Raw genomic sequence first — 144179 nt, 5'->3', positions numbered from 1 at the left:
ATTCTTTTTTTTTTCATTAAATACCTCACTATCAGGATAATAAAAAGGTCCAGTTCTTGTTTTTATGCTACAGATTGGATTTCAGGAGAAAAATACTATTTTTGCCCACAGTAGATGTTTATATCTCAGTGTTAAAGATTGCTGTTGGATGTTTTGTCACAAATTTCAGAGGGAAATGGTGCCTATATGATCTGAAATGGCTTACAGGCATGAGATGTGATATATTTCTATTAGCTACAGAGAAGTTTTCTGTTTATTGCAGGATCAAAAAATCCTCTTCTATGGTGGACATGTCAATCAGGATTCTTGAAAACCTTGTTTAATCATTCACCTATCCCAAGCTGAGAAAACTGGAGCAAATTATTTATGTGGGAATTCACCCTCACCTCATTTTAGCATGATCTGAGGTGCCTGTGATGGAAGATATTGATATTGATATTCTGTATCATCCCTGTAGGCAACAGTGAGAGACAAAGAGGATTTAGGAGGAACCTGAATCTGATTGTGGGATGTTCCTGCATTTCTCTGTTGCCCTCCCTGCTCTCTATTTAAAAAGAGCAAATCTAGCCCTTTATATGTTGATTTTCCACATGCAGAATTAAAGCATTTCCATTCTGTTGTGTGTTCTGGTATTATAGGCTGTTTCCCCAGGTTTTTGAAAGTCAATACTTCTGCCTCTGAAATTAGGCAGCAATTTGCCTTATGGTAATGCCTGAAAACAAGAAAAAGGCATGTTCATGTGAGCAGCATTAACCTCTATGTCATGCCACTAAGAATTACTAAGATAAGCCTCAGAAATATTCAGTTTGAACCAATGGCTGCCTAGGGCAAATCTAACACTCCCCGTTCTTTTTAATCTGGAAAGCCAACCCTTAGCATTTATTTACACATCCATGTTAAACTGATTGCCCTTCCTCTGTGCAGCTCAGGAATTATATTCATCATCTGAGCCTGATGGTAGATCTGCCAGCAATGACATTGGTTACTTCAGTGCTTCTATTAATGATAAATTTAGCCAGCTAAAAGGATGAGGTATGTGCCTTCAGGTTGATGCTAAATTGAAATTACCACTTAGCCAGCGATGAATTGCCTACATTTTTATTAATAGGCTAAATTCCAGATCTGACCTTTCCAAAATTGCTGAATTACTAAATCCTGGGACAGACACCAGAGTTCCTCTTACAAGGAGAAGAGTATTATGCAGACATGTAAGGTCACCTAGAGAGGAGCCCAGGTCTGGGTACCAGGTAACCTGTGCATACAGGTGTTAGAGCCAAGGTGCTCTGTTGATCCAAACCTGTAGTTTATAGCTGCAGGATAATGCCCCTCCACTTCTCCATCCTTCTGGGAGTGTAACATGTGCTCCTGCATTGTCTTTTCTAGATTCATCACCTAAATTAGCACTGCTTGCCATTTCTAGAATCCCCCACTGCACTGTTACACTCAGTAACACTGTGTTCTCACACAATACTCATCCTGGCTGGTCTCTGCTAAATGCTGCTGTGTTGTGGATGTATCCTCATTCAGATCAGAGGTCTTTGTTTGCTGCTTCCAGTCTCCAGAAAACAAATTAAAGCACTTATTCTGTCCATTGTTCACATATTGTGTAGAATTCACAGAATCACAAAATGATTGAGGTGGGCAGACACCTCTGGAGGTCACCTGGTCCAGCCCCTGCTTGGTGCATGGTCAGCTCCAAGCACAGCTTGGGGCTGTGTTCAGTGGGGTTTTGGGTCTCTCCAAGGATGGAGACTCCACAGGCTCTCTGGGTCACCTTGATTACCTTCACAGTAAAAGCTTTCTTCTTACATTTCAGTGAAAAATGAGTGAATTTTATCATTTCTGTATCAGAGAAGGTACTCTAAGCACAGCTTCCCATGCTGAGGCTTCCCTGCAGAGACACTGTTTTCAAGGGCTAAATATTTTCCTACACAATAAATAAAAGACAAAGAATAAGAAACAGGCAATGAATTATTGGATTATTAACTACTGAGGCTGATATGCCCTGTAGGAATGCTGAATGCATTGATTCTGAAGTGGTGCGGAATTAAGGTGGTGCAAATGACATAACAACATACTGGGTGAATTTTCTTATGAAAATAAACACCCATATCCCACATGGCACCTTGCACTCACCCAATTGCAGCCCCAAGTGGAGAAGTCTGGAGATAACCAAATATTAGATGACTACTTGCAATATTTGCTAAGTCTTAAGGAAGCTGCAATGTGTTCATAATGAAATTGGAAATGCAGGTGAAGGTAAATGCTTGTAATCCTGCTGATGTGGACTCAAAGAAGAAACTGTTTCCCAAAGAGGAAAGAAAGTCCCAAGAAAAATAAATACCTCATCATGCTTGGCACAGAGAAAGGGATTGCATAAAAACAACCAATGGACTAGGCTCAATTTTCTTTTTTTTTTTTTACTTTACTAAAAATGGAGAAATTTATGATAAAGAAATTAGAAATTTGTATCATGAGTTGGAGTTACAAATATGTCTGTAATAAATAAGGAAAGCCTGGGGTCCGCAGCTGTAGCATAACACATTGGGGTAAGTTGGCTGCATCATGTAGAGGAATCACTTCAGGCCTTGTCATGTGAAAATTTTCAGTAAAATACAATAAGATTATCTGAGAAGTTTCTGCTGGGTAAAAAATACAGTTGCATTTCAGAGTGGTGTGGTGTTGACTCCAGAAATGCAAGGTGCCAGGCAAAAGGAAGAAAAGATGAGCCAGAAAAAGTGTCAGGCGAAGGAGGGAGGTGGGTGAGGAAGGAGTGGAGAGCTGCAGCATCACACTCTAAGGCAGGTGCAGCACCAAGGATGCTGCTTATCCCAGTGTGAGACAGACCAGGCACCTGAGAGCATCCAGGGTCAGCAGAGTCCTGGGGTTTCTGGGCTGGGAAACCTCCAGCTGCCTTCACAATTTCTCCATTGGAAAACAAGGAGAGAAATGTGCTATTGTATTCTTGTATGGAAAGGAAAGGCTAGCTGGTTAGTTTGTAAATTTTATTTCCTTCTCTTCATTTTATCTCTTCCCTCAGGATGATACTCTACTTTTAAGAGTCTGAAGGAAGGAAATATCACTCACTGTCTGTGCAGAGACTTTAGGTTTTCCACATTTTTAAGTGCAGCCTTAGGGTAGTGTTTATTATCCACCCCTAGAAACTGATGCTGGCCTCAGGGCTTGGCAGAGTGGCTACATCCCACCAAACAGATGATTCCTGATCAATCAGTCTTCAGAATTTGTGTGTCATTCAGGGATAGAGCTGGAAGACCCAGTTTACCAGTCAAGTGGCTTTTTTTTTTCTTGTTTCCAGAACACATGAAGTGAGACTGACCAACACATGAAATCATATGCAATCCAAAATAAAGTTTTCTAAGAAGGAAAATTTTTACCAAATATCTCAATTTTCATTTCAACATTTCCAGGAGTCTTTAGAAAAGTGAAAACAAGCATCAAAAAGCAAAAGTTTTGCATTGGAGCACTTGATGCCAAGTCAGTGCTTCAGCAAGCGAGGCAGGATAAGATCGATTATTTCCATTTCACTGCACTCGGCTGACATCACTGGGGGTGCAATGCCAAACAACCCAAGCTACATTTTCATCAGCAATTCACTTTGATTCATTGGTTGATGCCTTTAGACACTGTGTTTTGTTCCTCAGATTTATTTTAGCAAAGATGATGCTAATTCTGGCTGGATAAGGACTCACTGAATAAAACTGGGCTTTGCCATAACCTGTGGCCACGATTCTGGATGTGCTTTCTATATGTGAATCCAGCTCATGGTGAGTGTCCAGGAAAGTGCTGCTGAGCTCAGTCTGCAAGCAGGATGTAAACAGACTGAACAAATTGGGACCATCCTGGGTTTTTTGCAGTCTCATCTGCCCAGGCTTAGATTTGTAAAAGCTAAAATCAGTGAGAATTTACATGATTTCTGTGAGTTCTGTATTTTCTGTCCAAGGTGCTCCCCCAAAATGTCCAACATTCTGCAGACTCATCTCTGTGAGCAGTTGATTTTCCTAAATTCTGCATGTTCGATATCAACATCTCCTCTCCTCCCAACAGTTCCAGACTCATTTTGGTGTCTGGCATGGCTGCAGCTTTAGATAGTGTTGAGTTGCTCAGATATCTCCAGTCCTACAGCCTTTTCCTGTTATTTTTCCTTGGAAGTCTCCCTTGCAGACACATCCCCACATCACTCTGGTCATGAAATCTCCTTTTGGCAATAGCTGAGACCCCGGAGCTCCCCCTGCCTCATCCCTGCCCTGACACTCCTGGGTTATGCTTCCATGACCAGGTAGTGCAGACCAACAGAAGCAGATCCATGAGTGACACAGCTGGTACTGAGGATGCAAAAACCTCCATGTTTCAGAAGGTTTTGCTTTGATCTAGGTCCAGCCTGGTCCACGGGACTGTAAGTGTTTGGAGTATGCTAGCAGTGTCTTGGAATTGTAATTTTTTGTTCAGTTTCAGACATTAAAAATCCCATTTGGGCTCTCTCATTCTTCTTTTCAGTGCAGAAGATGCTGGGGTAGATACTTGCCCAGAGCCTTCCCAATACACCTTCCTGACAGAGGAGTCAAGACTGAAACAAAGCCTGCTCCTCTGTGCAAACACTGCAGTGTCTGTGCTATTTTTTAACAAGAGGGAAGCAAAATTTGTCAGTTTATTCCTCAGTAAGGAGAGACCTGAGTGTGCTGTACAGAAGCTGTATTTGCTATTGAAAGCCCTGTATTTGTCATAAGGCTCTTATTCTCATTAAGGTAGGAGCTGCAGCTTATTGGAAAAGGCTCTTGATACAAACACTCCAGACAGGGCTGTCCCCAGATCAAATGATATTTGTCATGAGGACAGTTGTGCAAAGATTCACAGTGAGGAAAAAAATGCATCAGAAGATAGATTACAAGGTCACCCTTCAAGGGTAAATAATTAGGCAGAACTGTGCTGTTTGGCTTTATGTAAGAATCATTCTCTGGTCTCTATTATTTTTACAAACCAGAGCTCTTTGGGGGGGAAAAGGGAATTTAATAAGCGGTTTCTGCAGCTCCTGCCGCACGAAGGAAACTTTGGCATAGGAAAGAATATACTGTTCCTCACATATTTTAATATCACATGCAAATTTTACTGAGGAATGTGGTCCTGTGCTGAGTGAGAAATAGATACCCCTAGATGTGTTGAGAAATGATAACATTTAATTTCTGACATGAGACGCTGTATTAGGAGAAATAAGAACACCTGAAGCAGACAGGCAGGACAAAGCTGCTCATCAACAAGCCAGTGAAACACAAGAAAGTGGGGTGGTGTTCTTGAAGCCCAGTTTGGTGGGCTGTGCTCCTCATCCTGGCAATGGCCCCTGAGCTGAAAGCCTTCTCACAACCCATGAGCAGGAAACAGCAACTATACAAAGAATTTGAACAGGTCATTGTCATCAGTGGTAGGGGCACCTCAAGATGTGATTTATCTTATCCAAAGAGCCAAGATGCTCATCCCAGATGCAGCACTAGAGGCCCCAGGAGAAAGGTGAATGTCCCATTTGGAGCAGCTGCCCCACATTCGGAGGGGTGACGTTAGGACAGACTCCCCCCACTTCCAGAGGCGAGGGGGATGCAGGCACTGCACAAAACCACAGGAATCATCCAGCACTTGTCTTTGGTACTAATTCGTGAAGCCTCTTTCTCTGTTTGTTTGTTTGATGAGGCTCATTAGGGGCTAGTTGAAGGCTGTCAGCTCAGACTGCTGAGCAGGCTCTCAGCTGTGCTGAAGAGGCTCCATTCCAGCCAGCTCCACGCACACACCCAGGCCGGATGTTTGCTTCCTTTCATGATGGTATTCTTTGTCTACTTGATTGTGGACTTGATTTCTACAAGTGCTATAAAAAAACCCCCAGCATTCTTAGTCTCAGCTGGATTCTTGCAGCTGTGGGGAGAGGAGGAGGCAGGGAAGCAAAGACTCCATGTTTTCAAGAGCCAAAATTCCTGCTCCATAATTTGTGCTGATTGCTGTCTGATACTTAAGGAAGGAGTTAATTAAGGTTCCAACTCCATTCCCTTCCTTCTACAGTACTGAACAGCTATTTTTACTTGTGGTCTACCTGTTTAGTGTCCCATTTGTGCTTGCAATAAGAACACACTTCATTGTCTTTCCCAATAGGAAGCCAAGGACTCTTGCTTTAGCTTTAGGGCTATAATGTCAAGTGCTTGAAGAACAAGGAACATATGGAGCCCAGTTATTCAGTCCCCTTTAGAAGCAGTAGGTGCCTCCACATACACACAGTGTTACAAAGCAGAAGGAAAATTTACATGGACATGTGTATTCAGGTGCTTTCCCTCCTCACAGCAGTTTCCTGGGAAGCAAAAGGATGCCAAAATTTGGCACCAGCTTTGAATTACAGGGGGCATAATTTCCCTGGTGGGAAATTATAACCCTATCTCTTCAGCCTTTTCCTTCATCCTCTCCTACGCCCTCTCCACCATCTTTTGTAGAGTTTCTAACTTCTGGCTTGTTTTCAAGCGCTTTTTCTATTTCTGTTCATCCTCCTTCCAGGCCTTCACCTGCTCTTCTGTCCCACCCCTTACTTTGCTGTTACTTTGGATCTCAGCCCCATCTCCCCATTCCTGGGGTCGAGGCTGCCTTCTCCACTCTCCTCTGTCAGGCTGCCAGCTGCAGGGAGCACTGAAAGCTCAGGAGAGGAAAATTCATCATCTCAGTGCTGAGCTGGCCACGTACAGAGCCCCTGAAGGAGCAACAACCACAGGTGAAAGTCAGGCTTTGCTCTGAGATACTCTGCACACAGTAGGCTCAATCAGCAGATAGGCACAACCCCTGCAGTAGGCCCAAACATCCTTTACAACAACAAAAAAATCAGCTTTAAATCAACCCGAATGAAGATCATCCTAATAAGGGCTGGAAGTTTAAAGCATGGCTGATTTGCCTTGGATTTTCATAGGAAGGATAAAAAGTGCTCACAGTGTTAGACAGGATCCCTCCCAAAATCCCATGCACGCACCAAATTTTGAGTCCTGCAAGAATTCTCTGTGCAACTGTTGTCATATTTGGTTTGGTTTCACATTTTTTTTCTGGTTTTTGGTAGGAAAAATCCTGTATTATTTTATTTTTACTTTGGAAACACTTGAATTGTTTTTACTGAGCCTTCTGTAGAAAAATCAGCTTGACAGTTACACTTTTTCAGACATGGCTAAATATCAGCAGAAACCAGCAATTCTGGCAATCCCTTTAGCACTGGAAAAGCAGGTCCTTTTTTCAGCAGGCACTGGCTGTGGCTCCCTGTATGCCTTGCCACAAGGTAGAATGAAATCCTGATTTCCCTGAAAGCACCTGACTCCTCACATATAAACAACTTTTTCCTAAAAATTAAATTGGTATCTGTATCTTGCATATATAGGGAAATGAGGAAAGCCCAGTTCAAAGAAGATGGGCCCAACCTTCTGAACCCCTTTGGAATAGACAGATACTGGTCCCACCTGACTTGGAGGAGGAAAAAGAAACTGTAACTTCTCTGATATTTGGATTTCATTATGTGGCAGCTGGTAGAGTCCTCTGAAATGAGTTTTTCTTAGAAATATAATAAAGTATAACTGGAACATAAATAGAAACCATGAAAAAATATAAATCGGAAGGCACTGAAAATGCCAATACATTAAATTTTCAATTTAATCAAAGTCATGGGTCATTTAATGCAATATGAAGGAAAAATATGGAGAAATGAAATCATGGCAGTTTCTTATGCTGCAGTTTGTCTAAAAGACTCAAATTATATTGACTTTCTGTAGATCTCAAGTCGTTTTAAACAAACTGATCCACCCAATCTAAGGCATGAGGGATTGTTTGGTCACTGTGAAAAATCCCCAACAGTTACAGGGATGTTTGCCCATTCTTACAGTGTGTGTGGAGTCCAAGGAAGTGCATGACTCCCAGGAATAAACTTCCTTTGGCATGGCTCAAATCTAAACCCCATCTAAACCCCATCAATATATTTCTGCTGATTTTGGTATCTGTAGTATTGGCTACAAGTGAATTAAGCTCTGAACACTGCAACAGCAAATGTTTGACCCCAAGGCTAAGGCATGGGATTCTTGTGAGCACTCATGAAATGCTTGGGATCAGGAATGGGCTTCACTCTTTTGATTCCCCCCACTTTATCCTTTTTTGGCAGGCTTTCTGTGCAAAAGTGCTCAAAAACTTGAAATCATATTGTGATGCTGTAGTAGGAAATAGGGGAAAGTATAAACTTTCTGCAAGACCTAACAACTAGTCATGGGAAAAAAAAGGAGAATAAAGTTGATGGTTCATGTGAGTTTAGACTGCTAAACTGGAACACAAATGCATCTGGATTTTAAATGGGAAGGATGTAAAAAACATGACTCCTGCCCCATATGATATTCTTTATGGTCATTAAAAAATCAAAATCATAGAATTTTTTGTGTTGAAAGGGACATTTAAGAACATTTAGCTCCAACCCCCTGCCATGGGCAGGGACAACTTCCACTAGACCTTGTTGCTCCAAGCCCCATCCAACCTGACCTCAAACACCTCCAGGGATGGGGCATTCACAAGTTTTGCTTTTTGTTTTCTCCCAACAACAGCATTCAAACCAGCTCCCTGCAGTGTTTGTTCCATGTCTGCCTGGGGCAAGCCACACCTGCACCCTGCACAGAAATTCTGTGTGGAGGCAGCTGCTGCAGCAGCCTTTGCTCCAGCTTACCCTGGGCTTTGTTTTCTACTGAAATGGGAAAGCCTTGTATCTGCTTACCTCATCTAAAGCCAAGCTCAGAGTGCATTTGATTCTGCTGCTATCAGGGTAACTGCTGTGACTCTGAGGCTGTCACATCAGAAATCACCCATCCACACTGCTGATCCTTTACACTGATGGAGGGTAATGCACACTCCTTTCCCATGTGTTCAACCTAACCATGGGTTTGCTGTTCCTGAGCAATCAATGAAACACAGATGATAGATAACTTTTTTCTGTCTCATTATTTTCCAGGTTTATCTCTCCAAGCCTGGCTGCACACTGTAAATGGCAAACACAGCTACAGTACTAGTCAGCAATGGAATGTGATGGTTCTGTCCTACACCATCTAATTTAAAAACCTGCTTTCACCCTTGGCAAATCTCTCAATTAAAATCCCAATAACAGCTTATCTTGGTTTCTGGGTATCATAGGCCCAAGGGGAGAAACATAGTTTTCTACTAAAAAAATCAGGTGATGCTTCATCTCTGTCCAATATATTAGTCATGGAGAAAAAAAAATGCATTAAAAGAAACTCGGGTTTCTTGGAATGAGGAAATTCAGAACTTGCAAAGATGCCACTCTGTATTTTCAGCTCAACAGGATAAAGGAACTGGACATAAAATAAGTGGCCTTTTTTGCAAATTGTGCCAAGATCACTTTAAACAGCTAAATAACTACAATTACAATTTCAATTAAAAAGACACTTTTTTCAGATTTTTAAGGAAAAAACAAGACTATGTAAGAATGAGGTGCAACAGACAGACTAGTTCTTTCATATTTTTGAACACTTGTATGTGATTTGTCATTGTGTTTATATTTAAATGCTTTGTGGATCAAGGCATGCTGGAGGAATTAGGTTTCACTTATATGAAACTTCAGATAAGTTACTGATTTTGTTCTAATTTTGTTCTTTAGCCATTTTTAAGCTTGGGTTTTAACATTCTACATTTTCAGCCACACTGAGACAGGGGTTAGGTGAACATCTGCCAGTAGCACCACAACTAGCATTGGTGATTTTGAGTAGTGACTGGAATTGGAAGATTTGCTGAAAATTGTGAGCTTAAATAACAACAAAAAAACCAAAACATAACAAAAACAGAGTTATTTTCATCTGTCCTATTTTCTTAGGCGTTCACATTTGCAAATTTTTCCATGCATCAGTAAGAGCTAGAAAAGAACTTTCTCATGCATTAAAAAAGAGAAGCTGAGTTTCCCATGTTCCAGGAGCTGGGACTGCAGAAAGGACAACAGAATAAATTCTGGGAGTTGCAATGTTCTGTAACAGAAATAGTTGGTGGGAGTTGAAATAGCATCACATTCCTTTGACTGCATAACTTTGATATTTAAATTACCTTGCTGCATTCTCTTAGTCTGAAAACTGAACCTTATGTAATTGAGAAACAATAATCTAATATCATAATAGAGTTTTATCATGGCCATTAGCCAGCATCTCCAGTGGAAATAAATGCCTATTATTAGTTCAATCTATCACAAGATCTTGCAGCATTTAGGACATTCCCTTGGGTCATCATTGCACACACCTCCTATAGTAAATCTTAAATTGTGACAAATAATGTCTTTTTCCTATGGATAGCCCCTCTCTTCTATAGCTATTTGTCTTGCAAAACATAGCAGATTTTTTTTATGCAGCAAGGAAAATGGTGGCTAATGAATGATAGAAAAAAACCTAATTTATCCTGTTAAAGCCAAGTCTTTGTTTCCTGTTTCAGTGTGTTTTAGACATGCAGAGAGAGCATGATAAATATTTTATGTGCAGGATCCAGCAAACACACAGTGATAGGATGGGATGCTGCCATGATAAAAAGAGCCATTTTAACTTAGAGATAGATTCTGAGATAGAATCTGAGTCCAGCTGCCACGAAGCAATGCTTACTAACACTGGAACAGGATTTCCAGAAACCCTGGATAGCTCTGGCACGTGCACTCTTCTCTTCTCCTCTCCTCCACCCTCCGCCCTTACAAGGTGTCTCGGATGCCCTTCTGTTCCTCCTTAGAGGTCAGCTGGCCAGCAGCACAAGATCCTGAACGTGCCCTCTCTGCCTCAGCTGCAGCCCCAGTCTGCAACCTGCCTGCAAAAGGACATTTGCCAAAAAGTTTTGTGCAAGTTGTTCCCACCAGGAAAATCCCCTACAACCCCAGCTGCATCCAGTTCCTCACAGTTAGAGCAGAAATTTAACATCCCTCCCACCGTGCTTCCTTCAAGACCTTCCCATCAGGTCCAGCAAAGACATTCTGACACCTGGCACAGGGAAAGGCTGGCTGCATCCTCCCTGCCCAGCAGGACCCTCCTGCCAGCCACCCTTGAGAGAATTACTGCTAATTGCAGCAAAGAGCTTCCTGCTCAGACTCCTGCCACTGAACAGACCTCCCTGAGCACTGCAATCCTGTCACCTGGCAGTAAACTCACCTCTCCCTCCTGGCATCACCAGCTGACTAAATGGAGTAAGGACACATAAGGCAGGCTGTGCATTTGAAGCAGTCTTTGCAAAAGCAGATCCCTTCCCTGACCAAGATGTGGATATTTGTTTTGGAAAACATGGTGGCCACTCCAATATCAGGATATTAGGAAGAAATTTTTCACTCTGAGCATGGTAAAACACTGAAGCAGGTTTTCAGAGAAGCTGTGGATGCCCCGTCCCTGGAAGTATTGAAGACAGGGTTGGATGGAGCTCTGAGCAACCTGGGATAGTGGAAGGTGTCTGTGCCCACAGCAGTGAGATTGGAACTGGATGATATTTAAGGTCTCTTCCAACCTAAACCCATTCTATGTTTCTATGATTTTTTGAGCAAAAATTTCTCCAGGCCAAACAAAACCAACTCCATGCCAAGTCAAACAAAAGGATAACTATCTCTCAGTTGCTGAGAAATGTGGAGTGAAAAACACTGGACCAGTGGGTGAAGATGGTGCATTTCCTTACCCTCAGTGTAGTACTGTGTGACTGCTCTGTGGGTTGAGCATGGTGGGTTAAAAGGAAACTCGCATGTTCCCCCACACAGAACAGTAATTCTTAATGCACATTATGCAAGAGTGAAGGCAAGTGGCGAACTAGTGGAAGTAAAATCCATTTTGCTATGACTCAGTTGGTGGGAGCAGCCTGGGAGTCAGCCAGAGGTTAAAGATGGATTTTCCTCTTAAATCTGCTCAGCCTCAATGGTGGGGCTGGATCAGGAGCAGTTCACTTCATGCTCTGCAGTGCCTGCCCTACTGCAGCCTCTCTCCTCCTTCTCCTCCTCTTGCTCCCCTGACCCACCCAGCACTGTCCCCTGAGCCTGTTCAGTGTCTCCTAAGGAAAATGCAATCTCATTTTCCTTTTCCTGCTGGTTTTGCCATTTATTTGATGTTCAGTAGTGAGGAGAAGACTGGGGGACCAACTCCTTCCTTGCTGCTGGCTCAGAGCGTTTAGGGAAACCCAGCAATAGCAGACCAAATCCCATGGGATTAGGATCAGCAGAAACCCTGCCTGGGCATGGCTGTGTCCCTGCCCTGTGTGCCCTGGGTGTACCCAGGTGTGCTCCTGCACAGATCTCCAAGGCTCCCAGAGAAACCCCAGGCACAGAGACTGAATACAACATTGAACAGCTGATAAAGCTGCACAAAGACTGAATACAACACTGAACTGCTGATAAAGTTGATTCTGCTGAGCAGCCTCCCTGTTCCTCCCCTTTCCTTGCTGGATCCAAAAGCCCCGACTGCAGAGGGCAAATATAGAAAAATGCAAACAATTCTGTGAGCAATTTTGATATTGCCATAAATGCTAAAAGTGTCATTAACTGATCCAATGCTCTTGGAGAGTTATTTTTTGTCTTAGAAAAAGGCTGTTCTTACACTTTCTTTTTCCACAACATTTATATGTCTCAATTTTCTGCAACAGCACCTTAATTCAGCCAATTTAAACATTAACTTCTAGACAGGGTTGAATTATTTGCAGATGAAATAACACATAAATTGCATTGGTTTTTTAGAAGACAGTGCAGATCCCAAATGATACCTTTGTTCTAATAAGAAAGTAAATTTTCACTAAAAAAGTGAGTAGCCAGTAATAAAACAGAAAAATCTTGGGAGAACACTGCGGCTGGTTCTAATTGTTTTCTCTAGTAAATAAAGTGCACTCCCATCATGATGTCAGATGCCTGATATGCTCTAGCCTTAGGAAAGACACAAGGACAATTAGTGGTACAGTGCTTTATATCACGTGTCAAAACAAGAAATTATGATTTAAAGTAATTTTTTAATAGAATATCAGACATCCAGATACTCTCAGAGCAAAAAAGGCAGAAATAGAGACTGGAAATAAAAGCAATTTGAGAAATAAAAAGAAAAACAGAAGGGGTTATTTATACACTTTGAGGGAGGGGGAAAAGGCCAGGAAAATGCAAAGCAAGCTGAGGATTTTGTGTCTGCTCTACATGGCTCAAATTTGATAGCTGAGAGCTTTTTTCTCAATTATCACTCTGTAGTCCAGTGAAAGGCTAGATTCTCACTTCAAGCAATTAAATTAATCCTCTTTTTTATTTTTTTTTTGCACTTGTTCTTTGTTTCCTTAAGTGCACAATGTCATTAATTGGTATCAACCCAAATTGCTTGTATCAGCTCATTCATCTCTAAAGGCCACCAGCTTTCAATCCAATTCCTTTTCATTCACTGTCCTGGTGTAGTTATCTTTCAAGAATACACATTAATTTGTGCTCAGCTAATGTTTGGTTTTTGAAATATGTTTGGATGTGTGTGCAGTGTCAATATTTGATGAATTTAATCAGGAAATGCAAAGGTGGATTTATTGCCTGAATCATTAGACTTAGGGATTTTTTATTCATAAGGCATTTGTACCCACACCACTTTTAAAAAATACTTGGTCACCACACAGAGGTGATATAACATTGCTGGCAGGACCATTTTATTTATTTCAACACTTAAGCTAAGTCTGGTGCTTCCGACATCAGCTAAATTCCTTGATCCAAAGCCATCAGGCCCATGAAAATTATAATCAGCTATCCCTATCCTCTCTAACCTCCTTATCTCCCAAATGTATTGTTTGCAGATAAGGCTTTTTTATTATTTAAAACAAGATGCTAAAGAAAAGGATTTTTTTTTAAATTTGTCTTCCATTAGGGTAAAGCTCAGCCAGGCAAAAATAATGCTCAAACTACTTAAAATCTTGGAAGTGGTTTTGTTTAAATTCTTAGAGCCTCTTATATAGTTCAGCCTGCTTTAAATGTTTAGAGTGATTTAAACCTCCTATAGGCTCACGACTGAAACAGGCACATGTGTGCACTACTCATGGCATTTGTTCAAGGTCATTGGGAAAATTCACTTATTCTTTGTTTCCACATCATTTGGCTCAAGTCTCTTGTCAAACAATAACCCCAGAGTAAAGTGATTAGAAGAACATGATTAGAAACATGGTGAATACTGCTTAAAATTCTTGCATCCATTAGTGTCTCGCTTGAAAGAGCTCTAGCTTGTAGGTACAGTAAAAGAAGTCTGAGATCAGTAGAAGAACTGTGTCACATAAATCTCTGCATCTGGTGGGAGAGGTCCCTGCCCATAACAGAGAGGTTGGAACTAAATGATCTCTAATGTCCCTTCCAATCCAAATCATTCTGTAATTCTGTAATTCTAGGACCTGAAAATCCTTCATGTGTGAAAGAAAAAAAAAAGGTATAAGGTAATAGCTTTCAAATTTGAAACTACTCTTTTCAAAAAATATAGTTTTGAGCTCAAATTTTCCTGTCATATCTTGTAGAAAAACCTGTAGGGAAACTACCAGAACTTTGCCAGAAGACTAGGGTGACCCTCCTTGAGCAGGGAGAGTGGAACACACCCACTGTTCCCTCCCAGCCATACCCATTCTGTGACTCTGTGATACAGTGAAATTGTAGTCGGAATCTAAATTCTCAGGATTTCTTTCAGCTGTTTTATTCCTTTAAGAAAACCTTGGCCTTCGAGTTAAAATCCAGCACGGGGAATTTGAATCTGAATAGAATTTGCTGAAGGATGACAGGAACAACAGGAATTCTGAAACAGTAGGGTTTAATGAGAGGGTTTGCTGGGAGACTCCAAATCCTGCAGATGATTGGTGAGTAACAGAGGGCATGTTCAGAAATTATGCTTTCATGTAATTTTACCATTTGTTCTGGTTATCTAAACAATGTAGCTAATCTTAGCAGCCAATATGAGCTCTATGAATTTGTATCTTGCACCTTCAAAATATCAAAAAGCCATTAGAATTGAAGCCAAAGAGCAAATGTAAATATATCAGATGTAAATATTTCAGATGTAAATGTTGCAGTCCATAACAATTTCAGGACATTCTATGCCATGGGCTCAGAGCATTTGTGAGTGGAGGTCAAATCTAATGGCAGCTGCACTCTCCTTATGAGATATCCCCCTGGTTCCAGCTTTCAGTCTGGGGTGGGAATGACCTTGTTCTTGTTTTGAAGAATGTATGCTGGCTGACTGCTGCTATGCAGATGATGGCTGAATGAAGGAGGAGGAATAAATAGGAAAACGAACAGAGTATGGAAAAATAGAAATGTGCTGTTCCTTCTTTTCCTCCTACCTGCAAAGAGCAGCAGGGGAGCAGTAAAAAACATCTTTGTCTTCTTGCAGAAATAGCACCTAAAGCTGCGCAGCTGCTCCTGAGCTAAGTCCAGTCTCTGAATAAATCTTGATAAATCAAGGAATTACTTCTTCAAAGTTACATGCACAACACTTTTTAATTTCAGTTTTAATTTCATCTCTGAAGCCTTGGGATGCTGACTTCTTTTTTGGGTGTTTTTCTTGGTGATCCCTTTTATTCTTCCTACAGAGTGTCTGCCACCATGGGGGATCTGAGTACATCCCTCCAGCTGAGCAGAACTCACCCACCAGACCCCTCTGCATTGGTGAGTCCTGGAGCAGTCCAGCATTGACAGCTGAGGCGGTGCTTGGGCCCTGGCACTATTTAATTTATTAATGCAGGCAGAACTGAGAGTGCAAGAGCTGCAGGCAGCAGCTCACCCTGGCTGGGGACACCCCTGGCCTCTGTGCCAGGCATGGGGCTCCCACCGGTGCCATTACCTGTGATCCCTGGTGGCCCCGGTGTGCCCAGCCCTCAAACCTCTCTGCCAGCAGCAGGAGCCCTCCTGGACTCACTCCTATGAGCTTGCCAACTCCCACAAGCAGAAAGCTGTTTTATAAACTGCAAATCAGCAGTGGAGAATGCAGTCACAGTTTATCTGTGCTGCCTCAAATGTGTCACTCGCTGGGCTGTAGCGAGGGAACAGCTCACATGGCTGAGTGGAAGTCAGCCAAACTTTCCCTGGTGGTGTTTTAGGGCTGGATGGGTTCTGGCCACACTGGGATACTGGGAGGTGTCCCTGCCCTTGGCAGGGGAGCTGGAACTGGATGGTCTTAAGGTCCTTCCAACCCAAACCATTCCATGACTGTACAAAACCTGCCTGTTTCATACCAAAAAAGGCAGGAGAAGCTTTTCTTCTCCTCTCTCACTCCCTCTCCTTGGAACTCTTGAAAAACATTTTAGATGTTATTTAAGTGTAAAATAATTTAAATGCCTCACAGAAGCAAGTCCTTTCCTCTTGTGATGTCTCAGAGCCAAACTGCAGCACCTCCCGAGGTGGTGCTTCCATCTGGGGAAGGGTCTCCTGACAGGATGGGACATCTCCATGGCATCAGGGCAGGCTCTGGTCTGCCCCTCCAGAGCCTCAGCAGAGACACTCAAACCAGGGACCCAGCCAGGCTTTGGAGAGTTTGCTTGTCATTTTTCTTCTGTTAGGGTGACAGGAGCAAAGAACAATTGCAGCATTTTTAGTCCAGCTGACAAATTACATGTTAGCTCAATTTAGCCTAAGCACAATTTCCCAATCAAAGTCAAACCAAAACAGCCAAACAGGCTTATGTTTCCTAAAATTCATTAATCCTCTTTGTCTTTTGCATCTCTGTAGATTACTATTATTATACCATGTCCTCAACCAAAGAAAAGAACATGAGTTTTTAGTTTTGTTTTCTGGTTGTATAGAGTTTTATTTTCCTCTTCAAAGGTGTCTACATTGCAAGGTTACAAATATTTAATTAGCGAATGGAAATTCCAGGGACTGACCAAATGCAATTAAGCTATCCAGCTCATTTAAAAACTGGATGTGAATTTAAATAAGGCTCAGCTTTGTGGAAGCTGCCTCCCTCTGATGGACATTTTTGGTTTGGATGAAAACAAAAAGAGACTAATTTCTTGCTAATTTCTTACTAATTTCTTATTAATTTCATGCTAATTTATTTCACTCATCTCTGCTATTAATACAGATATCCAGTCACTGTCATTGACAAATAGCAGGGATGTTGGTTTTTTTCTAAGGCTAAAAAATGCCAAAAAATGTCACAGAGAATAAAGGAAGAAGAGTAGGATCTTAGACATGTTTTGCTTGAAATCTGGTGTTGATTCCTCAGGGAGCAAGATCCAGAATAACCATCTGTGTGAGTGGGGAGATGCCTCAAGCTAATCATTATGTGATACCACATGGAGAAGTGGCTTTGAACTCCCAGATTGTTCCAGTTTTTAGAAGCTCGAGGCAGGAAAACAGGTCCATGGGATCCCGCACCTGGAGCTCTCTGCTGGAGGTGAAAATTGTATCCATAATTTAAAAGAATTATTCTCAAAGAAAACTTCAGGTTTTCTCTACAAAGAAGTATGCAACAAAGACTGTTTTAGTTATAATAATTCTGTGTAGGCAATTCCTATTATTTTACTATACAGATGAGGTGAAAAACTGCCCTAGATTTCGATGCCCAGAATTATTTCTAACTTTTATTTTATTAATGTATTATTTTCATGTATTTTTAATGTAGTGACTTATTTTTTTTCCTGTGAAACACTTCAAGGACTTAGAACTCTTCTTTTCCCACCTGGTAGGAAATTCTATCTCATAGATTTTGAGTTCTTCTACCCTCTTTTCTGAAGTTATGGGCCTCCTGAAACCTGTTCGATGGGAGAAATGAAGACAGGACTAGTTTGCATCTAAGTTTTCCACTTCTGGAGGAAGACCTTATTTAGTTTTCAGGTAGAAGATAGAGGAGGTAGAATTAAAAAAAATATACAAAGAATAACCACTTGACTGTCGTGAACATCTTAGCTGTAGAGCTGTGAGTAGATTTGTTCATTTTCACATCTTATTGACCAACATACTGCAATGTCAAATTCTTGATGCTCACTGAGCTTAATCAAACCAGTTGTCTGAGGGCAGGAACTGGATCCATTTTATCTTAGAAAGATAACCTAGTGAATCTGCCTGGCAAATAGGGTGATTTCTTCTAAGTCCAAGTGTCTCCCTTGGTAAATTTTCATGGAATCACAGAATGGTTTGGGTTGCAAAGGGCCTTAAAGGTATCTTTTTCCAAACCCCCTGCCATAAGCAGGAACACCTGCCACTAGACCAGGTTGCTCAAGGAAATCCCCATCCAGCCTGGCCATGAACATTTCCAGGGATGGAATTTTGAATTTAAATACCTGCCTCCATCAAGACGTTATGAAATTATACCTGCATCTTCCTAAACTCTTTGATTGACTCTAAATTTTATTTTCAAAACCCCTAAGGTATTGGGTGTCCATCTGTGCCTCACCTTTTCCTCCTGTCAGCCCAATTCCTCACAGGCAACACTTGTAGACAGTGGAAGCACTAACTAAATCACAGGGGCTGCCAGGTTTTCCCAGATCTCAGAGAAGATAAATGATGCTGGGTAGTTCTTCTAGCTCATAATGCTTCTCATCCGCAAAGCATGCAGCTAATATTCATTCAAAAACAGAGAGATTCATGCAATAAAATTCTGCTTATAGACACTTTCCAAATCACAATAGAAAAGATTGTTAGACAAAAGCCAATGAGGCAATGGCTCAGACATTACACACATTGTAGATGTTTCCTAAATGCATAACTGCTGGATTGTTGAGGAAATTAGAGTTCCAACAGTCAAGAGATCATATATTTTAGGGCATAGTTAATTTTGCACTTGCCCTTGGAGATATTAACTTTAGACATGCAGCGTCTGTGCACCTGCATTTAAAACCAAACACTTTCAATGTATCTGCAATGTCTCTGACATCCTTTAGACATTCATTTTAGGATGAAATGAACCCATCTAAAAAGGCCAGACTTCTCTTCACTGAGAGACAGAGGTGGGCTAATCAAAGGTAAGCATTGGAAACAACAAGTGTTGTCAGATAAATGCTCCTAGAAGTACAGTTGCTAAAGCCTAGTACTGTGCTGGAAGTAATTGTCCACACATTGTCCACAATAAATACATATTTTTTCCTTTTGTATTTTTTTAGGTTGTTTTTTTAATCTTTAAATATTTTGTTGGGTCAGGTTTGTTTGGTTTTTTTTTTTTTTTTTTTTTCTATAGTTAAGAGATCTGGAAGACTTTGCCTTTATAAGTGAATAAACTGGGCCAAGCATGGCCCGTGGCAAACAAAACTGTCCCAGACATTGAAGAGGCCTGGAGCAGGGAGTAGCATCAGCCAGGGACTGTTCCCAGTAATCAATTTGGACTGGGGATGTGGAGAAGGGAGGAGATTCACCCTCTGACCTCAGTGCTAGAAAAAGATCCTTGGCTAATTTTATTGGATAGTATAAACATGGGTATTTAATCCCAAAATGTTGGCAAGTGTTGCTGAATACTTCAGAAGAAAAAAGCTCAAATGGCTTTGACACAATATGGGAATTTGCTCAAGGTAAGGTGTGGGAACAGTGGCACAGGATTATGATGCACCACAAGGCCATAGTTTTCTTTCTGGCTTGGACAAAGCTCTTTCTTTTCCACTCTCTTGCATAATAAAAAGACATGGAACAGGCTTGTATGCTTTGGGATGATCATCTGTCAAATATTCTAGAGGAGGAAATATTGATTTTGCTTTGGAGGCATGATGAAATTAGAAGGTTGGAGGTGAGCTGGATGGTGTGATGCAATGCCACTCACAATTCCTCCACCTGACACCCAGTGTCACATAAAACACAAAATGCATGCTCCCCTTTATTCGTAAATACAGGTTGGAAAATCTATATGAATAAATATGAGTTGCTATGGGCTCCTCATTCATTTAGTATCTTCCATGTTTTTGAGCTCATCACCTCACAAATTTATGAGAAATGAGAAAGCTGTAAGATTCAGATTTTAAACTTTCTTTTCACACATTGTTTTTGACGGCTCTGATGACCTGATTTCCTGCCACCTCCCTGTGATTTCAATTCGAACCTGAGCACTTAGAAAAAAAAATTCATTTGGATGAGTGCAAATAACTTTGCATACTTCTCTATGTTTTTCCATATTTGCATGATTCCACTAATTTCAGTGAGTGCTCACACAGCTTTGCAAACTTAGGCACAAATTAATTAGGACCAGAGCTCAGCTCATGAAGTGCTCCAAGTGACTTATGAAAGTCGATGACACTGTGATGCAGTTTCAAAGAGCAAGATTAAAAACTCAGGAGGCCTCATGGATACTTGGGCCAGTACCACCCAGTGGTTTAATTCAGCACCCAAACTTGTCTGCTTAAAGACAGCTCAGTTAACAACAGCCTGCTCTGTGTTGCTGGTGAAGGAGGAACAGCAGTATCCTGTAGCATCAGCAAGATTCAAAGAGCATGAGAAACAAGCAAAGGGGCTTTGCTTGAATTGTTAATGAATTATGGAAATTCCAACATTATAGAAGGAGCAGAGATAAAATGGATCATTCTCACAACCAAAGAGAGGAGAAAAAGCTGAAGATTGCATTTATCAGAAGAGTTGATTCTGCTGCTGAGAACATTTTGCCAATGAAAAAGTGAAATACCATGAATTATGGAGATTGTTTAATGTATGTGACTGCTCTGAATAGAAGAAGATACAAAGGCATGTCAAAAGAGTGGGAAAATTAGCAGCTGAATTTGGCAGCTAGAGAGGAAAGAAGGCCATGTGAGAGTCATCATGACAGAATAAACCAGTAAACAGCCAGGGAGGGCTGAGACGTGGTTTGATGCAGGAAGAGAAGACAGGATGTGTGTGTGGTGAAAAAGCCTCTCAGAAGAATGAACAGAGAAACTGTGCCCTGAAGAGTCTGGGAGGTGTGGGAGAAGTCTATCAGAAAGCTGCAGGTCTACAAAAAAAATGTGGCTAGAACAGACCTCATTGGGCATGGCTGAAATTAAAATATTTGAATTATTTGGGGTATTGTTCTTACAATGGTTTTGATGCAAGAATACCTTGTTTTATACTTTCCATAAAAAATAAGTTTTAACACAAATTCTAATATCACCAGATGTTTGCCTCAAAGTTGTCTTCTGTGTGAGTGATAATGTTATGCTTCCTCACAGAAGTAGTAATGTGACCGATTTAAATCCTTCTCTCCTTTGTAGCTAGAACTTTTGTTGAAGCCTCATCCCCATGACCTACCACAATGTTCCTCCTTGCACAATCTATACCCCCAAGGAATTGTAAGCCAGCCATGTAGCTGAGTTGGGAAGAGGAACAGGAGGCTACTGACCCAATATTCCCATGGGACGCTATAAAAGTAAAATCACTGAGTTCAGGGCATTTGGGTTTTCAACTTTGCAGACTTATCTTTAAAAAAAAAAAACTTTTTTTATGGGAAAAATAGCTTTAATCGGCAATCCAGTCTTGGTGAAAAAAAAAAAAAAAACAGCATAAATTCCGCAGATATTTCTGGAAAAGAGATCTGGCAAGGTAAGAAATATCAAGACCCAGGTGGTTTGAAATAGAAGAAGGCTGCAGTCACTTCCAGTGGCCAGGTATTGTGGTTGGTCAATGAGATGGAAGATGATGAAACCAGTGCCAGTGGGTAAGCAGGGCTGGGGAGGAGAATAATGAAGACAAGGAGGAGAAGGGGAAGGGAAAAAACTCAGCATTTCATATAGTGGACTGGGTTTAGAAGAGAGGGTACAGGGAAAACAGCTGTGAGCAAACCACTGTAACTTGAACATGGTACAAAGTCCAAAAGATTTTTCCTTCCTTCTCATTGCTTTCAGAAGCCAGATGATCCCACATCTCCAAGGCACCTAATCAGAGTTAAAAGCAAGACATTGGGGAAAAAAGAAAAAAAATAAAACCCCATAAATTCCATTCATGGATAAACAAAGCTACATCCTCCTGTATCCACACATGTATTAGTGTAAGTATTTAAATTGAATGAATGCTTTGGTCATAACTTCTCAGTGTGGCCTGAAAGTAATTAAAATGGAGGGGTCTGCAGAGACATCAAATTCCATTCTCCCAGCTGTGTTGGGAAGCTTAAAGATAGTTACATCCATAGACACAGAAGTTTGCTAGACATTTATTCCTTATCTGTATTTTAAAAAATTGTGCCTTTTTCTTACCCTCACAGAAAAAGATCTTTGTGTCTAAGTCTGTCAGTGGGATTCCTTTGAGCCTAAACCCTTATTTTATAGAACCATTTTTATTCATAATTGTAGCTATGGGGCCTGATCCTATTTTCACACTAGAAAATGCAGTCAATTTCAATCCAGCCAGTCGTGGTCAGACTTCTGTAAATGAGATTAGAATTGAGCCTATGTCAAACACAGTAGAGCCAGAAAAAGATTTATTTCTCTCATTGAACTCTTTGGGTGAGGATTTGTCCAATAAAAATATATTATCTATTATACTTTGGACAGCATGACCAAACTAAACTAACACTTAAAACTGGATGTTTGGAAGGGACAGGTTTCTGTTTTTCAACATAAGATCATTTGAGAGGTTTTGTTGATCTGGGAACTTTTTTAAGAGCCAAAGACACAATTTTTAGGGCAGGAAGACCTGCCCTAACACCTTTGGCAAAAGGCCTGGGCTGTTTTCTGAAGAAATGAGTGGATGTTGTTCTGCAGGGTGCTCTGAATTTGAGGCTTCACACCCTTTGTGGTAGTCATTGGTGCATTGGCTCAAAAATTTATTTCATTCTCATGCCTTCAGGAGATCTGTGTTTGTGCAGTGAGCAGGGGCTGGTTTTTACTTCAGGTTTGGGCAACTGATCTGCCAAAACTTGGCCTAATCCCTGTTGAACAGTAATCAAATAAACACCCTTCTCTAGAACTAATGAGCCAAGAGATGCAGTCAAAAAAACCAGCCTCACCCACAGGAGTGCATCTCCCATCTTACCAAACACCTAAAACTTACCACAGTAAGTCTTGCAAGCTTCAGTGCCACCCCCAAAATGTCCTTGGGTGAAACCATCTCAGGCATGGTTTTCAATAACTGTGTCTATGTCTGCCAGCAGTTTCCACAGAGGATTCCCTGGAGCCATGCTCTCACTGCCAGGCCCATTTATGAATTTTCTTGTTTGACCTTGAAGATTTCCATTCCATCTCTGAGGGAGGTGGCTGCTGTGCATCCCACCAGTTATAGGATAGTAATGCCTGGACAGCCACAATTAGGGTCTGAAGTATTAAGTGTCAATAGTACCTAAGTGCCCAGGGAAATCCAGGAGGCATGATTAGTTTCAAGATATTCTAGACACCCAAATATCTTTGAGAGTTCAAGAGAGGTTTTTCATTATTCATTTAGTCTATGTTGACCTTTATTACTTTCCTTTGGCTTGTCCTCTGTTCCTTCCATTTCTTGAGGTCTCTGTGATGCTCCAGACATTTGGCTCTGTCTCTCAAGAGACACAAAAATGCTGATCCTATGGTGCTCCCCTGTCTTTTGCAGATCTCTTCTGTTTCCGCTGAAGGCTTAAAATAAAATTCCTTTTCATTACACTTTGGCATCAAGTTTTGGATATGATATTAGGATAGTGGCAGTATTTACCAAAACTATAAAAAGAGCATGAAAAAATGATGTGATGAAGGAAGAAGATAAACAGGAACAGAATACTCTTAAACTAGACCCTTTTAAACTTAGATGTTGCATTCTAAAGGTGCCAGCAGTGCAGATAAAAAGGAATCACATCAAGAAATGTGAACCACAACTCCATTCAAAGGACTGCTCTGTAATTAGGTTTTTTTCCTCTTGGCAGACTCACTGAATAGCTGTTGAAAGAACCACTGATGGCATTGGAAGCATGGATCCAGAGCCCCTGCCACCACAGCACCATGGTCATCCTAAGACCCTTCTGCAGGGTCCTCAGGTCACATCAATGCACTGATACCAACTCTGAAAGACAGATTTTGGTGTGAAATCTGTCATTCTTTTGTGGACCTAAGAATAGTTAGAGGTCACTGAACCCCAAGCTCTCTGCTACCTATTCTAGCTGAGAAATAAAAAGTGATCATTAAAGCAGACCTAAATCCATGCCAGTGCAAAGTGAAAGAGGTTTCATAAAGGAAACCTCTCCGTCTTTTCAGTCCATGTCTCACTCAAGTCAATTAAGAACCATTTTCCAGCCCAGGGTAGGAAACAGCTCTTGAGGCTGAAGGGGGTGAGTGATGACAGTCACCTCATTTACTGCTCACACAGAGCCATCTGAAAGATGTACCTCAGGAAATGACAATTACTGCTGCCAGCTGCCCCTTACAGGGCAATTTCATCACAGTTAGCATTTGCATAGGCAAATATTAATTATTTATATTTAATGCAGCTTCAACAAAATTAGTGGAGCTTTTTAGGTTGTGCACGGTGACTTCCAGATTTGAGCTAGAAATGAAAGAAGCCAGGAAATATTGTTGGTGAGAAATACAAATAGACATTACCTGTGTTTAAATAGGATACATCACAGTATAAGTAGGCATTCATTATTAGTCATATGGCATACTTTAAGCAGTATTCACAAGGACAATTAGTTTTAGACAGTTTACATTCACAATTCCATGTTTACCTGAGCAGGCAGTTAATGCACTGGGAAAAAATCTTAGCTAGTGTACCTGTGTTCAGAGGTGAATTTTGGGAGCTTTCAGGATACCTGGGAATAGGAGCCTCAGCCTAATCACAAGCTCAGTACCAGGGAATGGCAACCCAGCATAGAAACCTTCTATTATTAGTGTGTCACCTAGTACACAATCTTCTGTACAAGTACTTCTCTGCACAAGTTTCAGGTGATTTTTGTATTAAATAATTTTAATTCCTATAAAGTAAGTAACTGCAGACATTGCCTTTCTAAACAGTTAAAGCAAGTTGATCTCATTCAAGCTGACTTTCTGATCAGTGTGGGAAAGGACCCAACCCTTTACTTATTTTTTCATATTCTTCCCACATTTTCTCGTGCTCTTTATTTCCTAATAAGTAGCAGCTCTTCCTTGACATTTTATCAAGCAGTTTTCATACTGTTTTATTAGATGTTATGCAGCTGAAATATTGAATTATACTAAACAAAAATGTTTAAATTATAGGCTTGATACACTGCAGATACATCACAAAATTTACTTGTAGAATGTAGTTAAGTGCCTTTAAAAAACAGAGAGCTAAAGCACAAAACTAGTCAGCTCTTCACTGTCAGTGAGAAACAGGGTTCCAAAAATACTTTATGTAGGGGCCTGGTGGATGGGAGACCACGTGGTCCTCCCTGGGCTGAATATGCATCCTGCTTTCATTGCTTGGGGGATGAACAATGTGGATCTCTATTAATCATAATAAGGATTGCAATAAATCATAACAAGGATTCTGTCCCAACCAAGGAATGAAGCAAATTCTGAATCTGGGCCTGAATGCAGAGACAAGTTAATTCATCAGAGAATTGTCAACAAAGAATGTGCCTTAATCTTAATTACTGGTAGACCACCATGTTAGAGCCCTGAAACATATCTAAGTGCTAATACAAAGAGCAAACAAGGTGTCAGCATGGAGTGAAGTGCTAATCTCCCATCCTGAGGTGATGCTGGATGCAAACAACAATTTTGCCTAAATTTACCAGCCACCTCAGAGCTGTCAAGCTCTCCTTGATGTGCTTGTGGATGTAACATAGGAGGCAACTGCTTGAAATTGTTGGGATCTTCCATACTGGAAGCTTTGGGATCTCAGGATCCCATGGACATGGTATTTTTAAATTTGTCTTTGTGCATGAGGGTGAGAACATTCAGTTTCTTGCAGTCAGATAAGGTAATCTATACAATCTGTGGTCAGGCCCCTTGAGGTATATTAAGACAAGTATAGCTGACAATCATCAGATATTGATGATTTTAATAAGCAGCAGAGCTGTCCAAATTCCCTTTATAATAATGGATAAAGGATTGGATTCTTCTAAGCTGAAATGCATTTTAAGACAGATGTTGCATGATTAATTTCTTTAAAGTCCAGAGGAGGTCCCAAAGATGATCAGGGGGCTGAACCATCTCTCCTACAAAGACAGGCTGAGCTTTGGCTAATTGAGCCAGAAGAGAAAGCTCTGGGGACATCTCATTGCAACCTTCCAGTTCTTAAAGAGAGCATGTGAAAAAGAGTGAGAGAAATTTTCTATACAGGTAGATAGGGATAGGACAAGGGGCAATGGCATTAAACTAAAAATGGAATAATTTAGATTAGATATAAGGAAGAAATTATTTACTCAGAGTGTGGTGAGACCCTGGCCCAGGTTGTCCAGAGAAGCTGTGGCTGCCCCATCCCTGGAAGTGTTTCAGGCCAGGCTGGATGGGGCTCTGAGTGACCTGGTCGAGTGCAAAGTGTCCCTGCCCATGGCAGGGGGTGGAATGAGAGGATCTATAAGACCTCCTCTAACTCAAAGCATTCCTTGAGTCTATGACAGGTTTTGTTCAAGTGAGAGAGTCTCCTTGACCTGTGATGCTGAGTAAAGTTTTACAAGTTATCCCTAGATGAAAAATCCATGAATTTGAGTGTGTTAAGTGCCTGACCTGTCCCAGACACCAGCTAGAACTAGTTTCTGGGCACATTTAAAAATGTTTATTTAAGAAAAAGTATGAAGTAATCAGTCAAAAACATTCTGTGCTTCCTTGCCAAGATCTTTGCCTCTAAATAAGCGCCATCCTCAGCAGTGCATTGTCAATGTCATTTATTTCTTTGTCTAATTCCTATGCCAGAAACTTCTCTATCACTTCAGATCTTCATCTTCAAACATATTCAAGCAATCTGTCTTTTCCTATCAATTTCTGCCATCGTTATTTACCTCTTTTAGATATTAAAGCCTGGAAGCTCATGCAAAGCAATTATTGCTCTTTTTCTAACTTGGCAACTTTTGTCTGTAGTTCACAGTGTTTTCCTTTCAAACTTGTTTCCTCCCAAACTTTTTTCCTTCTTACTGCACTTCTTATTTTATTTTTGGTGCCTGTGAGATTTTCCTTTCTAAGGTGACCTACAAAGGATTATTTTTAATTGGACTTATACATTGTCTCTTTCTGGAATACAAAGATATTCTTTCTTTTTGTTTGTTTATTCATAGCAATTATTTTTTCTTGGCTATTTCAGGAATGTCAGTGCTGGCCTTTTCTGATTTTTCTGGATGATACTTTGAATCTTCCCAAGGGCATTTATTATTAGCTCCTACATTGCAGCTGACTGGATATGGGTGTTGAAAGTTTAATCTGTTATCTCCATAAAATATAATTACTTGTACCCACCAACCTTGAAACAAGCCCATATTTATATAAAAAACCCTAACTATTTCTCAGTGAAAGCAAAATGTACTAGCTACCTCATGCCTTCCAGAAATATTCTCCAAAACTGCTTGCTTCATTAGATATATATCATCATCTTCCCTTAATCTCAGCTAGGCTTTAATATCTATGAACATGTGCCTAATATTAATAAAGTAAAATCCTACACCCTCCCACTCCCTGTCCCAGGAAGAAACATGTTGTACCTGATTTCCTTCAAAACTTTCTGAAGAAGATTTCACTGACACTGTGTACTTCTCTTGTTTCTTACCCCAATATTAGTGCCTGAAACTGGTTCAGGTGAATCAAACCTGGAATGCCTATTTCTCTTCACTGAGCATGAAGACCAGAAACTCTTGCAACAATACAAATTGCATCTTGAACACAAATAGAATTGTTAGGCTCAAGGTCTTGTTTCCATCCTCTGTTTTCCTTTCCCCTTTCCCTTTCCCTCTCATCCTTCCTGGGCAAGGTTTTGTGGTTTGCACCAGACCACACCCCATGCCAGGTACGCCCTGGGTTTTGGCCTCTGTGCTCTCAGGAGCGGCAGGTGACTTTGTGTGACCTTGAAAGCTGCACACACAGGTTATGCCTGGACCTACAGGGACCACAAGCAATTTTTGACACTGAAACTCTATAAAACATGTGGCCAAGCAGTGACTTTTGCCAGCCCTGAGGGGGTGCATCTTGAGCTGGAGGGTACCCCTGCCACCACCACCACAAAGCATCACCCTAAAGAAAACCTCCTCCAGTCCCTGTCATTTACATTTTCCACAGCTGATTTTAAAACATATTTTTGTGACTATCAGGGCCTTTATATTTATTAGCTCTTCTTGCTCCCCAGGTTTATTTTTTCAGTGGTGGATTCTCTGTGTCTCTTTTTGCAGTTTGTTTTATTACACTGTGTAGACCAAGATCATTTACTCCTCTCTTAAGAGCAAAACCTTTTTCCTTGTAGACCTGAGTAATTTCTCTTCTTTGGTGATGAACAGTCAGGACAGTATTAGATATGAGTCCTTTACAGGGCCTTTTTGCAGGGCCATTAATAAGAAATCCCTCTAAATGGATACTAATACTTAACAGATAGGAAACTACACATCAGGAAATTCACAAACTATTTCACTCTGTGAAATATCCCCCCTCAAATTTTGCTATTATGGCTTTCATCATAAAACAATTTGGGTTAAAAAAGACCCATTAGATCATTGAGTCCAACCACTGAGTCTGACTGTTGCCATTTGCTGGAATAAAGAGCAATCCTGTGTTAAAATAAAGGGATCTGTGGTTTGAACACCAGAGAAGAGAAGTAGCTGTTGAATCGTGTCCTCTCCTGCTGTGGCCAACAAGCTCAATGACATAGATAAATGTGTGCTGGCAGCGTTACTGGATCCATATTTTAAGCAAAAATTGAAGCCTCACTTCTACAAAATGCTGACAAGGCTATCTAGAAAGATGAACCATTAAGTGCAGGATCCATCCTCCCTCCCTTATCTGCTGTGCTGAGTGCTCTGCAGGGTGGTATTTCACATATCAGTAGAAAGATCCATCTGATGAAGTTAGGAAAGTCTTCTGAGTGGAAAAAAATACCCTAAAATGAATTTCAGCCCTGTGTCAGTGTTTTAGGTGTTCTGTTGCATCTCATAGACCACCAGGCACTTATGTACTGAGAAATGTGCTGATGTCCTAATGCACTCAGCCCCTAAATATGAACTGTTGGATGTATTTGTCTTTAGCTCAAGCTGAATCCCACCTTCATATTTGGTGAGCTGAATCCCCCCCCATATCTCTGTCCTTGCAAGGAAAGGCTGTGGGCTGACCTGAAGGTGTGGAAGCAGGACAGGAAACTAAGACCTCTGTACTGGCCTCTTGGAGGACATAGACACAGTCCCTGAGACCAAAATATTGCCATTTATTATTTCTTGATTACTTGGTCCTAACTGAAAGAAGCATGCAATTTGTTTCTACACAGCTCAGCAAATATTTGTGAACAAGACTCTGGTTACTTTAATCTTGTCCATTCTAAGAACAGGTTGGTTAGAAAATCACTTATTTTGTACAATAATTTATTTCTATTTTGCTTTGGAGATTCATCCATCCATCAGGAGCAATTTCCAGGTTTATCCTACATTTCCAGAAAATCCTGTCTGACTTGAGGTGACTGACTAAGTGTTGGCCACTTGTAGATGTCAGCACCTTCAGACAGATTTCTGACTGATCAGCTATTTTGAAAATTAGGCACATTTTGTCTGAAGGAGTAATTCCTGTTTCCTGTGCATGAAATGCAATATCAGGACAGTCACTGCAGTCCATGTTTCCTGTGTTTTTATCCCTACACCCATTTCCATGGAGGAGTTGGCCACATTTCATATGTGCTAGCTGTTCAATACTGGTAATGCTGATATTAAATTATTTGGAAAAGGCAAACTTATTTCACTGTTTAATATCTCATTTAGGAATGCCCAGAAGAAAAAGTCTGAGGATTAATCTAAAGAAGTATCTTGATTAAACCTTTGTATTGAATTAGAGTGGATTGGAGCTGTAGGGCTGATACAGCCATGATTTTCCAACATTTCCCAAAGCCAGTGTCCTTTTGTGCTGCCTGCTGGGTGATTCTTCAGCATTATGTATTACCTTCAGCTCTATTTAATTTGTTCCCATACGAGAGGTGTCTGACAACGACAAAAAAGTGCTCTTAAAACTGGAGCCATTATAGTATCTTCTTTTATTGTCTGGTGGCTACACTGTGTTCTATTACATTACCTGAAAAATAGAGTGTCTCTTCTCTGATTAGATAGAGGGGAAAGATGGGCACTGTATTTTGTCAGAATTTACAGCAAGTGATAGGGGTAAATGAATAAAATATTCTAAGTCAGTGTTTACCTTGTGTCCTCCTTTGCTGGCTAGTGAGATCTCTTAAAATTCTTTCCTTTTATATAACAACCTTAGACAGAAGCACATTTTTTCTTTTTTTTCCTGATCTTCATCATTTTTTTAGTGGATGCTGGAACTTATGACAGTGATTCCAGGTCTTGCAGCAGATGGCAGTTTTCTGAGAGGGCTGGCAGGAGGATTTCTCTTGCACTCCCTAACATGAGGCATTTAATTATTGGGTGGCTGAAGTTGACCCTGAAAATCTTCTAAAATCAACACTAAGAATTGTTTACTGCTCTGTTCTTGTGTGTGGAAGTGAAGAAGTTCTGTAATGGAAAAATCTAAATCAAAAACCAGAATTTCAGATTTCTCTCCCCAGAAGTTTAGCCTTTAATGCATGTATTTTTCTCCTGTTTCCCAGCAGGGTGAAGAGATCTTTCACATGAAAGCTGCATAGGAAAACCAACCTATGAATGAATAATTCACATCTATTACTTAGTATCTATTACTAGCTCTACAAAAAATTGTCCAAGTGGAAGAATATCGTGGTCTACATCTCTAAAGGAGGCTGGTAGTTTTGAGGGCCTAATTTTCAAAGTAATTAAGTCACCAAAAATGAAGGAAAATCCCCTTTGAGCCATTCTTGACAATTCACAGTCAAATCATGTAACTTCCTTTTCTCATGATAGGTTGGTTTGTTGTTTTTTGGGTTTTTTTGCAAGCCTGAAAATCAGAGGCAACTTTGGAAGTTTGTGGCATTTAGGAGAGAAGAAATTCCATTCATGCAAAGCAAAGAAAAATGAAACACTCCTCTATAAATGAGCCCTAATCCATCTCCCATGCCCAATTAAGATGTCAATACATGTCTTGCCTGACTTATGTCTCCGTTCAAACTTGACATTGGTAAAACAGCATTCCTAATCTCCACCCCTTCCCTGAAGTTGCATTCTTTTCTCCATTTCAGTCATTCTGAAAAATAACACTATCACACTCATCAGTCAAGCTTATCATTTCGCCATGATATTTACACAGATGGATTTCTCCGCTGCATCAAGCTGTTTCTAAATCTCACTGACATTTCCTGACAAAAAGCTGCAAGTATTCTAATCCATGTAAGGAGCTAAATTGTATCCTGGCTCTTACCGCCTGATGTCTCAAGCTTCAATAAACATAGTCCTTCCCATTTCCTTTTCTCATCTCTTCTGCAATGTCTATAAAAACTAGATAACACTTAGATTAGGTGGGTTTTGCAAACTACTCCCTGTAACATCCTCAGTTTCTTTACAGCTGCTATTTTACTTATCTATTAGAAATTACCTGCTTAAAGAGTTTTGAAGGAATCACTTTTTCTTTTATCGATGTACAGTAGCTGTAGAAACTTCTGTAAGATTAAAAAAAAAGATGGCTATTACCTTTAAATAAAATTATTGAAACCATTTCTAAAAGTGAATGGCTTTTAAAAAATACATTGAAACAGCTAGCTAAATTCTGGCCAAATACCTGAGTAATCTTGTGAGAGTCATCCCCATCTTTATTGAAAATAATGACCTGAAATAAAGATAAATCTGAAAACATTTGAAGCTATCCTTCTCTATATGACTCCAAGGCACACATTTAAATAGGATCAGTGTTTACCTCTCATCTTTACTGAATTGATAATTTACTTTATTCCAGCTTGGTTATTCTACAAAATGAAGCTAATACCTTCTAATAATGTCTGGCACAGAATACTGTGCTACTTGCACATGTTTACATAAATTTTACACAAATTTTACATAAATTATAAGTAAAGTAATGGTGCCTGTCACTGCAATATTTATCATTACTTACTGAATTGCAAGTGCATAGTTTAAAGGCCACAGCTTGCTAGCAGTGAGAATCTGCACAGGTTGCTCAAGCAAATGCAATTTTCTCTGAGATTTTAGTTTCAGCTGCAGCCTAGTGGCCAGCTGTATTAGCTGTGATTCAGCTGTCAGCAGAACGGAGCTGTGTCAGTGTAAAGCCCCTGCAGCCTCACTGCTCTCCGGGGCTGTGTCCCTGGCATCCTGGCCAGTCCCATTCACACAGGTACAACTGACTGGGGACTTCTGGGGATCCTGGGATCCCCCGTGTCCCTGGCATCCTGGCCAGTCCCATTCACACAGGTACAACTGACTGGGGACTTCTGGAGAGCTCCTGGAGGGAGGTGCAGGAAGGCACAGGTGTCCCACAGGATCTCTGTCACCTCTGCCAGGGCCAGGAGGGAATTTCAGATGTTCTGGTGCATCTTGATATAAGAGTTGTGATGAGTCCCTGGGTCATGTATAAACCTTCCTGTAGATGCCTGCCATAGCTGTGAATCGAGACTGAAATACCATCTGAGATGTCTGTGTTAGCAGACAGACTGACAGACAGAGGGGAGAGGGACATTCCCTGAAAGTCAATCAGCTCAGCTTAAGACACAGAGATTTAAATCATCCCTGAATATGCCCTGAAGATTATTTCATCCAATTGGCCAGGCTCAAAAAATGTCATAACATTAGACTTACAAAGTGTGTGGGAATTATTCCAGTCCCAAAATGAAAAAAAAAGGAAATAACAAGGAATTGGAGCTCAGGATGAGTTTTAGGCTTTACTTAATGTAAATCTGTGTGCTGACAGAGAACATGGATTAAGAGGGTGGTTCATCAGCACTGAAAGCACATGACCCTGTCACAGAAGCTGCAAAAATAGCTCCTAAGGGTTGGTACAGATCAATCTGAATAGTCTGAGGTTGTGTTTTAGAAACATCTCTGCATGTGCCAGACCGCAACATAGTATTCCTGTATTTAATTCTCATTGTTACCATGTACTTGCAGATAGTCCTTCAGAACTGGGGCAGAGGTTGAAAAGAAATCAGAGTCACCTCACAACTCAGTCCTGACAGACTGAAAAGGGGAAAAATCAACCTTAAGGACTTTATTTCTGAATCTACATGTGCAGAATTTGAGGATGAGAAAAATACCGGAATGAGCCCAGCAAGAGGTGGCAGGAATTGGCAGCTGAAACAAACCCAAGCTCCAGGAAGGCAGTTAAACTCACTCCAGAGGAAAATGTTCTTACTAAGGACAGCCAACTCTCCCCAGCTTTTTGTTTCTTTATTTTCAGTTTGCCTGTTTGCTGCTCTGTAGCCAGTACAGGAGAGGTGACACATCCCCCAGATCCCAGAGTGCTTCCAGGACATGGCTCATAGGAATATGGATAGAGTCACAGGAATAAGGTTTCCTTTGGCATATTTCCAAAGTGCACAGGCTGGCATGGTGTAGGATCCTAGCCTTATGAGGGGAAGAAGGTCCTTTTTTTTGGTTACCTTCCACATTCCCAACATCCAGTGCAACGCCCCTATATCTGCATTCAGCCTTATTGCTCAGGTTTCAATTGGCTTAATTAGTAGCATTGATTGAAGTGAGGATCATGGGAGTGGGGGAAACTTACATCATAACTTTTCATAATATATTTTTTTGCTCATTTAATTCTGAGTTGTCAAACATTGGAACAATTGTCAAGGGTAGTGAGTCATGGAGTGGATATTGTATTGAAGCTTGGGCCAAGTTCTACCGTACCCCAAGCTACTTCTAATATTAACTGAGGTAGTTAGGAGAGCAGAGAAGAGCAAAATTTGAGGAGAGATAGTAGAAGAAGAAGTGTTTTAAACCAGATGAGCAGCTTGTTGGGACTGATGCCTGCGAGCAATTCCTTACGGCTGCCTGAGCTGGAGCCACCCTGGATGCAAGGTGCCACGTTGGATGCTGAGCTGGCCTCAGCTGGCCACTGGGAGGATGTTTGCAGCCATTCAGAGCTTACATCATCCTAAGATTTTGACTTGGTGAGGTTTTAGCAGATGATTCCCTCATAACTATAGATTGCACAGTGTCACTTCTTACTTATGGACAAAATCACCATGACTGTGAGTTTTTTGAGCTCTAGCTTCAGCTCACACATGAAATGTGCCTGGGACAGGGTCTAGGTTGGCCACAAGTCTCAAAGAGCAGAGGAGATAAAACTAACTAACCCATCAACAGACTCTCTTTAATTTGCCTTGCATTTAAAGTATCTGTTCCAAGTTATTTTAGCTGAGAGATCACATTCAACATGCAGAGCTGAGATTTCATTACACAGTTTATCACACCCCTGAGTTTAAATCAGGAGTAACACTCCCTAGTGCTTATCATGGCCACTGTGCTGCATATAAAACCTACCAAAGCCCCTCCTCCATGAAGTGAAGGGGATCCACACAAACATCAGCAATCAAGGTGGCAGACCCTCCTGTGCCTCAGTGCCCAGGTTATAGATATAATTACAGCTGTAATTTAGTTATAATTATATAAATATAACATTACATATCAATTAAATGCACTTTAGTATATAATTATAGATGTATAATAAAGCTGTATTACATGTATGATTTTATCTGTGCAAGAAAGAGTATAAATATAAATGTATATAAATGAAAATCATACCTTATGCTCTTTCATGCATAGGTAAGTACTAAATCAGGTCTTGCTGTGTATCTAATGAAATTTAAATAATGTCTCCACCAGCTTCTTTATCAACTTACCTACACACTTCCTGTGTGCTCTGTTCCTGGAGGGACAACCATGTGGATGTGGGTGTAATCTCCACAAGGTGGATGGCCTGCACTGCAGTGTGCAGCAGTTCCCTTCCCCAGGGTTTGCATTTTGGTTATGATTTTCTCTCTGGATAACACAGGAAACATCCTATTTGAGATTCTCAGATACTGCTTCCACAAGGAGCAGGATTGCAATGTCTCTATTTCTCCCAGTGATCCCTCAGGCAGCTGCATTCCCTTAAACACCTGCATGTTCCACATTATGCAGACTGCTCTCTGTAAAGGGCTGGGATAAATGATGAGATTCAACTGCTGGGGGAGTAACCTAATCAACATACAAGGTCACATTCAAAAGCTTGAATGTTGCTTCCCAATTAGAGCTATGTATCAGATGGAAGGCAAGGGATTAAATATTGATGATTTTCTTCACTGGGTTAGTGATTTTTTTCAGGGAAGCAGTTGCAGTTTCTCAGCCTATATCCATGTGCCAGATGCATACTTCCACTAGAGTTTTCTTTTTTTTTTTTTTTCATTAAGTCAGAAGAATAAATCTGAAATAAAATTTGAAAAAATACCCTGCAGTGAAGACAAACTCAGAGGTGTTTTGTTCTGTTTCCCCCCCCCCCCCATTATTCTTCCACATTCTGGATAGAAATGGCAAAGGTAATTAGCCACATTCCATTTCCAATTAGCCCAGTTTCCTGATCTAAATTCTGCTCCACTGATATCATTAGGGATTGCATAGACAGTGCAGACCAGATTTAAGTTCACACATGTTCAGGGCAGTGGGTACTTCCAGGTGATGGGCAGGGTCTTTGACAGGAGATGTTTCTGGATGAGATCCAGAGGGAGCCTTGGTGCACTGAAACACCTGAATCTGACCACTGTGAGAGATGTTCAGGACAAGGGGCTTGGATCACTGGCACTGAATAGATCTTCTTCCCTCTTCTGCTTATAAAAAGTGACGTGGTAAAATATTTCAGTGACCAGAAGAGGTTTCCAAGTGCATCTTTCACAATGGCAGTTTCAGGGCTGTAGCTGTCACCACACTGTGCAGCCAGAGCCCTCTGTGCAACATTTCCCTATTTAGTGAATCACACAGAGGTCTGGTTTGGAAGGGACCTTTAAAGGTCCTCTGGTCATGAGCAGGGACATCTTCAGCTACATGGGGTTGCTCAGTGCCCTGTCCAACCTGACCTTAATTGTTCCTTACCCTTTTTACCAATGATTCATTGCCTTCTCAGCATCACACATTTGTGCTGTGGAAGAACTGGGTGCAATTTTTCACTGATTTGTAGACTCATTTCACGAAGCCTCCAGAGCAATTTGAAAGTTGGAGAACAGCTTCTTACTACAGATATTGGCATTTATTCAAAAGTGTTTCTTTTCAAACTGAAATATTCACTCCCTCTCCCAATAAAAAAAGGGTCCCACATCACCTTGTCTTATCACAGAATTACAGAATAGTTTCTGTTGGAAGAGTCCCTTAAAGGTCATCCAGCTCAAGCCCCCTGCAATGAGCAGGGTTGTCTTCAACTGGACCAGTCTGGACAGTGCTCAGACCCCCTTGAATGTTTCCAGGGATGGGACATCCACCACATCTCTGGGCACCTGCTCCAATGTTTTACCACCCTCATTGTCTAAAAATCCTATTTTATGTCTAATCTAAATCAAATATCTTTCAGTTTAAAACCACTACCCCTTGTTCTATGGCAACAGACCCTGATAAAATCATTCGTCTAGGTCTCCTAAAAGCCAAAAAGCCCATGGTAAAGTTTCTCTGGAACCTTCTCCTCTCCAGGATGAACAACTCCTTATAAAATTATCTGAAAGTAATGAAAGGGGGAAAAAAGAGCCCAAACTAACACTTTCATGTCAAGGCCATGAAGTCCATCCTGCCCTGAAAATACTTTGTTTGCCAGCTGCCTTTGCTGAGACTCTTAACCTTTCTTGATCACTGGATATCTTTACTGTAATAACTGCCTCATTGTATAATTAATTTCACCGGAGAATTCATTCGTACAGTCATTGCTTTGCATTTTTCAATAATTAATTCCCTGCAAGCAGGTTCATATTTTTTGTATATTCCCTGTAATATTCCTGACTTCTCTTTAAGGTTACTGAACCAATCTTCTCCCCAGACATTCTCTCTGTCCTTTTCTTGTCTCCCTTCCACTGCCCCTGAGTCCTGCAGCACCCTCCAGTCCTCACACAGCAATGACAATCTTTGTTCCTTTCTTTGAGGGCAGATGAACCCAGTTTCAGGATACACACAAAAATTAAAATAAAATTAATTGTGGGTGGGTGAGGCAGTTACAAGGCTTTTTGGAGAACAATTCAAACTGGCTAACTCCGATCTTGGCAGTGGTAGGGCAGTCCCAGGGCCAGCAGGGTGGGCTGGAGGCGGCCAGTAAGGGTTTGTGAGGTCTCATGCTGAGGACTTAGAGGACTTCTGAGGACCTTATGAGGTTCCAAAGACTTGGAGTGAGTAAAAGGACCTGAGAGGAGATTTCAAGGTGCCTAGTGGGAGAAACATTTGATGAGGCCATTTAAGGGTGTTTTGGAGGGCTTTTGGTAAAAGGAGATTGTTTCTCTCTTGTCATGGGGAATAATAAATAGAGCAAGTTCGGCAACTCTTGGGAGTTTCAGGAAATATTCTGTGTATTTCTGGGTCATAGCACTCAAGTCTCACTCATTTTTGCTTTGTTTCAAATGTCATTCACAAAATTTGTGTTTCTTCCCAGGACAGTTGTTTCTCAAACACAACCTTGATCTCAATACCTGTTTCATAATTTCACAGAAGGTGATTTCTTATTAGTTGATGTCCCCACATTTGAGTTTTCTGATCAAACAAATCAATGTTATAGGGCAACAGTGCTTTGGGGTTTTTTATCTGTAGATACATGATACTGATCACTGTTAATAACTAAATGGCTTCTTGGTACAATTTTGGTTTTGCAAAACTGATCCTGGCTCCAGACTTTTTAATCTTATACTGGAATTATGCCACTGTTACACAGAATGGACTTGTTATACCCCTTAGGTAGCTACAGTTAGTGAGATGGATCCTCCACACACTCTCTTAGAAGAACTTCTTAAGTGAATTTTTATGCTTCCAGGTTTGTAAATTTGGAAATATTTAAATTATTAGAAATATTTTCTATTTCCTTCTTTTTTTTTTTCTTCCAGGTAGAATTTCTGCCACACAGCTTAATTACTCTCTAAAGAAGGTGAAAAAAGAAAACTCAAAAAAATTAAACCAATGTATTATCTGGCTCCTTTGCTCAGTCCAGAGGACACAATCCAAACTTTCCTGATGACTTTCCTTGCCTTTGGATTAAGTTCTGACCACAAAGTTTGGGTTTTGGGCACGTTTCTGAAGCACAAAATACTGTTCAAATCACCAGCCCCAAAAGGATCTGTGCTTCAGGGGAAAGCAGGCAGAGGACAATTAAATGATGATATCTGGATTTGTCAGGCTTATCGAGACTTTTTGTATCAGAGCAGAACTCACATCTTAATATGTCAGGGCTCATCTACCTTAAATAGTCCATGATATTCCAAATATTAGGTTCTAAGCTGCATCTGAAATATTATCAGTATCCATTGTTAGCAAAGCGATACATTCTTTAGGGATTAATCCAAATATCACTGGAGTTGTTAGGACCTTTACTTTAAATACATTGGATTGGAGATACCCCTGATTAATCCACTTTTAATCTGCTGATTTCATGGCCTTTTGCAGCCTGGTATGGGTTCACTCCACCCACAATCTGCAATGGCTAGAAGCTATTAATAAAGGCGGCATGACACTGACTTTGAATTATGAAATCCTTTTCCCCTGTGCAGCATCAGAGCTGGCTTTTCACCACTCATGACTCTGCAGCTTCTCCTCATCTCGGAGTGTGGACACTGGAGGAGCTCAGGTGCGCACACAGACCCTGGGATAGCTCAGCTGGCCACAGCCTGGTGCTAAAAACACCAAAGCTGTGGCTTTAATCCCCACAAGGACCATTTACTTCAGAGTTGGACGTGGTGATCCTTGCGTGTCCCTTCCAATTCAGAATATTCCGTGAATTTGTGAATAGATCAGATCCTTGGTCCTGTTAGAAGCACAAAACCTTTGCTGTTGGAGCTCCTTATGCAGGCACAGCACATCAGGATTAGCACATTAGATGGACTCAAGATGCTCAGGAACTGTGCCCTTGCTTATCCCTCATTAAAACAAGATTTAATATGAGCTTTATTTGAATACATTAGCATACATATATTACCATTATTTCTTAATATTTCATCGTGAAAACATATTAAGATGGCTCTATATGGGAAATGAGTCTCTGCTGGATGACATTTGCCTGCATAATGCATTCACACAGGTTTCAAGCTTTCCCTCATGCCTGCCAGAAGAAGGTATTGTTAATAACATTAAAATAAAATTTTAAAACTGCGAAGACAGAGGTGTACATGGTTCACTGCCATGGAAAAGGAAATGAAATTTACAGTTCAGAGAAGTTAAATTAAAAAAAAAAAGAGATAATAATTTAGGTTTAACATTTCACTATGAAATGACAATTCCAAGTTGAAAAAGTTATGAGTTATGTGATATATTTGTTGAAATTTTAATTCTAGTTTAGAACGGAAATATTTTGAAAAATTTTTTCCAATTGTGCAAATCTCAGTGCTTCCCTCAGGACTGAATCTCTCATTTGCTATTACACAAATATCATGTACAAATTCTGGCAAAGACTATGTCTTCCATTGGAGAAAAGAGAAAATATTCTCACTTGGCTCAAGGTCTTTCCACACTCAGTGAATGCCTGAAACAGATCTCCAGCTCCCCAGCCTGCAATAACCTGTGTCCATGATCCATGTGCCTTGTAACACTGACAAGAGTTTCTCCCATGAAACCCATTCTCCCATTACTTTGTGAACCAGTAATGGAATTAATTCTGATCATTACAATCAAACCTTGGAATGCATCCTCATCATGAAGAGTAAATATGTGCAACTATGCTTTTCTTGTCATCTCAAGGAGATTTTTCAATGAGATTGAAACTCTAAATTAATGCTCTTGACAAACCCCTATCAGCTTTAATCTGAGAGGACTGCAGAGGGTTTATGCTCACCCATCTCTCTCATGAGCTGCTGCTGTAGAATTTACAGGCTCCATAGGTTCTATCTTTCTTATATAGAGATAAATGTAGACTCTATAAAGATGGTAAACTTTGGATGAAGTTTTCTCCTATAGAGGAAGCTTGTGGTTTCTTCAGCAATTTTGAAGCCCTGCTATTTTCAATAAAGAATTCTTTTCTTCAAAGAAATGAATTCCTGGGAAAATCTGCATTAAGACTAATTCCGTTTGATCATACATTATTTTTACAAAGCCACATATTCCAAAGAAAATCCATCTTACTTTTAATTTCTGTACAGCTTTCAGGTCCAATTGTTCATTCTTCCTACCACTCAATCACACTGAGTCTAGGAAGAGCAGCTGTGACCTCCAAGAATATCAACACATGATGCAGTTTATTTATTAAAGTATCCCAAACAAGCACCTCCCCCCTAGAAAACCCCATAGCTATTTACTTCTTGCTTTAGTTGCCTTCCATTTTAGTGGTAACTTAATAAGATAATTTTTTAGAAGATGTAAAGAAAAATTGCATTTTACACTCTTTAAGCCTTTCTCCAACATTTATTTCAAGCAGCCATATTCCCTTCCCTTGGTTTTCTTTCTGTCTTACATCTTTCTGCTCTTCACTTGCTGTCACAAGACAAACTCATGGGATTGGTTACAGTTATGCTCAGAACCAAGTTATGAGAACATATCATGTTTACATTTTTGGCTAAAATACCCACAAAATTTTACATCTGATGTTTTTTGATATGTACTGGTCTGTGGAACTTGGTGTTAATGCAATCATGCCAAAAAACTTAAAAGAAAACAGAGACTGGTGACTGAAAGCTGAATTGTTTTCATCCACAACCGCCTCCATCAGATATATCTTGTATAATGTACTGGGCTTTTATTTAATGCACATTGTCTTTAATGTTACTGGAAAGTTAGGAAGGAAGAAAAGGGAATGTGTTTCAATGTTGGATTCCAGCCAAAATTTCTTTGGCAGGTCTAAGTGAAAAAAGAAACACTGAAGTTTTCAGAAACCTCCTTTAAAGAGAGTTCTTTACCAGAAAAAAAAAAAAAGAAAAAAATTTAAATTGCCTTAGCATATTGAAAAACACTAAACAACTTAGGAGTGAAATCTTGACTTCATTGAAATCCCTGGCAAAACTCCAGCTTGTTTCAATGAGACAAAAGTATTTGTTGTAAACTCTCTGATATGGAAGATTTTGGCTGGTGGAAGTAATTGCAGATGATCTGATTGGACAAGGAACAATCAATTAAATGATGTGGGATGTCACAATATTCAGCAGCCCATTGAAGAAAACAGTCTTATCCTGAAAGATTGCAAATATCAAGTCAGGCAGGGTTCACTGTAAAGAACAAAGTTAGACTCACCCAAAATTTTTTCTGCTAACTGAAGCCTCTTCTCTGAGCTTGTTGAGGCTGAGATTCACCTCCAGTTTCATGCTGGCATGAATTCCAGAAAGTGTTTAAATTGCTAATAGGATCAGAGGGAAGCTGGTCAAGCAACCTGCAAAGCAACTTGACTCATGCTACACTCAGTGTCATGATTCTGTTCCCAGTCACTCAGGGAGGAAAGCAGAAATTTCTGCTCTGGACAGGAATTTTTCCCACTGATTTTCAGACGAGATGGACTGTGCTCCCCTACAGGCCATTTGTCTCCTCATTGACCACAGAGGGAGCCCAGAAAATGAAAATAATTGAGCTTAGATCTCCAAATTTTCTTTCAAATAAAAGAATCTTGTAACAAGAGGGCTTTTGCAAATGTTTGTGGCAGGCTGGCATGTCAATCAAATTGATCCCTAATCATTACAGACATCTACTTTACTCCAGGAGCTTCTTGGCAGACAGAGGATGGTGATGGGATAATAGCCCAGGGAAAAATTTCTGGCTAGGAAAAAAAAAGTCAGAAAACAAGTGGCAAGGAAACTTTGGGATCAATAAGGTGCTTGAAATTTCTGTGGAGGAAAAACATATGAATGTTTATACCAGCCTTGAGCAGCACCATCATCATGTAACATCGTAACTTCTACATAAAAATATGTTTATTTTAAAATAAAAATAAAGGGCAGCATGTAAATAAAAATAAGGGGCATAATTTACCCCTCTTGGCATGAGGCTTTTTTTTTGGACATCTGATTCCTACTTAGGCATGAATCTTTAGTGTGCTTCAGAAGGGAAGGTGGCTGAAAATAGAATCATTGCTCTTTTAAAAATAGGAAAGCTATTAAAAATAGGATGCTACAGCTTGAAAAAAATAGTATTTTTATAAGTAAAGGCTACTGTGAGAAAGGCAATTCCAGGAGTCTAGCTTTCACAAACTAGAAAATGACAGGGATGCAGTGTAAAAAAGCTATGCATTTAGAACTGGAGATAAGGAAAAAATGTAAATTAGGTAAATGCTTACCTTGCCATTGGAAAACAGGACAGATATTTATGTCCCTTTTGGTGGCTATACATAAGTATTATCTGATATCTATCAGGAGCTGTGCACACTTGCCAGAGTCAGGCAGGACCACAATGCCCTTAGAGCCAAACTTTCCCCTTCTGAAGGTACAGTTAAGCAATTTGGAAGTTGTCAAATACCCTGAGGGACTGGAAAGTAGAAATTATGGAGTCAACATGGCAAGATCAGCATCTCTGCAAGCAGGAGCAGCATGAAACCCTAAAGAGAAGAGACTGTGAAGCTGCCAAATTAATATCCACAACCTCCTTACCAGGGCTGCACATCTCACACTAGAAATTCAGTCCCTCAGTGGGAAGGGAAGTCTTCTTGTTAAAACCAAAAATATTGCCTCTGCTTCTAATAAACATCAAAATCCTAAGAGTAGAGCTTATGTTCTCTGGGTGGAGGCTCACAGGAAGCCTCTGTGAGGGGTTACAGAAGCAGGAAACTTAGGCTGAAGGCAAAACATAAATGCAAGTTGTCAAACTGGAGAAGGAGCAGCTTTGCAAAGGTTCATGTCAGATGCTGAAGGAGGAAGGAATTTCTGTATAGACACAACCATGCATTTTATAAATGAAATTGAACTAGACGGTCAAAATGCTGCTACAGACTCAGCACCCAAAAATTTATCAGCTTTCTACCCTGGGAACTGAGTCTGTGAATGTTATTAATTGGCTACAAATGGCTGTGGTCTCTGCTTTTCATGGATTCCTGTTTATTACAACAGGAGAAATCATCACTAAGGCTAATGAGAAGGATGGTCTTCAGGGGTCTCTGGGTAGAGAAATTATCAATTCTTCTAAAACTGTACTCCCTTAAGATACTGGAACATCTCTGTAGTTTTTTCCAGGGAGCACATATTTCTTGAGTCATTAGCAAACTAGAGACAGTGACTTTTCACTAAATCCACAATGTAAGAAATGCTTGCTAAAGAGGTTTTTTGTTTGGTTGGTTGGTTTTTTGTTGTTGCTGTTGTTTGGGGGTTTTTTGTTGTTTTTGGGGGGGGGGAATTTTGTTGTTTTTGTGGGGTTTATTTTTTGTATTTGGAACACTACAAATTATTCTGGCTAGAATGAGCATAATTTGCCTGTTGCATTGGGTCAGTTTTGTTAGGAACCATATCTGGCCAATCTCAGAATCTCGTATCTTCATGCAGAAGTAAATTGATGCAAATTAACAACATGTTCTGTTTACATTCTATTTTAAAATTTCATTACTGGGCACGTGGTTAGGGTGATAATTCCCCATAAGATACCTGGTGCTACCAGGTTGCTCTCTTATTTGTTCCCAGGCACAGCAGATGAATTATTAGCATCCACAGAGAGGCTGTAATTCTGCAGTGACATCTTGCTCCATGCCCTTCATGCATGTAGCTCCAGAGTAAAGAAGGAAATAGGTCCCCTGTCCATCCTGCTGCAAGGACTTTCCCCACTTCTTTACCCACTCTGACCCATCCATGAGCCTTGATTCAGCCTCATCACCTGTGTGCTCTAAGACCTGCCCTGCTTTGCTCAGAACTTTCATTGGTGTGAAGCTGGGAATACCCACAGAACTGTAAATTCAGTACCAAAATTTGCCTAAGGGATAATGTCAGTGCAATACAGTGCTGTGACAGGATAATGGTCTCCTGGCACAATAAAACTGCCAAAAAGAAGCCAAGCAGTTTATAGATAATAAATGTCAAACAGAGGTAGATGTTTATTTTCAGAACATCACAAGCCTATTATCCTGTCAGACCCTCCTGTTTCAATTTCTTTATTTCTGTTAGAGTAAATGAATAAAGAAAAGTAAAGAACGAGGTGTCCTGCAGGCCAATCACAAGCTGGTTCAGGCTGAAGGCTCCAGTAAGGCATGAGTTTACTTCAACTTACATTTTTTTGAGCAGCTGCCTTGCTCTGGTTCACTGTCACATAAGCTTCACTTGGACAGGAATCCCCCCGTCTCTTCCAGGGGTGTTTGTGTTCCAGTCTTCCATCTCTCAATGCTGTTTAAACTTTCAGTCCTGTCAATTTTCATTCCGAAGGGGGGTACATGTGGCATGCACATTTTCTGGAAAAATCCCTTCACCCAGGATTTTTCTCCTGGGAAGCTGAGATGCCTCAGAGGAAAATGAAAACAATAATTATCTCTTTTTCTTCTCGTCTGTTTTACTCATGTGGAATGTGTTTGGAGATTGTTTATCCAACAGGTGATTGTTTCATTGGTTTGTGGTGTGAGTCGTTTTTACTCTTTGGCCAAACAGTGCCAAGCTGTGTTGAGACTCTGAAAAGAGTCACGAGTTCTCATTATTATCTTTTTAGCCTTCTGTAAGTATCTTTTATGTATTCTTTAGTATAGTATAGTTTAGTATCTTTTAATATAATATAGTATCATAAAATAATAAATTATCCTTCTGAGAACATGGAGTCAGATTCATCATTCCTTTCTCTGTCTGGGGAAAATGTAAATGCAATAGGCACATAGAGGGGAAAAAAGGAGAAAACATTTTTCCCTGTGTCACACTGCTAGCATCTGAATCAGCTTGGCAGAGATGAACATTAAATGGTCTTTAGAGGGGGTAGATGAGGGTTGTGGGCAGAGTCAAACAGAATGTGTTGATGTGGGTATGATTCCCCTGAGCTTCTAGAAGTGAATAATGGCTGTCTCCATTTATGTCCATACTGCAAATAGATGTGTGTTGAGTAAACCCAAAGTCATCTTTTATCATAGAATCACAGAAATCACAGAATGGTGTGACTTGGAAGAGACCTTAAAGTTCCAAATCCCCTGGAGGCAGGGACACCTTCCACTGGACCAGGTTGCTCCAAGCCCCATCCAACCTGGCCTTGGACACTTCCAGGGAAGGGGCACCCACAACTCTGGGCAACCTGTGCCAGTGCCTCACCACACTCATAGTAAAGATTTTTTTTGACATATGTTCCTTCAGATGAGCATTTTGCACTGTTTACTCCTTTTTTTCTTGTTGTTTTTGTTGCTGGTGATGGTATTTATTAATTCTTAATTATCGCTATATTAACATTTTATGTTGGTGTTTACCAATTAAATAATCACTACATTACTATTAATTTTTATTAGTATTAATCAATAAATATGGTACTGGTAAAAACAATCTGTGCCCCAAAAGATGGCACAGTCTGTTGCTGAACAAAAAAAGGAAGTAGAAGAGGAGCTGGTTGTGCTTTTATTTCCTGAGTTATTAACAAAACTCAGAGCTGCTGTCGTGGGCAGGGTGTCATGAACAAGCTGTGGCAATGTGGGTCTGGAGAGTGGATATAAAGGCAAGCAAGCAGGAGTACCTGAAATGGGGTGAAAAGGGTGTTTCCACTGGAAAATACACTGAAGTAAAGACCATCATGCAGGAAGAATGCTGTGGTGACATTTGATCTCACAAGCATTATTTATTTTGTGTGCAGCTTTCCATTCACCATCTAAGTAAAGTCAAAAGGCCTCCAGAAAAAAAAAAACAACAGCATGACTAAGGGAAGTCTTGGCAGTTTTCCTGTGTAGAGAATGCCAAGGGCACAATATTAACCTTCAGACTTCACTCTGGTCCCTTTCTCTTCCTTTGCTGGTTTTCCTGAGATTGCTCCACCTTTTCTTGGTGGAAGGGCACTGCATTAAGATTTTTTACTCTCTTTTCTTTACGGCTGAAAGAAAAACATCCAAGACAAAACCCCTCCACAGAGGAGTGATCTGGACATAAACCCTAATATTCCATGGACAGCAGACTGGACTTGAGCACATGTAGTGCCTAGGAATGACTGAACATCCAAGGATCAGCATTTGAAAACAGCATTTCCAGGGGGAAGATGGATCTGAGCACCAAGGGAAAGGCAGGGGGGTCGTGATAAGGCTGCTTCAGGATTATCTCATAGTAGATGGATGCAGTTCTTTGGGCTTGCTGTGACTCTTAATTGCATCTGTCCACAGAGCCATGTTAATTAACATTGATGCAGAAAGGGAACAGATTTACTGAAACATTCCACAATTTCTGCCCATAGGGATCCTTCCATGCCCTTTCTGACTGGGTTTTTCTTCCCAGTTGCAGGGTTGTCTTTGGTAAATAACCCGGATGAATGATGGCACCTGGCAGCACAAGTGACACTTACACTGTCTAAGACTGAGGTCATCTCACCTGGTTCAGCTACCTTTACACAGGCAGATAGTGACAGGGCAGGAGGAAACAGCTTTAAAGTAAGATGGCAGGTTTAGATTAGATTTTAGAAAAAAACCTTTTACTGTAGAGGATGGCAAGGCCCTCACACAGGTTGCCCAGAGAAGCTGTGGCTGTCCCTGGATCCCTGGAAGCGTCCAAGGCTGGGTTGGATGGGGCTTGGAGCAACCTGGGATAGTGGAAGGTGTCCCTGCCCATGGCAGGGGATGGAATGAGATGAGCTCTAAGGTCTTTTCCAACCCAAACCACTCTGTGATTCTCAGATCTGAAGGTCTAGGGGCCTGCTCTGAACAAAGCATCAAGAAGCCATCAACAGTACCTGGGGGCAGACAGTCACATCCGAAGGCTGCTTCATCCCCATCTAAAAAGAGTTAAAAGTGTAAGATGAACCCTCTGGTGAAGATGTCTTTTTCATGATTATTAAGGGACCTACCTAAACTGATAAGACGAGGCACATATTTTAACAGCCAAAGTTATGTGAGATGTGGCCCATCCCATAAATCAATTTCATGACTTCTTATTGCATATTATTTCAATATTGCAATACAAAATACGCTCTGCAAACTGAAATCAGAGGAAAAATGAATAGTTGATAAAATTATGAAAGTTAATTACATCAGATGAAATGATGGGATTTTCAATTATGTTTTTATTTCAATATTAACAGTCCTTAATATTTAATTTTAAATTCTGACACCTCTGTTAATCTACTTAAAATAAGTTGGGACTGAGATATTACTTCCATTTATATAAATAATTTAAACTAATTTCAAGAAGTTTATGGTTCTTACCAAAGTTATAAAAATGTGAAATCATTTAAACTGTGAAAAGCGCTGAGCAAGTAGCAGGAAGTTGGAATTTGGGAATCGAAAAGATGGGAAATTCTTTATTTTTGTCTGGAAGGATGATATTTGCTATGGTGATGTTGTGATAAAATCTTATGGAGTTCTAAAATTATCTGTTCAATTTATTTGTACATATTAAAGTTGAGCTTCATCACAGATGCAAATCATGTCATTAAAACCTCTCCAACCCTGCTTATGCATCTAGGACATATAAGATAATTTTATTTACCTAATGAAAATTATTTTTAAAACCCTTGGTTTCTGTACTTTAATTAAATTCCTGGATCCATGTGTAAGTCATTTGGCACCTATTATGTAGAGGGAGGGGAAGTCAATTACATCTTTAGAAAATAAGGAATTTATCATTCACACTTCTTTCAGCAAAACAGACACAAAAAAAAACAGAGAACCCAAATAAGGATATTCTGTGTTATTCTGTATATTTTTTTATTTAAATGCATACAGATAAAAAAATATCCAATATTTGCAAAAGTATGTCCCAGATTCTGCCAACCACTGAAGGTGAACATAAGGATAGATAGATATGTTAAAAGTATTTGTTCCCTTCTCTTTGTGCTTTAGGGAAGAAACCTTCACCATCCATGCTTTCCCTTTTTTTCATCTCTGAGGAGGGTAAGGTTGGAGAAGTTTGGTATGCTCAAAGTTGATGAGTTTTGCATCCACAGTTCAAGACAAGGAATATTAGGAAAGTCATAGCAGGCTCCTAAAACCTTCTGAAGACGGAGGTTGGGCCCCTTCTCCACGTGGTTGGTGCCAGCACTTGCCTGTTGTGTGTTAGAAGGTCTTAGTGCAACAACCTGCTAAAGAAGTTTCCTGTTATCCCAGCCACCAAGGTCATGCAAAACACACTAATTCTTTCTTCCTTTGTATCTGCTTTCCATAAATTCGAAAAAGACCATTGTGTGCGCTATGTTCTTTGCCTTTGCATACACATTCTGCAAGGAATATCCTCAGAGGGACCAGTGCTGTCCCAAGATAAAAAATGGGTAAAGCATGAAGAACTGAAAAGTTTGCAGAGGGGAGATGGTTTTGGATTAGGGACAAGTCTCATAAACACTTGGGAAGGAGAAGGAGTGTCATATTGGTGGTGAGACACTGCACAGGTTGCCCAGGGAAGCTGGGGATGCCTCATCCCTGGGGTATTCAAGGCCAGGCTGAACAGGGCTTGAAGCAGCCTGGGATAGTGGAAGGTGTCCTTGCCCATGGCAGGAAGGTGGAACTGGACGTTCTTTAAGGTCACTTCCAACCTAAACCTTTCATGGTTCTGTGATGATTCTGTGATTCTCAGAGTATCACATCATATTCAATAATTTGGACCTAATATGCAAAGTGCTTCATGATCTTGGCATGGCATTCCTCAAAGACAAATTAATTCATCTCCTCTTGGCAAGACAGAGCCATTCACAAAAAAGACAGGGCAATCAGGTTGACTTATAGCAGAGCTCTGTGCAATTAGCTTACTGAAATTCTGCTTCATAATCCCTCCCCATGGGAGAGTGTGTCACTGAAATCAGCTCAGCAAAGATAAAAGAGGTTCTTCATGGGTTTCATAACCAATTCAGCAGGGCAACTTAACTTTGTAGGAGATAGAAACAGAAATATTTCAACAGAAGTAAATTTGCTTTTGAAAAGTTTTGTTTATCTTTTATTGCAAATTAATTAAAGGCCATTGATAGCAAATCATGAGGTTTCTGCTGCAACAAGTTGCTCAGGCAATTGTTTTCATGCTGATGATAAAAGAATATTGAAGTCAAGTCCAATAATTAAACTCAGCAAAGAACATCAGAGGAAAATTATTTACTGAGGCATCAATTCATGCCTTGTTGAGGTATGACATCTCATGACAGAACCTGCTTGTTGTGAAGTCTCTCTGATGTATTTTGAGGCTGTTTGGTGGATAAATGGCATGAGGGAAGTAGGCATTGATTCCTGAAACTTGCTGTCATGCAGATATGATTTTGCAAGGGGGATAGAGGACTGCAATGACAGAGTTCTCTACAGCTCAGGCAAAGTGCAGAGCCTGTGATGGTTTATGCCCCCTTTGGGATGGGAGTAGAAGATGACAGTCCTGTTATACCAGCCCTGACTTATCTTGTCTCCTTATGGCTTCTCATGAAGAAGCAATGGAAATGGTGCTTCAGCAAATGAAGCAGAGGTGACCTTTTCAGTACAAAAATAGAAATCAAAGTTTAGAGTACACTATAACACAGCATTGAGGCAGGATCTTTCAAACAGCAACTTATCCTTGAGCTAGTCACTCAGAATTAAAATTTCAACTCTAGACCACACTTGCCCAAATCAAGTCTGTTTCTAGTTCATCTCTTTATAATTTCCAGCAGCATTGATGTTAAACCAAGTCAGGCCTTAACGTGTAAGCAGCAGGATTAAGTGACATGACTTGGAGACGCATTCAATATGATGTTGGACTGTTTTGGAAAATACCCTGGGTTTTTTTGAACTGTGCTTAGGTTGTGATGAAGTGAAAACTCATTCTCCCTATTTGATCATAATCATAATTCAAACTACTTGGTGATACTAGACCAAAGAAAGAGTCTTGACTAATCTGCCACAGTACATCCATTTGGAAAATGAACCCATGCGTGATAATTACTTTCAGACAGTCATTTGCTAACCAGTTTTCCATCCATCTTACTTTAGAATTAGCATGACTATCTTTCTCCAGTTTGTTATTTGTAATAAAATGGCTTTAGGCAATATTAGCAGACACCCTACAGCCTAATAGTTAGCAACTGCTTTTAGCTATTCTGAAGCCTGCTACAGAAGCAACTGACACTTTTTTTCTTTACAAAACCACGTTTATGCTCATTTCCTTTTGTGAGCTTTCAGATAGTTGTTGTTTCATTACCTCTGGTTGACTGGCCAGTGGCCTTTGGCTTACTATTCCTCCTTTTTCTTTTTAAAAACCTCTACTTTATTTGCTTTATCCTATCTTATGGGACCTACCTGACATCTTGGAGTTCACAGACATCAGACAAAAATTCCAAGATATTTTTGATTTGTTATCTGGGAATCCAATTTAAATTCATCAAAGTGTTCTCAGAAGCTCTTCTACTTTTGTTCTGCTTTAATTTGCATTCCCCTGCTTCTGGCATCACTTTTTCAGCCATGTGATTTGATCACACCTCAACCTCTCGCTGAAAATAGAAGCAAAAATGTTATCAAATATTTATAATATCCTGAGGAAGAGTCAAGAGGATCCAGTCTAAAAAAATGTTAATTAATGTGATGTACCACAGTGTTCATTCCCTCATGGAATGAACTAAACCATCACACACCTCAGGTCTTTGGTGGGGGTTAGGATCCATCAAAGGCAGAGGAAATTGCTTAAAGGAGACCATTTTAGAGAACCACTAAATGCAAATGGAGAAGAAGGGGGGAAAGCAGAGGGGGATGCATTTGTGTTACGGGGGAGGCTGTAGTGACAGTGTCAAACTTTCAAGGAATAAATGAGGTTTGTGTCAGGTCAGAACTGCCTGTTGATCTCCCTGTTCTGTACTATTTCTGACATTTCAAGATTAACAGGTTCATTTGGGACTGGGGCTTTTTTATTCTGCAGTTGCTACCTCTCTCCTTTCCTCTGTATTCCTCCCATTCCTCCCATCAAAGCTGTCTGAAAATACACCTCTGACACAGTTACTGAACGCAATCACAAAAAAGAGATGCTTTGTAAAACACAGGAAAATTTACATACAAGCCAAAGTATCTTGAGTGCCCAAGAGTTTCTAGAGGAATGTTTTCCAAAAAAACCAGAATCCATGGGATGTTCCAAAGAGTGGGAAGCCTTGTCAATAATATATGTCAATAATAAACAACAAATGATATCTCCTGGGAAAGCCACAGCAGCATCAATAACTGAACTGATGGGGGGCGGGAGGGGGAAAAGGCAAAATTAATGAAGTCTAAATAAGTAAGAGGAAATGTAATTAATTAATACTAGTCACCAATATTTTACAGAAAACATCTCATAAAACAAATGCTATTTAAATTTTTGATGATTTTCCAAGGGTAGCTAATTAAGGTAATAACAAAGCTATAATCTATTTTGAGTTCAGTCTGATGTTTGACTTTTTGCTGCATAACATTTAGATTAAAAAATTGGCTCCACATCATATTTATAAGGGAAATCATAGCAAGGAGATTAAGAGGGTAACGCAGAAACCTGCAAGAGGATTTGTCAAAATGGGAAACTGATGGAGAGAAGATGCTCTTAGTAGGGTTCTGCACAGGCTCTTGCTTGGTCTGGTCTGTCCTGTATTTCTGGAAGGCCGGTTGCAATTGCCATTGGTTGGACTCAATGATCCTAGTGTTTTTTTTCAGTCTTAATGATTCTCTGATTGTTCTTACATATTTTTTCTTTAGGAGGGATCCAGTTTTCCTGGGTTGTCCCTCTAACCAACAGCTGTATTTTTGGCTCCTGTCAGAGCAGTCCTACAGTAAGCACCCAGGTTCCCAGGCAAGAAGTGATGACAGGTGACTTGAAACCCTTGCAACAACCCACTTTATCTAATTTAGGTGATTGAATTTAGGCAGGCAAGATTTCTCCTTGGAGGCCTGCTGAGCGCCCTGTCTATCTCCACTGACCCTGCTGGGAATTTCAGCTCTTCTTTTGGGAGGAGCTTGACACTGAGTCAGATAAACTGGATCACATCCCCTTGGATCAGTTGGCCTATATAAACTTACAGTCCCAACTGATAGGGAAATCTGTATCATTCACTAAGCCTTTCTTGCTTTTAAATTTTTTATATTAGTCCAGTGCAACAAAAACCTGATGCCATGCATAGGAATCACCTTTACTCTCTGTAGTGCATGTGCTGTGTCAAGAGTTAAGAGCATCCAGAGTTTTCATTAAGGACAAAATATGACCTGAATTAAATTCTTGCTTTGCCAGGAATTTAGGGCATGAAAATTGAATTTCAAGCTGGTGTAAGTGGAGACAAAGTCACCAAGTTCCTGGTTTTATGAAGAAATAACAATCTTTCATTTTTCTAACACTCTGCTTTTCTTTTCTCTTTGCCTATGTCTTACCTCCAGTCATTCATAATCCACTCTTCTATTTTTCTATTTTATAGCCATCCCACAGGAATAATGTGAAATATAACCAATCAGTATTTGTAAAGCACTTTGAGGCTATCAGGTGGAAGGAAGTGTATAAATGCAAATTGTTACTATTGCTTACTATTGCTATTACATTGCTGCCAAGGGACCTGCAAACAGAATCAGGTCCCCATATATTCAGATATACACAGGATTAGTCACATCTGTGAAAGCCTCAGAAGATACAAGCTGAGGAAGCATAAGAGGATAGAAGTTTAATAAAATATGGGGAAAGGTCGTTCAGGGATTGTTTATGAGTTCCAGACTGAATCACTCTTTTGTCACAGATTTTTGCTCCATTTTGCTCCTAGCATTGTCCTCAATACCTGCTTTTGGAATATTATGACTGTCTTGTCTATGCTGGTGTAATCTCATGCAGCTTTTATGAAGCAATCCTCATGACTGTGGTTAGACATTCACTTAGTGACAAGTAGGTCTCATATGATGAGACAAATTATGGCCAAGTGCTTCTTGTCACTCACTGCACATTGTCTGGGGCAGACCCAGACTGCTGTCCCAGATGTTGGCATCTACATTTGATTAGGCAAATCCCATCCTATAATTACCTCTGTCAGTAGATTAAACACTGCCAGGGAACATTCCCAAGCACTGGAATGAAATCATGTATGTTCTTCAGTTTTAGAATGGTGCCTGGAATTATTCTGGCCTGAAACAACCAACACTTTCCCAATGCATTCTTGAGAGTGGCTCAGGATCCAGCACCAGCCAGGGACCACTCCTTTGGTTACTTTGGATGCAGCTACCCTATTCCAGAGACAGGGATATTTCATGGCTATAGACACTGACAGGCTGTGCCAGCTGGACCCAGAGTCAGAAACTGGACCCGGGCACTGCTTGGTTTACCAGGGGAGTCGTGCCCACAGCTTGACACTCATCACAACTGTGACTGGGAACATTCAGTTGTTCACAAAAATGTGTCCTGATGTCCAAAGCTGACAGAACATTTAGTTCATTTAGGCCCTAATGGATCAGAGCCTTTTCAGTACCACTCCATAGGAACAATGTGGCAAAGGCAGGAACAAGGCCATATTCCCTGCAGGCAGCTTTCAAATGCTTCACACTCCTGCAACCATAGTCATGCTGGGTTTGGTCTGTTTTTTTGATTTTTTTTTCCTGTTCATTTTCCTGGGGTTTTGTTTGTTGTTGTTGTTGTTGCGTTCAGATTGTTTATTTGTTTGCTTTTGCTAGTTTTGGTGTAGTTTTGCATTTTTTGTTTTGGTATGAGTTTGTTGATCTGGACTTTTTCCAAATGTTGCATTACTCTGTAAAAGACAGAAGGAAAGAGACTGTGCTGATACATTTTGCATGGACTCATGACCATGTAGGTTTGCTGTTCATGAAACAATTTCTATGGCTCTCTGTTATAAATATCTTAAAGCAATGCAACTTTTAGGAGTGATAAAGTACTTTAACTTCAGCCTCCTTTCCTAGGTAATAAATTAGTTTTCATATTTTTTTTTCACCTCTCATTGAAACCACCATGCCCTCATGATGTCTAATAGCCAACAAGGTGTGTCCATGTTCACAGGGGTCTTAGGATGAGGGAAGAGATGAGGATCTGATTCCATGTTTCAGAAGGCTTGACTTATTATTTTATGATATATATAATATTAAAATTATACTAAAAGAATAGAAGAAAGGATTTCATCAGAAGGCTAGCTAAGAATAGAAAAAGAAACAATGATAACAAAGGCTTGTTGTTTGGACTCTCTGTCCGAGCCAGCTCACTGTGATTGGCCATTAATTAGAAACAACCAACATGGGCCAATCAAAGATCCACCTGTTGCATTCCACGGCAGCAGATAACCATTGTTTAAATTTTGTTCCTGAGGCCTCTCAGCTTCTCAGGAGGAAAAATCCTTTCATGAAAGATGCTGTGACAACAAGGAGAGTTATTGCATATCTCTTCATGTCAGTCTAAAGGAGTAAAGTCCTGGATCTGGCTGCTCTTTGCTCCTCCCCATCAGTTTCTCTCACCACACTCATCTCTGTCCTCGCAGGATTCACAGCAAAGGCCACCTCAGGCCACCTCCAAAACAGCAGCCTGAGGGAGACAGAATTAGCAAGAAGCCTCTTAGGAGGATGTTTTATGAAGGTGGTCTCTTCTACAAGATCTATGGTATTGCCTTTCAATCCTGAACCCACCATTATAAACAGAAAATAACACTGCTGTGATCAGGGCATCTCCCTCTGATCTGGGCTAAGGACAACACTGCCCTCCATCTTCCATAAGGAGGTGAAATAGCACAAGGCAAGCATCCAAGATGTTGTCAGACCAAGGATTAAATCCATCTATTTTCTTACTGGGATTCCTGTGCTTAGGAGAGGATTTCCACCTTCCTCTGGAGGTGGAACATTAAAAATACATTGCAGTACTTTCCCCAGCCCGTTTGACAACTCACAGCACAGATTTGGTGTCTGTGTAAAGCCCTCACAGAGGACGTGGGGAGCAGGAGTAATTGACAGTGCCGCAGATCTCCATCTAGGGATGGGTTGTAGCAGACACCTTTGTCTTCAGAGTACTTTTCCAAATAGGCAGAGACATGAGAATCAAGTCATACGGTGACAGAAGAAATGAATATTCATTGTTTGCCTTTTATGATAGTAGGAAGCGCAGCATCAAGAGCTGAAAAGATGGGGTTTAATTGTTGCAGAAGTGATAAGGAACACACGTGGGAATGCATTCATTTGATTTTTTTCACTCCTGTGAGGGAGCTTCCTCAGTCATTTCCATTTTCTCCAGATGAATCAATATTTTCTCTCTAACAAAAGAAAACAAAGCCACAACTTAACCTCCCACCCACACAGAACATATTACTTAACTGCCTGCTGCTCCCAGCTATCTTCACAAGCTGTGTTCCTGCAGCATTTTAATTTTTCAATCCTCTCAAGAAATATCATAACATTAACATTATGCATTTTATGGTGCTTTTACTTGTTACAGATCTTGCAGTTCTTTTCTAACACTGGGAGCTTCTATCAGGTTACAGGGTGAATTAGCTGTAAAAGCTTAGAAAATGGCAAGGATGGATTTGCTACTAAAAAAATCTAAACAGCAGAAAAACCTGTCTATATCTTTCTAATAAATGTTCAAGAGATCTTCTAATTTGTTTTTAAAACCCTCAAATTTAATAAGATTTTTAGAATTAATTGGGGGGGGGGGGGGGGGAAATTACTCAAAGCATGCTCCCAAAAGCTGGATTGCCAAGTTTTTCATTTCAAAACTAAATTTGTAGGAGGGACAAAACAATCCTCTCAATGTACAATAAAGCACTGTGTTTGCACACAATACTTTTCCAAATCTGCATTTCATATGTGAAAGAATTGGCCACGTTTATCCAACAAATATTAACCCTTTGAAACCCTGTCTTGGCATTCTTTACTTATGTGAGCAGTATTTCAGCAACTTCCCCAATCACTCTGCAGCTCCTTAAGGAAATAAAACCCAACTGCAGGAATAAAACTTCCACAATAAATCTAAATACTTGAAAATATTACAATACATAATGCAATACCCATACCAGAGATTCAAAGGCTCTTTAGCTTTTGCTCTTACCTATTACCACTGCAGCCTCCTGCGCCTCTTCTGACAGCCTGGCTGTCCAGACTTTTCACCAGTGTCTGTGTTTCTGTATAACATCTCCAGGGCCAAGGGGTGCAGGTTTCTGCTCCTGCAGGGCCTGACATTCTCCCTAAAAGGCACCTCAGTGTTTCATTCTCTCCCTTTCTTAGCTGGAAGGGTCTTCTCAGCTATTTTCAAGACAACTACATAGCACAGAAACAAAACAGCCAATTCAACCACAGTAACCACAGGTTTTGCTTTGGGTTATTTTCCCTGAAGGGTCACCCCTGTTCTTTCTCCTTTCTCCCCTGCTCTCAACCCCAGTAGGATAAACAAACTTCCTCTGTCTCTCCCTTCCCATCCCTGCTCTCCCTGAGCAGTGATGGCCCTGCTGTTCAATGAAGTTCAGAACTGAAACAAGGATTCCTAAGGGATTTTTTCTTATAATCCATATTTCTAAAACTAAACTCTATAGCACATAAGAATTTTTCTTTCCCAGTTTGAGGTAGAAAATCATAAAAGTGTATGAACATGAACTATTTGGTCTGAAGTTTGTTTTACTTGCCTTAATGTTCACAGCCTCTGTTGCTATTCTGAATTATCCCTCTGCATTCTTTTTTCACTATTTAATGTCTTTTTATACCATTAATTTTTACTATATCCACCCAGCTATTAAACCACAACAACTTAAAATCACTATGTCAATAGGACCTTTGTGCCTTTACTCGTTTTTGAATCTCCATAAAAAAAGGTATATTGGGTGCCCAGGAGCCAGATTTGGCAATCTGGCTCCTGGGCACCCAATATACCTTTTTTCAGTACCTAATCAGTGCACTTATTCCAACCCCTCAAGCCTGTTCATAATTCTTATTTAAACTATTATGTTTCAGTAGCTCTTTGATCTGAGCACAGTCCACCATAGCAGCCCCATCAGAGAATCAGAGGGACTGTTCCAGTCCTCCTTGCTTTAGGTTACCCTGCAAGTAAATTTGGTTTGCTTTGACTTTCTGCTCTTTTCCAAAGCTTTTTCCAAAGCCATGTCTACTTTGCCTTGTGCTATAATCCCTTTATTTTCTTTGTGCTGAATCATTTGTTTCCAAAGTTGTCTCCTTTCTGGGAATAGGCAACTTCAATAATTTTCCTCCAACAGACCTGCATTTTTTCCAAGCTGAATAGTCTCAAATATTTTGGAGTGTTTTTAGTTTCTCTCTGTGGTTTGCTATTTCTCTGAGCTCCAGTCCCTGTGAACCATCCCTCAGCTCCCCCAGCTAACATCCCTGACATGTCTGTTATTCCACTTTAAAGAGGATTCATTGGATGACACCAGGGAGGATATAAATATCAGCATATCCCAGCACTGTTCTCAGAAAAGGTGCTGATGCCCTGCTTGTTTCTGAGATGTACTTCAAGCTGACTTTTTGGATCCTCCATGGATTTTGCCATTTGGGATGACCAATATAATGCACTGCTCACTTTATCATCCATGTTCCCTGTGGGTTAACACTTGCAGGTATACCTTCAGATCAGCAGCATCTGGGCTTAAAATCAGTCTGAATTTGAAAGGCACAATGTGCTTGCAGCATCCATTCAAGTATCTAAAAATTAAGCCAGTTTTACAGGCACTAATGTTGGATTACACATTGTTACTGTGTACTCCCAGGGACAGGCAGGACCAGCTGGCAGTGCCCTTTATTCTTTACCTTGCTGCTCAGGAAGGAAGCAGCACAGTCCCACCTGTCACTGCACAGCTTTCTTCGCCATGCCGTGCTGGAATGCTCCACTGCAGCATCCTGGCCATTATTGTCCTGATGTGGTCCAAGACCTCGAGAAGCTGCAGTAAAAATCATCCTTTGCCATATCTTATTCAGGCACTAGAGGGACATGCCTGTCCCGGGGTGCTCCAGTCAAGTTGTGCTGTGTTCCTGAACTGTTCCTGTGGTCACTGCCTGTAATGAATCATCTCAACTACACTCTGCAACCTAACAGGTCAATGGGAATGGCTTTAACCTTAAAAAGGTGCAGCTTTAGATTAGATATTAGGAAGGAATTCTTTACTGTGGGGTGATGAGTCACTGGATCGAGTTGTTCAGAGACATTGTGGATCCCCATCCCTGAAAGTTCAAGGCCAGGTTGGATGGGACTTTGAGCAACCTGATCTAGGGGAAGGTGTCCCTACCCATGGCAAGGGGCTGCAACTGGATGTTCTTTAAGGCCCTTTAGAACCCAGACTACTCTGTCATTTTAGATCTGGCCAAGCTCCTGAGCTCCTCAGCTCTGTGAAGGACCACTGGACAAGGCCACAGCTACCAAGAGAAGTGATTCCAGGTTTCTCCCTGCCAGACCAGCTCCCAACACCATCTCAGTCACAGGAGCAATAAGTGCCGAGGATCCAAAGGCTCCAGGCCCACAGCACCCAGGTATCTCTGCTACCCACAGCTTAGACAGGGTCACCATGCTTTGTCAAGGGCTGTTACAAGCCTGCACGTGCAAAAATTAGGCATCAGGCTCTGGATTCCTACTCAAGGTCTCCCTTCTGTGTTTAAGTACAAAGGCTCAGTAAAGCCTTTGCATTTAGACTTTATTCTCTGGGAGCACTCAACCACTGGCATAAGTACATCATAAAATAGACAAAGAGCTGTAATATGTACCAATGGAGCTTAGCATTTCCTGGGGTTATGGAGGAAGGCAGCACCTTAAGATGTGCAGATAGATGGCTGACAGGGTCTTTTCTGCAGAACTTCCCACCTTAGACCTCTCCTTGTTGCCTGTAAGAACTCCAATCCACATTTGCAGATCAACTATATCTAGGCCACTAAATAAAAACAGCCTGAATTTGAAAGCCATGATGTGCTTGCAGCACCCAATCAAATACCTAAACATTAAGCCAGATTTACCAGTGCAGTTGTTTCCACACTTCTGAAAGGCTTCTGGGTCCCAAACTGAATCACTGCCTCTGCAACCTAACACAGGCCCTCCAAAGCCATCTCAGTTTGGCTCCTTCTCCACCAGTCCTGTTCATCCACACAGAGCCATAGAGCCATAGGATGATGAAGTTGGAAAAGACCTCAAAGATCATCAAATCCAATGCTAGTAGCAGTAGAAGCATGTGTAGAAGGGGTGTAGAAGCACGAAAGGGATTGCTGAATATGCTGTTTCTTCTCCAAAACACTGATAAGTACTTCAAACTGAGTGCAGCCTGCTTTTTGTCTAGTACTGAATGAGGCAGAGGCTGCTAACTGATATTTTTTGAGCTCCCCAGTTTCCACTCACCCTCTTGTTTCTGTAGGGGTTTATTATGGAAAAGCCTTGTTCTCTCAGACTTTGAGGTGTCCTTGGTCCCACCCCAAGATAAATAATTTCTGCTTGACAAAACTCACTAAAAGGTAACAGAAATTTGGGGGAAGGGGAGACACCAAGCAGAGAGCTGCGGGTTTTGGGTTTTGCTTTTTAATTATGCGTCTGTGATTTAGAATTACAAGTTAAGCACAAAGCTCCTGCAAAGCCAGCCTGCCTTTCCTCCTGCCTTTCCTGCAAGGGGCTGTCAGCTCTGCTGGGGCTGGACCTGCTGTCCCAGTCAGTCCTAGCTTAGGCTCCCAGAGGAGCAGAGCTTTCTGTCTGGAGAGTTGGCGGGCAGCTCGCCTGCTGCAAATGCATTTCTTTGCTGCTCTCCTTTGGTCCGAGGGAGCTGCAGAATTCTCCTCCTCTTATGTAATGGTCTGCTGGTGTCTTTGCTTGGAAAACCTCTTTTTCAGCTGGAGGTTGTCAGGAGCTGCGTTCCTACCTCTCTTGGGTCATTGCTGAGAGAGCAGCTGGCCAAGGGAGATGTGCCAGGGTGTGGGGCAGCAGAAAGGAGCAGCTCCTCTCCCCTTCCTCCCCTTGTGTCCAGCATTTCCTGGGGTCTCCCTGTTACTCTCAGGAGCATGGGGCATCTCTATCTGGGCGATCCCGGGCAGCAAATGGGGGAAAGGGCAAATTTGGGCTGGGAGCTTTGCCTGGAACAGTGTGTACCGTGTGTACCCCCGCCCCCGAGAGCCACAGCACGGATGGGGCAGAGCCGAGTGCAGCGGGGGGATGCGGTGGGATAGCGGGACGAGAGCGGAGCACGGCTGGGGGGATGCGGTGGGATAGCGGGATAAGAGCAGGGCGCGGTGGGGGGATGCGGTGGGATAGCGGGACGAGAGCGGAGCGCAGCCGGGAGATGCAGCAGCCGCGGGACCGGGGATGGAGAGGAGCGCGGCGCGGGGATGCTGCAGCCGCGGGACCGCGGGACGAGAGTGGAGCGCGGCGGCGGCTGCTGCTGCTGCTGCTGCTGCTGCTGCTGTGGAAGCGGATCGCCAAGTCTCCGGGCCGAGCTCTCCCTCCTCCGGCAACCGGCGGGGATGGGGAGGGGGAGAGAGGGAGGGGCACGGAGGGGTCGGGGGACGTTAAAATGCAGCATCATCCTCCGGCCCCGGCGAATTCCGTGTGTGTGTGTGTGTGTGTGTGTGTGTGTAAGGGGCGGAGGGGAGCGGCAGCGCTGCCCGCAGCTCCCGGAGCAGCGGGGCCGGGCGCGGAGCGGGGCTGCGCGGGGCGCGGAGCGGAGCGGGCACTGCGGAGCCGGCAGCGCTCCCGGTGCAGCGCCCGAGCCTCGCCGGAGAAAGGGGGGCACCGGGCGGGAGGGAGGGAGGAAGGGGAAGGGGGGCGGCGATGCTGCCTGGCTTGGGGGAGGGAGGAGAGCGGGGGGGAAAAAAAGGAGAGAAAGAGGGAAAAAAAGGCAAGGAACCCCCACCCCCCCTTCCCTCCCTCCCCTGCCCGGTCCCTTCCATCTCCGGCACACACACACACACCCGCACGCACACACACACCCCATTGATCAATATTTGGCTGTCTTGCTGCAACTTGCTGCAGTCTTTTAAAGGAGTAGTAGAGAGAGAGGGAGAGAGAAAGGGAAACTGGCAGGAAGGGGTAAGGAGCTACACATGTCACATGTGCTTTCTAAGACGGCCAGGAGCATCTGCAGGCTGGATCTGGTGGAGGATGCTGCGGCAGGTGATACACAGAGGGCTCCAGTCGTTTTTCTACAAGCTGGGCTTATTCGTGAGCAGGCATCCGGTGTTTTTCCTCACTGTGCCCGCAGTCCTGACCATCATCTTCGGCTTCAGCCTGCTCAACCGCTTCCAGCCTGACACTGACCTGGAGAGCCTGGTAGCCCCCAGCCACAGCCTGGCCAAGATCGAGAGGAGCTTAGCCAGCAGCCTTTTCTCCCTCGATCAATCCAAAAGCCAGCTGTATTCGGACTTGCACACCCCGGGGAGGTATGGCAGGGTGATTCTCCTCTCCAAACCCGGAGGCAATATTTTGCATCAGGCTGATGTGATCCTGCAGATCCACCGAGCCGTGCTGGAAATGAAGGTGAACTACAAAGGCTATAATTATACTTTTTCCCATCTGTGTGTGTTGAGAAATCAGGATAAGAAATGCGTGCTGGATGATATTATTTCAGTGCTAGAGGATCTGAGGCAGGCTGCCCTCTCCAATAAGACAACAGCCAGGGTGCAAGTGAGCTATCCCAACACTAAATTAAAGGTATGCTCTTACTGCATGCTTTCGCCAATTAAAGAGGCAGCACTTCATTTCTTGTCCTAAGCAGCAAAGAGAAATATAATCATATCTCTCTCTCTCTGTGGAAATGTGTGTGATCTGGGCTTTCCTCGTGAAGCAGCTGAATCTGGTGCCTTGCTTTGCTCTGGGCGAGGAGGGAGGGTGGGGAACCGGACGCTGCTGCTGGAGCAGGAGAAGAAGGGAGTGGAGAAGAGCCTGAGCACCGGCAGACCTTGCAATGCCTTGAAGGTTCCATTCATGGGGGGAAAGGGACAGGAGGTCGGTGGGGGGTGGAGAGCTGGTTTGCACTATCACCTTTTCCAGCCTCACTGCTGTGGTGGGATAATTTGTCTTTAATGTGGCCAGGAAAAGCTTTCCTCAAAGGTGCAGTGAGGTCCTGTGTCTCCCTGCCCCTGCCAGTGCTGTAAGAGCAGCAGGAGGTCTGGGCCAGAAGCAATTTCAGGTGTCCTGCCTTCTTTACCTGTATGCAAAGAAGGTGAAGGGAAGTGGGATTTTTTTTTTTTTTCCTCTCTCAGTGTAAAAATTGTTAACTCTGTCACTGATGGATGGGCTGGAGTTTTGGGATGGATCCCACCAGCTAGAGGCTTCCAGCAAAGTTGAAACAAGGTGAAAGGTGAAAGAAGTTTCAGTCCTCCTAATTAAAAGAATAAGCAATTTGACACAAATTATCTCAGGACTATTTCCCTGGCACACAAGCACCCATCTGCTTTCCCTCCCATCTGGAGCAATTCCGCTCACCATGACTAACCTGCTGTAAGTAAATAAGGTACAAAGTTTGCAGGTAGCTCATCAAAGAAGTTTTGTGGATTACAGTACATCTGCATGCTCCCCTGGGCATTGCACCAGAGGCAGGATTTATTTAACAGAGTGTAACAAACTCCCTAGGACACTATTTACTCATGGCTCGGGTCATGGGGGAGAAGACATGCTCCTCCTTGTAAACCAGAGATCTCTGGGGTTACCTCTCCCTCTTTTTCAAAGAGTTCCTTGGGGGTAAGGGACATGCTCTTGCAAGTACCAGCACTAAGATACTGAAGTTATAATTTGTTTCTTACTGTACATTTACCAGAAAAAGATCCCATAAAGTCAGTGCCTGTTCCGAAATCTGAAGCAGAGACATAGATTGATTTTATTTGATTGTCTTTTTCCTTCAATAAAAGTGCCAGGTGGAACAGCTTGGATTTGGTCCCGTGGCTGTAGATGTTACAGTAATTGCTTTGTACAGAGTTGTGGCTGCCTGAGTGGAGTGTGTGGAAATGAAAAGGTGTCCTTGCTACTGCTGGAAAGCCTTGAGTGCAAAGAGTGCTCAGAAAAACAAGTTATTCTGGATTAAATATCCCTGAACAAATTTTATCTTCATGCTATTACTGCAGAATTAAAGCGAATCCTTTACATTTTGCTTATTTTTAGAATTAAAATTAAGGTAGTTCAGTGGAGAACACTGATAATCTAAGTGTTATAAAGCAACTTTATACAGAAATAGTCATCCTATCCTCTAAATCCAGGTTAATTTTCTTCTCTAGACAAACCCTAACTGATCTTATCAAAACTAGGATGCAGTCACTTGCACTGTGGTTTTTTTCGTTAGAAGATTGCCTACAGCTCCTCCTTTTTTTAAAGATAAAAGCAGAGGAAGAGATTATGTGGTCTGGATTAGCTACATATTGGATTGTCAGATAATTCACATACAGAGAAAGGTTTTCCTAAAACACAGAGGTTTAACTCAGAGCACTGCCAAACACCATCCCAGCATCTTCAATCCCCCAAAGACTTGTTGTGTTTCATCTTCTGGGTGAGGGAATAAACACCCTTAAGTAACTCAGTTTAAAGCTGGACAGAGCAGGGTGGGGAGCTTTTTGTCCTCTTGCCAGTGAAAGAAGGTAAAGCCACCAAAGGCTGTGACTGCACTTCAGATAAAAGCCAGCAATTATAACTCATTTCTGTGGGTCCTGCTTTTACTGAGAAAGAGAAACACACTTTGCCACTATTTTGCTTCTTCTTATATATTAAGGACTCTATTATGGATCTGTGGTCAGCCCTGAACCTGGGCTGGTCTTCAACAACGGTGTGTCTGCAGAGACTCACCTTCTCTGGTCTCTTTGGCTCCAGCTGCTGGGATTAAATTACTGTTTTGTATAAAATAATTCACTAGTTTATGTCTGTCATCTTTGCTGTCCCATCTAGCAAGAGTTAGGAAGTTGTGGGCAACATCTTGTGAACTCCTTCAAACCATGGGCAAGATCTTGGTTTAATCCCAGCTCTCAGTCTGTTTGCTGACCTCCCTCTATTTGCACCTCTGAGCAAAGGCTGTGGAAACTCAGGCCTGTATTTCTTGTTTTGAGGCGTCTCACTGTGTTTAAAGAGAAACATCTCAGATGCTGCATCCATTTGGGTAGATGAGTTTCTGGATGTTCAGCAAAGGCACAGAACCCCTGTCGCTGTATCTGTGAGGTTTTGTATTTCTTCACATTTGAACTCTGACATTAAGGAAAAGTTGTGGTTAAACCTCATGGGACTGCAAACAAGAGACCCAAATCTGCCTGCTCTTATTCAGTGTGGGCCAGTGTTCATCGCATTCACTGGTCCATGTCCTTGGGATTCTTCTCAGCTAAACTTTCCTGCAACATTAGGACCCTGTAAGATCTTCTAGGTTGCCTCACTTTCTCAATGGTCATGTTGCTTGGTTAATTCTGATAGGTTTTGCTCTTTTAATAACGGCCTCAAATTAAACAAAATTCTTCTAAAAACAATATGGGGATTTACAAACCATGAAGGTGCCCCATATGTGTTTAGTTTACAGCACAGTTTATTTTACTTGACATGGGTCAAGTGTCAAACTGTGCTGCTCTGGGACACAATGACAGTGTTGAGCTGTTCCACTCCTCCATCTGGGAGCTGCAAAAAACATCTTGTAGTTTTTTATTTCCCTCAAGCCTTGTGAGAAGCTTTTACTTTGTCTCTCTTCTCATCTCCTGATGGAGGCCAAATCAGTTCAAACCTCTCAGGTGAGGCTGGCTGAAGGCTGACAGGGGGTGAGTTCTTGGCAGGTTTCCCACAGGACTTTCTGGGAACCACTCAAGCAGGTTTCGGCAAACTGCTCCAGTTTTGAAGCAGCTGTTATAGGGCTGCAAAACCTGATGAAACTGCTCGGCTTTTCCTGAGGAAATTTGGATGTGAAGGACAATTGTTTAACCATTACTTGCTGTAGTGTTGGAAGAACTTACAGCCCTAAATACTTGTACTTTACCTATCCCTCTGTAAGGCAGGAACTTGGTCTCTCCAGTCACAAGGAGCAGAGACACGCATTCACATTCAGAGCACAGAGTGCAGGGTGGTTTCAAATGCCTGAGGTGGGTTTAAAATCCACTCTGGCTACTTAGGGGTCATTGTAGGCAAGTGCAGGTGAACCAGGCTGAAGGAAAATGCCAGCTCTACTTCCTTTGGGGACACAGTAGCCTGTTCACTGCAGTCTGCAGCCCAGCCAGAGAGTGACTTGCCCAAGGTCATGCAGATAGACTGTGGCAGAGCAGGAAAACAAAGCTGGATATATGAAGTCTCAATGAAGATTTTTTAGACACTTCCTGAAGAACATTGCTCATGCTTTCCTCAGTTCAGGACATAAAAAAGATGTTACTGTGCTTGGAGTCTGGACTATGCCCTAACTTGCACAGACTGAGCACTCAGCATCAGTCATCAAACTGTTAAATCTCAAGTTTTGGCAAATATCAGCTTTGTTTTTGTCAGTTGAGACTTCCAGAACAGTGACTGGGCATGACTTGGGAGACAGCATGGAAAAGAGTCCACTCTGGCTTGGTAAATCCGCTTCATCCTGCTGATAACAGTGTGTGGTGTTCCTAGAAGTGAGCACATTGTGCCCCTGCCTCCAGGGCCAGAATGTGGTCTGAGGCACAGTTTATTTGTTGGTATAAACAGAATTATTGATTACCTGAGGATTACTTCTTGTGTACCATGAAATATGAGGGAAGAGATTGCTTTTTGACCCTGATTCGCCTATAACCACAGAAAATTTTACTATCCGATTCCAGAAAAAGCCAAAAAAACCCCTCCAAACAAAAATAATGGAAGTTATTTCTGAACACAGTTTTTATATGGAAGGGAAAAAGAGAAAGGCATAAAAACATTTTTCAGGTATTGCATCTTTATTGTTTCTTTGTTTCTTTTCATGTTTATTTGCTACTTTTTCTGAGAAAAGATAATAACTGAGAACTTGCCTGTCTGAGATCAAAATAAATATGAAAACTGCTGGTTTAAAGAAACCTTTGTCAGCAGATTGGTTCCTGTAATATTGCCTTCAATTAATTAAGTATCAGTCATTTATGAACACTAGGCAAAATAGCAGCCAATAAACCAGAAATCTCTATTACCACATTTGTGATGAACACATCAGCTGGATATTGAGTCTGCTCTTGCTTAAGCCGAAGCATTACTTGCATTCATTTAACATCTTGAAATCTCTAATTGCAGTTTTGCTACTGGCCAGATTCTCAATTTTTCTCGCATTAACAGCTGTACTTTTAAATGAGTCTCGCTCCATTTGCATTTGTGGAGTCTTTCTGACTGCTCTAAGATTAATCCCTCCTTATATGTCCCTGAGGGGACAGAGAAGATATGAAACCAGAGCCCACCTCCGTCAGAGTAGGCATCTATGCACCAATAATATCCACAAACTGATTAACCCTCCAGTAAAACCACTTAGAGTGTAAGATTGCCCAAACTCCAATGAGCAGGTGCTTCCTCAGAAGCAGTGTGGCTCTGCACCCATTTGTGATACCACCTGTCCCAGTCCAAGCATGTGGTTCAGGATTTTGTGAAGTGTTCTGTGGCTGGAAAAAGCTACTAAGTCACAGCAAAATAATAAGACATGTGCAGGGAGAAGATCAGAAGAGGGAGGCTGGAGGCTGCAGATAGTTTTCATCTCAGCCTTGCAGATGAAGACAGGATGGGGCTGGCTGAGCTCAGAATAGCTGCTCAGTAGCATGAAAGCAAGTGGAAAATGTTTGAAGCCGAGGAGCATCTTCTGGCTCACAGATTGGGAAACTAATTTGGGGAAAAAAGACACTTTTACCCTTCCAACTGTGTTTCCATACTGTCCAGCAGCACTGGGGAGGGTTCCTGACCCTCCTCACCTGGATGGGCTGGTGGAGCTGTGCCTTTGGTGGGAGATGGCTCTGCAGATATCAGCTTTTGAGGATGTGATCAGGCATCCTGTCTGCTCAGTTTGGGCAAGAAAATGTTTCCTTGCATTTTAGGAGAATTCTCCACTCCTCCCTTTGCTTACTACATTAGGAAAGGTCTCTGCCTCGGCTCTGATAGACCGAGCATTAAGATAACACTCTTCTCCCATAAAGCAAAGCCAGACTATGAGCCCTGACTACACTGGGAGCATGAAACTGGGTTAACATGTACCAGGATAAGCCACTCCAATGTAAACAAACAGCAGAAAGGCAGCAGAGACCAAGCAAAGCAAGAACGAGTGTTTGGATGTTCTTTTTCAATCGTTCTTCAGTTCAGAACTTAGTTCCTTGTCAATCTCCGAGGGACATTCCACCTTCAGCTGACCAGGGGTGTAGAGACCAAGTTCCTTGGGTGTGGGGCTCATTCCTTCCCATCCAATAGCTGAGAGCTCTGGCCATGTAGAAGACTGCAAAGAAAGTGTTCACCATTGACCTTTTGGATGACCTTGGTTGTCTGCTTCCTGCCTTTCCCTCCCAGCTATTCCACTTTTACTTTTGTCAGCACTTGCAGGGGGACATGGCCTTTTGTGCAGTGCCAGGCCTTGATGTGAATAATAATAAAGAAGCAATTGGAAGGTTGTTTAGGAGGAGAGAAGAGCAAGATGCAATTATAAACCCCTTCTGCTAGTGATAATGGCTCATCCCTGGAGATCTAGAATGGATGTCATCTGCTTGCCAAAGGGAGAAAGCCCTGCAGAACTTTGCCATTTTTCTAAAAAGACAGTCCTCTGTGGACAGAAAAAAACATTTATTTCCTTAACTATTTTGTTAAGGCTTGCCAATGTTTCTGCACTGACGTGGTGTCTTCCTATAACAGTCACATCTATGTTTTCCCAAACATCTTTGTAGCCCCCTACTGTACTGGCTATGTGAGCTCTTGGAGGGCTCTGAACTTCTGTCTTCAGTCTTAAAACAGATGGGTATTCTTGGTATCTGTAACAAGAATTGAAACAAATTCAGGTACCACCCAGCAAGGCAGAAGAATAAAATTTATTCGCATTAGTACAGAAGGCATGGCATATTCCCAGAGAAAGGAGAGGAGAGGAGAGGAGAGGAGAGGAGAGGAGAGGAGAGGAGAGGAGACCCTTATATAAGGTAGAAGTGAGAGGATGAAATTAAACTGATAAATACAGCCAAAAAGAAGTTCTTACAGTATTAGCAACCACGTGGGTATGCATTTACAGGCGTATCTTAGTGCGCAAAAAATGATGTAGGTAAGGCTGGGATAGGTGTTTGTAAAACAGTAATCTAAGAGCAAAACCCATATTAAATGTCTTCAGACATTGAGATAAAAAACCTCTATGCAGTGGTTATTACAAAAGAAACCAGCTACTGGTTTTCCAAGAGAAGTGAATTGAGGAAACCGTGATCTCGCATTTGTATTGAAAGCTTTTAATTTATGCAGGCCCCACATCCACTGCTCCTTCACAGTGCAAACAGTGAGATGTGGCTGGGACTTGAGCTGTGAAACAGCTTTAAACACAAATGAGAATCTTCAACAATGTAGGAAAGCAGACACACTGAATGATGGAAAGGAGAGGGGAAGACAACGAGAGGCCGAAGGAGCAAGCTATGAAGTTTTTTATACCTCTTTTTCTCACTGTATTTGTCCTGTTCTCTGTTTTCCTACCTGCCAAGGGGTGAGGTGCTCATGTGGGGAATAGGCAGCAAAGGAAGTTCTTGGAAGTGAGGCTGTGAAGCATCCTACAAAGGGAGAGAGCAGTGACCAAGGTCCTGAGCATTGCAGAGATGATCACATGCAGTGGCGCATGTCACTGCCCTAGCCCTGGACTCACTGGGTGTGAATTGGCCTCACTTTTACACTGGTCAGGCCATTTGAGAGCAGGAGCTTAAGGTGAAGTGCTGGGGATCTCTGATGACACTGGCAAGGGTGAGCTGGTGGCAGCAGGAAGATTTCCATCTAAAAAGATTTACTGTGGGATCAGCTCAAGGGCAAACTGGCAATAATTTCTTTTTTTTTGGTGGCAGCCCTGGTATGAAATTTTGCTGAAGTTCTTTTTCTTCTCCTTAACACCATTCATACATTGGTGGGCAATTCCTACACAACAACATTCCTGCATACCAGCAGCAGCTCTGCAAGACACCAGACAGCCTTCACAGCTGTGAGCCGGCCAGATCAGCTTTTCTCCCTGGTTTTATGTTTTGCCATCAAACACTCCCTCCTCCAGTCCACTCTTGCCAGCAAACTGGCATGACAGACAGGGAGCTGCTGGGTGAGCATGAGTTGTGAGACTGGCATGTCACTAGCTGGCTAATTTGCAGAAAGTTTTGGTCTGATAATGATCTATAGCTAAAAAATTATTGGGCACTTCATCTGTGTAACATTTCCTGAGTACGCATGATGGCAAATATTTTGGTGTCTTGCAGACCAATTCTTTTTTAAAAATTATTCAAACCCTAAAGCCTGCTTGTCTGTGCTGAGGGCATCTGAGAAGGTAAAGGGCAGTCCTGCCTTCCTGCCCCACACCTTTGAAGGCAACAGACACCACTGAGACTCCTAGTGCAGTGCAGTGTAAGCAAAGAGGATTAAAGATCCATCTCCAGCCTGCCACAGTTATTCCCTTGTGTTAATGATGGGACGCCTCGGAGAGCCCAGTTAATACTTCCACAGGGTGGCCCAAACACCTGACATGTATCTCTCACAACATGTAAGGATAAACACCACCTACAGGGCTGGTTCTGGGGCCCTGAGCTGTCGTGCCCAAGTTTGACACTGAAACAAGAAAGAAAAGCGTCTCTTACACTTTGTGTAATTGTTTCTACCAGTGTCACACGAGTGTTGTCAGCCTGATGGGCAGCTGTTATTCTTGCCACATGCATGGTGCATTTTTACACGTGTCAACATCACCTAAAGGGTGCTATGATTCAGCAGTGGCCATGGAGGGTTTTGGTGCTTCTGTTCTAAATGTTGAATTACCTGGACTAAATTTTGCATAACCCCATTTTTTGGGATGGCCCAAAAATCTTCAGCTGCATCTTTTTCCATCTGAAGTTACAGTACTCTTGAAAACAAAAGCATTTTTGAAACAATGTCCATCCTGTACCTAATTTCATTTTGAAGGATGGAAGGATAAGGACAGGTTCCCACAGTTTCATTTTGACATGCCCCTAACAAAATGTTCCTGGTTTTTTGTATTAAAAGGGGTCATTCTAGGTAGTCTTTCAAAATTATTGCAAAACTCACATTATACTTTAGATTAGAAAATAAAGGAGGAAAAAAATTTTTCACTTTAAGAGGAAATTTTTTTCTTATATTCAAACTTTAGGGAAGGAAAATCACAGCAAAATAAAGTCACCCAGCTGGGTGAGGACACAGCCCAGTGCCCCTGCACATGAATTTACCCACCAGGAGGGTGCTCTGGCTCTTGTTAATGAAGTTTTTCACTGAAGACCAAGGCACTGTATTGATGGGACAAGTGATTCTGGCTTCCAGTTTTCCAAGCCTGTGTAGTTTGTAAAAAATTGTGTGGTTCATTAAGAAGAAAGATGTTGTTAGCAGTGTTTCATTATGCAATTCCATCTCTTTGGCAGAAACTTCAATATAAATCACCTTTTTCCTAATCATTTTCCAGGATGATTTCTTAGTGAAGATTTTAATACATTAAACAAATACATTAATAAATTCAGTGCCGAGTAGATGCAACATGGAAATATTCATGTGCATTTTTCCCCTAAAATTCACAGTTCGGTTTGTTCATGTTCTTGACTCTTTGAGTGAGGTTTTATTCACAGATAAGCACAAAACATCCCTCAAAAGAGATTTCACCATGTAGACTTTTGCATCCAGATGACAAACCCACTTCTCTTCAGGAATGACTGGAATATGTGGTAATAAATATTCTTGCAGTGGTGTTTCTTTGTTAACTAACCTTAAATTTTCCTGTCCATAACTAATATCCCAACTGCATGTAGAAAACACTGGTCACCCAGTTGGTGCACAACAGATTTGTCATTGTAAATGGCATAGAAATTTGGGACACCTACAGAGAAATGTGAACATTTCTGAAGATTTACAAATGTCTCTCCACTCTTTTCTATCCCCAGGCTTCAAGATTAGCACAAGCATTAGGCTTTAGGTATATACCCTAAAATAAATTTCACAAGCTTGACAAGCTTAAGATCTCCCCTGGTCTCATAAAGCATTTCATTTTTGGTTTTGAGAATTCAATTTTAAAGAAAAGGGTGACTTTTTTTTAATATATACTCCTAAAATAATAAAGCCTGTATCCTTACAACTTTTACCATCTTCTTGCCTTAATTATCGGATTTTGGAAGTGGGAGAAGGAGGACATCCTTGAAGGGAAATTTGTCTCATATAAATGTCAAATGCTGTAATTGCATATGATCCATGGTTTTTTCATCACAACATTCACCTCAAAAGGCAAGTTAAAACAGATCATTTGTCACTACTTAACAGATCTGAACAAAGCTCCTTTAGGAGTTATTCTGATATTTCCATTGTGGAAAACCCGATTACGTTTTAAAATAGTAAAAATATCAGAGAAAAATAAGGCAGAATGGAATGTGTTTTCATTTCCTTTAGAGCAGCTAAAGAAAAGATAACCAGGATAGGGAATAGCCCAGGATGAAGCTGAAAAAACTCAGGTTCATGCCTAAACAATTTGAATTGGCTTTTCCCACAGCCTCTTCCATGAGGTGACAGTAAACACAAAGGACAACATTCCAGATGTTTGGTAAAGGAGCAGTTTGGGGTGTTGGATGGTGGTTTTGGTGCAGGGCTATGCATTCAAGAATTCATATTCTGCTGTGACTTCTCCTTTACATTGATTTTTCCCATCATAAAGGAGGGCTGTGGTGCTGCTTGAGAAATTCAGAGCTGTTGAAGTTTTATGAGACTCTTCCATGTAACATCAAGAGGTCAAACACATAAAAGGTTTATAAGGTCAGTCTAACCCATTCCATGGACTGTGCAGGATTATGACGAAACCCTAATAGAGAAATTAATTCAGATTGGCTTGGATGGGAAATCAGTCATGTGGGTTGGAAACTGGCTGAAAGATTGTAAATGAGGAATCATGATAAATGATAATGTAACAAGTTTATGGAAGATATCTTGCAGGGTATCTGGAGAATTTGTGTTAGGTCTGGTCTCATCTAACATCTCTATTAATTATCAGGAAATGGAATTGAATTGCACAGGAGTGAAGTTCACAGATAATATTAAGCAAGAAGGACATGTCAGCAGCAGCTGAGTCACAGAATTTACACAGACAGATCCAGAGCAGTTAGAAAACTGAGCAGAAAATAATACAATTTTCTGAAGAGCTCTGATTGCATTCTGGTGCCTAAAGGGCAGCATAGGGTTCTCCCTTGGAACTGATTCATGTTAGCTGAGTTCTGCCAATCTCAAAGTGAAGGTGCACCACTTAAATGACACGACCAAGGTCAAAGACAAAGTTGATGTTGAAGCTGGAGTTTTGCAGCCCCCAGAGAAAAGACACGCACTTTTACCTCTGACTCTGACACTGCTTTGCAAGTAGGGACATATTCATTCAGTACTTGATGTTCTCCTTCCTCCTTCACCTTCTTGCAGATCAAGCTCAGCAGGACACACACAGCTCCCTGTGTGCAGCTTGAACAGTGCTTTGGAGGCTGCAGAGGATGTGTGAAATTGTCAGGGAAGCCTTGATGGAATTTTGCTTCTCTTTGTTCCTTTTGTTTTGTTCCTTTCTAGAAGGAAACAAGTCCTCTTCTGGAGTTTTGTGCTGACTGTGGATTTTTGATGCGTGATTTGATTTGGACTTGGATGATTGGTAAAAGTCCTTTTGCCATGTTGTGCATTGTTTGATTGTTCCCTAGCACTTCAAATTTGAAAATCCTCATACCCCTAATGTCACAAATTGGCTCCATTTTGTCCCTGTTGAATTTTGTCATTTCTTAATTGTATTTTGGTTGTGCCAGGGGAAAATTGTGGTAGCAGACAGTCCTAAAACTTAGTTGAACAGGATAGTTATGAAATATTCATCTGGATCATATCCTATTTCCTGTCCAACTTGAGCATGATTGCAGAACGATTGTCTAGGAAATGGCTGGTGACATTTGTGAAAAAAAATTGTGGGGTCAGGCCATTTCTTCTTCTCTTTTTGACCACAACATCAGGGCCTTTGCTGCAGTGAGTGGGACCTGGTCTGGTCTTCCGAGTCAAGCTGGGACCCTTCCAATGAGGGTCTGTGGTGGAGCAATTTGTGGGTGCTCATGCAGAGAGTCACGATAGCAACACATCTCTTTCCTCTAATATGAGCCCTTTCCTATTCAGCATCTAATCTAAAGTGAGCCCAGTGTGCAACCAGAGGATAGAAGGGTGAATCTGCAGGAGTAATTAATTTCAGTTTTTCTAAACATCTACATTAGGACAGGAGAAACTCACCATTCAAAGACATTATGGACCAGAGAAATAATATTCATATTATGCATTAACCTTTCAGATGGTGAAAATTAGGTGAGATGAATGAATGCCACTATACTTTTATTTCAAATCACCCAAAACAAAAAGTTCCATGAAATTTCTGTAAGTATGAGGATATGCTAAATCTAGAGATCTTAACAGAAGAGGCTCATGTCAGATGAAGATTTCCCAAAACTCCTAGGGAATAATCTGTGTTTGCGCTGACATGAGAAAAAACCTACCAGAATAATTCCACAGGGAAAATCCAGGCTCCTTCTCAAGTCCATTGCAACTTTTTCTCACTCCAAATCTCTGGCAGGGCTTTGAAAAACTCTTTTTGGATATTATTATTAGACAGTTGCAAAAGAACTAAAATACATTAATCTGAATAAGGAATTAGCTCCCACTGAAGGAACTGGAATTAAATGCCATCCTCATCCAAAATAGATTGCCAGATATTGGCAGTTTATTGCAGCAGGGAGACAGAGATTTTGCAGAGTGCTCAGAAGACAAATGCTGAAATTCCATCATCTGGAAGTGCTTTACCATCTGATTACTCTTTGGCTTACACGATCAGAATTTTTCCCTAAATATTTGCTTGAAATCCAAAGCTGGCTAGATACCACAAGGTCCCACCATCTGCAACATTTTTGTTTTAGAATTAAAAGTCCAATCCTTTCTGTTCTGCCAGAACCAAAACCTTTCCAAATAGACTATACTAATATATAAATTGAAAAATCACCTTGCACAGCAGGTGATTATGAAAAACCTTTTTTGTTTTTTAACACCTATGGCATTACAGTAATTGTAAAATATATATTTGCGGAGAAAAGCTTTGATGTATTGTAAGGAAACATGTGAAATAAGTTGAAAAGATGGTTGTTAATACTAATATTATTTACAGAGAATTTCTGCATTTCTCCAGAAGTGCTTTACACAGTAATTAAATATTAATCTCGCTCTGTATCTTGAGCTCATTCTTAACAGCAGCACTACATTAATTTATACATGTAGGAACACACATAACCTAACTTCAAGCATTTTATGAAGGTACATAAACTTGGCTTTGGGGCATTGTAGGCTTTAGGAGGACTAAAATCCCTAAGAAGGAGAATCAGTCCATTTAAGATAAAAATTGCCCTCCAGAGCTGCCCTGTTTTATGGTAGCAGCCAGTAAAGTAGTCCTGACATTTTCACAGTAGTCCTGACATTCTCAACCTGGTGCCTTGGTTAGACAGCCTGGCTCAGGATCTCAGAGCCTCAGTTGGGGCTTCTCATGCTTTGTTCTGGCTGAAGAGGCACATCCAAATCAGAAACTCTCCTTGACCTTAATAAGGATTGTGTATTCAGAGTAAGGACAAATACTCAGCTGTGAAATACAGCCACCTCCAGGTATGGCACAGCTGATATCACCACCAGACTGGGGGGTCTCAGCAGAGAAAATTAAAGAAAACTTCTGCCAGATGGCAGCAAGGAGGGGATGACGGGATTAAATCTTCATTTTTCCATTTTTTACTTGTTTGGGGTTTTTTTTCTTTTTCCCTTCCTGTTCGGTTTGCATAAACCTGGATTATTTCTCCAATCCATTTCACCACACACCACATGAGCAGCTGCTCCCAAGCTTGGCAGGGAGGAGATGCAAGCTTAGGACAGAGAGGAAAGGGACCTCTCCTTTGGCAGCATCACCATCTCACGCTGAGAAATACAGCTACTAAAGAAAGTCCAGCACCAGAATGGGAGGATTTGGGGAGCATGGGCAGCTTCTTCAGCTGTGTGTTTGCACAGCAGGGTCCTGGGCCCTGCCAGAACCTCACTGGTGACCAATGATTATGGTCTGAACTGAGACCTCAGCATCTGCTGGACTTTCTCTGTGTCATCCCAGTCCTCCACAGCACAGAAGCTTCATTGAGATAATTTTCTAGGCATGCAGACCTTGTTCAGTGCAATCTCTAGGGGAAGGGTTTGGGATGATGTAAAATTTCCTGATTGTCTCACGCTGTTGTGTAACATTGGTATATCACTGCTATGCACCCTGTGCTGAGTGCAAGACACCCTCTCCCACAGAGTATGACTGAGAAAATACAGAAATCCAACCCTCCTAGTGTCAGTGAGCTTCCAGTGTAAGAGCCTTGCAGTAATGAGAGCCGATGGGAAGCCCAAAGTGGAGAATCATAGAATTATTTAGGTTGGAAAGAACATCAAGTCCAACAATTAACCCAACACTGCCAAGTCCACCACTACATGTCCCCAGACTCTACATCTGCATGTTTTTGAACAATTCCACATTGATGCCATGGCATGATGTGGTATTACATGAGATGATGCCATGGGCTTTCCTTTTTTAAATTGGATAAAATTAAAGAAGACCTGTTAGAGGATTGCACATGACAACACCTTCATCTCTATGGGCTACGAAGAACACAAGATTTTACCAGGAAGGGAATATATTCCAAGGTGATCTTGAGATAGAATTTAAAAATATAAAAGCTACCTGCTGATGTTCAAATGTGGGTGTCAAAAATCTCTATGAATGTACTGAATTCAAAAGTACCCTGGGTGGGAGTTAGCAGAACCCCAGCTTTAGTTAGATTTTAATGCATAAACACAGACCTACTTAAATGCCTCATTCCCACTTCCCCTTCCCAGATCTTTGTCCAGCACCATGAAAAAAAGGAAAAAAAAGAATAAAAAAGGAAAGCATTTGAAAGTAGACATTTTTTTGGCTCTCTCCAGCTAACAAATGGCCAAACTCATTAAAACCCAGTGTGTGCTGGAGAGAAGGGAGGGATGCTTCACGGTAGAGAAATTGCTGCACAATGCCAAATTCGAGAATAATAAAAAAAGAGGGGAAACTGATTAATTATCTCTTAGAAAAGAGGAATTTTCAGCTAGAAGTGTTAAGTGTCCTCAACTGTATCTGCTTTGTGCAGTGCCTTGTTATATCTTACTGAGGATAGTGAGAGTAGAAGTCCCTGCTAGGACTTGGATAAGAGCACAGCAGCATCTTGTACTCAAAGGCTGGGCTTAGCTAATCCAGCTACCTGTAAATTAACCTCAAAACCATTCTAGCCTCAAAATCTTGCCACATCACACTTGGCTCTCTCTGTCTGATTCTCAGTTACTTCTTTTCTTCCTGCCTTTGATAGAACATTTTTGCAGTGTTTCAGTACTTTGGCTGCTGGTCCCAGGAGAAAAGAGGATGAGCAGAGACAGATAAAATTAAAGAGATGTTTGCCAACATAAAACATAATTTAAAAAGAAAAAAGCACCTTTTTCTGTGTCATTATTGAAACTTCAGATTGTAAAAGCTTAAATGATTCCTGTGGATCTGCTTTACTGCTCACTTTTTTATTCTCTGCTGTTTGTTTTTTAACATTTCCTTTAAATGAAGTAATAAAACCAGGCAAATCCAATCCCTTTCACTTTCTGGCAGATTTCCTTCCTATTTCTTCTGTGTATTGGACTTCAAGTGGTGTAAGGAAAGCAATTAGAAGAGGCACACAGTGGGTTGCTCACAAAGCAAGAGGGCCCACAAATATGTCAGTGAAAATCTGTATCCTCTCTTTAGAATCTCCTGTTAGGGACAGTCACTGGATCCCATTCTCATCCCTCCAAATCTCTTTAGCTTGGGTTTATGGAGTATGGGATGAAGTTTTTCAAGCAGTTTTTGTCTTTTGTTTTTGTTGATATGGAAAGAAGACAAGAAAGAAGGCTTTCTATATTTCCGGTGTATTCTGCTGTCCTTTTTTATTTAGTAATTAGGGTCTTGTTTAACTTATATCTCCATGGACCTCCAGAAATCTAAAGATTAAATATTCCCAAGAGATAGAAAGAATTTGGGTTGTCCTGTTTAGTCCACTTGGAGAAATACAAGACCCTCTTGAGATAACAAAGCTGTTAAATTTCACTGGGGTACAAAGATAGCTTTAATTCATTAGTTCATTTGCTTACTTTTTGTTGCTAATATAATTCAAATCACTGCATTTATGAGAAGAATTTATCTATTTAAAAATTGAACAGTTCTATTCTTCCTCCTCCTTCCAAGCTGGTAATTTCATTTCCTTTTTTGTTGAAAAGCTGGAAAATCAACAATACTCTGAGACTCCCAAAGGCATCTTCTGTCTGTGTCATGGAAGACACTGTCTTGGTGCACCATAGTTTAGAAATGGACAGAGAGTGAAAATTGGGCTAGATGGACCACTGGTCTGCACTGAAAAAACACTTCTTATTTTTTTTTAACACTCGTTGCAATTTTCTTCCTTTCCTTTGAACATTTTTAATATTGCACTTAAGCTGTGGAGGAAATTGGAATTAATATAGAGTATTCATTGATTAAAAGTACTCATGATATAGATTCATAGAGACTGCCAAGCATGAGAGACAGTAAATGCTTTCTCCAGACTCATTCCTGCGTATGTCAGTGAGACTGTTTATATACAGTGCTAACTGTGTATATCCAAATATTGGTGCTTTATGCAATTCCCTCGAGGCATTGCTGTCAGTGATTCATTCCTGTGTTTCTCCTTGGCACAAACAAAATCTTTTGGGATGAAGAGTAGCTGTGGGCAAGACCACAGAGACCAGCACCTTTTTCTTTTTTTTATTGTATCTGAGCAGTTTTCATGGCTTAGCAACTGGCAGTGGCTTGAATGTTTTCTCAGTTTGCATAGGTGGAGAGTCACAGCTCTAGCAAGCAATGCAGGAGCTTGGATTTCCCCCATCTGGCATCTCCTTGCAAAAGTTCTGATCTGCACTGGCTACTTTCATCATCATATTTCATCCTGAAGGATTTAGGGGCCAGATGCAGCCATACCTTTGCTCTGGTAAGGAGCAGGCTGTGAAAAGCAGAGGCTGGTCCCCAGGTTCTGCCTTGAGGGCTTGTGATCCTGGGCAGGGCAGAGCAGAAACTCCAAGGTCAGTGAATGGTGAGGGGGGAGCAGGAGCTCTGTGCCTGCTGGAAACAAGAGGACAGTCAAGTTTTAATACCTGACCTGGTGGATTTACACACCCAGGGTAACCTACGACTTCAGAGGTCCTGCTGCCATGGATCTCCTGTGAAAGGTGAACTTGTGTCACCTACAAACCTTTCTGAGTCGCTCACCTTCCTCCTGAGCGAGCCGTCCCAGCATCCCCAGGCTGCTGGGCATCCAAAGAAAGCTGTGCCCTTCACCCCTGCACCCATCTCATGGGGCTGGGGTGTGACACCAGCTCACCTGCCTGAACAGTCTGTGCCAAAGCTGTTTCACTGCTGTGCCTGTGTCCTGCTCCTGATGGAGGGCAGAGAATAAAAAGGCAGAGACACCAGCTGTAGCCCAAAATTATCCCCCAGTGCTTGCAGTTCTCTTTGTGCTGTCTGTGACTCCCCCATCTTCCAGCACCCTTCCCACCTAGGGAGATGAAAGATCACAGCCCACGTGGGTATTGCTCATCAGCTTCAAGGACACCATCGTGTCCTTGGCTGCACGGGTGCTGTTCACGATAGCTGGGGACAAAGCTCTGCTGGGCACTTAATCTATTCCTCTTTTCCAGAAGGAACTGGGATGGGATCTGAGATGGACTGAATGGGAATCTGACCTTGTGAGTGAAGGGATTAGTTGAGTAACAAAGAGCTTGAAGACAGGACAAAGAATGAAGGGGGATTGCAAAGGATGTAAAGATGAAATATAGTCTAGGAGGGAACTGAAGTGAAGCTGGTGTAGGAGGGAGAGAGCTTATCTTGTATTTTCTTCCCAGAGGGATGTGCAAGGGAAGCAGAAGGTGAAGTTAGAGCCTTTTTTCCTTCCCTTCTGTCCTTTCCTTGCCTTGACAGAGATGCCTATTGAGGTTGACGGGGCACAGGGACAGCTTGTCCAAAGAGATGGTGGATGCCCCATCCCTGGGAACATTCATGTCCAGGTTGGACGTGGCTGAGCAACCTGATCTAGATGAAGATGTTCCTGCTCATTGCAGTGGGTTGGACCATGTGACCTTCAAAAGTCCCTTCCACCTGACCACACTATGATTATCAGAAAACCTGACAGGGTGACACTGAAGAAGCAAAGTGAGGAGCACCACTCAGAAACAGCCTGTGCACTGCCAGAAGCTCCTCCAAAGAGAAAAGCTCTCTAACAGCAGTCACACTTTGCTATTGCACCCTTATGAATTCTTCCATAATTTGATTTACTTATAGGGCCATTCTCTTATTCTCTGTTATTAACACTACAATATATGTCTCTTGAAACACATTTCATCTGTTCTTGCTTCTTTTATCAAAAACTAGAAATCAAAAGCTGTTAAGGGTAGGGGTACAGGCCCAGAGTCATTAGGAAGAGGTGTCAGATGTTGCTGGCTCCCTTTTGGGTGCTCTGTGTACTTCTCTCTTTCACTTAAAAATCACCCTGAAGCCCATGATTTCTCTGGGAAGGGGCTGAAGGGCTGTGGGTTTGTTAACCAGCAAGACACATCTGTGAAGGGGCCGGCATGAGCCAGGAATGACAAGGCAGGTCAGGGATTTTTTAGCATAATAAAATCTGGGGTCAAGTCTTAAGTAATCTCATGCCTCTTCTTTAAGGGGAGAGAGACAGGCAACTGCAGAGAACAAATCTGCTTCTGACCTGTACCTCAGGATGGAGCAGATCATCCTTTAGATGTTCCTGACTCTTCACAATGACTATAAACCAAATTTTCTTGGCCAGCTGGTGAGCTGAGCCTCATCACTGCTGGGTAGCCAGAAATAAATGAATTCTTCTTTACTGCAGCAGAGAGTTAGACAATTATTTCCTGGATAACTTCTCATAGCCACTTTCATACAATTCATTTTTGGTGTGTGAACAGATCCCTAGGCCATGCTCTCTCCCTGTTCCCAGCCAGACAAGGTGCAGCTCTACCTCAAATGTGCTGCCCTCAGTGTTCACCTGTTCTGGATGCTTCCTCCATCCTTCATCCCTACAGAGCAGCTGCACAGCAAACAGTGCAGGAGCACCTACACAGCTGCAAGGGCAGGAAAACTGCTATATAAAAACATGTGGGAAAATGCTGACATGAATCAGCATTATGTGCTCTGCTCTGGAAAGGAATGCTGCAAGAATTTTTGGTAATTGGTGGCAGTGCAACAGGGATCAACTGGTACAAGGTCTCCATGCATAACTTTACTAGGGACAGGGACAGAAAAATCAGTCTGATTGAAGAGAAAAAAAAATCTTCCTCCAAAGTTTTACAGTGAGGTTGAAAGGAACATGAGCAGCCCAATATGTTAAACCCTAAATGAAAGGGGATTAAAATTTTTTAATACTTTTTTTAACTTGAAAACTGGCAGCTGGCTGAAAAGCAACTTGCTTCATCCTAACTTCTGTGTTTTTTAGCATAATATTTTCTGTGACCTACAGTAGAGTAGGAATGTCCTTATCAGAGGGAGAAGCAACTGCATTGATTTCATTAGGATGTTTATCACACAATGTATTTCAGCAGACATTCCTGGTTGCCCTCTGTCGAACACTTTAAGCTTTTAAGATAAAATAGCATGCAAGTAGGATGGCATGCTTTATCCTAACGTTTCTATAATGTAGCTTGATAATGATCTATCACTCCAGCTGATGAAAGGAAGCAGTTAAAGAAAAATAAAAATAGAGATAAGTTTGCTGGCTAAGGTTCTGTAGGTGTACTTGAATGAGAGTGATCAAGCAGTAGGGAACAACGGCTCCTTTCTTTGTTGCCAGGGATCTGAAAAGAGTTTTAAAACCCTCACCAGCCCAACCTCTGCTGAGCAAGGTGCTAAGGAGGTAGAAGCCATGTCCTCTCAAAAATAGCTCAAACCCTCCCTTTTTCCTGTGAGAGGAAAGCCAGAGGAGGCTGATGCCATTCAGAGCAGAGATGAATGATGCAATAATTTATATTCAAAAAGACCTCTAGGATCACCAAGTCCAGCCCTTGAGTTGCCACTGCCAGGCCCACCACTAAGCCCCATCCCTCAGTGCCAACACCCACAGCTGGCCCTCCCTGCCATTCTCTGCACTGACTACAGCCCCTTTCTTCCTGACTTAGAGAGATTTTGGAGAAAGAAAACCCCCCAGCAGAGGGCAAGGCCCTGCCGAGGGCTGGTGCTGCAGTGACCACACAGAACCCCCAGCGAGAGCTGGGCCTGCAGCACCTGCACTGAAAATATTAAGGAAACAAAACAAAAAAGGCCACAGCTAATTTTAGTAGTGAGGGAGTATTTCTAGTGTCCCTCTGGGCTGCGTGCTGAGAGGATCTGTGCCTACTACTATTATCACCAGCAGAAGATATTTAGCTCAGTAGGAGCAGCTGGTTTCCTTTAACCTGAGAGGCCGTCAGCTCTGGAGCAAGTCAAACTTCCCATGCCACTTATCTTCTTAGGAAATTAAGGGTCCACGCATCATTTACAGATAAGTTTCCATCCTGAAACATAGCAGGGGTTTATTCTCTACACATTCATTCACAATTAGTGAATCTTGCTGCTGAAAAATCAAGGAGTTTGGATTTTCAAGCACAAGCAAGGTCAGGTCTGCATGGACACAGGTGGCAAAGTCCATCATGCTGGGGGAAAGGAAGGTAAAGCTGTTCATGCCTGTCATCTTAGTTCTCATTCTCCTCCCTTTCAGAGCCTTAATATATCAAATGTCTTTGAGGCAACTAGAAAAAGAGGAGGGAGAACACAAAAAACAATTTAATAATGTCCATTGAAGCAAAGAATTTTGCTTGCCCCCTGTTTTAGATGAAATATCACATGCCCCAGCAGGTGATCTATATTTCATTGCATCTTTAAAAGGTCTCAGGTCTGGAGAGGATTATCTGCCATCAGAATCTGGAAGAACAGACACTGTAAAGACTTAATTGGATATTTTTTTAAAAATTGAAAAAGAGAAAGACACATAGACACAGCCTGGGAATTTGAAACAAGACTCCAACCATGCAAGTGACCTTGCTAAAGTCAATTAGCATCTTCTGTTGTAGATACATGGGTATAAAATCATGTATAACCAATAGTTATTATTATTACTTATTTTGGGGGTTTGTTTTTCTGTATGTAGTATCAAAGAGTAGCAGCAGATGTAGGTAAAAGTGTGAGTGGTCTGTAGTCTGAAACATCAAAATATGTTATGAAATTAAAAATAGCAGCATGCAGGCATATGCCAGGAAGGACGTACTAATTAGCAGAACTATATGAAGTCTTATTCAAAACCTGCCTGGCTCTTCAGACATCCCTTACACAAGTCATTGTGGGCACATTTTGTTTCCCAGAGCTTAGGCTTAGTTCAGGAACTTAGCCCTTCATGCCTTGTTCTTTCACTCAGTTGATTCTGGAGGACAACAGAGAACCTGAGGCAGTGAATAACTCCTCTGAAGCTCCCATGAGATTCCAAGAACAGCTAGGTCCCTGTCTTGGACTCTGGGAGGTGCTGAAATTCATGTTAGCAGCACTGGATCTCCATTTTCCTACACATCAGTTGTCATCCATAAAATGGGGTGAACAAAAGACTGTGGATCCCCATATTTCTTCTGCTTTCCTCGCTAAGATTGTAACCACTGCAGAGAAGCTGTGGCTGCCCCACCCCTGGAGCTGTTCAAGTACAAGTTGGACAGGGTCTGTAGCAATCTGGACTAGTGGAAGGTGTCTCTGCCCATGGCAGGGGGCTTGGAAAGAGATGATTTTTAAGGTCCCTTCCAATCCAAGCTGTTCTTTGATTCTGCTACTGTATCTGAGAAAAGCCCCATTTTCCCAAGTGCTGTGGTGCCACTCACGTTTAACTGCAGCAAAGGCAAAACCCCTTGCTTAGATAGGAAACAATTTGCCTCCAGAAAGAAGCGAACAGACAAAATGTCCTCACAGCAATCCGGCGCCTGTGATTTCCCCGATTCCATCTGAAAGCTTACTCTCTGTTTTGCTGACATACGAGCTGGGTGCCCTATTGTACATCAGTGTGAAAAATAGCTGTTATCTGCTGTTTCACAGGAGATTCAGCAGAACATGACTTATTTGTGCCTGCTCTGCTGTCTCCTTTGAAATGGGCCGTCGCTCGCTGCACCCTTTGCAGGGGAAGGCAGATGGTCATCACAAAGTTTCCCATAACCTTGCCGTGCCTGCTGCATAGTGAATCAATGAAACCTGAATTACAGTGCTCTGCCTGGGCTGGGAGCTGCGCTGCTACAGAATCCTGCAGCTCCTGCAAGCCTCTGAATGTCAGCTCTGCCCAGACACTGAGGAAATTTCTCTCCAAAATTTCAACACGGTGCCAAGTGGGGATTTTTAGCTGAAAAGTTGCATCCAATTTGAGCCAGGACTGCATTGCTCAAGCCTTAATTACCAGCTTGGAAATGCACTTTTTGTGGGTGTTTCAGTGTTAGGTGTGACCTCTCCTTAGAGAGAGTAGAAATAAAAAATCCAAACAGGATTCAAGCATTAAATGCTGGGGATGAGGATTTTTTGGAGTCTGAACAGCAGCAGCTGCCCCTCTGTGATAGATGTCTCTGCTTATGTGACATTTGCAATGAGGCTCCAGGTGATTTGGGAAGCTGGCACTAGACTGCAGTTCACCTTTTGTGTCAGCTCGTGCCAGGATACCCTTGCCAGAAGCCACTATTGTGGTGGGAATAACAACTGGGAATAGGGAAAAAAATGAACTTCTGAAAAGCACTTTGTCACGTTCCCTGGGCTCTGGCAGGCAAAGCTGGGAACAGTGCGAGCTCCTGCCTTGAAAGTAGGCATAGGGAGAAATTTCTCAGTGGGAGGATTACCTCCTTTACATACTTGATTGAAGGCAAGGTGAGTACATAAAACATTTTAAACAGTCTCCCAATTTCTGATATTTATTTGCTCTATGAGTCAACATGCTGGAAGACATCTAAATTTTATAAAACCTCATTTCGCTGATTTTTCCTTAGGATGGGGATCATTGCTATGAGCAGGTCTGGCAAGTTCAGATAATGACCTGCATGCAGCACAGGTGCTTCTAGAAGTGGGTAATGCTGGGTGCAATACATGTTAAAGTGTCTCCCCCAAATGGTTCAGGCCTTTTGCAGATGACTGCTTCCATGTGTGTATGTGGAGGGCAGAGCCTCTCCCAAATTCAAGCTTTTAACTCATTCCATTAGTGTGCCTAGGCAAAGGATGTTATCTCATATGAGATAACACTGCTTCAAGGTAGTTTAGACATCAATGCCTTGATTATTTTATGTTTTTATTAAATACAAGAGGAATAAATCTGAAAACTTATAATTTATGTTGGGGAGAAAGCAAAATAGTATTTGGTGTACAAAAGACAATCTCTGGATTTAAATTTTTTGATAAAAGAGATTACTTGTGCTGGGATAATTTTATCATTGAGTCATATTCCTCAGTTTACAACTGGATTTGATCTTCTAGACCAACACAGGCTTCCCCTGTCTTGGAAGGGCCACATACAATTATCCAACAACCAGTGGCTACAGAGAGAGGACCTTTCTTACAGGACCTTTCTTATTAAATCCTTCCAACAATAAAAGAAAAAACCCAAGCCAAATATTAAATGGAAACAGATAACTTTACAGAAAAAAAGGCCTGGTCTGGTTAAGAGGCAGAGGCTGACTGGACTTGATGTGTCCTTTACTGATTGTCATGGAGTTTTATATGTCCTAGCATTTACTAAAATAAGCAAGACCAGAGTAATGTTCATACTCTTGAAATGTATAAAAAAACCCAAATTCTGGTTAAATTTAGGTTTAAGGTAGATTATTTTCTCTGTACTACTGATATGAATCCATGAAATCTCAAATTAACAATTCAAAAAGTCTAATTTTAATTATATTTTTCTGGAGACAAAATAGCTATTAAACTTTTTGGATGTCTGTATCCTGAGGAATCAGGATTCATTTTCTGTACATTTCCAACTTCTAAAAATCATTTCCAAAGTGTCAAGAAATCACAAATCCTCGAGAAATTATTCTTTATCTCAAACTTTTTGTATTAATTGGAGATTTGTCATTGTCCAGCAGTTAAATGTGGAAGCTCATCGTCTCCCACAGGGTTAGGAGCTTGCATGCCACATTTTGGTCCTGGGTATCTGGGAATCCCTGAGACTGCAATGAATATCTTAGCAGCCACTGAACTGCAGCACAGAAATGCAAATGAGCCTGTAATGAGTAAGACAGAGTTGTGGCAGGGAGCAGGGACAGATCCCAAAGCCCAGTGAGGTGAATGGCAAGGCTTCTCTTGAGTGTAGTGGTGTCTGAGCAGAGCTCTTGGCATGTCTGTGAGAGGAGACAGAGTTTATCTCTGCACCACGTCACAAGCACGATAACCACACACTCATCTTTTCTGCTTTCTCTCCCAGGATGGAAGGAGCAGTTTCATTGGCCACCAGCTTGGAGGGGTAATGGAAGTGCCAAACAGCAAGGACCAGAGAGTCAAATCAGCCAGAGCCATCCAAATCACTTACTACCTCCAAACGTATGGCTCTGTCACCCAGGACCTCATTGGGGAGAAGTGGGAGAGCGAATTCTGTAAACTGATGCACAAGATGCAGCTGGATCACCAGGATCTGCAGCTCTACTCACTAGCATCCTTTAGCCTCTGGAAGGACTTCCACCAGACCAGTCTCTTGGCCAGGGGCAAGATTTTGGTGAGCCTGATGCTGATTCTCCTGACTGCAACCCTCTCGAGCTCCATGAAGGACTGCCTGCGTAGCAAACCTTTCCTGGGACTCCTGGGAGTGCTCACTATCTGTATTTCCAGTGTCACTGCGGCAGGGATATTTTTCATTACTGATGGAAAATATAATTCTACTCTGTTGGGAATCCCTTTCTTCGCTATGGGTAATTATTTATCTTCATAATAATAGGATTAACAGAGTTTAATGACAGAATTGTAAATTACATCCTGGGTTATAAAGTGCAGATTTTACTTTGAGTGAAAGTCTAAGTCATTTTCATCTTTCTAAATTGATCTGTGCCTTGCCAAAAAGAAAAAAAAAAAAAAAAGAAAAAGGAAAAAAAAGAAAGAAAGAAAAATGGAAACAAAACAAAGCAGTAGCAACAATAAAAAGCAAATTACATTCCTGGAATCTCAGCCAACATGAGAGAGGGGCAGTTCTATTGATCTCTGTTACAGAATGAAGGAGAAATTGTTATTGAAAACTAGTCAGCTCAGTAGACAAAATGGATATATGTTGACCCAACTTTGATGGGAGGCCAGCCAAAAGAGTAAGTTAAACAGGAGAGTACCAAGGAAGGGCAGATTTTTACATCCTTCCCAAGAAGGGCTTTTCTTCGAGCTCTGCCTGAAGGGCAGAGTGGGAGAGGTTGGTGTAAGAATAAGATTGATGGATTTATCTCAGAGAGGAGATTACAGTTGTGGTGTTTGCCAGGCTGTGAGCACAGGGGCCTGTCAGGATCTGTGGCACATAATCCCTTGGTTTGTGAAATTCCAGATCAGCTGCACAGATTTCCTCTGCGTGGCACCCCGACAGGGGAAGGTGTGCAAGAAGAACAAATGTAATACCCAGCTCTTTAGGCAGAAGAATCGCTTTCAGTAAATTGCTTTCTGGTACTGTTTGGTTCCAAGCACTTCCAGTGCATCCATGTGGTTGATGAGCTTGCTGGGAAGTTGCATTGGAAAGGCAGAGGGAAATGTGCCCAGCTCATTTGGGCTGGAGACAGCGTTGTTTGGTGCCCTCACATCCAAGTTTGTCAGAGTTTTGCCATACCATGAGTCTTAACCCCAGTGATGACTCTGTGCAAAATCTCAGTGGTGGCAGCCCAGAACTAGACATTTACATGCTCAATTTCAGATGGCAGAGAATCTTCCCTGTGGCCAGAGCTCTGCATTCTTACAGCTAATTTCTTAAGTGCTGCTCATGCTTCTAGTCCGCCAATCAAGTACTGTGTTATGGTAAGAGTCAGCTAAATATGCAAAGTCACAAGCCAGAGTCAAGGTCTGAAAAAGGGTCTTATACTTTCCTTAAAACCTCAATCTCCCAAAAGACCATATTTTCTTCTCTTCCCCTAAGAAAACTTGCATGGGTGTATGCATCCCCAACCCCAACCTCCTATTTAATGTAGCCCCTAATAAGGCATCTGTGTCACTAAACAAAAGGGCAGAGCTGTGGCCTCATCGATCCTGCTCTCAGATTCTCTGGAGCAGCTACTTGAGTGGGAAAGAGTGGAATGGAGAGATTGGTCAAGATTCCAGAAGGGAAAGAGAGGAGTGAGGCAAAAGACACCAAGGAATTGCACCTTTGGTTCAGCCTCGTTAATATTGATAAACAAGCCTGTGCCAAAGCCTTTAACTCAGTCATCTGCACTGTGGCAAGGGCCCCTGACATGGACTGCCCTGTGCCAGCTCTTCAGATGTTGTGCATGGCTCTGTGGTGCCAGAGGAGTTGATGGAAAGAAAGTTCTGAGATGGGGAAAGGGAAGAAAGCCAGCAGAGAACATGCCAGGTTGTGACAGATGGATCCTGACCTGTGCCAGGGGGGTGGGTTTAGGAAACAAAGAATGGAGAAAGGGATGAAGTGAAGGGGGCTCATGCTTGTTATCAGATTTTGGCAACTTTTTCCTTGTGTGTCAGGAGGTGCATATCGAAGGAGGAACCAAAAGGCACTGCCTTGCTTGTGCAGCAATTTGAAGTAAAGGTGAAAAAACGCTGAAGTGATGAAAAGCATCTTCCCAACTTGTACATTCCTCTGTCAGTGTCTCTTTTTAGATGGCTGGAAAGATAGGTAGCACATTCTCTTTGCTTGACAGGTCCCAGACTTGTCACTCCCAAGGAAGCTCCTCAATTTAAACCTTCTCTGCAGCCGCAGGGTGAGACACAGGTCAGAGTGTCTGAAAGCAGAGTGCCTCAGTTTCCCACCTCGGTAGTCCATGACTTTGTTTGCTGTCTTAGGAAAAGTAACATTTATAACTTTCTGTTGTGTTTTGCTCTGTCATTCTTGTCACAGCCACTGCCAAGAGCAAAAGGAAAAGAAAAAACAACCTCTCTTGAAGTGAGATGTTTGCAAGGATTTTTTCTATAATATTATATTGAATGCAATTCAGGTTGAAAAAGAAAGCATTTATGTAACTTCTTCAGAAATTTCATTCAGGAGTCTCAGACTGAATTGAAAATATCATTACAGAACAGCTTGCAATGCCTGAGAACTGCTGGTTATAAATATTAGACAACACTTTTACAGTTTAGTGGAGGAAAAGACAGGCAGAATGTCTTACCAAAGTCTGACTGGGTTACAATCTGCAAAGTACCATGTGCCTTTAGTCCCTTAAGGGACACTGCCACCTAATGAGACCTTGCTCTGCTCAGAATACAGCCAGGACCTCACTCACCTGGGCCCTTACTGGGCAGGGTTTTCTGCTGTACTGGCTGTCATGGGCTGATCTGACAGCCCAGAGCAGAAACAGTGAAGACCCCAAGAGCGTTGGTTCTGTGGGTCCATAACTCACCCTGGCCCACGCTGTACCGCGTCCCTTGCTGCTGGCACTGCAGAAAGCAAACAGCACATCCAATAGTAATTGAGTGAACATAGAACAAAAGGTGCGCAAGGTGGGGTTTCCCTGAACTGCAAATGCCAGATTTGCAAGTCAAACTTTCAAAGTCAAGTTACTTAGATTAAAAAAATTAAAAGCCAGGGAATAACAGTGGCAAAGACCCTGCAAGTACAACACAGAGTACACAGGCAGCATTAATTCTGGCAGCTCCCAACTTTGGAACACTTCAACCTGACATTTGCAAACCATCCATTTGAAGCACATTTGTTTGGTCAAAAATATGCAGTTTCTTCTAGCATTCACTTTTCAAAGGATTAATTTTAATGGAAATTTTGTGATATTCTGGGCTTGTCCTTTTCCCTGCAAGGGTGGCAGGATGCTGCCGTCTGAATAAGCCTGGATGTTTAGATCCACAATTCCTCTTGCAGTGCAGAGTTTCTGTAGGTTTCAGTAGGTGACAGAAGCCTATAGAAAACTGGAATGTTTAATATTTTCTAAATTTAGACTGAGTGACCTCCACCATAATTATTTACTGTAGTCCTGCTGTGAGGGAACGGTCTGCTGGGATAAAGCACATCTCTGCTGTATTGGGGGAAGAGTGTTAGCTCAGATTGGTTTTGCTTTATCCTTGAAGGTGAAAAATTTCAGTCTTAAGTTAGACATGAGGACAGTTGTGGAAAATCCTGTTTTCTCTGACTCCCTCTTCCCAACCACAGTTTCCTCAGACAGCCTTGGAAGTTTTCTCAGTCTCTCATTGTATTTGTGCAGTCATTAAGGAGAAAATCTTTGGGAAGTTCTCCTGCAAATAATTCTCTGGCTGCCAGGATCTCCTGCAAACAGGAGCAAGGGAGACTGATTTTCAGCTGTTCATACCCCAGGTAAATGGATAAATGTCATGAGTTAATGCAAAGGTGCTTCTTTAGATTCAGAGCTTCCTTGTTTGTTAACTGAATTGGGCCTAAATGTTTTTTTTCTCTTTTTTTAGTCAGAATTTAATAACCTGCATGTGAAATCAGAATATGAGACTGTTCTGCTTTGTATTTCTCTTCTGGGACAGATAAAACTTGCAGTTTCTTCTACAAATTTAACATCAGCAGAGCTGTCATGACTGGCTGTGTTTCAGGCACAAATAGAGGGTCATAAAATTAAGTTTCAGATTTGTTCTAGCCCTGGTTAGATGTTCACATCTGCCTTTTGTGTTTAGATTCATATGCAATTTCAAAGGGGTGTTATGTACGTGACATAATTATGGTTTCCCATGCCTAATCATCACTAATTAATATAACCAGAAGGTTAACTACATAATTGAGATATTATTGCTCCCATGATCTGCTTTTTAATGCACAGGAACCAGACTGATATCATCAGGGAGATAATGATTTAACTCAGCTGAGGTCCTGACTGTGTATTTTTAAGTGCAGGTGTACCAATTACATCATTTTACATTGCAATTATTTTTGGCCAGTCCATGAAGTACTTCATTATATAGATTAGTGGAAATCTTATGATAAAAAACCGCCTACAATATAATTATAGTGTAATTATGCTTTTTGTACTGTAAAGTGTGAGTGTTTCTAGAAGTCTGGGTTAACAGCAGATGTGAGAAATATTCCCTGTCATTTGTAAGGCCAGACAATGGAGTCCATAAGATATTTGTGGGAACAGCTGATTGTGGCTGACACTTTAGAGAACATTAATCTCACTGAGTGCCCTACCACACATTGCAGTATTGCTGCCACTCCTGCCAGTAACCCCACTGCTGGTAGAGATGTAGCAAAGAGATACAAAAGCTTTGGGAACCAATACGCTGCCTGTGTCCAGCAGTAGCCCCATGCCTGTTTCATGAGCTCAAGATGGATGGCAGTGATTGTACTTTCAGTGCAGAATTCTGTTGAAATTTCCCATTATTCCTTCCCCAGAGTTGTTAAAATGGAAGAAGGAATGAAGGCAATAGCAGACAAGACTCCAGGCGGTTATTAGCATTTCAGATAAAAGCCATCTAACCTCTTTCAGATGGCAGTTGTTGAAATAATGACTGGTGATCATCTTTCAGTAAATTTGAGATGTCACAGTATTATATTAGCAGCAGAGTCATGGAAAATTGCAAAAAAAAGTCCTAGTTCAGATGACAAATTATTTTTTTTCAAACCTCAGAAGACAAATGTGAGAGCCAGAGTACAGGCTGTCACTAGTTTACCTGAACATGAGGTATCACAGTATTCTAACCTTTGCTTCAAGCAATGGACTTTCTGATTACAAATGTGACAGAAACATTTCAAGAGTGACTCAGACTATGGGTTTGTCATTTTGATGCAGCACTAAAGTAAAGTAAATCCCATATGAATCTCATGTTGCACCATCACCTCCTTTCTGGATGAGGAGCAAAAGAACAACCCTTTAGAGAAAAGAGACCTCCTGACATAAATCCCCACCCCTCCATTCCTTAGAAATTCAGTAAATCTGCTGTTTAAATGTAACAGCAGTTCATGTCTCCACTCATTCACCAGATCTTTAAGGGCTTGGAAGTACTTTGTCCTTAATTATAGAATTTCGGGTTCTGACTTTTACAGAGAAAAATGGGAATAACAAAAAAAAAAAAAAATTTAGAAATTTGCCATATTTGTATATTTGTAAAGTTGATTTCCCCCTTAACATGGTATATTTCCTGTTGCAATGTTGCAGTAGGTGGGATTGTTTCATTTCTATGGGAAAGAAATTTCATCCAAGAACAATCTTTCCTGCAATTTGAGTAGAAGATTAAAGCCTTTCTGGGATAATCTGCTGCACTTTCACCATGCCTTTTCCTGCAACTGTGTCCTGCAGTGGTGATTGTTAGGGAGAGGCAACTGGACTGGGACTATCTTTTCCCCAAACACATGAGGGGAGATTATCTCTGAGCCAGTCCTTTGGGCCTTCTCACAGCCAGCACAAAGGATGCACAAAGCAGCCCAGCCAGCTCAGTCCCAGCATTAGGGTTTGTAGCACCCAATCCAAGTGTCCCAAATGTTCCCCTCTTAATCTCAATTTCTTTTGCAGGCAATAAAGAGAAATAGGAAAGCCCAGAGCTATTTGGAAAATTGCCTAGTAGATGTTTGGGAGGAGCTGTGTTAATCTCTGGAAGGTTTTATCCATCTCTAAAAACGGGTGACTTCTTAGGCTTCAGCACCTCAGGTTTTTTGGTTTTGGGATGGTGAAATAGGCTCATTCCTAGACTGGGTCATTTAAAGTTCTTCATTGAATCCACTTTTTCTGTGTGTTGATCTCATTTAGGTTGGACATTTGGTTTGGACACGAGAACAAATTTCTTCATAGAAAGGGTGATGAAGCATTGGAACAGGCTGGACAAGGAGTTGGTAGGGTCACCATCCTAGAGGTGTTTAAGGAATAACTGGATGAGCCACTCAGGTCTAATCAACATGGTGGTGTTGAGTCACAGGCTGGACCAAATAACCTCAGAGGTCTTTTCCAACCTAATTGACTCCATGATTCCATGATTCTGTTATTCTGTGATTCTGTGATTCTGTGGTTCTGTGATTCTGTGATATACATAAGTTTTAAGACATAGACACATGGATACAGCAGATATGCACAGACTGCCTTGAATCCCTTAGAGATGGAATTCTAGTCCTTCTTGTCCTGTAGAGACTCTTCAAAAGGTCTCTTATCAACCCAAATGTCATCCTCCAGGGATGCTGGGGCTGCAGGGCTGCAGGTCAGTAGTTCTGAGGCTCAGCACAGGTTGAAGCATTCACCTGTGGACCACAGCCCAAGCACAGACCATCACTGCCAGATCTGTGACAGAGCAAATGCAAAATACATTTTCTGTGTTTGTTGCTTGAGAAAAGGCAGGTAAAGTCTGGCTTCTTCTGTCTCTAGCTGGAACTTAAGAGAAGTCTCCAAAAAATGTTGTCTGTTATTGTTGTTAATATTATTAAAACATCTTCCTCAGCTCTCCATCTGCAGTTGACAGGCAGGTAGCTGTCATTTGAACTGCTTCTATCTTGCTGCAAGCATTTCTAAAATCCTTTGTAAAAAGTCAATTGATAAAAGAAGAGACCATGATTTCAGCTAAAAAAGTCAAAGGCTGAAAAAGTTATTTGCTTTTGCACTTCAAATATATGATTACTGCTCAATCAATACACCAGTTCTGATAGAAAAATATATTTCCTCTTCAGATTCTTCACACATTTGTCTGAACAGTTCTTTCTTTCATTTTTCTACCTTTTCATGGCAATGCTCATTCTTGTGACTGGTTTATTTAAGGTTCTTTATTGGATGCACATTTTATATGTGTTGATCTCATTAACGCAGGAGTTTCATTCCTTGTGCTTAGTATGTATCAATGCACATCACATTTACCTTTGGCTAATTTGGGCTGGAAAGGAGGTGCCTCATGGCAAAAACTATTTAGCTCCATGTATATCATCCTTATTAGAGCACTGACAAATCCAGCTTCAAATAGCACCAATAGCAATTCTACAGCCTGCCTCAACAGCTTGTTCCAGGGCTCAAAAGCCATATATTTATAAAGGTATTTCTTAAGATTTCCACTGCTGCAGTTTGCACCTATAAACTCCATGGTTTTTCTGGCTCAACTGTGAAGTGTAATTTTCACAGTAACTATGTATATGCAAATACCTTTATGATATTTTATATGTAGGGCTGTGCTTATTTCAATTTGGATATAATTTCCTGCCAGATCCTGTTAGTTCATACCTTCCTGTGAGCTCCATACACACAGGAAGATTGATGATGGCTTCTGGTCTCTGCAGGAGAACGGTGAATTTGCAGGAAAGAGCAGATGGGGGGTAGGCTGAGGATGTGTTCTGTATTCTTTGGTGTGTTGTGGAAATATTCAGCTTTGCCCTGCTGCTTCTTTTGATCTAGGAAGGAAAGGTGGGCTCTGTTACTCAAGGCAGCACAGAGTGAATGTTCTAGGCTCAATCAAACAGGCTGTCTACTTGCCTTAGATACTGTGATCCTCTACAGGGAAATCCAAATTTGTGCCTCTGGGTTTTGAGCAAAAACTAAAGCCAGAAAATGTATTTGTTTTTCTCCTGTAACACATTTAGTGTGCAAATCATCCCTGGAATTCACTGTTGTGAGATATGGTTGTAGCTCAAAATTTCGTATGAATTGAAGGTTGGAATGAAGGTTGGATTTTTTACACAGCTAGCTAAAACATCTTCATTATTTTGAATAATATTGCAACATTAAACCATAACCATAAGGAAGACGCATAAAAATTAATGACCATGCTAAAAACCTGGTTCAAAAATTGGTACAAAGAAATTTCACTTGTGAAGAAATTTTCCCATAGCTGCCTTCTTTTAGCCTGATGATTTTCCCCTGAAGAGTTCAAAAAAGGATATTCAATAGACCACTTGCCAAATGTTCTAAATCAATATTTATCTGCTATATTCATCTGCAATATTAAAAACTTTGCATAGAATCAAAGGCTTAAGGAGTCTATTGCAAATACCAAACGAACTAAAAAGACTTTATTCAGTATTGTATCATTTATATGTCCTTTGTGCAGCCGCTAGCTAGTTGAGCTTTTAATAATTCAGTTTTATCTTTCCATTCCTGATTCTTCTTCACTCCATTTCCTTCCCATGAAGTGACTTCTCCTCTCTGGTGGGATAACTGCCTGCAGTCACATCCAGCATGCAGGACCCACACTGGCTCAGGGCTCACTGCTCCATGAGCTGCAACAAATGAGGCAGCAGCCCATGTTACTCATGCCACCATCATGTACCTGTGCTCCTGGCAGTCAGAGAAAGGTATTCCCAGGTGTAACAGCTGACTTTCCATGCGTTAGTCCTGCTGGATGTGTACAAACAGGTCATGTTCCATCCACACTCATCTGATGGTGAGATGAGGAAGGAGATGTTATTTTGGATGCCCAAAGTGGCAGGGAGAGCTGCAGCAGCTGAAGATGCAGGCACAGGGCTGAACAGGGTGAAAACCTCAGGCCTTTGCAGCTGTGGATCACTAAAAATGCTCTTCAGTTTTTGTTCTGCAAGAGTGAGCACACTGTCCTCACTGTCTTGGCTGGTTTTCAGTGAGGATAATTGCATTTGTCTCTTCCTCTGATTCCTGCTGCTGTGCAGGTCAGATGCAGAGCTGGAGAGCCCTGCCTGGCTCCAAGCACTGTGCAGGTGCTGCTCTGGGAAGCAGATGCTGGTTTTTACCCAGACATGGCTGAATTTCTCTGGTGAATGCAATGGCCACATTACGTGGCTCAGCAGTCTCTAAAATCATTCTGAGTTCCCTGAGAACACGTAACTGTGCCTCAGCATGTTGTCCTTGCATTTTCCTGCAGTCATCCCTGGCATTTCAGCACTAGGAAATTTTTTGTTCATACTCTATATTTCTAAAGTCCAAGGAAGAAAAGCATTCCTCTACAGCCTGATACAACACTTTGACTGCCCTACTCACATATCCCAATCTATATTCAAATGAAATTTTCCCCTGGAAATGTTAAATGTCATAGCTTTCCTGGTGTTATGAACTCCATGGTTGTTGATATCCTGCTTTTAAAGAAAACTATTGTGCTAGCATTGCCACAAAACCATTCAGTATTACAGCATTTTCCAAACTTTCCAGAAACTCAGAAATCACAGGCACAATCTACTAGAGGGAGCACTTGCATTGTTTTTTAGTGGGGAACCTAATGGCAGATTAATGCACCTGGTGATGACCTAGAGGGTGAAAAATTCTGTATTTCCTAAAGTTTCTAGCTAATATATTTGCTGTTACTTTTGAGAAATTATCCTGCAGGGAAGACATAGCATTGCAAGAAGCTGTGTGGGGAGGTGCTCTGCATACTGAGGGCAATGAAACTTTTCTGTCCTTCTACCATAAGTGGAAACTGTTTAACATAAAGCTCTCTGCTAATGCAATTTAAACCTTCTAAAACTAGGCCGGGAGACTTGGGAACAAAAAGCCTGTCTGTGCTTAGAGTAGATACCCCTGGAAAAGGAAACTGCAAAGAGCAAAACCCAAACCCATCTAAAGTCTGATCTTCTTATGGGAGCAGCTGAAAGAGGAGGCTCCAAAGGAGAGATGCTGGCTGCTCTGTTAAAAGCATTACCAGAAAGTACAGTTGGAGCTGTATAAAAGCTGAGTATTTTGGAAAACAATCCACCAGTGCAAATATCCCTCCCATCACACTCCCAGTGTATTTCAAAATGGCATTTTTTGGAGTGGTAACTGCTGGGCTCACCTCATCTTCTACTGCAAAAGTACAATCATAGAATCACAGAATGGCTTGGATAGGACGGAATCTTAAGCATTATCCAGTTCAAATTCCTCTGAAGGGGCACCATCCACAAGGTGCTTCAGGCCCTGTTCAACCCAACACTTGCAGGGATGGGGCACTCCCAGCTTCTCTGGGCAACCCAGGCCCTGTTCCAGGCCCTCACCACCCTCACAAGGAAGAATTTCTTTCTACCAGCTAAACTAACCCCACCCCGTTCCAGTTTAAAGCCATTGCCCCTTGTCCTGTCACTGCATGCCCTTGTCCAAGTCCCTCTCTGAGCAGCTCAGTGCCTTTTGTTTTCCATTATTTGGACTTTCAATGCCTCTCCCATCAGAGCTGAGAAACAGCAAGAACATTATCATACAGTTTAAATGAATAACCTTGGTAGGATACTGAAGCAGGGCAGGTTTTAATAATCATAGATGGAGATGTTCTAAAGCTTTCTTAGGTTATTTGGAGTCAGACAACACAGTTAATGAAGCAAGTTTCAAAAGATCTCTCTTACGTGGATTTTGACCTCTAATGTACTGATTCTTTCCCTGAAGGGAAAGTAATAGAATCCCTTTATGGACTATTAAAAAAAAAAAAAAAAAACAGGTTGTAGAAATTTATGATGATTTAAAAATTGGTCAGAAGGTGTTAAAGTAATTGGTGGTCAAGGATAGACAAACAAGAATAAATGCATAAACTGAGCAAAACAAGGCAAAAATACTAATCAATTTATTTAATATTTTTTTAAAGTAAAAAACTGTATATGTGATTCAGTTTTATAGCAATGAAATTGATAACCCCTTGGGAGTTTCGTTCACAAGCTGAAAAAGACACTTGTCAGCTCTTAAATTTCTAGAACATTTTCAGTGATCCAGGAGACCTTTTCTTGTCTTTTGAGACCTCCTCTACCTGACCCTGTCTACTTTGCATTCCACTTCCTAGGACCTGCCACTGTATTGCCAAATGCACAGCAAATAATGCATTCCTTAGGAAATCTTATATTTTAGCTATTGAGAAAGTCTCTATGGACTTCACTCAAAGTTTATTTGAAAAGACAAACGTACTTTTAATTTCTTCAATCAGTGACACAAATGTCAATTTCATTGTCTTTTCCTGGAGCACATTGCAAGGTTTTTAATTCCCAGAGGGGATTGTTTTACCTGACATGAGTAAGGAAAAGTGAAAGCATTATGGAAATTGTTGAAAAATAGAGACTGATTTTAACCTGCAGATCAGGTTCTTTCACTTTTCCCTCCACAGTGAACTGTTCCCCTATTAGCTTAAACAGGCAAATGGAATACACTGCTCTTATTGGCAAGTCCTCAGCCCCAGGTACTCCTCAAAAAAGGTGCCTTCCAGCTCTTCTGTGAGCTTTTTCCACCATCCCCTCTGAATTAATTCAAGTACCTTAAAGTTTTCAATTCAAATATCACCAAGTTCTAGCAAAATTAGACAGTTATTTCACACAAATTCAATTGAAAAGAAATGGTCAAGGATTATGTCAGTAGTTCATGAGCAGGAAACCTTTTATTTCCTGAGGAAAAAAAGTGATAACTTTCTAGTTTTCATGACTTTCAAATTATTTTTGCTTTCCAATCTAAAACCTCATTTTACTTTTCCCCTGAGGAAAAAAAAAAAAAAAAAAAAAAAAAAACAGAAAAATGGCAAAAAATCAGAGTGCCAGGAAATAAATAAAGGGAAACATTCAGTAATTCCCTTCACTTTTTAAATTGTAAAAAAGGAAAAAACCCTCACATTTTGTTAGATAAAAGATTTAAGTACAAAAATTCCAACAACTTTATTTTCAAAAATCCTAGTGTAAAATGTGTTGGTAACAGATATTTTAACACCATAAATCAAGCATCTATCTCAAAAAAATCAGTGCATTTTATGCCATAAAATGATTTTTAAATGTGCATGATATTATGGAAAATACATCCTATTAGAAAAATCTGGTTTTTAAAAATTAATCTCCATGCTTACAGGAGAAAAGAAACCATGCTGGTATAGTCTATTTAAATAATGGCAATTTGACTCACTCTTGCACAACATTTTGATACATGCACATATTTGTACTACATTAAATCATCGTAACTTATATTAAATATAATAATGAAATATTCAATCGTAAATGCACACTCTTCCTGCTGGAAAGACATAAATAACTGAAAAAAATATTCTATGGTATTCAACATCTTTCCTCATGTTCTGGAATGAAAAAGAAATCAATAGTAGTAAACTTCTTGGATAATGCAAGGTTTGGCAGATAAAAAATAATGAAAACGCAGCCCAAGCACATCGTTAAGCAGCTCATTTTGTCAACATGTGCTCCATCACAGTTAAGTGCTGGATTATGCATCTAGAAACAAAGACTGTATTCACATTTGCAAGATGAGCAATTGCATCCCCAGAACAAAAAACAATGAGATCACAGTAGATAATGCAATGAATATGAATTCCCAGTGTACTGCTGCTGCTGTTAACACGGAAGGAAGAAATGGGAAAAGTCTGTTAGGAAAACTCTTCCAGTCACATGTTTTCTCAACATGTGTACAAAATACTGGAAAGCTGTTATTGTTCATATGCTCTCTGGCTTTTTGATCACATTGAACTCATGCAACAGTAGGACTTCATGAGAGGCTGTATCACAAGGATTTTCTCTAATGAAGGCATACTGCATCTCTTCTATTGGTTTCTGTTTTCATGCTACACACTGATATTAAACCTTTGCTCTTCCATAAACCCTTCCAGTGTTTCTACCATTTGGCTGTCCAAACAAAGAGCTGGTGAATGCTCATGAGTCTAATAAACCATGTGTTGCCTCTCAACACAGAGATTAATTTCAGCTTCTTCCCTTAACTGGTACCTTGCTAATGATATTGCTCTTTAATACCACAATATTTGCTTTTTCCTAGACAGGAAAGCTGGTTTTTGTGGTTAGTAATTGCTGCACTTTATCTCTTAGGGTCAGCAGCAGGATTAGCTCTTCACATCTCCAGTTCTTTGACATCCTTTTAATGTCTTTCCAGTACAAATTGGCAGTGATTCAGTGAAGCTGGTCACAACATTCCCTTCACACTGGTATGGTACCTGAGAAGGCTGAGTATTTTGGATTTATGAAACACAGCAAAGGAATAAGTCTCAGTAAGAGTTCAAACTCAAACTCTTCTTCATGGGAATTGTGGCACTTGCTTCTTAACACACTTCTGGTTTTATGATCATCACAACCTGGATTTCACAACAGATTAGAGCCTGTATACAGAGGCTCGGATTCTAACACAGGGCAGGAATAGGCTGCGGAAAGTTTTCTCTCATCACAGCTCTACCTTTATGGCTTTCTTTTGGTAGCTTGCATTCCTCAGATCAGTGCTGGGTACTGGATTTACAGGATAACAGATTAAGTCAATATCCAAACCATTTGGGAACCTAGTACTTTTCTGGAAATCAGAAACTGCTTCATAGTGCAGTCTATCTTTAGAACTACTAGCAGCAGGGAGCAATTTTAAAGGGAAGTAGAAATAAAGCAGTGACATTGCTTTTTTTTTTTTTTTTTTTTTTTTACTTTTTATCCCTGTTATGGCAATTTTACTTGCTGCTGATCACCTCCTAGATATAGTCACATTATTTTCCTCCTTCCACAGATTCCTCTAGTCAGACCTTTTTTCCACTCTTTATTTTTGCCTTCTGTCCTCCAGGGTTCCCTTGATCAATGTAGTTCATAAAATATTCTTCTTTGATCCTTTCTTTCCACAACCTTAAATGCCCTTAGCTCTTCAGAATGAAACTATGGTCTTTCTTTTTTCTCTGTTTTCAGTTACAGCATTCGATTCTTATTTGCATCAAGTGTGTGGCATGTGACCACGAGTCTCCTCAAACTATTCTGCAAATCTCTTCTTTGGTGCCTAAGGAATTCAGGATAACAGTGTTCCCCCACTTGTTCTTACAGGCAGCATCCCTGTAAATCCCTCTGTGCCAGATGCCTGCTGCCTACATTGGTAATCCCCCCACGAGGTGACATTGTCAAACCATAATCCACAGTCTCCTTGTTGCCTCTTCCTATTTGCAAACATTGTTCTTTTAATAGTCAAACACAATAATCTTCCAAGTGACAACTAAGGCCTCAGCTTATCTGTGTGGAGCAGCAGAGGATCCTAGCAGTCAGTAAGGCTGGAAGGGGAATTTGCTTCTAGCCCCATCCCAGCAATCCTGGGATATGTGCTGCTTGCTCATCCAGGGGCTGGTTTGGGTCTGGTTTGTCGTGTCTGCCCATGCCAGGTCCCAGGGTCTGGGAAAACTCAGTTTCATGTGAGAAGTGGGAGTAGGACCATTGGGGAGTACTGAAGGGTCTGACTGGCCAGAAGGTACTTGGCTCTCAGCTTCCTGACTCTCCTTCTTACATCTTTTGAAATTTCCTCTTTGCTCTTGAGATGATCTAGTTGGTAAAATGAGCCTGGCTGTTCCTTTCATCTGCACTTTCATTTTTGGGCCTTGAGGGGTGAAAACCTGCCATGGGCTGCAGTAGTTGTGTTCCTGTTTGTCCAAGTGGAGTCTGTTCCTGCTCCTGCAGGCAAAGTCCAGCTAGAAGGTTTTAACTGTCTTTCAGACCCCCATCTCCTCTGATCACAGGTAAATAAATGTCTAAAAGAAGGTACTCTGCTGGCTCTGAAGAACTCCACAATGGCTGTGTCAAAAAAGACTTGCTAGTTTGATCCTGTAAGAGCAGTAAAATGGGAACATCATGAAATAGGAGAGCTCCTTGTACAAGAGACTTCAAAGTACTTGATTAAAATGTATCTGTATTTTTTGTGTTAGAAAAAAATAAATATTGCTGGCTTCATCGTCAGGCAAAATATGTATATGGTGTAACTGAGAAGGGGCTCCTCTACTTCACCTTTCTTCAATCTTCCACCTTCCCAAAACTCTTCTCAATAAATCAGCGTGGAAATGGCAGAAATCATGCCATTTTTGCTCTGGCTTCTCATTGTTATGATTGAGTTCACAGGATAAGTCCATCAAAGTCAGTGGAATTGCCTCAGAAATTAATTTGTCTGGGATATCTTGCAACAGATGTGCTGTTAGCTTCTGCTTTTATAAATGTTGTGCTTGTAGCACAGCCCTATTGTGTGAGATCCTTTCCAGGTTCAGAGAACCCCGCAACATAAAATCATTCCAGAGACTGAGAGAAAGGAAAACAGAAAGATTTTATCAATGCCACCGAGGAACCAGGCTTTAGAAATATAATGTGTCCCTTGTGGCTCCCTTGCATGGTCTGGATTGGGACCACTCCACCCGAGCATTGCAGAGCCCAGGTGGGAGCAGCCATGGAGGAGGCCAGATGCCTGCTTGGGAGGGTGCCCAGGGCCTGCCACCACTGCATAAAATGAGAGAAGAAGCCACTGAAACTACTTCCTAATTTGATTTACTTGTGGGTTGAAATATTTTCTCTCACTACACAGTGTTTATTTGCAACAGATGCAGCTGAATTAGGCTGTAATGAGGCCATGGGTTACTTGGCTGAGGAGGGTGCTGCTGCAGAGGTGGAGGTGCATTGCGCCACTGAGGTAGAGCTGTTTCCTTCATGCCTGGCTGTGAGCCACCACCAAAACTCTGTCAGGAGGACTGAGACAGCTGCTCTAATGCTATATATGTCTATACTATGCACTCTGGGACCTCCATTCAAGGACAGATTAACATTTAAAGAGGATAACGAAGGGTAGCAGCTGGCTCATCTGCTCATCTACACCCAGGCACACTCACCCAAAGAGCTACAAGCAAGAAAGAATAACCATATTCACTTTGGAGAGCCAAAATGATATTGGGAAGGTCAGTCCTGCTGGAAATACCTCAGACACACTAAACATTGGCTGATAAAGGGGAGTAGAGGAAAATTCTTTTACTCAATGAAAAGATATAAATGAGCAGGAGATAGCCCTGGTGCCAGCAGAACTGCTACAGGGACCAGCTTCACCAGAAAAGCATCAACAGCAAATGCAGATAGTTTAAAAATCCCTAGCTGATATCAGCATCCTTCTGCTCAAGTCTCTAACTGAAGTCACAGAATAATTGACCTTGGCTGGCTTATAAGATCAGCAATGTTCTGAAGAGACTTGCACTGAAGGAATATTTACTGTCACATATGTGGACAGGAAAATCACATCGATTTCTTACTAGAAAGTTGACATATGGCATTTCACCAATAAACGAGCATTTATAGGAATGGAATATACTCAAGGTGAGATAAAAGGGCTGAGCCTTTGTAAGAGAACTCTCTTTTTAATCTCAGGGATAGGTGCAAAGTGCATCCAGAGTCACCAGTGGGATGAGGTCCCCAAGGGAGTAGCATACTATGGAACTCTGTCTATCCAGGTACCAGAGATTTATTGTATTTTACCTTAAAATACACAGTTCCACTGCCATGTGCCTTCACACCAGGCAAGGCACTGCTCCCCCAGGAAACACCAGCAGGCGGATTTGTACAGCTGTTCCTGCCTCATGGAGTGATTTTATGAAGAGACTCTCATTTTTTGGCTTAGTGGCTGCCAGCACATCTGGGACAGACAAACAGCAACCGTCATTGCAAAACTATTGATAAGGCTTTATCCTGTTTCATCCTCCTGCATTGCAATGTGTTTAAGTAAGAAAAACCTTCAAAGTTACCACTTTAATATGGATTAAATCCAGATTTGATCCTTTAAGCATGTTTTTTTGAGTAGATAAGGAGGTTAAAACTTCTGGGTTTTTTGATCTGAGAACTGAGCCTGAGACACAGGACAAGAAACTATAAGGTTCTTTATGCTCCTCTGCCAGTAAAACCTCCTTGTACGAAAATGAAGCATCTACCTAATTGGGAGAAATTGAGCTGAAAAATATTTTAGTTGAAATTGTGTCCTTGAATGGGTGAAGATATATTCTCAGAAGTAGCTTCTGTGATGACACTGTAGTTATGATGAGACAACAACATTGCAGTTAACTTTAAGACAATTTTCATGTCCATTTTTCACATACTGGCAGTTCACCTACATGATGGAATTATCACATTTTTTATTATATATTTCTTGCTTAATAAGCCCAGTTTGTGGCATAGAAGAAGTAACAAAAGCATTTTAGTCTAAAATAGAAGTATATGGAAACAGCTTAAAAATTACAACATAACTGAAATGCTATTACCCTCTACAAGCAGTTTTATATAATGAAGTGTACAACCATGAATGCATATTTAGAAGCTTTTGAAGTAATCATGGTTATGAAGCGGTCACATATACTGGCAGATCTGATGGGAAACCAAAGCTAGATATCTTAAGTATTAGTGGGTCTTTCTTCTGAAGGAATTTCAGCTCCATGGCCTGTGCTCAAAAGCTGCAATTTATTCATTCCTATTTATTCTAAATAAAATATTCAAAAAATATAGATTATTTTATGGCATCTTTCTGCTTTGCTCATCTGAGGGTTTATTATAATTTCAGCTTTAGCTTTCTGTCCTTCCAACATGCCCTTAACTCCAGTATAAAAAGGAACATGCCAAAAGAAGGAATCTTTGACTTATGATTTAAAATGTGAGTCTGATAATTAATGAATTACAATAGAAACATTGCTGTCTATTTTAAGCCAAATTAAATAAAGAGGATAGAGGGATCCTTTAATAACAATAAACATGGAATTCTAATTTCTTTTTATGCTCTGTGATCTCATACAAAAGATCTAATATAAATAATTGCATTAGATGTCCTATTTTAGGAAAAATGCATAGCTAGTATTTAGGAAGACTCTTATTGCTCTGATTTATCTATTAATGAAGCAAAACTCAGTTAATTACCTAATTTGCATGATATTTTGTATCTACATATATGCTGGGATGAGCACTGGGGAGAGGTTTTGCATCAATCCATTTTTAATAAGCTAATGAAGTTGGCTGGGCTGACACTGCAGATCCAATCGCTGGCTGGTTTCCTTTTGCTGGACTGAGAATTTGTGATCAAGGTACACATCAAATGAGCTTGTGAGCTGAGAAAGGAAGACCTTTCCTCTTCCAGGTCACAGATCCTGTTACTGCACTGGATCTGTAAATCTCAGGAGCCTGTTTGATGTCCCACACTCTTGTCCCATGGCCTTGAGTGAGTAGAATATTGCAGCTTATAGATTCCTGTCCCTGCCTGCTCCTCTGCCCCATTGCTCTGGGGCAGGGCAGGACCCTGAAACTGCCAGCCAGAGTCACTCAAATCAAGGTAGAAAGTGGCAGGTCTGCTGTTGCTTTTGCACCCTTTTTACATCCCACCTTCACGCTCTGGGGTGTTTCTCCCCACTCTTTGTCTGTCCCTACTCTTTTTCAACCTCTCTGTCCCATCACGATCATGTGCTTGCTGTTGCTGCATCCATGTGTCTGTCAGGAGCTGCTGCCTCCAGGAAAAAGAGACTTACACAGTTTTCCCTGAGGCCTTCCCAAGCCCTGTGCAGTAGAGGGTCTGATTTGCCACGTAAAGCAGATTTGTACAAGAATGCATCCTCTCTGACATTAACTATTTAAAAGCAGAGCATTTGGTTCTAAACCAGCTGGTTGTCCAGGCTGAGCCTGCCATGGCCAGGCAGAGCAGTAACCCCAGGGAGTGAGGGCTTCTTCCCACACCCAGGTGAGATTTGGAAATAGTTTTGAGTCCCCGTTGGTGTTCTCTTCTCTGTGTTTTGGACAAGAGAGGGAGTTAAGGACAACAAGTTTTGTGTACAAACCAAGCTCTGCGTGGCTAAAGTTGAGAGAGATTAATTTCGTCCTCGGGGCCTCTGAAATACTCTCCCATGCTCTATGACATAAAGTGCTCATTCTGGAGACTCAGCTACAGCATAAAAGTTACAACCAGCTAAAAAAAATTTTGTCCTAATTACACTGGGTCATATATCAAAATATGGTAATTTGAGTGATGAGTCACTAAGACTGCTGAGGAAAACGATGTTTTTACCATTAAAAAAAACTGGTGAAGTCTGCGTTTTCTGGTTTTAAAGCCATCATTGGGAATAAGATAAAACTACATTGGCTTTTGATTGAATCAATGCAATTTTGCTTGATTTTAATCCATAATTTAAAAAATACTTTTGGAGTTTTATTCAGATTTTTTTTACCTTTGTGTCTAAGATGAATTTTAACAACTAACATGAGGATTGAAGCTCAAAGAGCAATTTGAGCTCCTTATTATTCAGGACAGAAAGATTGTAGATCCAGTGGACTGGTAAATGCCTTCATAAAAGTTCATGTTAGCTATTCAAAACTTAGTTTTACAGACAAATTAATTGTCTTAACTCTTTTTATAATTGTTAGTGATAATCAGTTGCCCTAGAAAGTGATAAATCCTATGTATTTTACCTACCTAGTGTTATGGTGAGGTGCCTGTCTCTCAACCGACTGTAGTTAAGACTCTGAAGACTGATCTAGACCAGATAGACAACTTTCAGATCGCTAAAATCAGTGAAATTATTCCTACCTAGACTGATGGAGTAGATACATTTCCACATGCTCCTTAATTTAAAACTGCATTGTGTTTAGAACTAAACGAATATATTTTCACTCCAATATTCTAAAGAACTCCATTCAAAGCTGAGGGGGGAAAGGGAAGGGTGATTTGTTTGAAATATTGTAGAGGAAGAATTATGAAATCACAGGTTGGGAAGACATTGACATTTCTAGCTTGTTGATATTAAACACAAATGTCATTTAGAGATAACACCTGCTTGAAAAATCTTGCAAATGGTGTTGTTTAATACCAGTGGAAGCAAGCATAAAACCTATTAACTTCAATTAGTATTTACATCAGGACACCCATAGTTCAGTGAAATGCCTCCCTTAATGAAAGTTTTAATACTCATGTTAAATATGACAAAAGTCTCCTGAAGAAGAATGGGCTCAGCACACAATTAATGGTAGTGCTGAATTAAGGTGTTTTGGACAACACTAGAGGACAGGAGAACAATGAAGTAACCATTTTCATCAAGAGCTCATTTAACAGACCAAGCATATGCCTGAAATGCCTCCATGGAGACTTGCTTTTACAGTCAGTGGGGGGAAGGACACAGCTACAAAGGTCAGTCATCCCTTTATGGCCTCCAGAGGACACAGAGCATCTGCTGCTCCTTTGCTGCAGAGGACAAGGCTGTCCTCAGCTTGGACATCCCACCCAGGGGTTCCTGAGAGGACAGAGTGCCACCCTCACCAGCAAATGTCTGTGCCAACATCCCTATCATAAACATCTGGCCTCACTTTTCTGTTTGGATGGAGACATCCTCCCTCAATTATTTTACCTTAGCATTTTTCTAGGTTTTACCTCCAGCAGTGTGTGACCTGAATAACCTGGTTTGTACCAGATTGTTGTTCTGGAACTTCTCTGAGAATAATGTGAGATCTGTGTAGCTTTCATGCTCATGATACCCTCCTCTCATACCATGCCATGTAAACATTTTAAGAGATAAAGATACTTCCAAATACAGGCTTTAAATAGATCTTGGCTGCATTGAAAAATGTTCTGCCAGCCTTGGTCTCCCTTGCACTTTACAAGAAAGGACAATGCCAGCTGACAACAAAGAAAGAATACAAGATGATAAAAGTCTCAACTCAATTCTAAGAGTAATTGCAAACTTTCTCTATTTTCTAAATGCCTTCCTGAGCTTAGTCCAATTATTGCTTGTGGGCACTTTTGATATTTTGATCCAAATTTCCTAGTTGCCAGACAGACAATGAAGCAGAGCTAGATCACAACAAAAAGGAAAATGTAATCCAAAGGATTTCACTATCAGCTTAACTACAATTATAATAACATAGAATGAATAACACAACACATAGAGATAAAATTCTGCAGTAATGCTTTCCTACTGTCCTTCTTATTTTAAATTCCAATGCTCTTTAGGAGCAACACAAGAATTTCCAGTTCTATTGGGCTGGAATTTCCAGCTCAAAGCAGCACAGAAATGTGGGGGGGAGTTAACATCAATCACTCTTGGTTTGATGAAATTACCATGAACTCATCTCTGCTGTTTTACCCAAGTATTTTTCCCTGAGCATTATTTTCAGCCCTGGTGATGTTCTGATGGAGCCCATGGCCTCACAAAGCACAAGCTCATGGATCTGATCACTTATATCAGCTCTGTGTCCATATATGCACCAGGATAGCAGCACTTCAAAATATGGTGGGTTCAATTTCCTAACCACAATCCTGGAAAATTACACTGAAAAAAACAGGTCATAGAGAAACTGTTCTAGAATTTAATAAGGAATCAGCCAGTGATTTAAGAAACTTACTTTCAGGAAACAGATATATAAAAATGGAAATTAATCACTTAAACCCCCCTCTCCTCTCTCCTCTCCTCTCCTCTCCTCTCCTCTCCTCTCCTCTCCTCTCCTCTCCTCTCCTCTCCTCTCCTCTCCTCTCCTCTCCTCTCCTCTCCTCTCCTCTCCTCTCCTCTCCTCTCCTCTCCTCTCCTCTCCTCTCCTCTCCTCTCCTCTCCTCTCCTCTCCTCTCCTCTCCTCTCCTCTCCTCTCCTCTCCTCATATTTTTTTCCCAAACATCTTTCTCTGTTATCTTAGAAATCACTGTGAAAATCACCTCTAGGAATAACAGCCCAGGCATTCCAGAGCTTAAGCTCTGATCGAGAGCCAAACAATGGGATTCATCTTTAATTGCCATGGGCAGCACCGTTAGTGGAACTAGATGTCAAAATTTTACATTCCCTACTCAGACTGGAATTTAGTTACTTAATCCAATGAGAAGGAAAAAACAATCTTAAAATAGAACTAACTATCCAAATACATGTTTATGTTTCTGAGGACAGAATTAAGTAGTTTTGTTTCATTTGTGAGAGCTTTGCTTTTTTTTTTCTGCAACTGAATCTGAGCTCTGACAAAGTAGGAACCTGTTCTCTGTGCTGATTAAATCCAGCTAATTTCACAGCATTGGCAGAGTGGGGCTGAAGGTCTCCTGATGCAGTAATGGTGCTTACTCCACTCCCAAGAGGTGGAAGAGTATTATTTCAGGTTTGCTGGAGGCTGGGTGTTTTTGTGAAAGTTTTTAATGCCACATTGAATTGTTGTGTGCTGAGAGATCCTTCCTCCATGAGGAAAAGCAGCTGACAGTGGCAATTTTCAGGCAAAACTCTTTGTAGGGCAGAATACCAAAAGCACCACTGCGTTTTTCTGATGTGACCTCCCTACAAGGACAGACAAATTCTTGCATTTCTGGACCCAAGCGAATAAAGCAGGAAATAATGAAAGACAAAAATTTCTCATCTTCCTTGTGCCATTTCTTGCCTTAACTCCACTGAATTTGGTGTGAACCCTCAATTCACAGCCCTTTCCAAAAGCACAGACAAAGATTTTTTTCAAGATGGTACCCAACAATAAGTGAAAACATTTGAAAATGTAGACTGCAATCTTATTATTCCCCAAGGACACTGAATTGGGTCCAAGAGAAGGAAAACAGTAAACAGGCAGATATTGGGGGAAGGAATGTGACCATGAGGAATAAACACACTCATGAGGAGGGTATGGGAGCAAAGAGAAGCCTGGCAGCAGGTAGAGTTCCTGTGAGTTTGTCAGAAATGACACTCCAAAGGAAACTTGGCTCTTGCAAAGAGGGGAAAAAAACCCAAAGCAAAACAAAATAGAGAAGGAACTTGCATAGAGAGGAGAAGAACTAAGCCAAAGGGAAAGGAAGAGTTTATTTAAGAGCAGGCTATGATACTTGAAGCCATAGAGGTGGAGGGGATGACAATGAGGAAAACACCCTCCAGGCTTCTCACCACCTCGGAGCCTGTAACACTGACAATCAGCAGACACATGCTGAAAACCTGAATCCCACTGTTGTCATCACTGCTTGGATGCTTCTCCACTTCCAGCACCTGTTGGTACAACCAACTCCCCTGCAGACCTTGGGCTGCAGGGCTTGGCTGAGGCTGCAGGACATCCTTGTCATTGCTGGGAAATGCATTTCTTCTTTCTGCTCTGAGATCATTTCTCATTCACTCCTACTTGCACAGCATTACACCCCATTCCTCTAATGATTGCACAGTCCTTACTCAAACAGAAAGGCAACTCTTAGGTACTCCATCCCTGCACAGGAAAAAAAAAAGAAGATAAAGTTGGTGTGACCAAGTACTGTTCCTTCCTTGATGCATGTAGTCTTCTAATATTTGATATTGCATTACCTTTGCCTCATTTTTTATTTTCCTCAGAGCATGATACAGAAACTTCCACCTTCCCTGGGCTGTGAAGACAGAAATTCAGCAGGAACAGCCTCCAAGTCAGGCCTCTTTTTTCAGCTCATGGCTGGTTTCCATGAGATGGAAATGGATCATATGTATTCAACACCTTCCTCTGGTGCACCCTGAGGCTCCACCTGCTCTCTCCTACCTTCAGACTCTCATCTGAGATTTCTGCTTGCCCAAGGCTCCCTACAGCCAAAAGCAAAGAGGGATACCCAGCAGGTGTTCCTGATCTCAGTAACCACTCTCCCCAGTGATTACAAGGAAGAACCAGTGCAAAAAAGTGCTAATATAGGTGCCTCTTAATTGCCTAAAATGGTGTGGAGTAAATCCAGGAAGCAGCCTGTAAACTGCATGCAGAGGTTGTAGAGATACTGTCCCCTCCCCATCTCTGGGCTGGCGCTAAACTGGATGAGCCTTGCTTTGAAACCATGGAGCACAACAATCACCTGCTAGATCTGGTCTCTTTCAGCATTAACCATCCCTTTTTACTACATCACTAGTCACACAAGTGTCTGGATCCTGTCTTCCTTTTTGCTACTGGATTGCTATTTTCATAACAATTTCCACTGTGACTTCTTTTTTCAATGAAAATAATTCTGTTAAGTTTTGCTGGTGGCATTTTTCAGAGACAGTCAGCTCAGGCTAGGAGAAAATAGGCAGAAAAGAGATGATATCTTTCACAGTGAGACAGAGTCCCTACCACTCCTGGCAAACTGTAGGTGGTTTCTTATTCTTGAGTCTCTCTAAAATGTTTTTTCCTCTACTTTTGAATTAATGAATTGTGTACAACTCTGAGCAAGGAAGCTGGAACCCACAAGACTAAAATATGAGAGAAAAGTCTCATCTGAGCTTTTCTGTAGAATTCTGTGATAATTACACTCAGCATCATTCACCACTACCTGGGAATATTCCATAATTTATCATTTTAATCTATTTCTTTGTTGACAGTTTTTGCCAAAAGGAAAAAAAAATCTGTGGGTTATTTATTTGACTGGCTTGAATAGGAATACTTCTAGTTAACTCTGTAGGGTTCAGTTCTCAAACACCATTTGAGGGATCTGGTGCTCTTTATCTCTCATGGAATAATGTGTAAATACAATGGACTAAAAAATATCTCAAAACACCTGTGGTCTTGCAAAACAACTGTTATTTGCCTGCCATATAGTCAAGTAACAACACTAGCACAATATTAGTACAATCCTTTATTTAGCTGGTAATATTTATATCCAACTTTTTTTCTCTTTTTTCTTTTTTTTCCTTTTTAATTTTTATTTATTTATGCCATACTTTGAGGAGCCAAGCAAAAATTTTACTTTTGTTGAGCTGAAAATTGCGATGGGAGTAATCACATAACCTTAGCTGGCCTCACAAGGGAAATTATCTTCTCTCTATTTAGTGCTAGTGAGAACTTGCCTCATTTGATTTTATTGTGCTAATTGAGGAAACCTAATTTAAGAAAGCTGGTCTGTAAAATCCTGCTACTTTCTTTTAACTTCAAGGTGTTGATGTTTCTCCTAAGAATGAAGCAGGCACATAAATTTATGCTGTTGTAATTTTATAAAGGATGTCTCTGGCAGGTGGCACATTTTAACAAGGTTGAAAAATCCCCATGGGCTCAAAAGAAGAACTGAGAACATAGCAAACATTTCATAAGGAAGATAAATTCAATATACTTAAAAACAGAGGAAAACTTTTTCCAGTAGCCAACCTATATATTAAATGCTTTTATTCTCTGAGGTTTTTAAAACAAAACAAATCCCAACCATTTTAAATGTGCTTGAAAATCTTTTTTATTCTCCTTGTATGTTGTTTTTCATCAATGTTTTTACCTCTGGTTTCCACCACAGACATAGTCAAAGAGTTCTGTACAGGTTACTAAAAATGGCAGAGTATTTATATTGCCTAAGGGATGTGACAGAAGAAAATCACCCCTTCCCTAATTCCCGTCAGGACAGACTTATCCTTCATAGAGCTTCTTCTATGAGTGGAGACCAACTTTGAATAAAATGAAGCTGAACCAATGGAGGTCTTTTGCACAGGAGCGAATCCAAAGTAATTTAAGAAATTGTAGCAGATGTACTTGGGTTTAAGACAGTATAATTGAAATGACAATTCAGAAAAGTATTTAAGCACAGGCATAACTCCATCTCTGTTCATGCTTAGCTTTAAACATGCATTAAAATCCAATCACTTAAACACATGCTTAAATATTTCCCTACAGGATTCTTTCTTGAATCCCATCCTAGACTCTGAAGCAATGTTCACAGTTTATGATGTGCAGTATATTTAAGTAATGTCACACTTCAGAGGCATTCAGAATGGGAAACTTAAACTGGTTAGTGACATTTTAGAACAACCTTTCTGTTTATTATGCAGACTTGACTTGTGTCCCTGTGATTGAGACCATTTTAACTTTTCTACTAAAAATATAATTCAAATTCCTTATTTTCTCTCAGACAGCTTCAATTACTTCAGCATTGGGTTTTGAACTCTTAGATCTGAACAGCACCACGAAAGATGGTGAGGAAAATCAGGGACTATAAAAAAGATGGGGGCAGATATTTTATGATTGGACAAGGAGTAATGGTTCTGAACAGAAAGAGGGCAGATTTAGATTAGATATAATGAAGATGTTTTCACAGTGAGGCGGGTAAAACAGTAGAATTGGTTGCACAGGGAGATGGTGGGTGCTCCATTCCTGCAAACATTCAAGGTCAGGTTGGGCAGGGCTCTGAACAGCTTGATGCAGTTGAAGATGTCCCTGCTCATGGCAGGCAGGTAGATTAGACGACTCTTAAAGATCCCATACAACCCAAATGATGCTGCATGGCAAAAAATGTACATGGAATTTCAAAGCTCTGTTGGAATACCTTTTCTAGTCCAAAGTGTTACCTCTTGAGGTTAGCCTCAACTTTTGTTCCGCATCCAAGCATTTACAAAGGTCTCTCTTAAAATGCACACCATGTCAATTTTTTTTCTCAGACTGAACCACAAGATTTGTGATACTTTTAGATTTCAGATCTTGCCTACACATCAGTCTCCACAAAAACTCTTTTAAGAGATTAAGCTCTTTAAGATCACCCATTACAGGGAAGACAATGTCGAAAAATAATCTATACCCTGTGTACTGTCTAGCATGATTAAGGTTTTGAATATTATTTTGAAGTAAAAAAGCCACAATAATTATAAAATAACTTCCAAATATTTCTCAATAAAAAGGTGTCCTTATATCCACAATCTGGAGGGTCTCCTTTTTTCTCCAGTGCCCAAAGGGAGAGCAGAGGTGATAATTTGGAAATAGATTTCCTCTTTTCTTGACTGAAGATAGGGAAGATGACCCAAAACCTCTGATGTTACCTTTGCTATGGACTGATCCATTACTGCAGTAGAGGCATCTCCATTTCCACCTGAGAAAGTGTGACATGAAGTCAGGCTTCATTATAGCACTTATGCAAGGCAGTTTGGGGAATTTACATTTATGTTCCCTCACTTTTTTTCTTTCAAAAGCCTCACTGGTCAGAAAATAATTTGTTCAAGACATTCCCAGCTAAAGAATTTCTACATGACAGCACAGGCTTTTGCCCCCCAAGGGTAATGCTTTTTCAGCAAAAACTGAAGAGAACAATTTCCTCTGCTTTTCAGCAAACACTTGATTTTAGACAAACAAAAAAACAAACAAAACCCCCATTTTGATTGCTAGACATCTGAAATCTTAACCAATCTGAAATTAGTTAAAAGTTCCAACTACCTGAAACTAGAAACCATAAAAGAATTAAGGTTTCCTTTGAAAAGCTTAAACCAAAATATGAATTTTCTGATGGAAAATAACCTTTTTTTTCCCACTGACCCTGATAATCGGAGCTGTTATTTTTAAGCACAGCTTCTCCAAATGCTGTGCAGTTTTATTCTGAATGAGATTTGCTGTGGGTGTGCAGCTGGTTTTGTGGAAACACATCTACTGCGTTCACCTACACGAGTTCAGAGATAAGTTGTGTAAGAAAAGAAAGTGGGATGATATTTCTTCATGCTTCAGGCTCTTCTACACCCTCACATTTCTAAACTGATGGCACTGCTGGTGCCACTACCACAACACTGCAGCTGAATACTCCTGGCTATTTTTGCAAATAAGATTTTTGTTTAGCTTAACATCAGAGAAGAGAATTTCCTCCTTCCCCCGCATTTGATTCTCTTCAGAAAACATATATTATAGTCTTTGAGCTATAAAGAACCTATGCTAATGTATCTCTAATCCTGACAGATGTCTTGGGACAATATTTCAGTAAAATATATTTACTGCCAAATGGCTTTTCAAAGGTAATGGTCCGTTGTTAAAAATGGTATTTCATGGTAATTTGAGTTCTTTTTGAATTTAGGACACTTCACCATGCAAGAATATAACCTCATCAGAAAGAAAAATGAATTGCTGTGAGTGGTATCCTGCTTTAGTTTCCATTTTCCATCTTCTTGCCCAATACAGCTTGATCTGGTTTGCAGGAGAATCATACAGTGAAACAAATGTTGATTAAATCTGAGTGTTTCCCAAACTCATTTTTATTAAAACTTGCAATGTGTTTTACTGACATTATATCTGAAAGAGAAAAGCTTTGGGGTTTCTCTGTCTCCTCTTTTAAAAACAAATATTGGCTATCTGATCCAAGAGAGTGGGAAAAGGGGAAAGCACAAGAGAGGCCCCAAAGGTTTGCTTGCCTCATGTGACACAGGCATATAGGATTTGTACCTTGGTATTGGCAGGACGTCCTTTGTCACCTCTGCTTCTCTCAGATGCCAACTCCTCAGGTAAATGTACAACCTTTTGTGATTTGATCTCATCTTAAGCACACAACCACTCTAAGATGCTGTAAATTCATCTCCAAGATGAAATTCAGGTTTAGACCAAAGTAAAGACATGCAGAAAATATCAAAAATAATGTTCCTTCACATCTCCGCCTCATCTTTGGAAAGATTGAAAGGAGATAAAAAAAAACATTCTTTGATCTCTTCTTTTCCACAGCTACAAATCAAGCAAAGTCTGAGTTTTCTGAATTAAATTTTTCAATTTATATTTTTATATTTACTTTTTTTGTTCTTCCTGATATATACGAGATTCTACCAATGTTTGCTGACCTGACAGAAATGCTTTGCTGAATACTGATTGAAAACTTGACTTCCAGACGCTTTAGTTAAGATGGAGTCTTCTTTTGTTATAAGGCATACACTACTTTAGAAAAAAAATTCACCTTAGGACAGTGTCATCTTGAACCAAGAACTTTCTATTGTGATGACAGCTTGTTCTTCCTTAGAATGTGTTGCAGTAAGAACATTAATTAGGCAATGTGACATGCAAGATGTAGGAGGAAAGAGGTGGAGAATCTTCTTGCCTTTTGAGGAAACAGGCTGAATGTGTTCATTTTCCCTGAACTGCAATAGTGGAGAGAGGCAGGCAGCAGAGGGGAACATCACCCGTAAGTGAATAGGCTAAAGAAACATCACTTCTGGCACCTGGTGACTTCTAATACTGCTAAGAGTGATTTCCAAACATGTTCACATAGTCCCACAAACCAGTGGGCCTTTGAATATTCCAGACACCTGGAACAGAAGATCCAGTTCTTGCCTCCACAAATTTTAAATGTTGTATAAAAAAAAATCATGACACGATGAAAAACCCAACCACACTTGTATTTCCTACTTGACAACTGCTGCTGCTAATATTAACTTTTTATCTACTTTATCTGCTTCTGCTCCTGCTTTCCCTAGTCATTGTCAAATATTCATTTTGCATCTTTTCCTCTTCCTGAGTAGTAAATCTATACATGGAGAGCACCTAAGTCCCTCTCCTATGGCAAGTCTGTCATGGTAGCCCTGACAAGGAAGCTCAAACTCCAAGTTGGCTCTTCCAAGAAGAAAGCTTTTATTTCTGTGAATGGTTTCCAATGGTTGAACAATTCAAACAGTTCATCAATTTGAAACAATTCAGCCTGGTGCCAGGCCTGGGAATGAAAACATTCCGGGATTCTTAACGCCAAGCTGATTGTTGGAATGCATGAGTGTAAGTTGGAAATTTCACCTGGCAGGGAGAGAACTTCACATTGGGCTTCTGCTCCAGAAGAGTACCTGATGATGGGGAACTGGAGAGGGCCTGTGGGGTTGTCTGGTGCCCCATGCAAGAGTTGCACAGGACATCATTGCCAGACCATGATATCTGTATGAAACAATTGACAGAGTCAATTTACAATCAAGAAAAGGGAATCATGACTGACAAGGGAGGAGAAAAAGATGAGAAAATCAGATTAATGAACCAGAAGAGAGAAAGTGTGGTATTAAATGAGATTTGCATCTCTCCCCTCTGTTTTAAAGGATAACAGGCAACTCCATTCATTGCAGGATATTGCAGCCTCAATGAAGAAGAGTTCATTTTGTCTTTTTTTAAATTCTGCAAAGGGGTAGTGTATTAGCAAAGATGTTTATGGTTTGCCCATCCAGCAACATGTAAGCAAAACCCATGAATAAAACAAACATCTTCTCTAGACCTTCAAGCCAGAGAGAAAATGATTCTCAGCCCAGGAAAGGTCATTGGACATAACAAAAACACAAAACCTCAAATGTATTTGGATATCTTAACCCACTGATAGGTGAGGGTTAAGTTTCTCTGTACCCTAGAAGATTCAGGAAAAAATTGGAGCCTTTTTTATTCATAAGACATCTCTACCAATCAGTTACAGGGAGGAAAAAGCACAGGACCACTGAACTGCATTAATTATTTATTCTGACAGTCTGAACAGGCAATTGAATTGAGATAGCTTGGGTGTCTCTGTTGACTAATAGGGGAGAAATATTCCAGAGTTTAAAGGCAAAGAGTGAATTGAGAGTGACTGTTTATTGATACATGTTGAATTTACTACTCCAAGGAGAAGTTTATGTTACAGCTATTTGGTTCTCATCCACAGAAAAGAATAATTTGGGAAGGCCTTAGAATTGTTACACAGGCTCTGAAACATGAAAACGTTACGATAGTAAAAAGTTAGTGGGAAGCTCCCGAGGGAGAATAGATACGATGTACATTGATCACAATTCCTATAAAAAGTATAAACTAGAAAAAACAGAAAAGAAATAAGGTAACTGGATAAAGGAACTATTTTTTAATGAAGACTAAAAAATAATTACACGGCAGAAAACCTGAAAGACGACAGATTTATACTGAGCTTGTTTTATTCTGGTTTTGTCTCTTAGTTTCAGTACTAATGATGCCAACTAATTCTTGCTGAGCAGCAAAAGCTTTCTATAAAAAAACTAGAAGGCAAAACTGAAATTCTGAAATTCACAGAAGCCTGAAGAAATAAAGGATGAGCTGTACACAGTACAGCAGTCTGAGGTGGTTCCCTCAGCAGGTCATTGTAGGTTCTCTCTGTAGTCAATGGGATGAAATATGCACTGTTGAGTCATAATTCATCTGTCCTGATTTAGAAGCCTTCCTGCACTGAAATGAAAGCATTCCTCTTTTGTGGATAAAAAGTGTCTAAACAGTTCACAGTTCATCTGTGTTTAGATGACCTCACTCCACATGTTTTGTAAATGAATGAAATTCCAGAGAAGAAAATTGAGTCAATTCAATCTTAAGTAGAACCCATATGTAGCAAGGAAGCAAAAAAAAATTAACAATAATTTGTAGCTTGTATTCCCATTCTCTTAGTTTTATTTATCTTCTATCTCTGGAAGCAATGGCTGCATCCATAGCAGTTAGCAAGACTGTGCTACTGTTTATTCTTTATCCTGGAGGCCAGCTGGCATTATCTGACAACATCCATATGTTTCAATTCTCCTAGCCTTCAAAAGAGAGGGGCGATATCCAAATTTCCTATTGGGAACAGTTCCTGGCCTATAATACATCCTCAACTGTGCCTGGGAACAATTTATGAGAATGTTACTTGGCACAGCTGAAACCTCTCTGCCAATCAGAAATATGGCAAATAGTTTTGGGGTGTCCATTCCAGGGCATTTTTTAATGCAATGATATAAAGGTACTCTCTGAAAATGACTGCATAGCACAGCTTTGGAAACCCAGGCTACAATGACCTGCAGCACATTTCAATAGAGACAGTGGCAAAAAAATACCTCAGTGCATGTTGGATTCAGCTCTGTGTTATCTCGTCTCCATTTTCAATAAAATATAAGAAGATAGTTCGGAGCTACAAGGAAGCTGATAATATAGTGAGAATGACTGACAGCTAGTGCTGATAAAGGGGAATATGTGCTGGATAACCCAAGTATATATGAATATAGGAGATACAATCAATGGGAAATGGGCATTAAAGTGATCACTGTCAAAAAACTGAAATCAAAGCAGGCTGGAAGAACAGAAAATGACTATATGATTTATTTCTGATCTCTTTATATAAGACATGAATCAATCACAACAACACAGAGCTACACTCATAGTTTCTTTTTTATGTCAAGAAGAGGATAAATCTGGAGTTCTACAGTATTGCACATTGGCAGATGAGCAGTGAGGGGTCCGGTCTAGCAATGGGTGTGTCTTGACAACTCAGGGCCAGCCTTGCTAGGAATAGGCGGAATAAGAATGTCACCAACCATAACATGAACTAAATATCTTGATCCATCTGGAAAAATAGACTTCAAGAAGATTCGCAAGGAGATTAAAATCCAGACTGAGGAAGAATGGACAAGACCTGGATTGTTATCACCCATCTTTCCCTAACATCATCAAGATTTTTAATCATACAGTAGGATTATTGCACAATATAAGCTTTCTTTATAGAGGAATAGCATTAGAGTAGAAATTACATTTGAAAATGAAAAAAAAAAGTAAAAATTAGTTTTACTCTGGAACTCTAGATGTGTATATATCTTATGTGACAGAATTTGATTCAGCTTCTTAAACAACTTGATTCAAGGTAAGGCTTTCTTGGTTCCCATTGTATCAACAGAGGTCAAAGCTGGGATTCAGTTGTTTATTGCATCTATCTTGTGCAGTTTAAGAAGCCCTGGGATATATTCTGTCTGGCCTTCAGCTGCCAAAAGAAAAGGACATGAAGAAACATGCATCAAAGTATCTAAAGTATTAGTGACCATCTGCATTTCCACCACTGGATTTCATCACTAAACAAACAAACACAGTCAAATGCAGCTTTTCAGCTGATCAAATGTATTTCACTTTTCCACAAATGCATTCCACTTTCAGGACTCAGGGCAATTTTCCATGAGTATGAATTTTCTAAGCGTATGAATCTAAAAGTCATGTTTGGGTACCTCAAATACTCCAGTCCTGAACACCTATTTTTGGGCATGTGAATGGAGTTCCTTCTGATTTTGTGTAACTATATGTTGCCAAGCAAGAAAATGTCTCCAACAGCAAGCCTGCTGAAAATTGTTTTCCAAAGGTTTGAGAGACTACCCCAAATAATCTTGTAAACATTATCAATTATTCCCTCAGAACTTGTGGAGGCAGGCCCCAGAGGATGGGACTAAGAAAACATAATACTTACCTTTAAATAGCAGCATAATCAGAAGGATCCAGAAACTTATAGACTGGCCAGCCTAACTGTGAAAGCCACAAAGACAGAGAGGAAGGTTGTTGAACAATTAGTTTGCAACCCCTGGCTAGATAATAAAGTCATAAGAAAGCGTTAACATGAATTTGTCAAGAACAGGTCGCATACAATAAATTTGACATCTCTCTCTGATGAAGAATGTGATATCATATCATATATTTTCATTTTCCCATAAAAAAGAATGCCAGATCATTAGTCCATCTTCATGTGGTTATTTATGCCTTGCATGTGTCAAGTGCCTCTGTTTAATGTGTGGCACATTTCTCAGGAAAATATCATATTTTTAATTGACAACCTGCAGTAATTGCCATACCTTGACAAGAACAAAACAAGACAATCAGATCAGAACTTATGATGGAAGTATTGCCACCATAAGAAATTGCTCACATCCTTGAGGTATTCCCCATTTTTGAATGACAGTTCTACACCTGTGTCTATCATGGGTAATATCTCCCAAGTAATAAAAAACTGCTGCAGTCAATCATTGATGTTATCAGCCAGATTTCCCCAATACCTAGACGGGTATTCAGAATGTTGTGATCGTTAAACTACACTGATATCAAAGAGGTACAGAGGAAAAAACAAAAATTCTTGATTTACAGAAAAAACCCCCACAACATTCAAAAGCCCCATTTAGAGCAAAAAGAACTATTCAGTAAAATGACTGATGAAGAACCAAAATCCTGAGGGTTTAATATGAAAGTTATTGACTAGAATTTGTAAAAGCCAAAAGCCTCACTCTTAGTGCTTTTCTGTTAAATGTACTATAAGATAAATGTCTACAATGTTCAGTGTTTTTTCCCACCTCAGAATTATCATGGTGGACTTTTCAGTATGGGCTTCTAATCTTATTCTGTTACATGAAACCTGCAGCAAATTATAGGTTGGCTTGCAGTAAATTGTAAAGCAGATAAAAAGATGCTTAAATATTAAATTAGCTTGGTGCACTCATCTTTCTCTGCATGTAGCCTGTCAGTGCTTCTTCAGCAGTTTTAGTTTAAAGAAATTCTCAAGAAAATTGTTACTGTGACATTTATGAAGTTGAGTGTAATAAATTTTCAAAAGTTTCTGAGGGAAAATAGTCAAATGTCAATATGTCTACACATGCATACATAGTGGAATTTTCAAAATTGTCTTTGAGGTAGAAGGAGAAATTACTTAGATGTCTATCCGTTGGTTCAGATGTCTACATACATTTTTAATTACCTCTTTAATGTTAAGAGCGACTAAAATGTCATCTCACCTAGAGTAATCAGCCTGAAAATTAAACTTCTAGACTCCCTCAACAGTTGGTGATGTGAAGTGGGTGTCCCCAGAGAATCCATCCCACCTATTTTAAGATCCAATTAATCATTTCTTTGTCTAAAGAAGAAACTCAGGTGCCTATCCTTGTCTTAGTGACTTTGAAGACTAAACAACAAATATCAGGACATACCATGTTCATCCTTGCAGACAAATCAGCTGGGGGTAGAAACTGAGGGACCATTGGCTGGGTCCTTCCTGTTTTACTTAATTATGGACTGAAAAATGATAGTGAACAAGCTGAGCATGGCAGATGTTGGAGTAGGAGTGTGTGTACTAAAGTACCTAGAATTCATTTGGAAGGGTTTACTGAGGCTGTTCTCTTACAAAGAAATGTCTAGGTTCTTCTCACAACTCTCAATATTTCTTTGAAAAGTCTACCAACTTATATTTAATCACCCAGGGATTTTCTATAGAAGTTCTTCATGCATTTGTAAAATTCAGGCTCAAGGTGGAGCATCTCAGTTGGAGCATCTCAAATTTGAAAAACTTGCATCCAACTCTCCATCCCTTTCTTGCCAGAAAAAGACAAGATAAAAAAGATAATTGCTTTGACATAAAATGTTCAATTTGGCCTGAATCCCTTTCTTAGAGTCTTGGGGAAAAAACAGCAAAGGAAATGAAAGAAAGCTCTACAATAACAAATGATGAAAAGTATCTCCTTCCTGTCAGTAGATCAATGGAAAGAGCACCTACACTTGCTTAGATCCAGTTCCAGCATTAATTCTCCGTCTATCTGAGAGAATTAGTGCCCCCTTGGTTCACAGTCCAGCACAGTCTCTTCATCACCAAGCAGCAGAAGCATTCTGGGAGAGGCTGTGCCTGTCCAGGCACTTTTATTCTGTCCTGGCAATATTCCTTAAATCAGGGATTGATTTGAGATGTCACTGGATTTAGTCCCAGATGAGTGACATAGTCCTCAAATGAGACATTCTCTTCTCTCTTACTTTTTCTCATCTGCCTTGATTTAAACATTTAAAGGTACTTTTAAAGCCAGCTCCTAAGAACATGAAAGGGAAGAGTTATGTGTTTCTACAAAAAAATATTTGGACTCTGTAAATTTACTGCAAACCAAACTTTATGGAGCAGTACAGTAGCTTGTACTAGCAATGGCATGGCCAGCAGTGACTGTCCCCTGTGCCGAGCACTGGTGAGGCCACACCTCAAATCCTGTGTTCAGTTCTGGGCTCCTCATGGCAAGAAAGACACTGAGGGGCTGGAGCGTGTCCAGGGAAGGGAAAGGAGCTGGGGAAGGCTCTGGAGCACAGGTCTGAGGAGGAGCAGCTGAGGGAGCTGGGAAAGGGGCTCAGCCTGGAGAAAAGGAGGCTCAGGGGGCACCTTCTCACCCTCTACAACTCCCAGACAGGAGGGTGGAGCCAGGTGGGGGTTGGCAATAAGGCAAGAGAAAGCAGCTACAAGTTTCACCAGGGGAATTTTAGATTGGATATTAAGAAAAATTTCTTCACTGAAAGGATGGTCAGGTATTGGAACAGGCTGCCAAGGGAAATGATGGGGTCACGTTCCCCAGAAGTGTACAGAAATGTGTGGATGCAGTGTTAGAGACATGGTTTAATGGTAGACATTGCAGTGCTGATTTAATGGTTGGACAATCTGAAAAGTCTTTCCCTACCCCAACAATTCTGTTATTCCAGAGTCAGATATAAAGGCAAAATTCAGTCCTGAAATGACAAAGATAAAAGAAAATCCCACCAAGATTTTTCATTGTTCTATATCTACTCTCAAATAAGACTAAGACACTCTTTAATGCTGAATAATTACCAACAAGGCTACAGAAATTCTTTAATTTTAATACAAAAGAGAGGTAGGTGGGAAGGAGACATGAAGACCAGCAATAGAAATTGATGCATACAGCTACAATAAAAAGGCTTGCAGTTATATAATTTTGATTATCTGTTTTTTCTAGTCAATATTCAAGTCAAATTGTACCTGTGCAGGTTAGAGTCTCTCCAAAGTCCATTTTCAAGAGATAGTGTTTGTGGTGTGAAAGTGTAAACAAGGACCCTGGCTAAGGAACCTGAGAGAATAGGCTACCTTGACTTAAGTATCTTCTATACCCTCATTTTTTAGTTTAGATTCTTCATTCTTGTGGTCCAATAACTTAAAAGTGTTACTTTCTTTAAATGAAAACTTGTGATTTCCATCAGAAGTTTGCCTTCCGTTTAAGGCAAGCTCTGGGCTAACTTAATCAGCATTCATTATTTTCCTCTTGGAGACAAATAGGGGTGACAGAAGTGAGATCATTCACAGCAAGGCTGGATTAAGTTTCCTAACAAGCTGCAAGAACCAGGGGAAGTCACCAAGTGCCAGGGCATACCCTTCAACTAGGGATTGGACCCTGGAGAAGAAGAAAATTACACCTGAACAAACAAATCTGCAAAAAGAAATTGAGACAGGTCTGTCAACCAACTATGTTAAAAGAAAAAAAAAAAAAAAAAAAAAAAAAAAAAAAAGAGAAAAAAAGTCAATATAGGAGAATGAGCATTTTGGGTCTTGTTCTACTTAGTTCATACCTGAGAGCTCAGAAACAGACAGAGGAGATATATGAACCCATCCTGCCTACATCTGGGCTGCTGACAAATCTGCCTGGACACACCGCCTCCCAGTCTGCTGTTCCAGAAGTAATAAAATCTGCCATCATCGTTGTTCTGTTAGTGATAAAGGCAAAGGAGGATTTTCTGCAGAACTGTTTGTGAGAAAATTAATTGACAGCAGGCTTCTTGGCAGTTTGCAACCATAACATTTGTATGATCTGCTGATGCCACAGTTTTATTCCCTGCTAATCAGATATTACTCTCTTTACTGTGCAAGGGCATCTCTTGTAGCTGTTGTTGGCATGCAGAAGGCAGACCTCGTAACAGCAATAATTCCACAACATCCTTCTGTCTATATGGGCACATATTGTCTCAGAACACTCCATGGAGACGACCCCAACACACCACAGCCAAAATGTGACCATCTGCTTAATCACTTCATGATGTGGAAATTCAGCTTTGCCAACCATTCCCTTGGATCCAGTACAAATCTCTACCTCACCAAAGGAGCCAGTTCCTCAGAGATAATTGTGGACTTTATTTACATGCACCTGGATTGATCCCACCTGGCATAAATGAGTTGTCAACATCTGAAGCTCTGTCTCCTTGAGCTTCCTCTGGGTCAATGGAAGGAGACAGACACATGTAGATTTCCAGATAGACAAGCTATCCAAGGTTGTCCTAGATTTGAAGGACAAGAGGGATAATATGCGCCCTGCACATGACAAGCTGGGGGATGGTACACCAGGATTAGAGGGATTCAGTGCTATCCAGGACCCTCAGGTTGTTGCTCTAAACTGAGAACACTGGAGAACACTTAGAGAAAATCAGAAATCTTACAGAAAGAAGCCAGAGTCTCCTGAGGTAACAGAAGCCAAAAGGAAAATATCAGGGAAATATCTCTAAGGAATTAAGTAGTGTTCAGAAGTGTTAGGAAGTGTTAGGGAGCCCAGCTGAAGTGCCTCTACATGAATGCCCTTAAATTCAGCAAAAGTAACAAAATGGAGAAATTGGAAGCCACCATGCTGTCAGAAAGCTGCGACCTAGAAGCCATTCCTGAAACTTGGTGGGATGAATCCCATGACCAGAGCAGGGCTATCAGTGGCTAAAGGCTGTTCAGAAGACACAGGGGAGGAAGGAGAGATGGAGGAGATGTGGGTCAGATAAAGAGACAAGATAAGCCCCTGAAGTTTAGCAAATAAGCTTCCAGCTCTTCAAGAATCTCATCCATACAACCCCACAGGAAACTGTCCCTAGGGAGCAGAGCAGAGCTAGAGGATCTCTAAGGATTTCTTCCACCGAGCACAAGACCTGGCAATCCCCAGGAGAAAGACATTAGGAAAGGAAGGCAAGAGATCAGCATAGCTGAGTGGGGTCAAACTAAAAGGCAAGAAGAAAATGTACGGGCAGTGGGACAGTGGGAGCAGAGCCAGGTGTCCTGGAAAGATTACAGGACACACTCAGTTGTGTAAGGATGGGATGAGGAAGACCAAGGGACACCTGGAGCTGAACTTGGCTAGTGACACAAAGACTAACAGGAAGGGCTTCCACAGACATGTTGGCCAGAAAAAGGTCAAATAAGGCATAACCCCTTGACAAAAAATGCTGGCAAACTGGTAACACCAGGCCAGGAGAAGGCTGAGGTACCCAGCAGCATTTCTGCCTGAGAAAACAGCACAGGACTGCAGTGATCTGGTGCTAGAACAGCAGAACTCCATGTCCATGGCTATGTGAAGCTTTCATCTTCCTATTTAAAATGAAAAGATACTTATCATTAACATTTCATAGGAAATAACAACTTTAAATCTAAAATGATGTTACAAACATGCAGATTGTGCAGCAATTTTTTCAGTGGGAACATTTTATGGGAACATTTTCTGTTTTCATTACTGCTTTTCTTGAAAAAATACATTTCAAAATCATAGAAACAGAGGATGGTTTGGGTTGGAAGAGACCTTAAAGATCAGCTAGTTCCAACCCCCTGCCATGGCCAGGGGCACCTTCCACTTTCCACATGGGATATTTTACAGACTACAGCTAAAACTGTTTTAGGAAAAATAATTTTATTATTTCTGGCTGAAATGTTTTTGTATTTTGCCACAGTATTCTGGTTTGTATTTAGCAATCTTTTAAGCCTGTACTGTGCATTTGGAGCCTTATGAATGAAAATATCATTATAAGAACCATTTATCAGCTTGAGAGATATAGACTGAAACGGTACAAATTTCTGGCTCAGTCTTATAATGATAACTCATGACAATATCTAAAATCATTTTTAGTTCTTTAAAACTGAAGGGAAAGAGCAATTTGCTATGTCATCACTGGGATAAATGGGCAACATTCTCAGAAGCAATCAACTAAAATAAACTGATATATAGGTTCCTGTAGGAGGCAAGCAATCTTAAAATGTCTTTCTAAAACAAAGCATAATTTTCCATTCTGTCCCACACTTAAATTGCAGCGATTTACACATATATTTCATTTTATATTTATTGTTATTTGGCTTTCTGAGTAAATTCAGGGTAGTGAGAGCACATAGTGAAGTGCTTCTCGCAATGCTTTGCTGACATAAAATTAATAAAACTAAGCATTCCATAAGATCAGTGATTCCTTGGGAACAGCCAGCACCTTGCTCCTGGCATAGATTATAATTTTCTGTCTTCTGAGCTTTGCAAGCAAAACATTCTTTTGTTAGCAGACTTATGAGGCTGCTTCTTTCCAGATTTTTTACATCTCTCAGTTACATGTACCAAGCTATTAAATGGGATTTGTGGTCTGGGTTTGGGGTATCTCTGCCTTACTCCCATTGCAATGACTGACAATGCAATGTTTTAAAATGTATCAAAAGCACTAAAAAGTAAGGGTTTGAAGTAGTTTGATCCAGCAGTTTCCTCATTCCCCCTTTGTCTTTCAGAGTGTTGAGCTTCCTTTAAGGGGTAATCAAACTTTTTAGAGAGGAAAGACAACTGGAGCAGAGTATCAGATGGAAAGAGGCAGAGATCATCTCCCCAGTTCCTGTTGCCATGATACTTTTAACGGTCAGAGAAATTAATGAATGCACACAGTAAAGGCAAGTGGGAATGATGGGCTCAAAACAGCAGAGGGTTTGGTCCTAAAGCAGTAGGGACACCCTTGTGTCAGTCACCCTATAAAGTAAAGCAGCCCCTGGCCCTACCACCAGCTGAGGGTGCTTTCAACCACTGAAGCCATTGCTATAAAAATCTGATAAACTGAATGAGCACACTGTGTTTCTGCAATGTCCATGGCTATGTGAAACTTTCGTCTTCCCATTTCAAATGAAAATATACTTATCATTGCCATTTCATATGAAATAACAATGTTAAATCTAAAATTTAAGTTTATAGACGCCCCCACCCAAGTTTATAGATATAAACATGGTACCTCAACAGAACTCAGAAATTCAACATCAATGTGATTTTTTGCACTTGCAGTGGCAGAACAGCATCACCATTTGGCCACAGCCTTTACTAGAAAACAGAATAGAGCAAAGGCTGGGACTTTCTATATAATATTAAATTTTTTGCATGCTCCCTGGCATGCTCTTACTCTGTCCATGGCACTTTCCCAAATAATTCCCAGGTGCAAGTTAAGGTTTGTGCATGGCCATTCTGTTCTAAAGGCTAAAGGAATAACATACCATAGTTTACAAGCTTAGATTGCACCAGCTGGCCTCTGTGACAGAAAATTAACCCTAGAAATAATTAATTCATTAGAATGGATGCAGATTAGAAATCTCCAATGACCTCCATAGGGATGTATGTGCAACAAAAGATTCATCAATGTAAACACTACTTCTCCAGACTCCTTGATGTTCTCAGGGAACACATGTTCAAACTATTCTCATGTTCAAATTTTTCCCATCTGAAAATAGGGATATTCAAAATAATAATGGGAAAGGGGAGGCCAGCCAGCTGACTGACTGCTCCTAGTATTCCGAGCAAAAACAACTCTCCCCAAAACAGAAAGGTGTCTCATATATTGTTCCAGGACTAAAGCATTGTCTTAAATTCTCAGAGTTTAGCCAGAATAATAATTAAGTGAAAAGCTTAATGATCATCCCGCTGGGATGGACTGCTAAAGGTCAGGTTTCAGATACGTTAATGAGCTGCTAAATGCTGCTAACTGGAAGCGGCTTTTTTTGTCCTGCACAAGCCAACCCAGTCATGTTTTTGATGGCAACACTGAGCATATCAGATGGCTATGGGAGTTTTGCCATGAAATGAAAGCTCCTCTTGTGCTTTATTTACAACCATTGCAGCAGAGTTTATGAGAAGCAGCTTGAAGGTAAGGCCATGCCCTACCAAACTGAGAAAGAGCTTTTTGGTCTAATTCCATCTTGTCATGGAGTCCTCTGGTCAGTGATTTGGGAAATGAATCAGAGCCATGTAGAGTAGGAGTCCTTCACTGGTGACAGCCCTGACTCGTGGAAAGGCTGAAAAACAATATGGGAAGGAGTCAAGGCCTCACAGGAAAAGCAGAAGTTTTATTATCTTAAAAATTGGGAAAGCAACATATTTTAATAAATGTCTATGAATTTGCGTGGTTTACTTCATCTGTGTCCTGGTCCTACACCAAAGGTATGAATTTCCAAAGACATATACATTGATTGATTCATTGATTGATATCAGGTTTTAAGCCTATAAATAGCAATAAAAATCCTGTGCTGCATGAGGACAGCAAGGCTGAGCAATGCCATGGGCTTGCTGTTGGATCCGTCTGATGGTTCAAAACTAGGCAGTTCAAAGCTAGATAGATTAAAACCAGATTTCTTTTTGCCTCAAGTTCCCTGCCATAAAATTGGTGTAATACCCACAACAATCTCACAGAGGTCATGGTGTTCATTCATATATATAGTGCATGAGGGAATCAATGCATGCACTGCTATACCATCCTACAGCAAAATAATCAATTTTTAATCATTGCTGTGCACAGGTGCCAAGGGTAAATGGGACCTGAGACCAGGCATTCGTATTGTATGAGGCAGGTATTTGTATCAATTCAAAGCTAGGTTTCTAAATGGTATTGCTACAATACTAAAACTAGTAAAGTAAACAACTTAAACACCAGATTTAAGGGCCTGATGAGCTGCACAACTTTAAGTCATGCTTCTCATACATTTGGATTTTAATGCAGTCAGCCCCATGAATACAAAAGAACATAAAATCATTCAGACTGACTCAGGCCAAAGGGTTTATCTAGCTCAGCATCCTATTTCTGATAGCAACCAATGGCAAGTGCTTTAAAAATGGGGATTTCAACAGATCAAGCATCAAGTCATACTCTCCCAAAACACTCCCCAAGGCTCCCGCTGCTTCTTGGCTCATTGACTTGTGTGTCCAAATAAGTTATCTCTGACTTTAATGACCCTTTCTGGGCAATTTTCCTCCATGAATGTGTGCAAGTTCTTTTAACTTGCTGAATGGTCCATATTAGTGTTACAGGGGTTTGAACCAATTTGATACAAGAGTAGCTGCAAGCTGTGGAGCAGCAGGCAGAGCATCAATGTGTGTTGCAGTTTTCATTTTTCAATAAAACTGCATAAAAAATTTAAGGAGAATTATTTTATTCCAGTCATCAGATAAGTAATTTCTTCTCTCTTTGATTCATTTTCCTTTTAACCCCTTGTCTAATGAGAGGAAACCCTTAGGTCCAAGAAAAGTCTTTTGGCTGTGAAGAGGAATGCTGAGCACCTTTATAACCATTTGGTAGCTTGTCTGAATGAATTCCTGCATCTACAGCATTGCCTGTCACTGCTGTCTGATAAATAATATATATGTAACCTACACATCCTGTATTGGCAACCTGGCTTAATTTATAGGGACACACAGGGAATGTGGGAGAGGGAGAGCGTTGCTGTGTGAGCAGCTCAGTTTGTGTTTCACAGAGCAGGGCAGCAGCCACGGTGCTGCATCAGCTGCTTGGCAGCTGCCTGTGATCTGGGGCAGCCAGATGTGAGCATGTGAGGATGTGGAGATATGGGGATGTAAGGATGCTTCCCAGCCTGAGCAGTCCCACTGGTGGGACAGCCTGATCCAGAGCCCTGGTGCTGCAGTGATCCCAATGCTGTCCCAGGCTTGGCAAGGGCAGTGCAGCAGCCTTCTCCCATGCTCCTGTGCAGTGCAGGAATAGGGCTTTTTGGGAAGGGAAAGGGAGATTTAATACCTATTTTTCAAGTTGCTGAGTCAGTCCCTGTATTTCCTTCACTACCAGCAAACAAGCAAAAGGCCCATGTCACCTCCCCCTTTTCTGAAGTAAACAAATGTCAGCAAATCCTGCACTAACAACACTGTTAAAAATATCACCCTGTCAGCAGACAGGTTCATTCCCTTTGTCTGAAGCTCTCTTCATTGCAGTGAAGGTGTGCTGTTACATCAAGATAAGCAGTCTAGGTGGAAATCTCAGTGTCCAGGGGAGGAACAGAGACATTGTGCTCTGCACCACAGTGTCAGCAGCTAGAGTAATTTCCAAGTAGGAATCATTAGTGTAGGAATTTGACAGGATTTGACCTGGTAACTATCAAGGTAGAGGCTAGCCCTGCTTTACTCAGCTGGAATTTGTCCCTGGGGTAGCAATTGAAAATTAGCTATTTCAGCCAAGATGCAGCACTCACTCTCTTTAGTGAGTTTCAAACCAAGTTAACCCCAGCACCAGCTCCACACTTAGTGAAAAGATGGTGCCCAACTAGATTTTGGGGATGTATGGAAAATATTCATGATCAGAGTGACTATATACCTTTCAAAGGGAGATAAATCCCCACAAAGCTTTTCCCAGATGATTTTCCATCTGTTTCAGGAAGGGAATGTTGGTTGTTACAATGAATAATTTCACTGGGGAAAGTTGAAGAATGAACTTTTTCTGCTCATTGCTTGTTATGTCAGGATCTTGCAATTCAGAGACTTCAGATTGTGCAGACAAATGGATCTTGCCACTGAAAGGTAAAAGTTTCCTCCCTTCACAACTGGGTCCCACCACTGACAACATTATACACTTGCCTTATGGATAAAACTCCAGGAATTTGTCCCACTCTGTTCAAGCAGTGCTTCACTCTCTTCATTTGCTCAAACTTACAAAAGCACAGGTTATTTTTTGGACATATCTTTTTTCACATCTATTTACTTGTCCAGTTATTTTAGCATTTTTCTTTGAAGAAGCTATTATTGCTCCATCTTTGCCAGAAAGCAGAAAATGACCAAACATTGTTTCTATAATAAGTGCAGATTATTTTTTTTGGATTCCAGAATCTACACTTGATTGAAACATCTTCCGTTCTTGAGTCTCACTGATACTTTATTCTTTTGGATGTTACTGGATTATCAAATCCAGGTAATAAAATGTTCCAATCAGTGCCACAAATTCATCCTATGCTTTTAGCCTAAATAAGTGTACAATATATTCATTTAAGACTTGATCTAGATTCATTACCTTGTTTTCTACATGTCACTTAAACTCTCATCAATAAATAGCAGTTTCCATATGTGCAGTTCTTGCTTACAATGTTCATTAAAAGGCTTAAATGAGAAACAGCAAAAGCATTTTAATTCATTGCTAAGCACAGCAGAAAACTAAGCAGGATTCCAACTTTATGTACAATTTGCAAGGCATATACATTAGCTCAAACATAAATCTCCCTTAATGAGGTTAAATCTCCCAACTATTAATCACATCCATTGAAACATTCTCCATGTTCAGCTCTATTTCAGTGCAGGGGGGGTGCTATTTAATATTTCTGTTCCTTCAAAAAATAAGAAGAGTCTGGGAATGAAAAATTGTAAAATTCTACCTTAAAATGAACTGCAACAACCTTGAATACAAAGTGTCATTACAGTTTAGTTAGAAACATGTTTGTGTCTGGACTAGCAGCTCTTTGGCTTATCTCCAGGGCTCATCCTGGGCTTCTACCCAGGGATGCTTATGGAGGAGCTCTGGAAATGTCTTTTGAATAAGAAAGATCCAAAACTGGATAAGATTCAAAATCAGAGATGCCAAATTCTTGTTAGCATTAATTATTCTTAATTTAAATCAAGATCAAGGTCCCTCTATGGTGGTCTCCGTGTAAACAGGGATAACAGTGTTTGCCTCCAAAATGAGAGACAGAAACTGATGAAAGATCAAGGATGTGCCAGAGGGATGTGATGTGTAAGTAAATGATCTCCATGTGATTTAGCTCAGTTCCCATAGTTGCTTACTTATGTTTGGGCTTCTGTGTGTAGTCCAGGGCATTTATTTTGAGTTGGATTGGAAAGGGTAGAATGAGGGGGCTGTCAAGGTCTGTAAAATGAATTACCTGAAGAGGGAACACATCAGAAAGGAGACTAAAAGAGCATTAACCACCGCCTGTAATCTGTGTTTCCAACAGAATGGTGTTAATGTAATTTATATCTTGATGTTTCTTAGGAGGTCGGAAGGCAAGGGACAAACTACAGCTGTGACTGCTACATCCTCACACCATTTCCTTCCTGTACAGGTGTCTACAGCTGGGCTGTGGTTGGGAAGCTGGCAGAATTTCATGGGAGCAGTGTTAGGCTGATACTGATCTTTTCTGAAATGCAGTTATACAGCCAACTGCAGACAGAATCAAATGTTTGCCTCTCTGCTCACTGCTCCTCAGCCTCAAACAATCATGGGGTTGCTGTCTGCTAGGCTTCCCCAAAATGCCTGTCAGGAGACCAAAGCTTTTATGTTTTGGTCTCATTGGAAAGTCTCAGAATTATTTAAAAAGCTTTCAGAAGTGCTCATGCAAGCAGAAATAAATGCAATTACTCAGAGTACACATGAAGGAATAGTCTGTATATTTAACAGGAGTGTCCCATGATGCACTGCTACTTTTTAAATGAGGTTCATATTGTAATGGGGATACATCAAAACTTGGAAGCTGGAAGAATTGACAAGTTCCAGCGTATGGCAAAATGACCATAGTCTGGCAGAAATTTTTTTAAGGAAATTAAAGTATCTATTATATAAAACTGACTTTGCTGCTGATATTTCTGGTGGATTTAAGTGCATTTTCTGTGTTTATCAGAAGTGCTAAAATCTAGCAATAATGAAATCTCTTGTGCAGCACTGGAGATTTCCCTGAGGTCCCTGTCACTAAGGATGAGGGCTCAGCTGGCTGAGGTTTTATTGCACTTGGTTAAATATTCTTTCTATAAAACCTAGTTTTAAAATGAGACAATTTATTATGATAGAGATCTGTTACTTAAAAGAAGAATTCTACCCAGAATACTTTTCAAGACAGAAAGGCACAGCAGGGTGTAAAACCCCTCTGTCAGCATTTCTACACAATCTGGTTAGAGAAGAAATTGTGCATGTAGTGACCTCACAGGAGAATGGACCTAGAAAGGATTTAATTTCTCTGTTTAAATGCTTTTAAATATCATGAAATGCCACATACCAAATGAAATAAAGAAGTATAGGTTTAGTGAAAACAAAATTTCTGCAGGAGCTTCAGCAGGAGGTCTTGACTGAACTTCATTTTTTGCTGCAGTTGCTGTAAGCTCTGTGACATTCAGAAGATGTAAATACTGAAAATTCCTATTGCTCAAGGAGACTCCTCCCTTTGGACAATGCTACTCATCCGTGCATCACTGCCACAGTTAGACCCTCTATCCCCAAAGTCTGAACCATCCCAGGGATTTTACCGGCAGGATGAGGTCTGACTTTGCCTCTAGTGGGAGATTCTGGAGAAAGGGTAAACCTGAGTTTACCCCCTAAACTATGAGAGTGGTTTAGTTCCTCAGCTGCCTCATCAGACCCTCCCAGTTACCGCTAAAGCAGCACAACAGCCAAGGCAAAACTAAGTAAAGACGAAATTGTCAACAACCCAACTGTGTGAACAACTCAATTGCCATCACTTTACAAGTACCTAGAGAGATGTAAAATTAAAACCATTTTTTTCCTACCTGCATTTTAGATTAGTTTGAAAACATATTCTCTATCTTTTCCTTCTCCTTAATCAGGCTGGGACAATACTCAGTGTTGTGGTTAGGGTCCACTTCTTAGCTGGATGCAATGTTCTGAGATTTACCTTTATGGAATGGGATCTAGTTTAAGGTACACATTTCCTACTGCTCCCTAAAGTATGACCAAGCTTCAAATTTTCTCTGCCTTCTTCATCAAAATCCCTAAGGATTTACTGACTCTTCATAAAGAAGTGGTTTAATAATTTTTTTCTATTGCTTCTTCCCTCCCTGAGATCCAGAGAGTCCTTGGTGACTGTGATTAATTTTTTTAATCTCTGTGCTTCAGTTTTTAAATGTAAGTGGGGATACCAATATTAATGATACTACTATTAGTGATTTGGCAGAACAACAAATGCGTCCTCCACTGCAGTGTGTTGAGATGGAAAGATTTTCCTCCATAAAAAAAAGTGATGATATGAACCTAAACTCTCTAAAATGGGGTGTATTTTCTAATCAATAAATCTGGATAAGAGAGTCCAAAGAGCCAGCAGCCTGGTCTAGTAGGAGGCATGTCTGTCCATGGCATAGGGTTGGAATTAAATGGTCTTTAATGTCCTTTTCAATCCAAGTCATTTAAAAATTCAATGATTCTGCACTTCAATACGCTCCTAATGATCATGGCCCCTGCTATTAGGGGGCATTGATTAGACAAAACTAGACAAGTTTTTCTAGGACATTAATTGCCTATCCCCTGTGGAAAAGAAAGGAAAAAAAAAAAGGTGTTTTCCACCTAGGTAAAATAATGTAAAGTTTATTTCCATTGGATCACAGCAAAGAATTATAATGTAAAAATATATTTCCTGCCCACTACTATGATTTAAAAGAAAGCTGCCTCCTCATCCTTTGTATACATTACAAGTTACATGTGTGGCTGTTAATGAAAACTGGGTACAATACTTGAATTTCTCAGTGCAGAAATGCTGAGTAATCTGTGCTATGGCACTTCTACGACTTTTTTTGTTTGTTTGAAATATAATGTACAGGCCAAGGTTATCACCACATTGACTGCTGTCACCAATTGCAGCAAATAATCTTTATGCCTTGATTCAAAAAAAAAGTGCAGAGTCATCCTGATCTCCTTTCCTAGAAAGTTTACCAAAGCTGGCAGCAGCCAGCAGCTCTCCTTCCAGCAGAGCCCCGTGGCCTCAGACTGGGGTACCAGTGGCTGTCATGAGGAGTGATAAATGCACGTCAAACTCCTGTCCAAAGAAGCTGACTGATTGTGACAGAAGGAACAGCTAAATGCTGAATAGGCATGATTTGGTTAAGAAAACTCTGAAGACAGATTGTTTTTCATGCTTAAAAAATCCTAAGCATTCTAAGCAGAGATAGGTATGATGGTACTAAAGAAAGAGACCTCAGGAATGTGAACCGAATCTGCCTCCCAGCACAGACAGGATGTACCCAGCACCTACATTAACATTTATTAATCTGACCTTTAGACTCGCAATGAAGAAGACTTAATCACCTCCTAAATTGTGTGTTTCAGAGTTTAATGAAGCTTAAAGAAAACAAGAAAGCTTTGTTTTTTCTGATATCTAATTTAATGGTTTTGGGGGATTTTTTTCCAAATGAAACCAATGACTTCTCCTTCTCAAGTAGAAATGAGAAAGATTTGATTGTTGTCTGTATTATACCTTTTTTTATTTTGAATGTTGTTGAATCCTCACTGGCATTCCAGTCTATGAGGGGGAAAAAATTAGACTCAATCAGTTTCTCTTTGATTTTCATGTAGAAATAACAGGGTATTGTTTGCTGGTTTTATTCTCCAGAACATTCAGCCTATTTTGTACCATTTTTTTTAAATGTCATCCACAACTGAAGTTTAGAGCTAGGTGATTTTAAAGGTCATTTCCAAAACAAATCTTTCTATGATACAGTAAAAAAAAAAATCATGCCCCATTTCAAAACAGTGCTCCAGTCCTCCTTTTGGAAGATGGATACTTTACTTCTTCTTTCCATTCTTCTTGGACCATCCCATCTACATTTATCCCCTGAAATGATTTCTAATTGTTCAGAGATTTCTTTGACTTAACTTTTAATTGATTCATTTCTCCAGGTTGATTGAATTTAACTCAACCAAGTTGTCTTTAATCTCTCATTTCACTCTTTTTGTTTCTGTCCCTATTCTCCTCCAACTTATCTGCTCATAATTAATATTTTGCTCTTAAATTTGAGGCAGAAAAATGCATTATTTATTTTCATCTTCTCTGTGGCCTCCCTTTCTTGTTCTCCTACCCTCACAAATAATGGACTAAAAATTTCTTGTCTCCTTTCCTTTAAAGTAGTCATAGGCCATTGCCTGTCCAGCAAATAAAAAATTGCTGTACTTCATTCATGTCATGTTACTACCAGAGAAACTTGTCAGTTTTGACCCAGAGCCAAAGACCCTCTGAACCTTCCTAGAACTGCTCAGTGAACTTAACTCCACTGTCAGTGTTGTTGTGGCATTAGGAATGAGGCTGGAGAAACAGAATTTTATAGAGTGACTATGTTGTCTGAATCTTGAGAACTGTCAGAAGACATTCAGGAAAAATGGATTTGTATCCTTGTTGGGAGAAGGGAATAGACCTGCTTATCTGGGGAGAGCAACAGAGGCTGACTGGAAAACTTGGTATCAGACTAATGACATGGGCAAACCAGTCAGGCAAAGATTTCCTTTTGTGTCAGCAAGGGAATTACTGTTCTGTATTCCCCAATACCTGTGTTTGTGTGATAGAAATGAAGATTCTTGTAAAAGAGGAATAAATGAAATTAACTTCTGTACAATAAGAATCATAAGAAAATCAGTGCCAATTTTGATACTCAGAAAAGCTACAAATACCAATACTTTTTTTCCTTGAGATAATATTTTTTTCTAATTGCAAAAAGCCCTAGAGTTTAATTAGAGTGTTTTAATTTTAAACATTATCACAAGTTTGAGTACACACATTAGTGCATACTCTTGCATAGCTCTTCACACATATGTTTGACAATAAACTCTATTATTTACTGTGTAACTCCCCAAGGTCAAATGCACCCAGGTACTCATCACTGAGAATGTGATATGTTAACGCTTATAAATTGATAACAATAAAAACATGACAAAAATGCAACTGTGAACAAAAACTTGCAGCAGGGCAGATAAGTGAGATTTTGGAATAAGCAGAGAAAAGTCCATATTATTGTTAATTGTTGATAGAGCTGGTAGAGCATTGCTTCACCCATTCCAGTGGTGGAGTGCATCCAGGGAAGAGAACAGAGCTGGGGAAGGCTCTGGAGCACAGGTCTGAGGAGGAGCAGCTGAGGGAGCTGGGAAAGGGGCTCAGCCTGGAGAAAAGGAGGCTCAGGGGGCACCTTCTGGCTCTGCACAGCTCCTGACAGGAGAGGACAGCCAGGTGGGGTTTTATCTCTTCTCTCAGGTGATTACCAATAGAACCAGGGGAAATGGCCTGGAGTTGCTCCAAGGGAGGTTTAGGTTGAATATTGGAAAAATTTTCTTCACTGAAAGGGTTGTCAAGCATTGGAACAGACTGCCCAGGGAAGTGGTGGAACCACTGTCCCTGAAGGCATTTAGAAGATGTGCAGATGTGTCATTGAGGGCCATGGTTTAGTGCAGGGCTTGGCAGTGCTGGGTTAATGGTTGGACTCGATGATCTTAAAGGTCACTTCCAACCTAAATGGTTCTGTGGTTTGTGTATCATTAAATGAAGCCATGCTAGGACATGGGCCCTTGAAATGGTGACCAGCCTGGTCCACAACCTGCAGGAGACAAACACTTGATACAGTCACATAAACATTGCATTCAAGTCACTTGATTCTGCAGAATTATTCAGCTGAAGGAGACAATCCTTTCTGCTTGATGGCCCAAAAATGACAGTGTGCAAGGCAGCTGTGCCTTGAGAATTTGAACAACTCACCCCAAACTTACCAGGGAATTCAAGGTCCCTCCTGAGCTGAGATGCTGGCTCATAAGAGAGCAGCATTTCCACACAGGCTTTTTGCTAGCTGCAAGACTTCTGTACCAATGTATGTTTATCTTTCACTGGGGACACTGATCTGCAGTAGAGCAGGTAACATTCACAGAACCTGACAGTTTATGCTGTAATTTTCCCTGCCTAGAAGGGCTGTCAGGAGTCTGCTCTGGGCAACATAAGCAGCTGTATGAATCCAAACAATTTAAATCTAAAGACAAACTCAACAGACCTTTCATTGCACACACTTGGTTATTTGCAAATCTCCTGTTGTCATATTTCTGGGTTTGATCTGAGAAAATTTGCTTTGTGTCTGCTTTGGTTCATGCAATTCTTCTACTACAGTGAGTGAAGGCTCACAAACAGAGGCAGAAACATCTGCAATCTACTCCTACTTCTTTTTCTGCTCATAGTGTGTCTCCTTACACTGGCCAGAATTTTCTCAAGGCTAGATCCAAAGTGAAGAGACCTTTTCACTTTCTAATCCAAATTCAAATTTGTGGTTTTAATTTTTTTTAATTGTTTTAATTATTATTTGAAAGCCAAATTTAATTGTTATTTGAAAAGCCAAACCATTTTGGATGGGTTTTTTGAATGTTGGCTTTTCTATTTTCCCTCAAGTTGAAATTCTCTAATGGTAAATGAAAAAAGAAGATGCACGTGTGTATATATTCTTTTCAACATACACGTTATATGAGTATGTATATATGATATATAACTTGTTTGTTAAAGTTTTCCATAAGATCAGCTTCAGCTTTATCATTCTGTCACAAAACTTAATAGCTGTAGACTTCCTAGACTGTGACTATGATGAGTAAAATTAAAGTAAGTCTGTATGAAATTTTAGTTTATTAAAATATCATACCCCAAAAACACTTATGAATGGAATACAAAGTCAGAACCTGTCATGAAATACTGACCAGATCTGACTTTTCTGAATGTCCTCTCACATGAGCTAAGAGAACTCCTTGTCACCAGGAGGAGCTCTGGATAGCAGAAAGAGACACAGATATAATCACAGAAAATAAACCCATATATTTTCTAGATAACGAATGTGGACCAATGACTTATCCAGTACACTACTCTCCATCATCACCACCAGCATATCAATTTTCATAGTGTGCAAATTTGCATGCTATCATTAAGAGCTCCAATTTCACTCAGTAGGCAGAGAATCATGATACAAATTACTCTGGTTATTTGTATTTACAGCATAATTTTTCCTTCATTATTTACAAAGAAACAAGGTGTCCTATTCTTGGTCACAACCACTCATTTCTCAACTAATTCCTTTAATTTATACTCTTTGGAAGAAAATGTTACTTGTATTTTAAGTTTTTGAAGTTGAACCACTTAAACCTTGAAAGCTGTAATAGGATGAAAAAAGGAATTTTTAAAATGAACCCCAGACTCGAACCAAACTTCACATTCTCCTGTATTTGCAGTCCATTTGGAAAGTAATTCAATGTCCACTAAAATCAATTAGTATCTTCATTTTTTTTCTGAGCATGTAGAGTCTTAGAATGTCACGACTGTAAATTTCAGCACCTGCAGGTGAACGTGTTCTTTAGCTTTAGACAGACATTTAAGAGTTTTCCATTTGTTTAACTGGTGACAAAAACGCAACAAAATTTAGCTGACAACATTTTTTTTACTGCTGGAGGATGAAACACCTGGGGGATGACTGGACCCCCTATATTTATGCTCAAATACAAACTTTGTTTTCTCATTTCAGGTCACGGAACCAAAGGAGTGTTTGAACTTCTTTCAGGATGGCGTCGGACCAGGGAGAATCTACCCTTCAAGGACCGAGTAGCAGATGCCTACTCAGATGTCATGGTCTCCTACACCATGACCAGCTCCTTGTACTTCATAGCCTTCGGCATGGGGGCAAGCCCCTTCACCAACATCGAAGCTGTAAAAGTCTTCTGCCAGAACATGTGTGTCTCCATCCTGTTGAACTACTTCTACATCTTCTCTTTCTTTGGCTCCTGCCTGGTCTTTGCTGGCCAGCTGGAGCAGAACCGGTACCACAGCATCTTCTGCTGTAAAATCCCCTCGGCAGAATACCTGGACCGGAAACCTGTGTGGTTCCAGACCATGATGAACGATGGCCATCAGCACACTTCCCACCACGAGACCAACCCGTACCAGCACCACTTTATCCAGCATTTCCTCCGAGAGCACTACAACGAGTGGATTACCAACATCTATGTCAAGCCATTTGTGGTGATACTGTATCTCATCTATGCCTCTTTCTCCTTTATGGGGTGCTTACAGATTAATGACGGAGCCAACATCATCAACCTTCTTGCCAGTGAGTCCCCAAGCGTCTCCTATGCCCTCATACAGCAAAAGTACTTCAGCAACTACAGCCCCGTGATCGGCTTCTACATCTATGAACCTCTGGAGTACTGGAATGGTACTGTGCAAGAAGACCTAAAAACACTCAGCCAGGGGTTCAACACCGTGTCCTGGATTGAGCAGTATTACCAATACCTTCGAGTGGGTAACATCAGTGCAACCAACAAAAGTGACTTTATCAGCATCCTCCAGAGCTCCTTTTTAAAAAAGCCAGAATTCCAGCACTTCAAAAATGACATCATTTTCTCCAAAGCTGGAGATGAGAACAATATAATTGCTTCTCGTCTGTACCTTGTGGCCAGGACTAGTGAAAATACTCAGAGGGAAGCGGTGGAACTGCTGGAGAAGCTGAGGCCCCTTTCTCTTATACAGAGCATCAAGTTCATTGTGTTCAACCCTACTTTTGTTTTCATGGACCACTATGGTTTATCAGTAACTATGCCCGTCCTGATTTCTGGTTTTGGCATCCTGCTGGTGTTAATACTGACCTTTTTCCTGGTTATCCACCCTCTGGGAAATTTCTGGTTAATCCTCAGTGTCACCTCAATAGAGCTGGGTGTCCTTGGCTTGATGACCTTATGGAATGTAGACATGGATTGCATCTCTATACTGTGCCTTATCTACACTTTGAATTTTGCCATAGATCACTGTGCACCCCTGCTTTATACATTTGTATTAGCTACTGAGCACACCCGAACTCAGTGTATAAAGAACTCCCTCCAAGAGCATGGGACAGCCATTTTGCAGAACGTTTCTTCCTTTCTTATCGGGTTGGTCCCCCTCCTCTTTGTGCCTTCAAACTTGACCTTCACACTGTTCAAATGCTTGCTGCTTGCCGGCAGTTGCACACTTCTGCACTGTTTTGTTATTTTGCCCGTCTTTCTAACCTTTTTCCCACCTTCCAAAAAGCACCACAAGAAAAAGAAACGGGCCAAAAGGAAGGAACGAGAAGAGATCGAATGCATAGAGATTCAGGAGAATCCTGATCATGTTACAGCAGTCTGAAAGGCTTAGAAAAATATAGTAGTATATTCTCTTTTTAAAAAAGCGTTGCACAGAGATGCAGGGAAAATAGAGCAAAGATCTCAGCTGCTTGTGCTGGCCAGGTCTGACAAGGCAAAGGAAGATCAAGAAGGGGTATTCGTGACACCTCAAGGTGCAAACTTTTTTTAACAAAAATAATGAAAGTGAAATAATTTCAAATGTTTCCTTTGAATCCTCATTCTCCACCAGGGAAGAGTCTGTTGGCCATTAAGTGTTCCTGAGTCTCAAACTGTAGCTGTAATGGGAATTGCTTAATATGTCATATGTAGGACTAAAACTAAGGTGAAAAACAGGGTTGCCATTAGGTAAACACTAGGGGGAAAGGCAGATTTGTTTGAAAAAATTGTCCATGGAAGAGAATGAAACAATATTTCAAATAAGAAAAGGTTACAAGACCAAGAGAGATTGAAAATGCCATGGTAATTTTTTATTTTCTTGAGCAAGTTAGTTAAGATGAAACCTATGCACTTGGGAAGTAAATGTTTAAAACTATCTAAGCCAAAGTACTTCCCAAATCCAGTACACCTTGTATATCTGTAACACCACAATTAGAGCATTATTGCAAATATGGATGGCAGAAGGATAAAAGTACTGTTTATACAGGAGAAGAAACAATCATAGCCATTTGTAAATCTAACACGTGGTTCCTTTAAATGTGACATATCACTACTATCCCAAGAGGTCACAGCTGGTAGTTAATACCATACACCTATTCTGGTAATTATGAATTTCCCCTTGAATTAACAGATCTCACAAAACTAACCCAGGCCATCATCACTGCAGCACTGTTTGCAGTTCCTGCAGTGCAACACTTCTGAGTCCTAATTTATTGGTGTTGACATTAAATACTGAATATTAATCAAGCAGGAGCTACAAACGCAATGATGGATTGCATTTCACAGGCACAATGTGACCGTGTAGCAGCTGAGTCAGCTCTGGAGCGCCTGCACAGTCTTAGCATCATATATTTGGTCCAAGGGATGAAGGGATATGTTTGCTGGTCCCTGCAATATGCTGCAGGAAGTGGGATTTTCCCCTTCTTTAAGCAAAACATTATACAAAAAGTATATGCCACACACTAAAAAAAAAAACACCTTGTAAATGTTTGCATGGGGTCAGATCAACCCCTAGTTGTAAGAAGACAGTCTGGTCCCCTGTGGGAAGGGGAGGGGAGGGTAAAATGTCTTTTTTACTGTTATTATTATTCCTAAATATTTGAGTGTTGATCATCTGCAACATAAAGCTTTGTTATGGCAGTTAAAATTTCACAGGAGAGTGCAGTAAATCCTCAGTTACTATGTGGCACTAGAAATTGTACTGTAAAGAACTGTGAATGACTTTCTCTGCTTTGTAAACTATTCAGCTTAGTAGCCCAAGGGAAGGGATGAAAACAGATCTAGCCATTTCAGTTTGCTCTTGGCCCAGTTCTGCACTGGAGCTTGCCATGTCAATCTCTCCTTTCAGTATTTTAAAAGGGCTTGCTTTCTACTTTCTGGAATATGGTCCAGCATCTCCTCCATGAGCAATGTCTTCCTGAACCTATAGTATCCATGAGGACACTATGTAAAGCTATCACTATATGAAGTGTCTATGTCTACTTTGTATTACTTGTGGCTACCTTTAAAAGATAATCTGGAAGCTATTTGCCTTCCAAAATGTGTATACATGTCTATTTGTGGCTGATAACTCAGTCTCAAACCTGCAGAGTTTGCTGACAAGGAAGTGTACATATGTCTTACTAAAAAGCTCTCTGCAAGATGTTAATTCTTTGCTCTGTGACATGTCTCACCTCTTCCTACTGTTTTATGGTTAGGAAGAGACAGAAAAAAATCACCTGCAGTACAAAAAAAAAAAAAAAAAGCCATTTGAATGCCAGTTCTAATGTTCATGAGCGGCTTCTGCTTCCAAGGAATGCAATTTCACCTCTTCTCTATATTTTCTGTACTTTGCCATTGTCATTTGCCAAAAATGACCTCTGTGTTGTAGGAGTGGTCAAAGCTCTTGATTGTTGGAGAAAATTTTTGAGTGCAACATGTCTTGGAGAGGGAAACTTTCTAGACAGGCAAAGCTTCCAAAGTTTGACTCTAGACTGAAAATTCAGGGGTAGCTAGATCAAGGTTACTGGTTTGACCCAAAATATTAAAGGGCCAGACACAGAACTGAGATCTAAATAGTTCAGTAAGGCTTAGAAGCAGGGGATGTTTTAGTGTTGGGTTATGGGTCAGATGTGTTTCTAGTTAGGAAGTTTTTACTGACTTTGATTTGCATCTTGATGACATTGTGCAATATCCATCCCATTTTGAACAATCCATTGTGAATGTCAAGCTTCCCAATCTTTTTAGATTTCCTCCACTGCCCACACAAAACCTGGATTGTTGCAGCACTGTGACCCTTGGTTATCACTTCTGGAGGTGTCACCTGGGAAGTTCCTGGTCTTCTCTTGCACTGCCCAGATGTATCCCAGGGATGTCTGTCATGCATTGTGTTGAGGGAAATAGCACTTTCCAAAGCCATCAACGCCAGGATTCATCTCATCTAACTTCAGATATTAGCAATGTAGATATTTATATCTGAACTTCCTTTATGGCCATAAGAGAGTGACAGACACTTCTGATCCATTTTACAGCTGTATATTAGCAGTAAATGAAACACATTTTTTAAAATTCAGATTTCTGTCCACCGGTGATCAAGGAAGCTCAACAACTGATTCAAACACAGACATCAGCAATGCTATCTCATCCAGTCTTGGGAAGATTAACCCTACTTAAAATAACAAAATATTAAGAGAAAGAGAAAAGATTATAAACATGCCTCCCAAGCTTCAATTTTAGCCATAATTTCCAGGAATATCTCAGCCCAATTTTTATGTTTTGTTTATGAAGTATTATGCACAATAAAATTGTTTTAAAAAGTGGAATTTCCATAGCAGAGTAAAGACACCAGAAAATGTCAATATTAAAGGTGGGCTCACATAAATGAGCAAGAATTTGATGAAGTGTCAAACCAAGTCCTCTCAGTGTCATGCATGTGCAGTAGCACTTGTATAACAGGTACCAAGTATATAGATCACACACTGGGACTAGAAGGTTTTTATTTCTCTGTCGATGCAGGAGTGAAGTAGAAAACAAACCACACCTTTCATGGATGTAATTTTGTTATTTTTTTCAACCAATTTCCACATCCACCAAAAAAGAACCAGTGCAGCCTTTACTTCTGCAAAGAGATCAGGTTCTGTGGAACAAGGAAAACTGGAATAATTTTGGGACACAGAGTCTGTATTTTTTAATTCTTTCTACTTGTTTTTGTTTACTTTTCTTGCATTTTTTTTTCCAGTACACTATATCTTTTTCTACATCATCTTTTCAGCCTAACTGGAGCTGCATAGCACCTGTGAAGAAAGCACATACCTCATGCCAAGCAATTTGACACTCTGATAACATGCTGCATACTGGATCTTCATTACACATCTTTTTTCCCAGTCACCATATATCCCATGCAATACTGTGCATATTCCTTTAATGTCTGATTTTATATATGGTCTAGATAATCTTCCAAGAACCTTGTGTGCATCTCCTGCTTGGTTTGATTTCTTTCCCTCAAAATATATTGCTTTGAATTTATTGTCGAGATAACTCTGTTGAAGTCAACAGATTTATTGCCATGATATATTTGACTTTGCATGTCTTCTATCTGCTAAGAAGTGATACCATGACAAATGAGCCTCTTACATTGTTGGTGTGCTTGTTGAACAAAATATCTGTCTCCACTCTATAGCCATAGTTGCATGCTGCACTTGGGGGGCTGCAGTGAAGATTTATTTTTTTACACTTTGTTCTGTGGGCTATTTTAATCTAAATCTAATAATTTTTTTCTCTTTTTAATTAGCGTTAAGTCTTCATCTTTGTAGTCCAGTACTTGATGTAGTTTTAAATTAGATTTTAGGAAGAAATTCATTACTGTGAGGGTAGGGAGGCCCTGGCACAGTTTGCCCAGAGAAGCTGTGGCTGCCCCACTCCTGGTTGTGTCCCAGGTCAAGCTGGACAGGGCTTGGAGCAGTGCAAAGTGTGCTGCCCATTGCAGGTGGTTGGAACTAGATGGTCTTTAAGGTCCCTTCCAA

General features: G+C 40.8%; 1 protein-coding gene across 2 annotated transcripts; it reads left to right on the top strand.

Annotated features, from left to right (window-relative positions):
- The first annotated feature begins 61036 nt into the window (after window positions 1-61036).
- Window positions 61037-140023, top strand: PTCHD4 (patched domain containing 4). Of its 2 annotated transcripts, none has more exons than XM_058802655.1 (3): window positions 61037-61462; window positions 85660-86140; window positions 138390-140023. In XM_058802655.1, exons 1-3 carry the CDS (start codon window positions 61037-61039, stop codon window positions 140021-140023), a joined length of 2541 nt encoding a protein of 846 aa, XP_058658638.1. The 2 variants fall into 2 exon arrangements, with proteins under 2 accessions (XP_058658638.1, XP_058658637.1); XM_058802654.1 differs by having other exon boundaries at window positions 61037-61636.
- The last annotated feature ends 4156 nt before the right edge of the window (window positions 140024-144179 follow it).

The sequence above is a fragment of the Ammospiza caudacuta genome, chromosome 3, assembly GCF_027887145.1.
Source record: "Ammospiza caudacuta isolate bAmmCau1 chromosome 3, bAmmCau1.pri, whole genome shotgun sequence".
Lineage (NCBI taxonomy): Eukaryota > Metazoa > Chordata > Aves > Passeriformes > Passerellidae > Ammospiza > Ammospiza caudacuta.
This window is presented reverse-complemented; position numbering and strand designations above follow the sequence as displayed.

Excerpts from the sequence above, each read along its gene's own strand:
- PTCHD4 (XM_058802654.1), top strand. The coding sequence starts at position 61,037 with ATGTGCTTTCTAAGACGGCCAGGAGCATCTGCAGGCTGGATCTGGTGG. Across the intron at positions 61,637-85,659 it reads ATCCCAACACTAAATTAAAG|GATGGAAGGAGCAGTTTCAT; the intron begins GTATGCTCTTAC and ends TTTCTCTCCCAG. Across the intron at positions 86,141-138,389 it reads AATCCCTTTCTTCGCTATGG|GTCACGGAACCAAAGGAGTG; the intron begins GTAATTATTTAT and ends TTCTCATTTCAG.